The following is a 144,179-nucleotide window of genomic DNA, read 5'->3' on the forward strand; positions in this document are numbered from 1 at the left end:
GCTGGAATTTTGATTGGGATTGCACTGACTCAACAGATCAAGTTGGGAAGAACTGACATCTCCACATTATTGAGTCTTCCTATACCCTGGACATTTTAAATCAAATAAAGAATGGTTTCAGCACTGTCTGAACACCCTTACTGCATTCCTCTCCACAGGCCTCCAGGTGCCCACGAATTTGTTACCTTAAGCCTCTCTCTTCCCTCCTCACCTCCTCTTCCCCCAACTTGCCTTTAATCTAGTGTTCTCTCAATGTTGCTGATAAAGATAGGGGAGCAAACTGACTATTTATTGACTGTGTTTTATAAACCAGGGCCTATACCAAATCCTTTAGCAATAAATTTACATGTCAACCAATCACACTGCCAAATCTATCACAGGATTCATTCACCTGATACATTCTCTTTTTCTTCACTCCTGTAAATTCTTAAACTAACCTAAAAAGGATTTAGTGGCAGAAACTCAAATCTATACCACCCTCTATTTGCCTACCTTTTTTCTTTCTCCCTGCCCATCCCCCCTTTTTGGTCATATTCAAAAAAGCATGACTCTCTTAAATGCTCCTTCACAATCCTAAACTAAAATTCAGTATTTATGATGTGAAAGTCTTGAGGATGAGTAAGCTATTTCTCTGTATTCCCCTAAAGGAATTCCTTCAAGCTAGTGAAAGCTAATGGTGTTATGATATAAAATATTCAGCAAAAGTATTTTCAAATTTGTACTGGCAGGTGAGCCTAAAGTTCTTTCAAAGAAAGAAACAGAAAAGAGGAATTCCAAAACATTCAACTGGCTGAACTGAAGAGGTGCCAGAGAAATTGAGGATGATCAGAGAAGAGCTAGGGTGTGGAAGGGCCATCTGCTCATAGGCGATCAGTGTGCCTCAAAATATACACATGCTTTTGTCGTGTAAACAGCCTATTACGTGCTGAGAATTTGGCATGTACAAAGGGATAAAGGATATTGAGGCTGATAATAAATAGAAGATCTGAGTATTTCTCCTTGTGATGAAATGCTAAAACTAATTTCCAGCCCCACTCTCACCCTGAGAAAGTATTAGCTCTGGATAAAAACATTATCAATTGCAGTTCTCAATACAGCCAATGCCTCCACTCTCCTCCAAACATCAAGGTCCTAGTGCTTGAATTATCTAGAGACACAGACTTTTCCATGAATCCAGAGCTCTAAGCAGGAAATGCAAATTTAAAAATTCAGTAAATGCTTGATTTGGAGGAGGTAGCACCTGAAAATTCTGACAACTACTACCCCTTTTTAGATCAACAGCTTATCTTAAAAAAAAAACTACTGCTAAACATTTGCTATTGATCAATAGAGGAAAGGAATTTAGAAGGCAAGGGAAACAGGGGAAGAAGAAGAGAGCAACAAAGTTGCCCAGTTCTCTTGTGGCAGGATTCTTCAACAAGTTAAGATCATCTCTCAGGTATTTCTAAAAATTTAGTCCCATCCCTGTGATTATTAATAAAATTAATTACAGAATACAGTTATAAAAATATCCTCTTATTTAAAAAGGAAGATGGGACTTCCCTGGTGGCACAGTGGTTAAGAATCCGCCTGCCAATGCAGGGGACACGGGTTCGAGCCCTGGTCTGGGAAGATCCCACATGCTGCAGAGCAACTAAGCCCGTGCGCCACGACTACTGAACCTGTGCTCTAGAGCCCGCAAGCCACAACTACTGAAGCCTGCATGCCTAGAGCCTGTCCTCCCCAACAAGAGAAGCCACTGCAATGAGAAGCACACGCACCAAAACAAAGAGCAGCCCCTGCTCTCTGCAACTAGAGAAAGCCTGCGTGCAGCAACAAAGACCCAACACAACCAGAAATAAATAAATAAAATTATAAATAAATAAATAAAAAGGAAGATAATGCTTTTCATCCACCACCAGGAAAGCATAAAGTCATTCATTCTTCTAGTGATGCTTTCCTTCCTCCCTTTCAAACTGATGATCTGTTGGCAACCAAAGAAAGATACTTAAAAATAGGCCAATTGCACCATCAAAAAATCTACAAACAATAAATGCTGGAGAGGGCATGGAGAAAAGGGAACCCTCTTGCACTGTTGGTGGGAATGTAAATTGATACAGCCACTATGGAGAACAGTATGGAGGTTCCTTAAAAAACTACAAATAGAACTACCATACGACCCAGCAATCCCACTACTGGGCATATACCCTGAGAAAACCATAATTCAAAAAGTCATGTACCACAGTGTTCACTGCAGCACTATTTACAATAGCCAGGACATGGAATCAACCTGTGTCCATCAACAGATTAATGGATAAAGAAGATGTGGCACATATATACAATGGAATATTTTTCAGCCATAAAAAGAAACGAAACTGAGTTATTTGTAGTGAGGTGGATGGACCTAGAGTCTGTCATACAGAGTGAAGTAAGTCAGGAAGAGAAAAACAAATACCGTATGCTTACACATACATATGGAATCTAAAAAAAAAAAAAGTGGTTCTGATGAACCTAGGGGCAGGACAGGAATAAAGATGTAGACGTAGAGAATGAACTTGAGGACACCGGGAGGAGGGGGAAGGGTAAGCTGGGACGAAGTGAGAGAGTGGCACTGACATATACACACTACCAAATGTAAAACAGCTAGTGGGAAGCAGCCACATAGCACAGGGAGATCGGCTCGGTGCTTTGTAACCACCTAGAGGGGTGGGATGGGGCAGGGGAGGGAGATGCAAGAGGGAGGGGATATGGGGATATATGTATGCATATAGCTGATTCACTTTGTTATACAGCAGAAACTAACACAACACTGTAAAGCAATTATACTCCAATAAAGATGTTAAAAAAAAAATAGCCCAATTGGATAGGGATGGGATATAATTGTGACAAAGGGCCAGAAGGAAACTAACAGAATCCATGAACTCTGTTTTCCTCAGGATATATCTCAATAGACAGTGTTACAAGAAATGTTCATAGTAACAAAGATATACTATGAACAAAGATGTTCATAGTAACAAAGATATCACTAAAGATAAAGAAAAGTGGTTCAGGATACTGGGAGCCAAAAACCTGAAGTTCACAATGAGTACTCCCAAGTCAAATTATTTCTGTATCTGAAACCAGCATTCAAAATTTCTAGTACGTGTTAATTTACATATGAAAAATGGTGGAAAATATTTACTAAGAGAGCACTTGCTAGTAAACCTGGGTTTATGCCTAGCTGCTATGTGGAGAACTTGGTCAATTCATCAAACTTCTTTAGAACTTGATAATATCTATAACATGTTAAGCCATCCCTCAGAGATTGCTACATTAGGGAACAGAATATGTCAGAGGAAGTTTAAAGTCTTTGGAAGATGGCAAAAAATTAAAGATGGTGGTTAATGAACTCCTAGGCAATTCATAGCTTTCCATAAGGTAGTAGTACACAATACATCACAGTCTCAAACTCTCAAAGACACAAAAGAGCCACAGACTCACCTTACAAACTGATCTCGTCCACCCACTGCAAACTGGTGGGTATTGGCAGGATTCACATAGATTGTATACAGCCCCACCTTCTTCTCCTTTTCTTTTGTCACCACCAGTTTCCTTCAAGAGTAGAAAAGTATAAAAGTTATATTCTCCAAAAGATCCAGATAGTCATGGCAAGTGAGAATAAAGACAGTAATGCACACACAGCTAATAAGAAACCAAACAGATTCTCACTTGGAAAGAAAGAAAGAAGTGGTTTTGTTTGTTCGTACATTGGAACAAGAAAAAAAACAAAACCCACCACCATATATATTTACTAAATGCTACTTTGGAGATGGAAAAAACATGTAGTAATTTTCTGGTGTTCCTCAAGAAGTATAAATTAAAGGTGTATGTAAGTATTGCTCCTCATTAGCCTTAGCTTGAGTCTAATATGATGACAACCAATCATTAAAGAGACAATACTACCCACATCTTCCTATCCTTTACTTGTAAGTACATCTTCCCAATCATCTGGGAGCAGGGAGTGAGGGAAGGATAAATCACAGGAACAGTGGATAGAAAAGACCTTAAGGGGGACTTCCCTGGTAGTCCAGTGGGTAAGATTCTGTGCTCCCAATTCAGGGGACCTGGGTTCGATCCCTGGTCAGGGAACTAGATCCCGCAGGCATGCCACAACTAAGGAGTCAGCATGCCACAACTAAGGAGTCAGCATGCCACAACTAAAAAGTCCAAACGCTGCAACAAAGATCCCACGTGCTGCAACTAAGACCCCACGCAGCCAAAATAAATAAAAATTAAACATTAAAAAAAAAAAAGGAAAAGACCTTAAGGTCAGAATCTATCTCCCAGATTCCAGAGAAGTGTCATTTAAAACCCAGCTTTAAAAATGCACGATGAAAAACAACAAGCAACGGTTAATACAAAGGAAAACAGTATTAGTCTTCCCTTATTTGAAGCATATTAGGAGCAGAGGTTCTTGTCAAGACAGTTGTTTTTAATGCTGAAAAATTATTTCTAAAGTATTCTTCTGGTTGTACCACAAAAAAGGGTGATTCTTAGGAGGGCATGGGACCCCGAGGAAACCTTTAAAATTTCAGAGTTTTAGCCAGAAGATTTTGGCCAAAGAGCCATAATTTTGTCCCACCTTAAGGGTGGCCCTATTAATACTCCTCCCAGATTGAAGCGTTCATCCTGTCAAATATGACATCATAAAGATTAGTAAATTTATAGAAAAAGGAAGACAGGAAAGGAAGGGACTGGGCTTTAGCTTGCTTGCTTTTTTTTTTTTTTTTTTAACTGCTGAATAATATTCCATTATCTGGATATACCACAGTACATCCATTCACCTACTGAAGTACATCTTGGTTGCTTCCAAGTTTTGGCGATTATGAATAACAGCTTTCATTTTTAATTCTAAGCTTTTGCTCATTTCTGGTGCTTACAGAAAATGAAAAGAACTATAACTATGACAATAAGTTTCTTTGTAAACGATGTTAGCATCCTCTCTGAATGGTCAAAGTCACTCCATCCTAGACTGCTCTAGGCAAAGGAGAAATTTAATTTTAAAATCTCTGCAGCCTTCCGTTAAAAGAATAGTGTACAAAGGTCATTAAAAATAAATGTCATTAGGGAAAACACAAATACACACATACCCAAAACACAAGGCAGAAAACAAGTCAAAAAAAAGTTTCAGGAACAAAACTAGCAATGGAGAAGAGGCAGCTCTAATTTGGGCTTTAGATATAGAAGAGGAATAGGAGCAGCTGCTGCTCTTTTTCAGAGAAACATCTCATTTCCTCAGCAATTTGGATTTTTAGGAGAGGGTCAGACAAACATAACAGTTACCATGCAGAAGCAAAATGAAGAAAGTGAGGGGATAGATTATGAAGTACTGGCTCCACTGTCATCTAATCCTGACAAAGAACTCAATTTTCTATGCCTCCATTTATTCACCTAAAACAAACAATTCTCTCTCCTAATGCATAAATGCACAGAGCACCTTGAGCCCTGTGGGGAAAATGCAGAGGTGCTATAAAAATGATTGATAGGGCTTCCCTGGTGGCACAGTGGCTGAGAGTCCGTCTGCTGATGCAGGGGACACGGGTACGTGCCCCGGTCCGGGAAGATCCCACATGCCGCAGAGCGGCCGGGCCCGTGAGCCATGGCCGCTGAGCCTGCGCGTCCGGAACCTGTGCCCCGCAACGGGAGAGGCCACAACAGTGAGAGGCCTGCGTACCACAAAAAAAAAAAAAAAAAAAAAAAAAAGATTGATAATGGCAGCAGGAAAAAAAAAGTTTTGACACCAGAGCAAGGCAGCACACAAAGCCATATGAAACAAATTTACCAAATTCTGCCTTAAAATTTGCAGTCTTTAGCGGGCTGGTATGTTCCAGGAAAAAGGGAACAACAATTACAGATCAAACCAACGGATTCCTCTGAAGAATATCTCAAACTAGCTTCCGCTGGCTAAATGAATATCCCACCCACAGCTCCAAATCCAACTCCTCCTATGATGTTAGCCAATATCACCAGATTCCAGAATCTCAGCTATTATGTACATACAAAAGAAAAATTCCCCTATGCCAACTTCACACAAAAAAGTGTCTCTGATATAAGCAGATGTTCAGGCACCAGCTTAACACATACGGATACACATTCTAGCCATGACCTTCACATTCAGTCCTCATTCTAGCCTTCCACTAATTCAACCCCTAAAGCAAAAACTTTCTTAAGGCCAGGATCTGGACCTCCTCCTACTCTAAGTTTCTCCTATGTTCCCCCTTTTAGTTTCTATCCCACCTATTACTGCTTGCACCTAGATCCACTGATCAACTCTCAGCCAGATTTTCTGCTTACACCTTTTCATTACACATTCAATAATCTGCCAGTCATGTACTCTGCCCATTACTTGAACCAGATTCCCAATTTCTTGTGGCCTAACAGTAGTTTTCCTCTGAACCTGATCCATAGGATCTCATTCAGCTTCACAACACTGTACCAGAGCAGACCAAACAAACTCATATCATTTTTTCCATCTTTGCCCTTCCACTCCACTCTGGAAAACTTGCTGATGTTCCATTATCAGCACAGAATCATGGAACTGGAGAACTGAAAATAACAAACATCATTCAGTTTAAGAGATTAAATGATTTTCTCAAAGCTATATAACTGCAGGCTAGTACTAGAAGGCAGATCCCTTGTCACCCAGGCCTCTTTGCTTTCCAGGAGACATCCATTCATTATCTCTCAATCTTCATCCTCTTAAGTTTTATATAAATAACCAGTATATCCTTTCCACAAGCCAAAAACATTTCCATCCTTTAACCACTATTTTAAATTCTTCACTTTCTAGACAACTTTTTGTATACTTATCTCTCTAAAAATAAAAGTCTAATAATAATCAGCCTTAAGATTATATTCCCTATATTAACTTATATTTTACTTGTATGCTATGTAAATTAGGGACACCCCTTACTCAATATTGGTATTGACATGTAAGATTTAAGATAATTTTTAAGGGGGGAGAGTTCTGAAAAGTTGAAATCTTGAGTTCTTCCTCACTTTGTGATCCTAGAATAAACTTCCAGAATGGCATATTAAAAAAAAAAAAAGATAGTTTTTAAGACTAACAATACAATAAATAATGTAGATAATCTATCAACTAGGCAGTCGTTAAACAAACTGTGGTACACCAATGCTATGACACAGATGTCATGGTTAAAATTGAGGTAGGCCATAGGGACTTCCCTGGCGGTCCATGGTTAATTAAGACTTTGCCTTCCAACGCAGGGGGCATGGGTTCAATCCCTGGTCAGGGAGCTAAGATCCCACATGCCTCTTGGCCAAAAAACCAAAACATAAAACAGAAGCAACACTGCAACAAATTCAATAAAGACTTTAAAAATGGTCCACATAAAAATAAATAAAATGTTTACAAAGAAAAAATTAGGTAGGTCTTTTTGGTCTGATGTAGAAAGCTCTCCAAAATACATCATAATGTGAAAAAAGTAAATTGCAGGAACATATGTGTATGTAAGTTTATATACACGTACAATTATCCCATGTTGGAGGGAAGAGTGTACATGTATATAGTAAGATACATAAATGTATACAAAAAGGATTGAAAAGGTATTCAAAATTTTTAACAATGGTTATCAATAGCTAGAAAAGTGGTGGGCAGGGGAGGTATACATGAGGGAGCATTTACATTTTGTCCATATACTTCATTATTTGAGTTTTTAAAACAAGATATATTTGTTTATTATAAGAGCAATAAAAATGAAAAAAGAAAACTGAAATAATTAGTAGCTACAATTCAATAAGTTCCAACCATGGTGCCAGACACTATGCTGAGGTATCAAACACATTTATCAATAATCCTCACAGAAACGAGAAAAAGAGAGAATAAGACTGACTGATTATACCCATAGTGAGGCTGAAGAAACTGAAGTTCAGAAAGATTATATAGGTCATTACTAGTAGTGCCCAAGTTGAGATTTGATCTAGGTCTGCCTGGATCCAAATAAGATGCTATGCTCTTTCTATGATATCACATAGCTAAAAGGGGATATAATTTACCTATGAATCTCTGATTCAAGTAAAAATGAGCTGTGATATGATAGAGTTCTACTACAACTACCAATATTTTTGTTCAAGAATTATCATTTAATTTTTACATTTCTACACAAAATTGAAGTGAAAACTACATAGGAGCATATCTCTAAGTTGCTAGGAACATGCTTCTTGTGGGGAAGCTGAGTGGCACCCAAGTGAATGGAGAGTGGAAGATCATCCAGTTATTAAAGCCCACATATAATAAGATAACTGAACCCTGCTTTAGAAATGAAGACAGGCGAATAGTATTTTACTGCTGAGAAAGAGACAACAACCAAGAAATAAGGAATTGCCCTAAACTCATCTGTTTCTTATCATAAATACAAAGGAACCATTCTGATGGACCAGAGAGTTGAGCATTACCTAGGACACATGCAATATTTTCAAAGCCAAGAAATCCAGTTCTGTAAAAATACTATTGCTATACTTACGAAGCTGGCCGGTCTTGTCTGAGGTCAATGGTGAAGACAACTGCATCTTCACCTGCAGATAGGAACGTACAGGGAGAGTCTGGTTCCAGGGCCAACTGAAGGAGAAAAAAGGGAAAGCATGAGGTTTCTAAAGATTAAAATTAGAGGTTGTCTAACTCATTCCTTTATCTTTACAAAGGGCTGCATTTAAAATGTCTCAGCAAGAGAAACATCTGCCTTTTTTGTTGTAAAATCCCAGGAAAGAAGATAATTTAATAAGCCCATTCTCTCTTGCTCTGTGTGAATTATTCACAGCTTGTTTATTCTATACAAGTCAAAAGGACAGGTGATTTGCTATTTTAATTAAGTCTCCAAGGGATCTGAACAGTGATACCAAAGGAAAACACCGCCATTAGGGCTCATCCTCAAAATCAATTCCACACTCTCAGGTGGGGAGAGAAATGGCACCCAAGTTTCATTCCCTACAGCTTAGTTCTAAAAGTTAGTTATCTAGTGGGTTGGGGGTAGTCTTAAGAATCAAAGAAATAGGTAATTTTCATATTTCTTGAGCCATGGGGGAGGAAAGCATACTCCAGGTCCACCTACATATTTGCTTAGGGTTTGTAAAAAAAAAAAAAAAAAAAAAAGGACCATCCTCCTTCCACGGCATGGAAGAAAACAGTGCCTACTCTGAGACTAGGCAGCTCTTGGCTCCTCACTGGCTGCCATCATGATTATTTGGCCTATATTCCCAGCTCTAAATAGGGCTTCCAGAAATAGTACTGTTTATGCACTGAGAGTTGTGAGCAGAAAAGCTGGAGCTCTCACATATGAGAAGCCAACAGCTAGCACCTTAGAGCTGTTAAAATGTTCTAAATACAATAGGAGTAAATTTTAAAGGTTTGGAAGGCACAGGAGACCTCAAGGATCTCCAAACCAACCATGGCTCAGCTTAGGAGTTAAGTATTATCAGGTGAATGTTCCATGTGCAAGATCTAGAGACCTCTCAAATACCTGCCTTCTGAGAAGTTTAGTGTGGCTGCTTTTTCTCCCATCTTACCTACAAATCCTAGGACTGAAAGAAGTGATGGAGGTGACCACAACAAAGGGGACACAGTGGACAGAGATACTGGAGGGCTTTGGCTGAGATCCACAGAGGAGTTGAACTGCACAACCTTTGGGGCAAGGGCTTACTTACCTTGTGGGATGCTCCCTTGTGCTGGGCCACACGCTTTGTATTCTTGCAGCACTGTGTAGCAGACAACTCTGCTACCCGAACCTGCCCATCACGGGCACACATGGCCAGGGTGGAATCACCACTGTTAGGAAGGAACTTGGCCTGGGATGTTAAGAATAAAAAAAAGGGACAAGAGAAATTGAAGAGGTGAATTTGAGAGGGAAAAACATGATGACAACCCCAAATCATCCACTTTTGCTACACAACAGCTGGAAACTTAGACCTCCTGCTCTTATACAGTTGGCTCAAGTCCAATTTCTTCCAAGGGTTAAAGGAGAGGAAAAGAAAAAATTTCTGATATGAGAGGATTTCTGTTGCTTCTAGAAGGCTGAACTGGTATGAGTGCTCAGGTGAACTAGGACTATACCCAGTAAGAAAGAAAGGTAAGGGAAAAAGGAGAAAATCTTCCTTGACTCAGGAAGTAAACATAAACTTGCTACAAAGAAAAAGGAAACTAGAGGGGATATTGGGGAAGGAAAGAGAACATGCTTAGGGATAAATGGCTAGTACCATATGATGGATGGGGCTGGCAAGTAAAACTTCCAGAGAATAACAATATTAACAATATTTATCAAACGTTTATTAAGTACCAGGCACGGTTCTAACTGCTTAGCTTCTACTGTTATTTAATCCTCATAATCCTGTATGTTATTAGCCCTATACTATAGGTAAATAAACTGAAGACAGAGGTTAAATAAACTTGCCCAAGATCACGTAGCTAGTTAAGGGGTTGGACCAAGATTTAAACTCAACTAGATTGGTTCAAGAGCCTCTGCTCTTGTATTGTAACGCCTCCTAGCATGGCACTTAGTGCCTTCCTGATGATTTCCAAGCACCCTTTCTATTATAATGAGGCTTCTAACAGTCTCTGTGCTCAAGGAAACAAAAGGGTGCCATGAGTCTTTCAGTGTATTTAACTCCTCTAAGTCATTATGGGAGCCAAGGAAGGACCGAGTCCTGATATCTAATTCCTACCACAACTCACTATCACTCCTACTCCAGGCAGCAGCTCAGGTTTGTCTAACTCGTGCCTGATTTTCTCAGTTGCCAATCTGCTCCCTCGCCTCACCTGGAAGACATTGCTTTTGTGGCCGCTCTCAAAGTCCAATACTGGCTGTCGCCGTACCCAGTCCCAAACCACCACTTTCAGGTCATCGCTGCCACTGGCCAGCCAGGTGCCGCGCTGGTTAAAGTGCAGGGTATTAACACAACCAGTATGGCCCTCAAGCCCATGCTGCAGGCGGAAACGCTGCACAAAGACTCTTGCCCCACAAGCCTCATACACAAAGCGGGCACTTGAACCCAGCTCCCGCTCCCGAAGGGCAGGAAGGGCTTGCCAGCGAGGTCGGGGCAGGACTGAGGTCTCCGAGGACACCCAGTCCTCCAGGGCCCGCTCATCATCTGATGAGTCCTGGTCACGGTTTGCCCGCTTGCGCTGTACACGACGACGAGGATGCTCTTCTTCCTCCTCTTCTTCATCCTCTTCTTCCTCTGAGCGGTCATGGACTTGGTTTTCATCATTGATGGAGTAATGGCCAGTGTCCTCCATGCTGTCAGAGTCCTTGTCTTCACCTGAGCTCTCTGTATCTGTGCCTCGACTTTCTGTGCTGGTGCGGTTGGGGCCACCATCATCCCCGGTCAAGCTCAAGCTCAGGTCTGAGGCCTCCACTTCAATGCCTGAGGATGTCTCCCTCCCCTCCTCAGCACCAGACATCTCCTCTGGACTGCTAGACAGGCTTCCTGCATGTTAGTGAGGAATGGGTAGGTGAGGGGGAAAAATAAGGAAGTAAGATAGTGACCAGAAGGATTCCCACTCCTTAGTCTAAAAAATCATCACACCAAAAGACCCAGAAACCAACTTTGGTCAAAATGTTTTCATTACATATGCTTATAAACAGTACCTTCTGAGAGGGAATCTTGAAAAGATTAAAACCAAAGTCACACACAAATAAAGAACTGCAGGACAACCAAAGATTATAATAAATTCTCAAGAAGCAAAGCACTGGCAGATTTTATAAAAGTATGCCTGATACAACTACCTTAGGCTCTATTTTGCTAGATGGGCATCCATTAGTTATAGCACATAATTAAGCTGAACGTAAGAAAAAAGAACAGCCATCCCTGAGCTTCCCTGGTGGCACAGTGGTTAAGAATCCGCTTGCGAATGCAGGGGACAGGGGTTCAAGCCCTGGTCCAGGAAGATCCCACATGCCGCGTAGCAACTAAGCCCTTGTGCCGCAACTACTGAGCCTGCGCTCCAGAGCCCACGAGCCACAACTACCAAGCCCGCACACTGCAACTACTGAAGCCCGTGCGCCTAGAGCCCATGCTCCGCAACAAGAGAAGCCACCCAATGAGAAGCCCGTGTGCCGCAACGAACAGCAGCCCCCGCTCGCCACACCTGGAGAAAAGCCCGCACGCAGCAACAAATACCCAACGCAGCCATAAATAAAAATAAATAAATTAAAAAAGAACAGCCATCCCCAGCAAGAGTTGGACTATTTACCACTTCGAGAAAGCACCACTACCTCCCACCTCTTAAACCCTACAGTTTCTTCCCCCAAGGATCCAGAAGGAAGTGCAAGGGACAAGTGGAAATTGTGACCATTTGAGTGGCTTCTTGCTCTCTTTTTTGCTGATAAATGTATTCTGCCTTACTTCCATTAATTTAATAATCGTATTACTAGTTTTAGATATAGGAATTCTAGTGAGACAAAGTTTTATCAGGAAGCATAAATAAAATTGACAAAAAGCAGGGCTACTACAGCAGGACCTGAAAAGAAAAGTTCATATTCTAGGTCTGCCATATTGGTAGTTATAAAATAACTGGGTCACTTTGAGCAATATAATCCCCAAAATTAGATACTGAATTCTCCTATCTAACAGCCAAATCATATTCTAGTGAGCACTTTGGCAATTATCTAGGGCCAAAAGGACCACAACTTCCAAACTAAGGTCAAGATGTAAAGAAAGGAAGGGGGTGAATGAGGATTTTAAACCTGCTCATGGCCTCCTTTCCTCAGATGACAATAAATTTTATCTTGCCAGAAGTAAAGGCTATTAGGTAGGAAAGGCTGACCAGCTATGTGTGACTGGTATAAGCTATTCAACTCCAATACCACATTGATGTTTAAGGATTCAAAATGGGAATATCTTCTTGCTTAGTCATCTGGATTAGAGCAATAATTTCTGAAGATCTTTGAAGCAATGGAACCTCTTTTCAATGAACTCTTAGGCAAAGCCCAATAAAGAAAACAGATAAACAATACACACACTTTTTGGTTCAAGTAGTGACAGAAGGTTGGGAGACACACACAAACAGCTCTTTTCAAATAGCACCTCAACTAAGAGCACAGTGTGAAAACGACTAGGAACTGGAAGAAAAAGGGGAAAAGTGCAGCAATTTGCTCCCAGGAACTACATTTGCTGAGGCTGCTGTATATGCTGAGAAAGATTAATAATTGTGGTTTTTGAAATGAAATTGAGTTTGAGATTGGGAGTGGTGAGAAGGGATAAAATATCACACCCATCACTTCTGAGAAGAAGAAAAAGAAATGAAACATCAAAACTCCTAGCATTTATTGTTAAAATTAAGATGACTTTGGGGGCCCTACCACATTAAGATAAGGGCCAGAGCATATCGCAAGCTCAGCAAGAGGACACTAACAGTCAATGACCAAGATAATAGCTAGGGGTTGGCAAATTTTTTCTGTAAAGGGCCAGATAATAAAAAGTTTAGGCTTCTAAACTTTGGACCATATGGATGTATGGCACAACTACTCAACTCCACTGCTGTAGCACAAAAGTAACCATAAACACTATGTAAATAAATGCAGCATGACTGAGTTCCAGTAAACTACAAAAACAGCAGCCTGCAGGCCTGTGGATTTAGCCTGCAGGCCATAATTTGCCAATCCCTGATCTAGCTAATGGCCAAACTCCAAATCAATTGTATACCTCCAACCCCTCTAGAATCCTGTGCCTTTCAACTAAGCCTAGTGAAAAATCTGAATCACTCTCCTTTAGAGAAGATAAATGAACACCAGTGGTAAGAAAAGAACAAAGGGGCAATAAAACATCATGCTGAAAATCTCCCTTTCCCTTACTCACTTCATTGCTCTACCAAACACGTCAACTAGAATTTAGACGATAATCTTAAAACTACAAGGTGCTGAGGAATGCTGAACACTATACTGCCCAACTATATCCATTTGAAGGACCTTCTCTAGTTTGTAAGTTGGCCCAGAGTGGATGCACTGGTCAAATAACCCAGGTAGTAGCTATACTCTACCAGAATCATGATATTCTGCCTTCAAATCTGCAGTAGACCCAGTGATTTAATACTTGGTAGCACTGGTGGAAGGAAGGAAAGGAAGCAGGGAGGGAGGGAGGGAAGGAGGGAGGGAAAGAAAGAAAGGAAGGAAGGAAAGGAAAAAAAGGAAGAAAGAGAAGAAAAGAAAAAGAAAGAAAAAAGCCCCAACTGCAGCTATTTATAACTTCATCTCTTATCTAATTATCTCTACTGAACTATGATCTACTGTGAAAAGAGACCTCTCCTTATAACTGGGGAGCCTTGCCTTCCCAACAACTCCCTTGGTTCCACCACCAATTGGATCTTCTTTTTCTCCTTTATTAACAGCATCTCCTAGGTTTTGTCCACCCTTACAAAATTCCAAACCACTTGACCTCTTAGAGGGACAACTCTATTATTGATCTTCTGAAAACAATCAGATAAAAGCTGAAGGAGCAAAAGTACCAGGTAGTCCAAGGTGTTTCCTGTGTAGTTTCCTACACTCAAAACAACACAGGAAGAGTTCATTCTTTTTTTTTTTTTTTTTTACATCTTTATTGGAGTATAATTGCTTTACAATGGTGTGTTAGTTTCTGCTTTATAACAAAGTGAATCAGTTATACATATACGTATGTTCCCGTATCTCTTCCCTCTTGCGTCTCCCTCCAAGAGTTCATTCTTAGGAAAGATTTCCTTCCCTCCGCTAAAATCCAAGTCTCCACTCTCTTTGCGGGAGGAGGAGAACCTCAGTCGATAGCAAAAATAGCTTCACCTTCATTATGGCCCCTTACCATTAGCTAAGTCTGTTTTGCCATCTGTGCTGCTCCCTTTGCTGGACATCTTGAATGATGTTTACTGCAGCCAGCCTGGATCGAGAAGAGTAAGAAAATGAAACAATTAGGAAACAATCTGGGAAAGATGATAAAAGGCACCAGGAGATTTAACAATGTACAGCCTTTGTCATTTTTACAAAATTGATTTTTTTGTGTGTTCTCAGCAGGGCTTCTCAGCTGCTGAAAATTATGCCAGATATTATCCCCCCATGTCTAAATTCCATAAAGAGACATATCTTTGGGAGGCTAACTGCCATTTCTTCTGAGTAATTGGCAGTGATTTTTCAGATGGGAAAGAAGGAACTGAAATAAATCCTGGAACAGCAGGTCTATATCAAGTGACATGTATTGCAAGCAAGCAGAGTCTTAATTCAAAAAGCTAGCTTCAGCACTACCCTCTAAGGCAAAAACTTTCTGTTGTAAATAATCATCGTATGTATCCACAAACTCTATGAAACACTTGCCTTCACAACATGAAGAGGAAGGTCAGACTCTGAATATCATTTCACACACAGAACAGCAGAGATAGAAGAAACTGAGCTCTTGGGGTAACAGCCTGAGCTTTATGGTCATTCAGATGCCTAGCTTCAAACATACAGGCACAGATATTAACTAAGGATTATAAGAAGCAGAGCAAATTAGAACTCAGGAGTATCCTACCCCTAAAAAAGAACCTAAAAGGTTTTTTCTTCCCTTTTATGACTAGTAAGTCAGTCACCAAGTGCAAAGCTGGAAAAGAAAGTGCAACATTTCCATTAAAACCATCTCAGTCCATTTCATAAAATGGCAAGCACTATTTCACCTAGTTCCACCAACTTTCACCAGGTTTGTCTGTTTAGCAAAGCCCTAACTAGGAGTCGGGGTACCTAGCTTTATTCCTTTTATACCACTATAATACAGTCATTATTTTTTCAGGGCCTCACTCCCACCTCAAGCAAAGTCCAAAGAGCAAAGAATAATATTATTCAGACCAGAATTTTGTTAAGCCCTTTCAGTGCCTTGGACAAAAGGCACTGAAAAGACAAAGTATGATTATGACTCCAGTCCTTGTACCCAGGCACACTGGCCTCTAATCTTTCAACAGTCCTTTCATTCCCATAACAATTATCCCAGAAGCAGCCCCATCCTTATCTTTACCCGCTTCTCTCCTCTACAAAAATCCAAGTTGCTTCAAAAAATTTTTTTAAAGTGTCCTCTGCTAAGAGACAGCTGCCCAAAGCTTGCTCACATTAGGCCAGGGTGGGGGAGTAGAAATAATGCAAGAGCAGGACTGAGGCTGAATTTGAGGGAGGGACACCTGGAAGGGTGATGATGAAAGACAATGCCAACAAAAAACAGATTTGTGAAGCCACATAAAGAAAAACAGTGAAGAGCTGTTTGCAGAGCAGGCTGTTTCCCTCCTCCTACTTCAATGATGTATTTTTGTACAGCACTGCTCACACAACACTTGTTTTTTTCCTCTCAGTAGTCCCTGTTTATATTCTTCAGTAGCTCAGCAATATCTTCTTCCTCACCTAGGGTTTAAATTAATTACATTAATTGCAAAAGTTCTATGAAGCAGGGAAAACAACTGTACTACTTTAAGATTTAAAACTAAGGTCATAGGCATACCTTATGGTCAACTGAGAAGAGAACTGATGCCTTCTCACCTCCAGAATCAAGACTGTCAACCACACCATACTTCCCATCTCACTGTTATCCACTCCTAGAGAAGTATTGAGCAGCTCCAGAGACCCTTTCTCAAAACTGAATCTCATCAACTTCTACAGAAGCCCAGACTGCCTGAACTTTAGACTCATAGTGGCTCTAGAAAACACATTTGCTAGGCAGGAGGTGCCAAATGCCTAATGCTTACCTAGCTCTGAGAACCACTTCTCAGAAAAGGAGAGCCATGAGGTTGAACCTATACCCAGAGGTTGTAAAGCTCATCTTCTGGGACACTGGTTTAAGGTTCTTGCAAGAAGCGATCTTTTCTTTGAGGAAAAAAGTTCACAGAATTTATTCCTAAATTCAGAAACAGAACAAAACCTATGAATGCTTATGTCAACTCTGTTTCATCACCAAGCTGATAGGCAGAGAGCTTCTAAAAGTCACATTTTAGGGGCCACAGAGTTTAGTATAAGTAGTCCTAGGCTGAAAATTGGAAGTCCAGGGTTCTAGTACTAGCTAAGTTATTAACAAACTTTGTGATGTGACCTTGGATGTGCTGCTTAATCTTCTCTGGGCTTCATTTTCTTCTTTTGTAAAACAGTATTAGTAATTCCAGAGATGGTACAGTTAAACAAAATTATATGTTAAAACTTCTGCAGAAGGACACTCTTAGAGCAGTGATCTCAAAACTGATTATGAACTTCTATCAGTGAAAACTCTGAGCATGAACCCACATTTAATCAATTCACATTAAATATTAAGCTTGATTTTTCTAGAAAAAACTTAAAATTTCAACATTCCCTCCCTATACACCACTGGATCATCTTCCATATCCCTTGGAGTACATACATTCCCATTTTGGGGGATCACGTCTCTAAGAAGCCAAGAAACTTCGATGACACTGATAAAATACAATTACTTTGGGGATGAGTTGTTATCATATAAATGTCTGTCAAAATGAAGAAACTTAAAACCATCTCAATTCTGGGGTAGAAATTAGAGTAAGTGCCCAAATTAAAGCAGGCTAAGGTGCTATGACTGTGCCCTAGGTCTTAAGTACAGGAGTCACTCTAGAATTTCTTCCATCACCAAAGAATACAACCTTATAAATCTGAGGTAGGGACCATATCTGATCCCAAACTTAAATTACCTTCTTCACTCTTTAATGCACTCCATTCCCAACAAATCCACTGTTTTTACCTTGATCAATTTCCATGTAAAATCCAGTCCAGAGCAAACCAATCTGAGCTTGGAAGAGCTGATGAGCTCACTGCCCCAGGTAGCTGGGGGAGTTTAATTAGATTAGCTCTACTGCCTGTACTCTAAAAATAACCATAACCCCTGCCAAAGTGAAGGTTAAAGAGTAAACTATTGGAGGATGGGGAAAAAAGACCCAGGTGTCATTTTAATTTCTACCTAAGAAATTCCAGTGACCTAGATTCCTCCTGTCTTAATAAGAAAAAGGCCTTAAATTTTAAACCAAATACATGACAAAATATTAACTAAAAATCAAGCAGAGGGGGAGTTAAAACAGGATGTAAGAGTACTTTGTGGAAGAGGCACCAAACATCTCTTGTTTAAAACCAACGGGGCTGCTTTCTTATCCTAATATTGATGAAAGATTTATACAAGAAACCGGGTATACTAGAACAACAGGACATCCAAATTTAAAAAAAAGAAACTCGACTTGGACATTGTACAATATACAAAAAGTAACTAACTCAAAATGGATCATAGACCTAAATGTAAAAGCTAAAATAATACAACTTCCAGAAGAAAAACAAAATAGATAATCTTTGTGACATCAGGTTAGGCAAATATTTCTTTTTTTTTGGCCACACCGTGAGGAATGTGGGAGCTTAAGTCTCCTGACCAGGAAACGAACACGCGCCCCCTGCACTGGAAGTACAGTCTTAACCACTGGATCGCCAGGAAAGTCCCCTAGGAAAATATTTCTTAAGATAGAATGCAAAAAAGCACAAACCATGAAAGAAACAATTAATTAACTGGACATATCAAAATTAAAAATCTAGTCTTCAAGAGACACATAAAAAAACGAAAAGACAAGCAATGAACTAGAGGAAAATATCTGCAAAAGACATATTTGAGGGCTTCCCTGGTGGCGCAGTGGTTGAAGAGTCCGCCTGCCGATGCAGGGAACACGGGTTCATGCCCTGGTCCGGGAAGATCCCACACGCCGCGGAGCGGCTGGGCCCGTGAGCCATGGCCGCTGAGCCTGCGCGTCCGGAGCCTGTGCTCCGCAACGGGAGAGGCCACAACAGTGAGAGGCCCGCGTACCGCAAAAAAAAAAAAAAGACGTATTTGACAGCAATCGGAATATATTTAATTTCTCTCACAACTAAATAACAATCACTTGAAAAAGATGATCAACATTATTAGTCATTAGGAAAATACAAATTAAAACCACAATGAGAATCCTCTACACACCTATTAGAAGTTAAAAATTTTTAAATAATAATAATGAAAGTTTACTTTATTAAGTGCTTACAAGGAGTAGAGCAACTAATGTCTCACACACTGCTCAGAGAAAGGTAAAATGGTACGTAGTCACTTTGGAAAACCGTTCGGCAGTTTTTTTTAAATAAAGTTAAACATACACTTACCATACAACCCAGGAATCCTACCCAGGTATGTACTCAAGAAAAATGAAACTACATATCCACCTAAAAATCTAAATGTAAGTGTTTTAGTGGCTTTACTTAGATGCATCAAAAACTAAAAGCAAGTGGTTTTCAGCCAGGTCATGGATAAAAATTGTGGTCCATCACACAATGAACTACTGACATATACAGCAACATGAATGGATCTCAAATGTGTTATGCTAAGTGAAAGAAGCAAGACTCTAACAGCTACATAACATGACTCCATTTGTAGAACGTTCCAGAAAAGATAAACTATAGGGACAGAGAGCAAATCAGTCATTTCTGGGATTTGGGGGAAAGGAACTAACTACAAACAGTCATGAGAAAACCTGCTGGAATGATTAAAATGTTCTATGCCTCCATCACGGTGGTGTTACATGACTATGCATTTGTTAGAATCCAAAGAATGGGTCAGTGAAACAAAAGGTAAATTTTACTGTATGTAAATTATCAATCAATCCATCAATCTGGCCAGAAAAGAGAATGAGAGAGTGGGGGGAGGGGGGGAGAGAATCATGCAAAGTGTTAAATGACAGATACAACCCAACAATTAAAATTACTAGATTCTCAAGCCTGTGACTATTAATAGAAGTTAGCTAACACTGGTCAATAGGCCACAATAAAAGAGAGCAAAATGTCTGGTCTTCTTGCTTGAAAATTAAAATGTGGAAGAATTTTTGCTGCAAACAAAGCTGCCTTATCAGAACCACATTAAAGGCAAGATGAATCCTAAACTCATAAAAAGTCTTCAACCCTACTGTCTAGGTGACAACTAAGAATATCAGAAGCTTAAAGTAGTCCAAAGTAGTTCTAACGGTTGTACTATTAATTTGTATACATACGCTTTTTATTTTTATTTTTTAAATTTCTCTCAAGTTCACTTTAACTCCTTTGGACTCTAGGGTCTATGGAAACTGGTCTGATAACTCTACCTTACCTCAGGTTCAATGGAAACATCAACTTGTAAATAATATTTCTGTCCTTGATCCCTTTACTAAGACCTGAACTCATGCTCAGTGAGTTCCCTTGAGTTACATAATCTCAGCATTCTCTTGGGTCAGTCCAGCTGGGTCAGTCCAGCTGCCTCGTTTGGCATGTCTCATTCTGCAACTGAAGTGCCCAACTCTCTTACACAGACACCCATGTTTAAATGAGACAAGGTTTCAGAATTTCCTCTTAAAGTGAAAGGTGATGGTAGAAACTACTTCAATTATTAGTAAGACATATCTGAGAGCCACACAATCCCTGGTTCCTCTTGGGAGGACAGATGTCCCACACCACTCATGACTGAACAGCTGTTCAGGGTTGATCTCCATCCAAAGTACAAATTTGCTTTTCAGTCTTAGGTCCCACAGTCCATCTGGAATCAACCAGTCCTATTTTCTCCATCCCCAGTTTTTGCTTTTAAGCTGAAATGGCTCAATTTAAATTCATTCTCCTTACCTTACTGCTTTTCTACTTCACAATAAACACTTCTCCAAGCCAACTTTCTCAACTCCTGCTGCCAGCCCCACTCTAATAGTACAGTGTTTATTAATCAGAGAACTTCAGACACTGAATTCAAAGGATGACCCCAAGGAAGCTGAAACTCATACTGTATAAACATGTTTACGGGGGGCAGGCCTTTAGTTCTGGGCTACTCTCTATTAAAGTACTCGGAGGAGTTAAATATACTACACTGTCTCCTCTGGTAAACGGGACAGAGGAGCAGAAACTATAAACGTTTCTGGATCAGGGAAATTAATCTCTATTCCTATCTTGCAGAAGATGTAACAGCACTGGGTAGCCCAACTGTATAGCAGCTCCAGCCTCCCTTTTTTCTCTAAATTATAGGCCTCTGGCACCACCCAGTGGCCCATTTGTACAGAGACATGCTAGTAATGCAACAATGTACAAGGCAATACAGGATCTACAAATATAAATAAGGCAGTCATAATACCTTTTGTAGCCAATAAGCAATTAGGAAAACAGGTATACAACTATGATACAAGAGACACAAGTGTCAGTACCATCTTAAAAAAAAAAAGGAATCTCCTAGCAGTCCAGTGGTTAGGACTCAGCTCTTTCACTCCCATGGCCCGGGTTCAATCCCTAGTCAGGGAGCTAAGATACTGCAAGCCGAGTGGCATAGCCAAAAAAGGAAAAAAAAAAAAAAGAAAATATAAACAGAATGTTGTTGTAGTTCAACAGAGTAAAGGATTATGTTTAGTCAGGGAGAAAGGAAAAGCTTCTATGGAGAAATTAGCTTTTAAACTGGACTTTGAAGGAAGGAGAGGATTTCAATGGGTAGAACTGAGGAAGCTATCCCATCAGGACCACCATGAGAAAAGACATGGAAGATGAAAAACCTGATTATGTTCAACAAAATACATGGGTAGTCTGGCTTGGCTAGATGCTGGGGTACAGTTCATTAGTTAAGAAGTACAGCAGAAGGGGTGTGTGTGTGTGTGAAGTATAGTAGAAGGGGTGTGTGTGTGTGTGTGTGTGTGTGTGTGTGTGTGTGTGTGTGTGTGTGTGTGTGTGTGTGTGTGTGTGTGTGTGTGTGTGTCATCAGGAAGATTTTGTTAAGGATAATAAGATGGACTGAAATGTACAGTTGCCAAAGTTAAGAAGCAATGAGATCCTGTCTTAGGCTGATGGCAGAGGAAATTAAAAGAATGGGGTCAACGTGTGAAACACTGTAGAGGCAGAATTGATAGAATTTGGCTCAATAAGCAGTAACAAAGCTCAAAAAATAAAAAAGACAAGTTTGAGTCTGGGTGCACAGAGGAAATCTAGTGCCATAAACGAGAGACTGGCATGTGGGGGAAGAGAGGAATTTGATTTTGATTACGTTTAAAATCCAAGTTGACATGTCAGGAAAGTAAGTGGAAAATCAATGTATGTCTGAAATCTGAGAAATAAATTAGGGCCAGAGATACAGGCTTGAGAATTATTTGTACAGATAAGCTTCAAAATCAAATCCCTTGTAAATTATACCTCACTAAAAAGCAAAAATAAATTAAGGACTCAAGAAAGGAAAAAAATCTTGGGGAATACCTATCCTTCAAAAAAAGAAAGAGGGAGAGAAATGCTCAGGGAAGTTGAAAGAGTAACAGTTTTAAATGACTTGGAAGTCAAGAGAGGAAAAGGTTTCAAGAAAGTGGGGATGGTTCTTGTTTCAAATGCTACAGAGTACAGAAAGGTGCAAACTGAGAAAAGGCTGTAAGACTCAGAACTGCTTTTCCATGGAATTACCTCAGGAATGGATGCTGGTTTTCTCCCTATTCAAGTATCATAAAATAAAAGGATTCAGCTATCTCTTCAGTTAAGTCCATTAAAATTATTTCCATAAAAAACTTATTAGGCTACCAATTAATCATAACCTGAGACCCATGTTTAAACAATTCAAAAATGTGTTCATTCATATTGTCATTTGGACAGACCTTTTATACTTTAAATACACTTTTATAAGAAGTACTGATGGACTTCCCTGGTGGCACAGTGGTTAAGAATCCGCCTGCCAATGCAGGGAACACGGGTTTGAGCCCCGGTCCAGGAAGATCCCACATGCCGCAACTAAGCCCGTGCGCCACAACTACTGAGCCCGTATGCCACAACTACTGAAGCCTGCGTGCCTAAAGCCCACGCTCTGCAACAAGAGAAGCCACTGCAATGAGAAGCCTGTGCACCGCAACGAAGAGAAGCCCCCGCTCGCCGCAACTAGAGAAAGCCCATTCGCAGCAACGAACACCCAACACAGCCAAAAATAAACAATAAATTAATTAAAATAAAAGTACTGATCTACCTTTCAGCTCAATTTGCTTCATCACTTGGCACTGAAGAGCCCTGGTTTTTTTTTTTTTTTTTTTTTTTGGCGGTATGCGATCCTCTCACTGCTGTGGCCTCTCCCGTTGTGGAGCACAGGCTCTGGACACACAGGCTCAGCGGCCATGGCTCACGGGCCCAGCCACTCCGCGGCATGTGGGATCCTCCCAGACCGGGGCACGAACCCGCGTCCCCTGCATCGGCAGGCGGACTCGCAACCACTGCGCCACCAGGGAAGCCCTAGCCCTGGTTTTTAAAGACAGCATATGGTATAATGGAAAGAAAAGAGCTTTGGTGTCCGTCAGACCTCAGTTTGAATTCTACTTCAACCATCTACCCTTGAGTTTGTTTCTTCTTTTGTAAAATGGGACAATATCATTACCCTGAAGGAGCTGGTTTAGAGGATTAAACACAACATTTGCAACTGGCTGTCTGTACGTGGTAGGCATCTATATTACTTTTCTAGCTTCTCATCTCTGATTTCAGACTGCATTTCCTAGAGAAGCCTGGGCTTCTTCACCACTCAACAATGATCCTCCAAACATTGTACACAAATCAACACACAGCTCCAAGTCTATAAAATCTGCTTACCTACTCTCACTGGCCTTTCAAAGAATTCAGAGAACTCCGTTAATACCTTCTTTTGAGCACATTCATATTCTATGAACTGGGGTAAAGCAATATACACAGGAGCCCACAGCATAAGTCTCTTTAAGTCTTCTCCCTTTCTAAGGTTCAGAAGATAGCCAAGATGAGAACTTCAAAGCTATCGTCACAAATGATGATAAGGAAGGTAAGAATTTCTACATCAACTATACTACAAACAAGGAGCTCTGTTCCTCCATTGGATGAATGCCTTCTCTCCCTGTCGGTAACACCAAATGCCCTGTGTTTATAGTTTATTGGCTTTAATTCTACTAACAGTATTTCAGAGTATGTTAGGAATGCACTAAGTGCTATCTCTAGCAACAGAGCTAAGGAATGTTTTATAATAACATTTAAGCACATTCATCTCAATTTAAATCATTTTAAGGAAAACCCATTTCTTAGGAAATTTCATTGTGTTTCCACTATGAAATGATTTATATTTACATCAGAATCCAGTCCCCATTACCAGTTTTTGCCATTCACATTTCAAATTTTTCTTAAATTGTCTGAAAGGACACTACAGAGATGAAAGGGTACACTTATGATAAAACAATAAAGAGAGGCTAAAAACATCAAGAAGTGCCCTCCTATCTGCACGAGACTAGAGAACAGAGTATAATGTGGGTCCTAAGTAAGGTTAAAAACATACCTGATAATGTGGCAATGCTTAAAGTGCACCAGAGGAATATAGCCTCTTGGCTACCACTAGAGGTAAATCCTATAATAGCTTTCAAGATGGCTAACAACAACAACAACAAAAGAAGATGTCAGGCAAGCATGGATGCTTCACATTAGAACTTGCCCAGACCTCCTTAAATAGTATCCTCAGAGGATAAGAGCAAATACCTAACCTCTCAGATACAATGAAGAAAATTTTTGCAATAACCCAATCCATTTAGACACACTACGATTCATTAATAAGATGCCATCTTTGTCAAATTAATCATTCACCATGCCCTGTTTGCAAACTCAGGGCAGCCTTAATTCATTAGTTTATCTTTGGCATACACATTCCTTGGGTTAAGGCAGTACTTGAGAAACTGGGCTTCTGGCCCAGAAACTACGTCCTGTAGAGGTAGAGATAAAGACTGCTATAAAGAAGTGACCAATTCATAAAATGTATCACACTCTAATTTTTAAAGACCTTTCAAGGACTTTCTTCTCACTCCAAGAATAACTGAATCAGTAAACAAGAACAGGTAGCCCCTTTTTCTGACCAATTTTAACAGTGATGAAGTTTCTTGGATATACTCACAAAAATGAAAGATGAAAAGCTTTCAATATTACTGTAAAGCTAATCTAAAATCACCAGCATTTGGCTCTGAAACTAAGATATACATAGTCACTACTTCCATGACTGTTGCTGATTCAATTCTTTCAGTTGCCTGGGTTCCAAATGGCTGAGGGTAAATAACAGATTACCTTGGTTCACTGATAATCTGCTTTAAAACAAAAAAACTAATTCAATCTTAAAAACTAGCACCAATGTGATGCAATAAAAAGCTGTTTGGATAACTCTGTCTTTTATAATCTGGACACTTCCTAGACATGTTTAGAATAACTTTTCTACAGTAGAAATAATCCAGAAATAAATCTATCTACTGAAAACAAAGGTCAACCCGTCACTTCATGATTTTTAAAGCCTGTAACTCACCTGATAGAATACAGGACCTAGACCATGAAACTCTGAAGATCTCAGTCTCCCACAACAGGGCATAGTTCTATAGAACGTCTTCTATTGGAGTCCGTTTGCTTTTGAAATGCCAGTATTGTTTTAAACTGGCAACAAAAAGACATTTCTTTTAGCTTTCTCTGAAGACAAGCTTCTGTCTTAGGTTGATCCTAGTCAAAACTAAGGATCATAGCACTGAGGCTGATTCTTATACATTTAACAGGCTGCTGAATAAAATGCCCTGTCAGGTTGGTGGTGGGAACTAAGGTCATAAACATACCTAGCCTCCCACTGCAGCCACGGTAGGAAATACTTCTTAGTAAGGTGCAACAATTCTTATGCAACACCCTGAAATATAAAATATCTTCAGAAATATAAGAATTTTACAGTTGTGGTCTAAAGACTAAAAATATTGATTCACTGTATACACAGGTGTCACCTGGAGCATAAAATGTGAAGCCCTTCTTGGGAGTGGTGATGGTGGGAGTGGGTTCTTACCCAGCACATACAGTAATAAGGAACAGTCAAAATTATGCCTCTTTCAACATACTGCCTTTTCTCCTCCCACACCCACTCTCGCCCTGCTGAACACAGAACTCTAGACCTCATAAATAACACAAATAATAAAATGCACCTCACTACCCTCCACCCCAAGAGTCTTTACCTTTGAACAGAGAGAATTTAGACCCTAGATGGTGGTAATGAAAGTTGGTCAACTCTAAGTTGATCACTGGCCTGAATGAACACAGTTGCTTTCATAGCAATGTTATTAACAACAACTTTCTTAATTTTCATGTGCCCTTACCTCCCTCAAAAAGATGTGAAAGAAAAACCAACAAGAGGTTAAAAACTTTTTATCTGTGCTGTCATATTATTAAGATGGTCCAGCTGGGGAGATGAAATAAAAAACTCTGCATTCCTAACTCCCTAGCCCAGATTTATTTCAGAAAGAAAGGAGACCTTTTCATGGTCTAGTTCTTTGATTAGCTATTGATGAGGACCACTGCAGAGCCCAACAGCTTGGAAAAAAAATGTATTCCTGGGCTTCCCTGGTGGCGCAGTGGTTGAGAGTCCGCCTGCCGATGCGGGGGACATGGGTTCGTGCCCCGGTCTGGGAGGATCCCGCGTGCCGCGGAGCGGCTGGGCCCGTGAGCCATGGCCGCTGGGCCTGCGCGTCCGGAGCCTGTGCTCCGCAGCGGGAGAGGTCACGGCAGTGGGAGGCCCGCGTACCGCAAAAAAAAAAAAAAAAAAAAATGTATTCCTTCTATGGCAAAAAGGAAAAGGCATAAGAGGTAGCTGGAGCTGAGGTGGTGAACAACACTGAAGCTGGAAGGAAAGGAATTACAATACTTAGGTCAACTCTGATTAGGTGAGCTAAAAGAGAGACCAAGAGGCAGGAGCAAAGAACAAAGGAAACTTATTGATGTTTAATTTAAGAATGCATTTAGAAATATACATACATCAACATCTAATATTCCTGTCCTCTGGTCTTGAACTCCCACCAGACTAAACTGAATCATGTTCAGAAGACAACCCTAGGTGGGCACCTACAAAGAACACATCTAAGCTGACCAAGTAAAAATGAATCTGAAGGGCTCCCCTGGTGGCGCAGTGGTTAAGAAGATCCCTGGTCCGGGAAGATCTCAAATCCCGCGGAGCAACTAAGCCCGTGTGCCACAACTACTGAGCCTGTGCACTAGAGCCCGCGTGCCACAACTACTGAAGCCAGCGCACCTTGAGCCCATGCTCCGCAACAAGAGAAGCCACTGCAATGAGAAGCCCGTGCACCACAACAAAGAGTAGCCCCCGCTCGCCACAACTAAAGAAAGCCCACACACAGCGACAAAGACCCAACGCAGCCAAAAATAAAAATCAATTTAAAAAAAATGAATCTGAAAAATTAACCAGAAAAACGTGTTCAAAAGCAAAATGCAAAGAAGTGTAAACTAACGTATAACTTATTCAAAGCTATATCAATGATGTGCAAAGAAAAGAAAAAGTATTTTTTTTAGTGTCCATCTTGGGCTAGGCATAATTTAAGACCTTTATATAAGCTTCCTCATACAATACTGACAATGACACTAGGACATAAGCAGTATTATCCCACTTTTACAGATGTGGAAATTAAGACTCAGAAAAGTTTAAGTAACTTGCCCAAGGTCACATGGCTAATAAATCTTAGTACAGTATTCAAACCCAGACCTACCCAGTTCTAAAGACTGTATTTTCCCCTTTTTATCTTATTGATACACACACATACTGCCAATAATAATCTTATTCTAGTTCATAATGAGCAATTTCTAGTCAGAACACTGTGTGGAATAAAACTCACCAATGTCACACTCAAGCTCTTCCTACTACAAATCATGAAGATATTAAGAATCAGCCAGGCCTACCTCCCAGAGCCACTCAGCTCTCCCGTCACAGCCTATGAAACTCAACCACAGCACTATTCTCTGCTACCAGAAATCCAACACCCTTACAAAAATTACGTTTACAAGTATGTCCTAACTCCCTCTGTGGCACTGGCCCATGCTGCTGAATGCACAGGATGATTCCTCTGCTAACCAAGAATTCTTCAGACCAGATATAAAAGAGCACCACTACTTCTTTTTTTTTACCCAAAATTTATCACTGTGTCCTGAAAAGTTGGAATTCTGAGGTGGATTGGACACAGTCACCAACTAAAGGCAGCACCACTCATCACTCACTAGTTTTTAGTTAAAAGCAGCTAAATATTGTCCATAGCAAGAAATGACAATCTAAAGTCCTGAGAGGCAAAGAGACTTGATTTGACAAAAAGCTAAACAGAACTCAGGCAAACTAGTTCCCAGCTTTTAACAGTGTAAGAAACACGATCCGCACAAAGGCAAAACACAAGGCAAATGAATAAAGAAAGAGGGAGATACATTCACTTCTAGGCTTAACTGTAGTCATGTGAAGATATACAGCAATAGTTTAGGACAGAAAGTCAAGAGGCGCAGAGCCAATTAAACTTGTAAAAGTAATTTAACCAGAGCTGGAACAAAGCCAAGAACAATACCCGACTCTTTGGGAAACTGTGGTAGGAATTTTATGACTAGTGGTCAGCACTTGAGCACCAGGGTAGGGTCTGTCTTGCACTCAGGAATTTAAATGCCTTCAACTCCTACTCACCTTTCCTCCTTTATCACTGAAGTAGGGCCAGGCTGAGCTCCTGAGAAAATACGTCTGTAGATTCACTGAAGGACTGAGAAAAGTTAAAGTTTAAATGGCAAAGGTGTCTCTTCTACTAAACATAATAAAAAATATGTATGAATACGTGTTAGTATTTTTTAGACCACCTCAGAACTATTCAGAACCACCGTAATTTATCTAATTCTGACTACTGAACAAATAACTTACAGTTACAGAAATTAAAGGAACCAGGCAAGTAATCTCCCAGCTCCACTAAAACGTATAAGTCATTTAAAAGGAAAACCTGAATCTTTTCAACGCTAACCCCTAACCAAACCTCTCAACAAGAAGCCACAGAGCAGGGGGGAAATCCCGGGGAGAACGTGATAGCGCTAATGCCGGTTTGTTTACAGAGACTCCAGCAACAATCATATGAGTCAGAAACTCAAGCCACCAGATGCTTTCCAACTAACAGGGACCAAATGGGACCGTTCTACGGTGTCCTGAAAGATTTAGGGGTGAGGGGAAGCAGGCTACGAGAATTACATTACAAAAGGTACAGGAACAGACAGCAACAACTGACTGCGGGGTAATCTTGGACCTCGGCCTTCCGTACAAGGTGCTGGGCCCGAGAACTCGGGATGGGGGAGGGGGCACACTGCGCGGTGGTCCTGAGGTGACGGGGAAACGCAGGGGAAGCCGCGTCCCCCAATCTAAAGGGGAGAAAAGCGCACACAAATGGGTCACCCGACGAGGCAAGACGTCCCTGTAGATTGCGGGGCAGGCTCCTGAGGTCAACCCTGGGGCTGACCTGAGGGAAAGGCAGCCAATCCTCCCGGCGGTGACTCAGGTCAGGGGAAGAAGCCCTGAGCCCTGGGAGCTTGGGAAAGGAGTCAAACCTATCTTGAAGAAGAGTGGGCCAGGGGAGAGGGGGGCAGGCCAAGCCGGAACGAGACACGGACCGGGTAGGTCAAGGGGGGGGTGTCCGGCTGGGGCAGTTACAAGCACGGGAGCCGGCGAGGCTCAGCAGCCTGCTTCCTGTCTTGGGTCATCCTTCTGCCAGAGGCTGCTCCGACTCTTCCACGCCCAGCCGCCCCGTCCACTGCCGCCACCACCGCCGCCGCCATCTTACACTGGCCAGCGGCCGCCACCACCACCGCCTCCGCTCTCTGCGCTTGCGCCTGCGCCGCCACGCTTTCCGGCCCCGTTTGCGACGATGTGCTGGAGAAGACTGGGGGAAGAGCGGTCGCGCGAGCTCTCCGCTCCCAACCCTCCTCGAAGGACGCACAGGGGGCGGGGCTTAAGACCAAGGGAAAACGGAGCGAGGGGCGCGTGCGCAATACTGAGGAGGCAAAGAAGTTGTTTTTGCAGTGTTTCGGGCGGCTGACTTTGATGCTGAAAAGAAATACGAATTAGACGTCTCCCGGAATTGTGGTGGAAATCAGCTTCATTTCTAACAGGCTGGCAGGCAACCTCCTGGGCGACCTCCATTTTTGCCCTGTTTTTTTATACTGAGAACAAGCAGTTCTCTCCAAAAGATTTCTTCTGAAAACCCCATTTCCTTTGGGGTTGACCTTGTTAAGTGGTTTCTATACCCACGAGAACCATTTACCCCCGAGACCTCCGTTTTCCTTTTTTTTTTTTTTTTTTTTTTTGCGGTACGCGGGCCTCACTGTTGTGGCCTCTCCCGTTGCGGAGCACAGTCTCCGGACGCGCAGGCTCAGCGGCCATGGCTCACGGGCCCAGCGGCATGTGGGATCTTCCCGGACCGGGGCCCGAACCCGAGTTCCCTGCATTGGCAGGGAGGTTCTCAACCACTGCGCCACCAGAGAAGCCCCTTTTCCCATTTTTTAATAAGGGATTCAGAAGCCTGAGGTGTAGCTAAGCTGTTCAGGAGGTTCTTTCCTCTGAAGGGGGGTAGTGTGTTGAAGTTGTCCAAGAATTGGACGGGGTATGTACACTCTGCCTCGTTCTGACACCTGAAGGAAGAGTGCAGAAGGCCCCTGAAACGGTTACTCCCAGCTGCCAGGCCAGGGGGTTTCTAACCAGTAGGCCAGGGTGAAAGGCTCCTTGTCACCTCTTCTACCGCTACCATCCTATTATAAGTCATTATATATTACCTAGACTATTGCAATAGACACCTAGCTGGTTTGTGTACTTCCATTATTGCCCTGCTAGTTAAATAAAGGCAGCCAGAGTGACCTTTTAAAATGTAAGCCAGGTCATATTATTGCCCGCTCAAAACCTCCAAAAGCTTCCCATCACACAGTAAAAATCAAAATGATCAAAAGGGCCTCCAAGGAAGGCCCTACATGATGTGGCACCTATTTCTCTGATTTCATTTTCTCCCATACTACCTAGCTCTGCTCTAGCCCTTTTGGCCTTCTTGTTGTCACTCCAACCAAAGCATGGACAGCCCCAGGGCTTTTGCACTTGTTCCCTCTTCTTAAAATGTTCATCTACCATATCTTTACTAGACTTGTTCTGTCCACTTAATCAGATATCTACCCAAATGCTACTTCCTCAGAGACACAGCTCTTAACTATTCCAACTAAAATTGTACACTACCATCTTCCTCTGTTCTCTCACTCTGCATTTTTTCATACCATTTTTTACCTATAACACTTAACCTATAATATATTTGTAATCTGACAATACTATTAGAATATAAGCTCTATAAGGGCAGGGGCTATGTCTTTTTTCATCTTTTTAACCCCAGCACCTAGGAGGGCTAGGACACAAACTATCTATTGCCCTACCATTCTATTCATTCTTTCATTTACTCCATCAACAACTATTGGACTCCTGCTACGTGTAAGGCCCTCTTCTAGGTACTCAGGCTGCAGCAGTGAACAAAACAAACCAAGATTCCTGCATTCATGGAACTTATTTATTTGCACAAGGGTTGGGAGTGTAGGGGGAGGAGAGGGGCACACAGACAATATTAAATTACGAAGAGTACTGTAAAGGAAAATAAAGCAGGGTAAAAGTGGGTAACCTGAGTAGGTGTGCTCTTTTATATACGGGGTTCAGGGAAGGCCCCTCTGCTGAGGTGACATTTAAATGGAGATTTGAAGTGAGAGAATAAGTCATACACACTAGGGAAAGAATCTTCCAGGTAGAGGAAACAGTAAGGTAAAAAGACTTGAAGCTTGAGTGTATGGTGTATTCAAAGAACAGCAAGAAAGCTAATGTGGCAAAAGAGCAGGTAGGAAATTAGTTTGGAGAAACACAATGGGAGCCAGATCACTTACGGAGTTATAGGCCGAGAAGGGGACTTTGGATTTTATCCTAAGAGTACTAGAAAGCCATGGAGGGTTTTGAGTAAGAGTGACATGATCTGATTTATAAATGAAGAGATTCATTCTGGTTGATTCTTTGAGAACTACCGGCAGGGAGGCAAAATAGAAGCTGAAAGACCAGTTAGGAAGCTATTGCAGAAGACCTGCAAGACTACTGCTGCAGTTGAAGTGGTAGGAAGTGGTTGGATTCAGGATGTACTTTGAAGGTGGCAGAGGTGATTTGCTAATAGATTGAATATGGGGTACAAGAGAAAGAGTCGAGATATCTCAGGTTTTTTGACTTAAGCAACAGGACAAATAGTAATGCCATTTACTGACATAGAGCTCAGGGTGGGGGTGGGGGTTCAGAAGGAGAGTTTTTTTGGGAAAATGTCCAGTTCTATCTTAAACTGGTTAAACTGGAGATGCCTATTAGATTTCCAAATGGAGCTACTGAGTAAACAATTGAAATATGAATCTGAAGCTCATAGGAAAAGAGACAATTGGTGGTATAAATTGGGGAGCTATTAAGGTATAAATGGCATAGATAAGCACTAGATGGGGAACATTCACTTAGTTAATGTGGAAGAAAAGAGAAGCAGTCTATAGACTAAGCCCTCTAATCCTGAGGCACTCCAACTAGTAGGGGTCAGACAGAAAACCCAGCAAAATTTATTTAAAAGGAGCAGCAAGGAAATAGAATTTAAAAACCAAGAGAACAAGGGATCTTAGAAAACAAAATTTTTAAATGTTTCAAGAAGGGCACTATAAACTGTCATTCCTGTTTGAGAATTTGAGGCTAAGATGACTGAAAATCGACCACTGGATTTGGAAACATGGAGATTATTTAAGACCTTGACAAGAGGGACTAAAGTGGAGCTATGGAGATAAAAGACTCCCCCTCTGTGGTGTGCTTTCTGCGCTCACTGCTTTGATAGGCACCATTGCTATTACCATTAAATCAATTGCTATTACCAACTCTTCTTTTTCTTATTTTGGGCTTTCCTATTGCGTTTGAGGTTGTGATAATCATTACCCCTTCTAGATATTCAATCCCACTGATTTCTGTGACACTACATTCCATACTTCTATGTATATCTCTCTGACCATTTATTTCATGAGATTCTCTTCCTCTTCATTCTACATTTTTTTCCAAAGTGATCTTATCCATTCTTACAGTCCAAACTACTATCCACATAATGATGACTCCTACGCCTTTATTTCCAAATCAGGATTCTCCTTCAAGCTTTAGACTGGCATACCTGATAGCCAATGGCACTTTTAAAAAAACAGCTTTGGGGGACTCCCCTGGTGGCGCAGTGGTTAAGAATCCGCCTGCCGGGCTTCCCTGGTGGCGCAGTGGTTGAGAGTCCACCTGCCGATCCAGGGGACACGGGTTCGTGCCCCGGTCCGGGAAGATCCCACATGCCGCGGAGCGGCTGGGCCCGTGAGCCATGGCCGCTGAGCCTGTGCGTCCGGAGCCTGTGCAGGGGACACGGGTTTGATCCCTGGCCCAGGAAGATCCCACATGCTGCGGAGCAACTAAGCCCATGCGCCACAACTACCGAGCCTGCGCCCTAGAGCCCGTGAGCCACAACTACTGAGCCTGCGTGCCACAACTACTGAAGCCCGCACGCCTAGAGCCTGTACTCTGCAACAAGAGAAGCCACCGCAATATGCAATGAGAAACGTGCACCGCAAGGAAGAGTAGCCCCCACTCACCACAACTAGAGAAAGCCAGTGCGCAGCAACGAAGACCCAACGCAGCCGAAAAAAATAAAATAAAATAAATAAAAAACAGCTTTGTTGAGATGAAATTCACATACCATACAATTCATCCATTTAAAGTGTACAATTGAATGGCTTTTGGTACATTCACAGATATGTGCAACCATCACCACAGTCAATTTTCAATCATTTTCATCTCCTCAAAAAGAAACCCAGTCCCCTTTAGGTATCACCCCCCCCATTTTCCCATCCCCCACCAGCCCTAAGAAACTAGTAATCTACTTTGTCTCTATGGATCTCCTTATTCTGGACTTTCATATGAATGGAATCATATAGTATGTGGCCTTTTGTGATGGGCTTATTTCACTTAGCATGCTTTCGAAGTTCATCCATTTTGCAGCATGTATCAGTACTTCATTCTTTTTCAGAGCCAAATATTATTCCATTGTATGTGTTCATCCGTTTATCTGTTGATGGACCTTAGGGTTGTTTCTGCCTTTCGGCTATTATGAAAAATGCTGCTGTAAACGTTTATGTATAAGTTTCTGTGTGGACATAAGTTTCATTTCATTTCTCCTGGGTATATACTTAGGAATGAAATTGCTGGGTCATATGGTTAACTCTATGTTTAATCACTTGAGGAACTGACAGACTGCTTTTCAAAGCAGTTTTACCATTTTACATTCACACCAGCAGTGTATAAAGGTTCCAGTTTCTCCCCATCTTTGCCAATGTTTTTTAAGTTTTTGACTCTAGACATCCTAATGGGTGTGAAGCGGTATCTCACTGTGGTTTTGATTTGCACTTTCCTGATGACTATCAATGTCAAGCATCTTTTCATGTGTTTATTGGACGTTTTTGTCTTCTTTGGAGAAATGTCTATTCAAATCCTTTACTCATTTTTAAATTGGGTTATTTGTCTTTTTATTATGGAGTTATAAGAGTACATATTCTAGATACAAATCCTTTATCAGTTACATGATTTGCAAATATTTTGTCCCATTCTGTGGTTGTCTTTGCAATTTTTTGATGGTGTCCTTTGAAGCACAAACTTTTTAATTTCGATGAGGTCCAATTTATTTATTTTTTTCTTTTGTTGCTCATGCTTTTGGTGTCCTAATAATTCTTAGCCAAATCCAGAATTATGAAGGCTTTATCCCTATGTGTTATTCTAAGATCTTTATGGTTTTAGTTATTACTTTTAGGTGTTTAAATTATTTTGAGTTAATTTTTGCCTGTGGTGTGAAGGATTGAACTCATTCTTTTCCATGTGGTTACCTAGCTGTCCCAGCACAATTGTTGAAAAGAATATTCTTTCCTCATTGGATGGTTTTGGCACCTTTGTGAAAACTCAGTTGACCATAGATGTATGGGTTTATTTCTGGACTCTGAATTATACTCCACTGGTATCTATGTCTATTCTAGCTATGTGCCATCACCACATTGTTTTGATTACCATTGCTTTTTTCAGGATTATTTTCTTATCCTGAGTCCACTGTGATTCCATATGAATTTTAGGATTAGCTAGTCAATTTCCACAAAGAATTCAGCTGGGGTTCTGATAAGGGTTGCATTGAGTATGGAGATAGGGAGTACAGACAGTCCCCAACTGACAATGGTTTGACTTACAATTTTTTTACTTTATGGTGGTGTGTAAGTGTTAAACATTCAGTAAAAACTGTATTTTGACTTTTGATCTTTTCCTGGGTTAGCAGTATGATCCTCTCTCATGACGCAGGGCAGCAGCAGTGGACCACAGCTCCCAGTCAGCCAGGCGATCACGAGGGTAAACAACCAATACACTTGCAACCATTCTTTTTCACTGTCAGTACAGTATTCAATAAGTTACATGAGACATTCAGCACCTTATTATAAAACAGGCTTTGTGTTAGCTGGTTTTGCCCAACTGCAGGCTAATGTAAGTATTCTTAGCATGTTTAAAGTAGACTAGGCTAAGCTATAATGTTTGGTAGGTTAAGCGTATTAAATGTATTGGCTTAAGATATTTTCAATTTATGATGGGTTTATCAGGACGTAATCCCATTATAAGTCGAGGAAGACCTGTATGGACATTTTAACAATGGCAAGTCTTGTGCTCCATGAACATGGGGTGTTTTTCCATTTATTTACATCTTCCTTCTTCCAACAATGTTTTGTAGTTTTAACAGTATAGTTTTGCACTTCTTTTGTTAAATGTATTCCTATTCTCCCCCTCTCCCAAGTATTCCATTTTTTAAAAAAAATTAATAAATTAGTTTATTTTGGCTGCGCCGGGTCTTAGTTGCGGCACGTGGGATCTTCCTTGTGGCATGCGGGATTATTAGTTGTGGCACGTGAACTCTTTGTTACAGCATGCGAACGTTTTGTTGCAGCACGCGTATGGGATCTAGTTCCCTGACCAGGGATTGAACCAGGGCCCCCTGCATTGGGAGCGTGGAGTCTTACCCACTGGATCACCAGGGAAGTCCCCTCCCCCAAGTACTCTTTTTGATGCTTTTGTGAATGGACGTTTTCTTAATCTCACTTTTGGATTGTTCACTGCAAATGCATAGGAATATAATTAATTTCTGTATATTGAACTTAAGTCCTGCAACCTCGCTGAACTCATTAGTTCTAATAGCTTTTTAGTGGCTTCCTTAGGATTTCCTATATCATGACATCTGCAAATACAGTTTCATTTTTTTTTCCCTTTCCAATCGCCATGTCTTTTATTTCTTTTTCTTGCCTAATTGTCCTGGCCAAAACCTCTGGCATAATGTTCGCTAGAAGAGCTGATATCCTTGTATTGTTCCTGATCTTTAAGTATGCTGTTAGCTGTAGATCTTTTGTAGTTGCACTTTATCAGGCTGAGGATATTCCCTTCTGTTCCAGCCAATGGCACCTTAACATTCCTAAATTGAACTCACCTTTGCTCTTTGCTCTACCTTCTGTCAAACTCAAATCTCTTAGTTGCCGCCACTATTCTCCTGTCTTAGGCTGGATTCCCTAGAAGCAGAGTCCAAGAAAGGAATTCTGTGGTCTGAAGTGGTCTATTGAGGGAGTGCTCTCAAGTAAAAGCTGGAATAAAGTGAGTGAAGCAAGATAGGAGAGGGGGCAAGTTAGGCAAAGATATGGGTTCAGCAGATAAGTTTAGCCTCCACTGGGAACTCTTTGCACATAAATGGCACATTTGTCCCACCTTGAGGAAAGCAAGAAGGAATTCTGTACCCCAGTATCATTTGCTGATAACACAATTACTGATTACATATCATCACTGATAATGCAATCCCTATCAGAATCCCATCTGACTTCTTTGCAGAAACTGACATCATTCCATTGGCTGTGGTGTTATCCCTGGGAAGGCACAACCTTCCAGGAGTTTCCAGAAGTTGGTCCTGTTGGCAGAGGGTGATTCTAAAGAAAACGCAGCAGTGAGCTATTAGCAGCTGACACTCACTTCCTGGTAAAGGGGATCTGGACAGGGTACCAACAATGTCTACTACAGTTCACCTCTAGCACCGCTCAGATCCATTTGCTTTGTACATTAAGTTCACTCTCTCTACGCAGTTTCTCCAGCAATCAAGTTAGTCACAATTTCTGGAAACACAAGACGAGTTGCTGCAGTTGGCCCAGAAACTGCAAATGATATTCACCATCTTCCTTCTATGCCACCCATTCCAGATTCATCTCCCTCTTGACTACAACTTCTGTTAGTCTAGATGGCTTACCTAATGGGGTGATCCAGACCTTCATCCCTGAGGGTTCTGAGCCCCTGGAGATCATGCCCTATCAGGCCATAATTGTTTACTTATTCGCAGTTAAAACTGAGTATAGTAGGACCAAAAGACAACCCAGGGATCACATGTGCATCAAACACTTTCCTCCTTGCATTCATAATGTAGCAGCAATCCTACCTCCTCATGACAGAGTTAATTATCCCAGACAGTATGGCAACTTCTTTCTTTGCCTGATAGTTTGCTGACATTAGGAGCCCAGAGTGACCAGATGACAGCCATACCTTTAAGTTTATTGAGATTCTTATGCGGTGCCTGGTAGAAGCATCCCCACTCTGAGAAACAGGACCTCTAGACCCCCAGAATTTAAAGTTGCAGGGACTCCTAGGAAGTACAAATTCCTCAAGTGGATCACTGGCAGTGATGTTGAATAGGGTCACTCCTATTTCCACCCCTTCGTTGCAGAGCCCATGAATTCTACCTCTTGGGGATAAAGCACCCTATTATGGTCATATAGGTTTATACTGTATTGTGAAGGACAGCACTCCATCCCTGCTGGCACCACAAATGCACCTTCAAAAGGCCATCTCACTACTGTACCAGGTCAGAGGCTTCTGGGTGATAAAGTATTTGGTAGGAACAGTGGATCCCACTGTCATGTGCCTGTTGCTGTACCTGCTTTGCCATTAAGTGGGTACCTTGTTCCAAGGCATTATTATGTAGGACCCAGTGCTGGTAAATCAAACATCTCTGAGTCCTTGGATGGTAGTACTGGCTCAGGCACTTATAAGCAAAGCAAAATATGTATCAGTCCTGATCAGAATACACTGTTGTCTTTTCCAGAATGGAAAAGGTTTGATGTAACCAACTTGCCACCAAATGGCAGGCTGTTCTCCTTGAGTAGTGGTACTTAACAAGGGGATCAGCATTGTTCTTTGATGCTGACAAGATGTACATTTAGAAATAGCAGAGCTAAGTCAGCCTCGGCTAAGAGAAGAGTCCATGTTAATAGGCCAAAAAACAGCCTCCACCTCTGCCACCGTGGTGATTCTATTTATAAACACACTGTGCAAGAACTGGGATAGCTGAAAGTTTCCTAACTAAATTATCCTATCCATAGTTATAATTTAGCACCCTTCTGGTGAATACTTTCATAAGTCCCCCTCTCATAAATCCACCCAAATGCTCTTCACCAGACCCCATTTTCCTATCTTGCTCCTTCTGGGCCTCTGACCAACCAGCCCACTGACTGTGAGTTCATGTATATACTTGCCTCCAGCCACTACTCTCTCCAAAGCGGATGGTCAAGTAAATTGCCTAAAGCCCTACTCATTGAGAGAATTTCCCCTCATCATTGTCTTTCAGGACCACTCAGGAAGAGGCGGTTGAGAAGCAGTAGTCCATACTTGGCTTGCCCTAACATGATCAAGACAAAGCATCCACAAACCAGACCTGGATTTTTTCCTCCTCTGTCAAATGGTTGAAGGAATTCTTATGTTGCCATAGGCATGAGCTAAGAGAAAGGTATTAGTGCAACAGATGCTGGTAATATGGAGGCCCGGGGCCCTTTGTTCAATTTAACTTACTTGTGCCAAATTTGATTGGGCTTCTTCCAAACTGTACAATTTCCATTTTAATATGTATTGCTATTGTATCCACCCAATCTTATGATTTGAAACATCTGACAATAACAGGCTGTTTATATGGGCAACTGGTCACATAGTCACTTGATATTTCGTGGTTAGGCACTGAATCTCTATCAGGACCTAACAGTATGCCAGGAGATGCTTTGCAATGGTAAAACTTTCTCTACTGCAGGAAGCATCACCTTACACCAGAACCCAAGAGGTCTGTGCTGGAACTCTCCTACTGTGGATTGCCAGAGAATCCACACACATATTTTCCTACCACAGATACCTCTAGTACCATGGAATTTTCTGGGTCTTATGGCCCAAGCAGCAGGACTGCTTGCATCATAGGCTGGACCTGCTGTAGAGGCCTTTCTTGCATTCCCAAGTTCAAAAATATGCTGCCTCCAAAACTGGAATATGCTACCAAGGTATTTTGCTACTTTCTTATGGTAAAAGACACAAGATACAATAACTTACCTTTACTAGAGAGGATGTCCCAGAATGCTCCAGATCACTGGACACCTAAAAACCTAACCAACATGGCAGGGCCCTGCATCTTTTGAAGAATTTCTCTCTCACCCTCTGGAGTGTATGTGTCTCACCAAGGAATCCAGAATACTTGACACTGCTTGTTCCTCAGATCTGATTAGCATATCCTTAATACCTGAGTAGCATAAGCTTAATAAAGCAAACAAATGTGATATTCTACAGAATATCCAGGTCCTTTTGGACTATACTGTGAAAGAGAGAAAAATTAACATAGCTCTAGATCAAAACCATGAACATAGGGACTTCCCTGGTGGCACAGTGGTTAAGACTCCGAGCTCCCAATGCAGGGGGCCCAGGTTTGATCCCTGGTCGGGGAACTAGATCCCGCATGCATGCCGCAACTAAGGAGCTGGCAAGCCACAACTAAGGAGCCCGCCTGCCACAACTAAGACCTAGCACAACCAAATAAATAAAATATTTTTAAAAAAAGAACTGTGAACATATACTGTTGGCCATCACTTGCGATTCCAACGGCTTCTGATTCTTCCTTATTAGTATTGAAAGAATATATTCACTAGATCAGGAAACTTTCTGTAAAAAAGGCCAGATGGTACATATTAATAGCCACATAATATATCAGAGGCTGCGTCACTCTCCAGTAAAGAAAATACATCTGGCCTCTTGCCTTCTGAGATGGCCCACACTCCTGTCTGTGAAGTGTGTTTCTCTAAATATATCCACTTTTTACCTATCACTTTGTCTCTCACTGAATTCTTTCTGTGATGAGACATCAAGAAGTTGAGCTTCCTTAAGTCCTGACACCAGGAAAGAGAGCTGATGTTTTCTCAGACTGAGTGTGGACTCAACATGTGTTTGCAGGTGAAGTGTCTCGTTAACTACACAGGCCAGAGATGAAGCTTGTCTGATGTAAAATTGGTTGTATTCAACAGAAAAATATCAAGACCTTCTTGTAAGGGCCAGAACAGCTCCTGCTTGACAGTGGCTGCTTTTCTATTCTATTTCTCAGAATAAATGTATAAAATCATATTATGAAGTTACAATGCAAAAAAAAAAAAGAAAGAAAAAAAGAAAATACATCCATCACAGTACTACAATCAGGACTACTAACTGCTTAAGTTTACAGCAGTCCATTGTAGTCCATTACATCCCACCCAATGTTTGCAAGGACCAGAATGGTGAAACTAAATGAGGATATGATGGGGACCAACATCGCTGCACCCTTTTAAGTTTTTAAGAGTGTAACGAATTGCTGCCATTTCCCCCAGAATGCAATATTACTTTTTATTTACTATTTTGGCAGAGATGCGGGTGCAGTTTCAGGGACTTCTACTTGGGGTCTCTGCCAACTACCAAATATGTCCATTCTGATTATCTAGGGAAACTGGAAAAATGACCATAAAGTGGATTTTGGGACCCACTGTGAGACAGACCTAGGCAAGCACTCCATTTATTATCTGACCCTATATTTTCCTACTGTAATTGGGGTGAGGTGGGGCGGGGGGAATGCAGGAATGGGAGGTACTGTGATGGTGCTCTGGGTCCCTGGTATCAGTGTAACGCAGACCCCGTATCCCTGGTTTTCCAACTCAAAAATTTTGGGTAGTCTTCTTTCCCTAGTGTATGATTAACTAAGTAAATTGTGCATTCAATTGATAGATTGAGTCCGACAACTGTCTCAGGCCTATAAACTAGGCAAGGAATTGTGACTTTTCATTGAAGTTACTGACCTCAGCCTTCTGTTCAATCATTCTTGGTCACTCTTAATTATATGTAAATCAATACCTTACTTGACTGTCCATCTATATGGTCCCTAAGACCACCCACGTTCCATTAGCCACCTCCACCTTGACCGTGCTGCCCTTATGGAAATTCACCCACCCTGCTTCTGAGAGTTAAGTGTTGCCATTTGGCCTCTGCTATCAGGGCCAAATGCTAGGATCCTATTAGCCCCACCACTACCAAGGAAACCAGTTCTTAAATATCCTCTTCCATCAGCCTCCACCCACAGAGACAACCACTTCTTAACTTCTCAAACATGCTGGTGACCCCTTCATTAGTGCCTTTCTTTTATACAAAATTTTCCTGAGGCCTTCCTGAGAAACATAGTCAGCAGGTGGGTTTTCCAGTGAAATATACATTCATTCTTGCATGCACACTTCCTCTAAGCCTTTTGATCATTTTTCAGATGGTCTGTCATCTCTACTTCATTTACTGTGGGCCGTCGTTTCTCCCAAGCTCCCAAAAAGCCATCTCAACAGCACATTATAAGCACCTCATGGGGCCCCTGCCAGGATGTTCCAGAATCATAGGAACATGATTATCACAGTACTAACTTGATTCTTAATTAAACCATCCAAACAATTACAAATTTGTTTTCTAATGTACAGAATTTTGGAACAAAGGGGCACTTCCTTTAAAGTTTGAGAGCAGCATAAACACTTTACAGCTTAAACCTAAGCTTTGTGATGGTTATTTTAAGCAGCAAAGGAAGGCTAGAAAAATACTAGAAACGTCCTTATAGCGACACATTCTTGCTGAAGAAAAGGTTCAGTAGAAGCAACCCTCACATGGAACAAGTATAGAAATGTATCCCTTTGGCTGATGCAACTGTGGAGAGACTGAGGAGGGCCCTAGAGCAGTGCTACTCAGGTGGTTGGAAATTTGTACTGGTCTGTGAACAGTTTTTCACCAGTCTGCGACAAGAATGAGTTAGAAATTAAATGTGTTCAGAAACCTTTTAGCATTTCGTTTTTTATTTTTATTTATTTATTTATTTGGCTGCGTCATGGGGCATGCGGGATCTTAGTTCCCCAACCAGGGATCGAACCCATCCATGACCCCTGCAGTGGAAGCTCGGAGTCCTAAACACTGGATTGCCAGGGAAGTCCCTAGCATTTTGACTGCTATAATATCCAAATGCATCATCAGTGGCCTTATCCTGCGGAAGAGGTCTGTCAGTTTGGTGTTGTCAAACTTGTGTGGTGGGTAGCCCACAGTGTGAACTGCACATATGGAACACATATTGGTGGACAAAGGACAGGATACTTATAAAACAAAAAACCTGGTCCTTTATCACAGTTTGAGAAGGACCGCTCCATCTTTCCACAAGTCCTAGAATAATTCAAATAGTATTTTTGGAACAGAGAGTAACCTGAGGTCAATTTGTTCATGTTCAATCAAAATCAAAATGAAAATGAATGGCCTGGGAACAAAACTAAGGTGGCATCTGTTTAGGTTCCTGGCGTAAGCCCTGGCCAGGCCAGCAGAAGTGAGAATGTGTAAAGGAAAACTGGCACATAGCTCAAGGTGCAAGGCCCTTTCGTTCTTCCCTCCTTTTTCTCTTTCCTCATCCAGTTTTTGCTAGTTATAAGGAGAGAATTTTGGCCATTCACGTCCTGTGACCATCATCACAACTCTGCCTGCACTTTCCCATCTCTTGCAGAGGAGAGGAGTCTCAGATTCAGACCCGGGCTCTTCTGTACTTTAAGGTACAGTAGCTGGACCTTCCCAAACAACCTCAGGCCTTAAGAACATTTCCTTCCTCGCCAATACCACAGAATGTGTGGGATATTAAGGGGTGAAAAGTCTTAATCCAAGGGAAAGTGACATGTCAGGAGCTCAAAGTGCCACAAATGGTAAGTACAAATTTGCTCTGGAAGTTATTTTCTCAGTGCTGAACCAGGACAGCCAGCTGGTCTGACCAGAGTATCCACCAATATGTGGCAGCCAAGGTCTACAGATTCACTGGTTCCCACAGAGAAAAGCAAGGTCAGCTCAAAGAAAAATAATTTAGTAAACATGTTAACAATATATTACTAACATTAATAATAATACTGTGAAATGTTAAAATACAATACCAATCGAAGGGCTTCCCAAATTGAAATATTCAGAGAAAATGAGGAAAGATGGCCATTCAGTCTCCTTTGCCAACTGAGGTGCAGACTGAGCTGGGGAAGGGAAGTGGTGGTAGAACCCAGTAATGCAATGTTATGCTAACATTCCTCACACGGCAGCTTAGAGAAGCTGAGGAAGATTAGGAAAAGACTTGGATGAAAAACAGGCTCAATCCCTCACTCAGAATATTTATTAGTCAGGAAAAAGGACCCAGGCTGCATCCCACCCCGCCTTTCCCAAGCTACCTCCCTGAATCAATGAACAGGATTCAAAGGAATCAGATGTCTCAAATAAGCCAAAATGTATCTGGGGAAGAACAGTAATTCATTTCCTAGACCTGACACTATAATTATATACATTTGCCAGGGAGATAGGGGGGCCAGTGAGGGTGGTGGATGGACTAGATAAGGGGAAACAGGATGGGCCCTTCTTTGTCACAGTTTGGGCTCAGAGAAGGGTTGGAATAAAGAGGTATTTAAAATAGAGAGATGAGAGGAGAGGCAGGGGATAAAGGAAGGTCAAGGGCTGAGTTCACCCAGATCACATAGCATTATAGAAAGAACAGGGCAGCTACTTGAGTTCTCAGGCTGGAACAGGCAATTGAGGACTCTGTACCTGGAGAGAGGAGAATCCCAGGGCTTCTCTTTCAACCTACTGTGAAAGAGTAGCATTTTTAGATGCAAAAGCCCCCCCCACCCCACTTACTTTCCCTTCAGAGAATTCAGGACAGTCTGAAGGCAAGAGGGTGTGGTGACAGACCTAAACCCCCAGCCTAGGCTAAGTTTCTCCCCATTCATTCCCACAGGTGCTGCCCAAGAGAACTATAGAAATATAGAGTCCTAGGACTCTGTCCCTGCTCCCCAGGTCCAAGACAGGGAGTAGACACAAGGCACGAAGACCCTGGGTACAAAAGTAACTCAGTGTGGCCCTGTATAACATTATTTTGCGAGAGGAAAGAAGGTGCATGCCCCAAAAGGGACACCTTCCTTCACCTGGTAGGTAGCTGGGCCTTTGCTAGCAGCAGAAACCACAATGGAAAGGGTTCACAGAAATGATCTGCAGAACAGGCCTTATTCCTAGAAAGACAGAGAAAAAGCCTCCGCTGGTATGGCACAATCTTGGGTGGGATGACAGATGGCAGTGGGCAGACCACTCCTGTAGACGACACTCCTGCCTCAGCTCCCAGTGGTTCTGCTGACTCCAGACGTTCCCCCACGGCTGGGAATCAGGGAAGAAAGCATGTTGTGTTTCACATGATCAGACACTGTTCGCCATTGGCACCTGGTGGGCCCGAGAGATTGAGGGCATCCAGGTCAAAGTTGAGGCCAGGAGGCTGGAGAAGAGATGAAGGGACTCAGATAACTCCTCCTATTTCAGAAAGTTAGAGCTTTTGAAGGTCCATCCCCAGCAGCCACAATTATCACCTTAGGTGAAATCATTAAAGGTTACAAAATACTGGAAACCGGGGCTAAGATTAAAGTATATGAGAAGGTATACTCACCATCTCCCCAGCAAGCTCTTTTGGAGGATGGCCCAAATCCTGTAGCTGGAAAATAAGGAAAGAGGAACAAGAGATAAGACCATGCTATGTGGCCTCTCCTGTGCTCCCTCCTCCACCTCGGCTGGGCAGGGAGGCCTCCTTCCAGGACACCTCCTCCACTGAACACGCAAGCAGATAGCAGCAGCGGGCAGACGGCAAGAGGAGGCCTTACCTGCTGCATGAGATCCAGCACCACCTCAAAACGAGCCTTTTGAGTGGCCTCACTATCTGTGGGGGTTTCTGCCTCAAACTGCTCACATATTTTGCCCATGACACTGTGTTGTTCCTGATATTTTTCAAACTGCTCTGGAGGTAGAGATTCTCGGTGAGTCTGCAACCATTCTGGATACTAAGCAAAGAGAGAATGGGTGGGGAGGAAGTAAGTGAACAATGAATAAGTAAGGGCAATAAAATATGAGGAAGAGTAAAACATGAAGGGGACGGGAACATAGGAGAAGGAAAAGCTAAATCAGCGAGTTCAGCATGAGAAGTAGCACTCACTTCAATCAGATCACCTGGCTGTGCTAGCATTTACGGTCACCAGAGGACAGTAAACATTTCTGTGAAGAGCCAGATAGTAAATATTTGAGGCTTTAAGGGCCACATATGATCTCTGTCACATATCCCTTCTTTTTTGTTTGTTTTAACAACCTTTAAAAATCTCTTCAGTGACACTATAAGCTCTGTGATGGCAGAGACCATCATTTAAACTACTCTTAAAAATTGTTAACAGCATAAAGCCAGTAAATCCTCAGTGAAACCTTATTGGAGAAATTAATGAAGTTGGAAATGCAAGAAAGGTTTATCAGACAACAACAGAGACTTAGACCAATTTACAGAAAACTAGAGCTGAAGGATTTCCCCTTCTACCTTAAACATATTTATTAGTCAGAATATTTATTAGTATGGTAGCTTTATTCTCTTGGAGATGCAACTTTATGGTAGCTTTATTCTCTTGGAGATGCAACTCCTCCCTAACTCTCCCCCTCCAAATAAATAAAGGAGAAAAAAACAGATGAACCTGTACACTTGAGTTACTCTATCTCTGCAGGCTCTAAATAGACAAAGCAGCTCATAGGAGCTGATACAATGGGGAACAAAGAGGAAAAGCATAATTAGAAGTTCACAAACCTTTTCTGTGATCTCCTTCAGTGACGGGTACAGCACATCCTTGGACAGGAGGTTCTGCATGATACTCTGCATGATGGGGAGGATGGTCCCTTCCCCATCTCCTTCATCCATGCCCAGCCCTTCCATGGCCTTGGTCAGCTCCTCTTCTGACATGCCAGAGTTCTAGAAAGGACAGGAGGGAGGTGAGCAAGTATACTACCTTCTTGGGATGCTCACCAACCTTTCAGGTGGGAAAGAACTATTTAAACTTGCCTGTAGCAAAGTAGTCAGGCAGGGACAGACTTGAGATGATACCCAAGAGTCTGCCTTTTGAGACTCTGCTGGTGAAGTGTCTAGGAGTGGGCCCCCTGTGGTTCCCTATCTCTTCCCCCTCACCTGAAGGTCAGTGGCATTCTTGGCTAGTCCACTTAATGTCTCCTTTAGGCAAGAAGTGAATTCTTGTTGGGAAGTCGCATCACTGCCTAGGAGAGATGAAAAGAGCCAAGTTCATTTAGGATTTTAACTGTTTGCTTGCCTGGACTGACCTGGTTACCAGCTTGGATATGGAGCATTTATTAGTGAATCACTAGCACTCCACATCTTTGAATACTCTATGGTTATCTTCATAGTTATTTTCATAAAACTACATGAACTGTGTGTCAGTTTGTTCTCCACAATGACACCCACATTAACACTGTGACCTTTAAAATGGTCACTTTTTAATAATCTTTTCTGTTACTTTCCAACTTATCTCATGCTTTTCATTAAACAGGGTCTCATGCCTCCTCCCATCTCCTCCCCCATCCCATGGCAGTGGTATCATAATTGCTGTCAACTTTACAAAGTTTGGTGTCCTCAAGCAACAATGACCTAGGAGGTTTGCTCAGACATTTTCAGTTGTCTGGGGTCCCCTCCTCACCTACTCTCCCAGCAGCCTCTGAGAGCTTTTGGAACTGCTCTACCAGGTGGGGCTCTTCCTCAGCCAACTCCTTCATTGCTTTCTCGAACTCTGCAGTGGCTTGGGAAGCCAGCTCGCTGTCAAACAGTTCCTGGAAAAACTTCTCTTGGGAGGCGAAGAGGGCATCCTGCAGGGGAGAACGTGGCCTAAGTGCATCTCTTACTTGGCACTCCACTGCACATGGCCTCTGACAAAAGTCACAGGCAGTGGCTCTGGGAAATGCAGTGCTTCCCTCCTACCCACCTCCACTGGACATTCTGACTACCTCTCTTACTAAGAGCAGCAAAAAGGTATCTGGCCACTGAGGGAACGGTATGGAGTGTCACTCCCAATCCAACCATTTAAATCTGCTCTTTTCTTAAAGAACTTCCTTGAGATCCCTCTACTCAATCTGAAGTCCCTGTTTCACAAGGACTGAGGCCTGCAAGAGCACTCAGCAATGTGAGGCCAAGGCACCTCCCCCACCTCCCCTCTGGCCTACAGGGGCCTGCCCAACCTCTGCTCAGAGCTGCATGCCCACTGCCCGCCCCCCCATCCCTTAAGTGGGTGGAACGTATACTTTGGCAGTGTCTCCCGGCGATCTCTTCTGGGACCCCGAAGCATCAGGAGCTGTGGCGGTAGGAGGGGGTGCTGGAGAGGGTTTGGCCTTATCAAAATCATCAAGAGCACCTTCAGAAACAAGAAACACGGCGTGTATTCGGGGATGGATGAGGATGCAAGGCTGGGGAGTTTCTGGGCAAAGCATTAAGAGGACAATCTTTCAAACTGTCAACTTTCCTAAATTTTCTCCTTTTTTTGAGTCTCCCTTTCCTGACCCACCCCTCAATAAGCCTCCCACTTCCCACCCCATTACCTAATTTATTGTCATCAAAGGGGAAGAAATCTCTTAAGGTGGAACAAGCATCTCTCTCAGAGCTGGGAGAAGAGAGTTAAAACTTCTGCAGAGACATCTCCATCTATACAGTGCCTTCCTTGCCATTCTTTAATGACTCCTAGAAATCCCATACAGATATCCAAGGGGAGCAGAGAACACAGATGTCCTTAACCCCCTGAACTCATTCTGGAGCCCTAAAGGGAATAATCTTTGGCAAGAAAGCTGAAGCCACAAGATGTTTCACCTAGCTCCCCATGGGTCCTGGTACTAGTAATGAACTGAGGGACTCCATATTACACTCCATGGGAGGGCACTGAACTCCCTTATCTTCCAGTTTCACTCTCCCTCCCCAAAGCTCTTAGAGCTCCCTCTGGCCTCCTCTCTGCAGACTCACACAGTCACTTAGCACTTCTCACAATTTCTGTTCATCTTTCCGCCTGCCCACTCTGTGACTGAGCAAGAAACAAAAAAATATTCACCTCTTCCCTGAAAAGCCTCTGTCCTCACCACCATTCTGCTTGCCAGACTCTAAGTGTAAGGGGAGGGCAGCGGCCCCACTCTGGGCAAGAAACAGGGCTAAGGAGGAAAAGTACAGCCACCCTCTTTTAAGAGGGTGAATTGTCTTCCCCAGAGGCCGTCTCACCCTGTTTTTCAAAATAATGGGAAGGGAGTGTGTTTGAGCTCTGACATGATGAAAGAACTGGAAAGGGGCCTGGTGAGAGAAAGGTGAAAGGACTGGGAGAAGGAAAGGCGTGTCTTCTGTGTTAAGGAGAACAGGACAGTGCACAGAAGGACGCACTTCGGGCTCGCTAAGAGTTAATGGAAGCGATCCGTGGATGTCCGGTTCGCGGCCCACCGAGGACCGAAGGCTGCTGCCGGCGGGGAGAAAGTCAGACTTTAAGAACTTACTAATCTAAAAAGTAAGGGGAGTTTGGAGTGGGATCGTGAAACATCGTCCTCTGGGTTAGTTTCCCCTCCAGCAAGGAAATCAACAGTCTGGGCCGCTCAGGGACCCAAAGCGAGCTCCTCAGCTCCCGCCGCGAAGGAGAGGGTGACCCAGAGATTATCTCGGGGGTCGCAGACTCTCCGCCGCCGACCAACCTTTGGAGAACCTCTCCTGCTCCGCCCCAAATACCTCAGGTTCACCTAACCCCCTGAAGGGATCCTTACACCCGCCCCCTTCAGGCCTTTCCCATTACGGGTTCTTACTTTCCAGAAGCTCTTCCAATTCCCGGTCGGCTTCAGCCCCAACACCACCATCCTCCTCGGCCGCGGCCATCTTGCCACCTCCGCCGTGCCGTAGGAGGCAGGACTCTGCACCCCACCCCCCGCGCCCTCCCCCTCTGCCTCGTGCAGCCAATGGCATTGTTGGCCCGTGCCGGGCCGCCATTTTTAAAGGGACAGGAAGCTTCGGTTCTTTTTTTTTTTTTTCTTCCACTCTTTCTCCAGGGACGTAGAACCAACAGAGGGGAATTTACTGTTACCTTCTGCCAGGTTTCTTACTGGCTTGGCCTCCTTTCTTTCAACTGCCCGCATTACCTGGCTTATTATTTCTTCCTGAACTGTGGGTAGGCCAAATTGGGACAAACTGCCTACGAACAACCAGAAGCTGTGCATGTGTAATCAATAACGATAGTTAACGGCATACCCAACATGCTAGTTTCCTCTCACTTCCCTCTGTATTTTACTCAAACGTCATCTTCTCTGAAATGCCTTATTTGGCCTCACTAAGTACAATTACAACCCCTCCCACACACACATATACACTTCCTATCCACTTTTCCTCTTTATTTTTCTCAACACTTACCACTATCTGACATACTATATATTTTATTTATTTATCGTTATCTCCTCTCAAGCCCCTTGGAATTTAAGCACCATGATAGCAAGGATTTTCATCTGTCGTGTTCACTGCTGCATCCCCAGCTCCTAGGCTAGGGACTAAAACTTGGGCACTCATTGGCTGCTCTTTGCTTTCCCAGGCCCTGATGAGGCATGTTTCTCTGCAGAATCTAGTGGATATCTCTGATTTCCCTGCACCTCATTAAAACTGTCACAGTGCCAATAACTTAGAACTCAATGTTGGTTAATTAAATCAGGCAGAAAAAGCGACTCTTGGACCTTGGACTAAGCAAGGAGGCAATTGGAATGTAGTGGTAATAGACCTGCCTTCCCTGACCTATCTCCTTTTCTCTTCGCAGAACTCAGTCGAGTGTAGTTGGAGGACACTCAGATAGACAACTCCAGACATCCCTTCCCTCCTCTGGAATTGTGCTATTCAGATCTGTGAGAATGCATCAACTGCCTGACAAACCTATCTCAGCCCTTGGAAGGCATCTGCTGTTGTTTAATATCCTATGCTGGGCACAGTGGAGGGCAGAGAGAGAAATCAGGACCAGCCCTTGCTGTAAGGTAGTTGACTGGGGATTAGGCTGGAGGTAGGATTAGACATACACACAGTAAGTATGGCACAAGGTTAAGTGTCTTATAAGAAGTAAGGATAAAGTACCATAAAGTTTAAAAGGGAGAAATCACACTAAATGAAAAAAGTTATGTCATGACTTTCATCCTTAGCTTCCAAAACACACACTTGAGTACTTGTGTCAAGCACCAGTTTAGGTACTTACTCTTTCCTTGACATACAGGGCACAGACTTTTAAAATACCTGTGCAAAACCTACTGTGTTCTTCCAGGCACAAGTACTGTGATTTGGGAGAAAACACTCTGGAGTCAGAAGACCTAAATTCCAGTCCCAACTCTTAAATTGCTTTGTTCAAAACCCTTCACCACTCTAGGACTCATATTACAAATATGTAACATTACATTTGGGACTCTAAGGTCCTTCCCTGATTAATCTCTTTCTCCCAAACATCTGTAACATCTATTCCAGGTTAACTTTCTCATTCAACTCCAAACTGCTTACATGTGTAATCTCTAATATGACTATATCAAGCACACATTACAGGTATTTATATTGGCTTTACATTAATATGGTAATATCAGTATGTTAATAAGGAAAACATCAGATGGTAAATAAAAGAATTAAGATGGAGTTGAAAATAAGCACGATTCTTCCTTTGCACTATTTCTTAAACTTGCTTTACTATTGATAAGCCTAACACCTCATCTCAGTATTTACTCACCTCCCACCTTTCACGTATAGTGAACACTGTTGCAAAACAGTATTTTACAACATTTTCTTTATATCACTCTCTCAAGTAAGGACTTAATGGCTGTCCACTGTTTATTAACCAACTTCAAATTCTTTCCTGGTATTTAATTATTTCACATGTATCCATTTTGTTTCCCCAATTACATAAGCTTCATGATGACTGTCCACTTTTTTCATATCCCTCAGTTCAGAATGTTTATGTTGGTATGCAAAATTAATTTTATAATTTAAATTTACAGAAAATTTTTGCCATTTTGCCAAATTTTTCATCAACTTGCCTATGGTTACAGAAATAATGTTTATAACTTGAGAAAGTGTTATGAAAATAGCGTGCAAATTTTTGAGAGGGCAGGCTTAATTTGGGGATTCTGTTTAAGAAAGTATCTTTTAAAGCTAAAAAGATACAAAGCCCTGCCCTCTTTGACAGCAGGAATTACACTTATAGTTTATCCTCAGATTCACTTTCCACATCCGTCCAATGTATGTTCAAGTTGCTCATTGCAGCACTGTATATAATATCCAAAGAATGGAAATAACTCACATATCCATGAATAACAAGGCAACTTAAAATCATTAGTATGCTTCCATTTAGGTATAACAGGGGGATAGGGAAGAACATATTCATAACTGCTTGTTTATACATCAAAAAATCTCTGGCAGGATATAAGGAAGTTAACAATGGCAGTTACCTGTTTTGGGGAAGGCGATAGGAACTAGGTGGCTGACGAAAAAGGTGGGAGGAAGATGTTACAGAATAGCTTTTTACATTTACTGATTTCTGAACTATATGAATGTATTGTTTATTGAAAACATGAATTTAAAATGAAAAAAAGTATATATTTTAATCAAAGGCACAGTACATCACTCTATGGAATTAATCTTAGTACATGACAAGCAAAATTCTGTATTGCCATTGTAATTGCTGTACTATATACAATGTATTACTAATTAATCACATATATATCACATAAAACATCTAGAACAGTACCAAGTACATGGCAGGTGCTCAATGTATACACTCTATAATTAGCAATAGATGGAAGGTTGCAGTCAATAATGGAATAGGGGAACTACTTGCTTTCTACCATTCTCACAGCAATTCACTATATCCTATGAAAAATATGTACTTTAAAAAACATATAGGTATTTATTACCTTTGTAATTAAAAATAATTATTGAAGGAAAGGTATCTGCTTTGATGGGGCAGCTACATGGAGTAAGTAGGAATATGACAGTATCCAGGAAACAAATGGCAAGCCACAAAACTCTTGTAGAAATTTATTTATTTAGTGTGAGAAACAAAATACAAGAACAATCTTTGTAAAGAACAAGTCAACAAAAAGTGATGTCCATTTCTGGAAAATCAAATAGTTTCTTCTCAGATTTTAAGTTTCTGGCCACACAGAGGATATCTGCCTCGGAGTTTAAATGCCCAAGGAAAACGGGGATGGCTGACAGCTTGTTATGACTGAGTAAAAGATGCTATCTTATTTATTACATCTCATTCCTTTCTAACAAAAAGTACACAAAGGTGGTGGGGAGGGAAGGAATAAATATAGCAGGAATTTATTTCACAAATGTTCATCACAAATGTTCTTTGAAAGATCTAAGCTGGGAAGGCAAGGCCAATCGTGACCACAACTGTAGTTACCTTGAGATGAGAGGTCCTCAGAGGCAAAAAAAAAAAAAGGTCAGGTTTAGACATTTGATTAGCCATAGAAGAAGAGAAAAGGACATTAGGTTTTAGGGTAGAGAGAGCTAAACATCAATAATATGAAGGGTAGTTGAGGAAGAAGGAGTTAGAAGGATATAAAGACTAACTGTCTGCGGGAAAACACGGTGCTTAACCCTACACACATGAAGCAGGCCTTAGCGAAACTGCAGAGGGCTGATCCTTAAACCAATCACATCTTTGCCAATCTCTGTCACCTATGGAAGAAGAAATAGAAGAAAGTTAGGGATTTGTGAAGGTGAGAAGCCTAGAAAGCCTACTCCCTCCACACCTCAATGAGCACAGTAGAGTGGTTTGTTATTGTTACTGACTGGAAGGAGCAGTGGGAAGTTCTACCCTCCTCCAGTGTCACTGCCTCAAGGTGTGAGGGGGAAATACAGGAGACAAAAAGGACCAACATGCTAGTTGGTCCTTCCCTCAAGACAGAATTCTAGATGTATTTCTCAAGGACAGTACTTACTGTAGTGACCCTGCAGATCTGACCCTTGAACTCAGGCGAATAGCAGGCCCCACTGAGTGGACATTTCTCCACTGGCTTTCCACGGTAGATGGGCCGATAAGATGCAGCACAGATGTCAAAAGGGTTGTGCATGTCATAATTGAGCTGGTAGGCATCTGTGGGGTTCTTCTCACAGGCAGACAGGATTTTGCGGGTCTAAAAGAGTGAAGGAATATTTTATTTACAAGGACTGAAAGCTGCACACCACAACTCAAATGATCTCATCACCATAGTTTAGTAGTTTCTTTGATGTAGATGCAATTGTACTGAATGAATACAGAACACGTCCTCTGTATAGGTCATATGTGAAGGGGTATTCCTGTTGTATCAGGCTTTCTCCTTCTCTATCCCAAAGTGGCTCCATGGATCTAGACCCATACTCCTCCACTAAGTCTGAGAATTCTCAGGGTTAGCCCTGAAAGGGTTAAAACTGGCTTTCACTGCACAAATAGAAAACTTTTGGAAAACACAAGTAATGGGACATGTATATGGAGGCTAGTGGTGGTGGTGAGGGGAAATCTAGAACTTAAGGACAGGACTGGGTTGATTTTCAGGTACAGAGGACCTGTTCCATATTGCAGGTCACACTCTCACAGTGGTGCCATGTCTGAGTAAGATATTAGTTCAGTTTCCAGGAACAAAAGGAGGTCCCCATGCCAGTAAGTAGAGGATGGTATTTTATTGGCTCTTTTTGTTGAATGCTGTTATACAGCACTTTGTTTCAGAGACAAGGACCTTGGTCTTCGACTCCCTCCACGTAAGAGCAGATCTAGTTCCCCTACGCTCACTAAAGGAGTTCCCATATACCTGTTGAGCCACCTCTGGCTTGGGCCCGAGTTCCAACAGGCGCCGAGCAAAGGTGGCAGCAGTCTTAAAGTTCTTGAGCTTGAAGAAGAGGTTGAGGGCTGTACGCAGCACCAGGATCATGTGCACTGGCTGCAGGTTTGAGTGGGTGAAATAGGCTGCCATCTGGTGGACAGAAGGAGGAACACATGCCATGCTGATGCTAAAGCTGGGATAGGTCATTTATAAGGGGTCACATATGCATTAGAAACACAGCAAAACAACCAAATAAAAACAGGACTGGCTATAAAGCAGAGAAATCTTCTGCCTCCTAGTTATGGAGGACTGATGAGATGAGGAAGACAGGTGGAGAAATATATCCTTTCCTCACAGAAATGGGCCCAAATTTCTCTTACTCCCCATATTGTGACCTAAAGAATTCAGACCTAATAGTGGGTAAAAGGGAAGACGCCTCTGTACTGCTTAGAGGCCCAGAGGTCTTACCTCACAGATGCGCTTCTGCTGTTCTAGAGACTCTTTGGGCAGCTTCTTCCTTTCTATCTCCATGGACAAACCCACAATGTACTCACGGCAAATGGTGATGAGCTGCTGAGCCTGGAGAGGGGGCAAAAGAAGGTCATGGTACAGAGGCAAGAAGGTGGGGGTGCCCAGCACTATGACAAGTATGACTATGACACTATGACTGCTCTTACCTCTGCAGTCTCCTGTTTATTGTCCACAACAAGAAGTGGCACACTGAGTAAAATGGAACGGAATTTTTCCACAGCCTCCTCAAACTTGCCCACTGTGGTGAGCTGGTAGCACAGTTGCAACCGTTGGATGAGGTCATTAAGCTTCAGACCCACAGCTGGTACACCATTCTTCAGCCCTGCATCCTTCCTGAAAGGGAAAGAAGACAGGATGATCAGGGGCCCACTAGGACTTAACCTCTTCTTCTGGCAACATGATCACAACACCCTACTGAGAAAGAAACTAGGGAAATGGATGCAGCAGGTGTAAACCAAACCTGACAGAGTGCCAAGCCAAAGATCTTTTCCTACTAGGAAACCTCAGCTCTGGGACAATTCTGTCTCTGAGGTTACCATCTGAAATATCTACCCTAAGTTGGAACAGAGAGAAGCCAGCAGCAAGGGACCTTACCAATTGCGATTAGGGTAGCCATACATGGAGGGCAGGCAGGGCAGAGCCTGATAGGTGGTACGGCCTCGGGCATAGGTCTGCAGGAACAGTTGCTTGTAGGGGCCAAACTGGGTTACCCCTACTTGGTCATGAAGGAGCTGGAATACAAGAGGAAAGAAACATAAGATTTGGGCTCTGCTACTTAAAAACTAGTTGACAGTGGGCAAGGTACTTAACTTCTCTGTACTTGTTTCCTCATCAGTAAATTATATTTAATTATAGGATCTACCTCATTTAATAATACCCATAAAGCATTTATGATAATGCCTGGCACACAGTCAACACTGAATGTTAGTGGCTGTTGCAGTTGTGGTTGTTTTTGTTATTGCTACGATAGCAGATGGCTTAGTGTTCAAAAACTACACCTGTTCATTAAGGGGTGCTCACTTCACTGATGTGAGCCAGAAAGCACGCTATAAATGGGTGGAAGATGGCTGGAAGAATCCACCTTACGAGATTACTAAGCCAGACTGAAAGCACGTAAGAGGAAGGCCTTATGAGGCAAGTTTCCTTAGGCAAGACCAAAGACTTCCACGTTAAATATACACCTCTGCCCTTGTGGGTATAATAATTTCCATTTGGTTAAGATGAATCAATCATCCCCCTGGGACCGTAGGCAAGGCACACTCAACAAAAGCCAAGGTAGCTTTAAGACTTACCCGCATGGCTGTTTCAAAAGAGCCTGCCAGGATGTGATCAACTGGAAGCTGAGAGTTATTGCACCAGATCTAACAAGAAACAGAAAACCCAAGATAAGTGAAATTTTGGTCTTTCTCTTCCCAACAGTCCTACTCTATATCTGTAATAGAAGAGTGTCGATATTCTTTACACATTAATCAAGTATAGCCAGCTCAGAAATACTTATCCCTACAGGACTGTTTCCCTGCTTACCTGAGTTGGGCTGGTTCCCTTAGTGGGGGGCACAAAGAACCCATCCTCAGCCCCACCAGCTACACCAGGGGGTATATCCTAGGGGAAAAATAAAGAGTGAGTCATTTTTTAAGCCATTCAAGCAATTTGCCTTGATAAATCTAAACACAACTCTACCTTATTCCCAGCCTCTGTTGGGGAAGAGGGGTGGTGGTTGTGGAAGATGACTCTCAAAATAGGAGAAGCTTTCCCAGTAACAAAACGATACACCAAAAGCGCCAATCAGGCAAAAAAGCTTGCTGCCTTTTCATAAGATGACACTGGCACTACCCTAGTTAATCTTATTATTCTTTCTTTCAAATGGGAGTTAAGCATCAGACTAGGAGGATCCAGACCCCCTCCCGTTCAGGGACCTCAGGACAGGTGTTGGGGGGGTGATAAGGCCACCGGCCTCCACAGGGAGAAATGGAGAGAACCTTACAAGGGTGAAAATTCCACATACCAGCTCAGGAGGAAGCTCCAGATCTTCTTCCACGTCCCAGCCACCTCCTTCTTCCTGTCCCTTGCCAAGAGCATCATCCCCCAAACCTTCTGTAGCCTCCACAAACCCATCTGTAAGGAAAATCCAGGCTCAACATAGATTCTCAAAGTGACACAATTTTAGCCAAAGGAAAGAAAAACACTGGGATCCTTGTTGGTCCTATGGTCCAGCACCCCGCAGAACTGCCCCACAACCCAGTCCCACTCCAGGGAGCCCATCTGCCCAGAACACTCCTAGAAGAACATGCATACCTTCGTCCAGCTGCAGCTCCGCATCCTCTCCCCAGCCCTCAGTACCAACGGTGTCAATGTCAATGTCAGCAGCCAGTGCTCCTCCCTTCCCTACAGAGGGAAGGAACAGAAAGGAGGAGCTGGTTACAGCCAGCTAAGTCTAAGATATGGCCTCCTCTGCAGGCAAACTGTTGCATCCTTACAGAAGCAGGTGCCAATGTTGTGTCCACTTACTGTTTTTGTTTATTTTTGTGATATCTATATTATGCTAACCTGGTTAGCATAGGTTTCACAGAGAGAGGGAATAGAAGAGAGATGAAAACAACTGGCCTTCCTGCTACCAAAAACTGCCTCAAACAATTTCTTACTAACCAGCCTTTGGTGCCAACTCTTGGCATTTCTTGCTGAGATCTTTGCTAAGTTACCACCACTACGGTGTGTACAGGGCATGAGGACAAAGGCTAGATGAGAGGATATGGAAGAAAGAGCAGGACTGGGCACGAAATGCCCAAGGGTCTAGTTAGGCTCTCAGCTGGGAGAAACAAACTAGTAGACATAGCCGAGAAAACAGGAGTGTAAGGGTGGGAGTGGTAGTGGGTATACCCACGTGACAGAATTGAGGTAGCTGAGTTATACCTTAAGATTGTATGTCATGAATGATAAAACACAGAACGGAGAGTATGACTACATATATGGTAAAATCTAAGAAAATACACCAAAATGTTAACAGTGGTTGTTAGAGCCATGGACTAAGAAACATCTCTCTTTTTCCCTCCTATCTTCCAAATTTTAATGATGCCATAATGCTTTTATTTAGTTTTTAAAAGACTTTAACTTTAATTGGCATCTCAGTGTTGCATGAGGCATCACACAGAAAAAAGGAGAGAGGAAAAGGATAGAATAGTTAATGGTACTCTCTAGGACAGCTTTTCAGAAAACAAGCACACAACAAAAATGCTATGGAAGAAGTGGGCACTTACCCTTGCTGGCAATGGAGCCTTCAAAGAACCCTTTAGATACAGTCAATAAGGGCCAATTGGTATCCAATGGCATGATAGGTGCAGGTGGCTGAAGCAGCTTGGCATTAGGGTCAATGTCTGGGATCTGAAAGATAGAAGGTTAAAAGCAAACAGCTCTCAGGAACCATCTAGGGAAGGTTATGGAGCCTCCTTTGATCTCATTTGTTTCTCTGCCTCTCCTGGTAACCAGGTGGGGAGTAACATTCGTAGGTTTAAATAGTCCCAAGATCTCAGAGTTAATCCTGTAATCAGAGATACTTATGTAAATAAAGACTCACTGCCTCCTTCTCTGGGTCAAATGTCTCCTTCAGGCTCTCAGCTTCTTCATCTAAACCATGGGTAGCAGCTGTGAGATAGGCCAGTGACTCTGTTAAGAAAACAGACTTTGTGGTATAGGTACATTTCCAAGTGAATACTGGTGTCCTGATGTCTGCCTCCTGGTCAAGTCCCTGCGTAAGTCCTTCCCTTCAGTGTGGGCTGGATCTATTGACTCGCTTCTAATGAACAGTATGTGGGAGAAATGATGGGATGTCACTTCTGAGATTAGGATACAAAGACTATGGCTTCCATCTTGGGTGCCCTCATTTGCTCTAAGGGAAACCAACTGCCATACTGTGAACTGCCCTATGGAAAAGACTACAGAGCAGAAAACTGAGGTCTCCCAGCCAATAGCCAGTGAGGACCTGAGGACTGCCCACAGCCACAGAGCGAATGTGGGAGTGGATCCTCCCCTACTTGAGCCTTGAAATGTCTGCAGCCTTGGCCAACACCTTGACTGCAGCCTCATGAGAGACACTGAGCCAGAGGCACCCAGCTAAGTCATGCTGCAAACTGAGATAATCAACATTTGTTGTTTTAAACTACTAAGTTTTGGGTAATTTTTATATAGCAATAAATAACTAAAACAGTTGCTTATCCTTAAGATCTATCATCAGTGTTAACAAGAACCTTGGACTCATCCCAGTCTGCTCTCTCTCACATCCCCCCAACCAGTCCCCTTCGACAAATCACGTTGGTTCTACCTTTAAAATATATGCCGAATCTGACCATTGCTCACCCATTCACAGCTAGCACCTTGGTCCACACCACATCTTTCACCTGTCTTATTCCCTAAGGTATCTCAAGTGCTAGTATAATGCTTGGTATACAGTGGGTTCTCAAAAAATACCCCTTAAATATAAAATGAATAAATAAATGGGCGAAACCTCCAGATTTGAAGTAAAACGATAAAACTCTAATGGCATTCAACCAACCACATTTACTACGGTATCTGCTCCAGGACCTTTTAAAACCCATTTCCCCCAAGATATTAACTATTTTCCTAAGAGTGCCTAGCCAAACTATATTTTCTGGCTGTCCCTCCATTTGGCTTTGAAGAAAGTCTCTGGGCATGGTAGGAGCATGCAGTCTTGAAAAAATGTGCAATGAAGGGAAATCCCTCACTACTACATATGAATAACTCACCATAAAGAGAAAATACTTCCTAAGGCCCCAAAGGAAGTGAGTCCTGGATACTTACTTTGCCCACAGTTCTTCAGGATCCGTACCCGCTCTGACACGTCTCCCAGGTAGAGGGCATTCTGATAATGGCCACTCATGTCCTTTCGGATCTCAGCTGCACCAAGTCAATAAGAGACACCAAGTTAGGTCTTCTCTCTCAAGTTCTCTCTTGCCTCTATTTGCCTTCTTCCTTCCCCCAAGGACCCCTTTTCCCATCCTTAGTTTCTGGGGTCTCACCAATTTTCATCATCTTGCGAAGTTTCTCTAGATTGCCAGTGATAAGGTACAAGAAGGAAAGTTTGTCAAAGTTTTTGGTGCGCTGATAACACATTTCCACAATCTGGTGGTTCCCCTGTAGTAAGGCCACTTCTCCCAGCTTTTCCCAGCAATTCTTGTCATCCAGTGCTTTGGCTGCTTCCAGAGCAATCTAAAGAATCCCCAGAGTTAGAGTTAACAGGTTGGAGGTTATTGTGACTCAAAACCAGGGACTACAGTCAAAACGTCTGTCTCTAAGTAAATCTCCCAAGGAACTCTTTACACTTTCAATCCTCCTAGCTTTGTTTTCAATCTAATAGTACTGAAAATTCAATCAACAAATAAGATCCCTTAGGATCCATGGATAGAAGAATCACATCACATTATCCTCCTCCTCAGAAATTTACTTTTACAACAAAATCATCTTCTAGCAGTTGCTGATTCCATAAGGCCAATTCTTGCTTAGCTATCATATTTCCCATTTGCCAGGTTTGAAGATCCACAGGGGCTCCTCAGAAGAAATAAGAAGGAAGTTTAGAAGTAAGAAAGTCAATTTTCCTTAGGCTTCTCCTCATTTAAAAATAATGCCTATAGACTCTAGGCCTCAACATTTAATAAGTACTCCTTCATCTAAGCCGCCAGTTAGCAAGTCAAATGTCAAGGAAATAATGAAATTTTCCAAATTCTATGCTATCTTGGTTCTGTTCTAAAAGTTACTGAATTCAGACTAACTCAGAGCGACAACAACAATAGAAATGCTGGGGCAGAAGCAAAGATGGGCAAACAGCAACAGGAAGATAGCTCAATCTAACAACTAAAAAAATTCTTAATTCCATTATATTGGCTGAAGAAGCAAGCCCAGAATAATGTCTTCCCAATGCCACCCTAACCCTCTCACCTCCTCTACAACAATATGGGGCTTATAACCATACTTCTCTCACCTCAATGTTTCCACACTCCAGTGCAAGACTAAAGCGAGTTTTCTCATCTTTGACGAAATGCAGTGCCACTTCAGGATATCCCTTCTTCTGGAGATACGCAATGATAGACTGGCCTACAAGTTTGGCGTTCCTTACCATGTGTAGTACCTAGACATTTGGGGAGGGTTAGGGCAGGAAATAGAGATCACTTATAGGAAAAAAGGAGTGCTGCCCTTCTCAATACTCCTAATATGCTTCCTCATTTCATACCTCATCATATTTTCTGTTGATCAGGGCCAGCTTGAACTTGAACTCAGTTGGATCAATGGTGAGCACCCGAGGACGACACTCTCTGTCTAGGCAATATACATTGTTGCCCTTCACCCGTGTGACATAGATAGGTAAATCCAGAGTTCGGATGATCCCATAGTCCCTGAGAATAAGAGTTAGAGAGCACAGCTTTAAGTCAGTGTAAGAGTAAATCCAGCCTGTAAAGAAAGAAAACAAGCCTAGGACCCAGCCTTTTATCTTCTCATTACCCTTTTGTCAAGTGCCATTTAAACAATAGTATAGATAGGAAGTGATTCAAAAAAGAGCAGAACCAAATTAATTTATTTTATTCTCTTGTATGAAGTGGGAAAAGATGGGGCAGATGGTATGATTTCTCTTTATAAGCTAGTACTCTAGGATCTAACAGACACAGGTATCAGAACCAGACCTAAAAGTTAAATCTTAAGTTCTGATATATAATCACTAGGCCACTATAAACAGTTAAATCCTTCCTTATAAGTTATAAGTGAAAGTGGAAGAGAGGTAGATGTGAAGACTTCTGATGTACAAAGAAATGATGCAAAGCACATAATATATATATATTTTTTTGCGGTACACGGGCCTCTCACTGCTGTGTTCCCTCCCACTGCAGAGCACAGGCTCCAGATGCGCAGGCCCAGTGGCCATGGCTCACGGGCCCAGCCACTCCGCGGCACATGGGATCCCCCCGGACCGGGGCACGAACCCGCGGACTCCCATCCACTGTGCCACCAGGGAAGCCCAGCACATAATATTTTAAACTGAATAAAAATTAAAAGTTTACAGATTAAAACTTGTGGCTATAGCTAACACAATACTTGATGGACAATTTATAGTGTTAAGTGCATATACTATATTAGAAGAAAGACTGAAAATTAATGAGGTCTACATGCTTAATATTAGGAGAAAGACTAAAAATTAGTAAGCATCCAACTCAAAAACTGTATGGTTCTTTTTTTTTTTTTTTTTGTGGTACGTGGGCCTCTCACTGTTGTGGCCTCTCCTGTTGTGGAGCACAGGCTCTGGACGCGCAGGCTCGGCGGCCATGGCTCACGGGCCCAGCCGCTCTGCGGCACATGGGATCTTCCCAGACCAGTGCACAAACCCGTGTCCCCTGCATTGGCAGGCAGACTCTCAACCACTGCGCCACCAGGGAAGCCCTTATGGTTCTTTCTAAAGTTAAAACAAAGAGTGTACTTAGAAGCAAAAAATAAAGTCAATAGTACAAATTAAGAAATAGAAAACAAAAGTACGATAGAGAAGTTCAATAAAGGCAAAAGCTGGGTAAAACTGATAAACCTCTCATGAAGCTAATTAAGAAAAAAAGGATGGGAACTTCCCTGGTGGTAGAGTGGTTAAGAATCCGCCTGCCAATGCAGGGGACACGGGTTTGAGCCCTGGTCCAGGAAGATCCCACATGCTGCGGAGCAACTAAGCCCGTGTACCACGACTACTGAGCCTGCGCTCTAGAGCCCGTGAGCCACAACTACTGAGCCCACACACTGCGACTACTGAAGCCCGTGTGCCTAGAGCCCGTGTTCTGCAACAAGAGAAGCTACTGCAATGAGAAGCCCATGCACTGCAACAAAGAGTAGTCCCCACTTGCTGCAACTAGAGAAAGCCTGCGTGCAGGAACGAAGACCCAACACAGCGAAAAATAAATAAACAAAATAAATAAGTTTCTTTAAAAAAAAAAGAAAAAGAGGATGAAATGGCAATAATAGGGATGCAAAAAGGGATATCACTATAGATCTTGCAGAATGAGGATATGCATAAATGTTTTTAAATGATCAAATTCCCAGAAGAGTAAAATTTACCAAAATTGACTAAAAAGAAACAGAAAACTCCTACAGTCCTGTAATTATTACATAAAATTAATTGAATCATATTTTTAAATCCTCCTATAAGTACCAGGCCTGAATGACTACACTGGCAAATTCTACCTACCATTCAAGGAAGAATTAATTCCAATCTTATACAAACTCAATGAGAGAACAGATGAATAAAGTATATTATTTTGCTTATTTTATGAAATTAGCACTACCTCAATACCAAAGCCTGACAAGGACAGAAAGGAAAAGGGAAATCACAGGGCAATCTCACACACATATATATACAAAGATGCAAAATCCTAAACAAAATATTAGCAGACTGAAACAAGCAATATTTGAAGATAAAACATCATGACCAAGTCAGATTTGTATAAGGAATACAATGTTGGTCTAACATTTAAAAAAAAATCAATTTAATTCACTACATTAATCAACAAAAGGAGAAAAACTGCATGACTACCTCAATATATGCAGAAAAGGGGTTTAAAAAAATTCAATATTCATTTGAGATATAGCGAAGAAATTCCTCAGTAGATAAAAAGTATCTATAAAAAAATCTACAGCAAGCTTACATAATGCCAATACACTGAAAAGTGACACTGTAAATTGGGAACAAGACAAGAAAGTTTGCTATCACCGTGTTTATTCAGCACTGTGCTGGAGATCTTGGTCAGTGCTGTAAGACAAGAAAAATACATAAAAGAATAAGCGCTAAAAAAAAAAAGAATAAGTGCTGGAAAGAAGAAACAAAAGTGTCATTACCTACAGATGCTATGAGTATTTGAAAAGAAAATATAAATAAATTAATAGAATTAATAAGAGTCTAGCAAGGTCTCTGAGATAAAATTAATTTAAAACTTAGTTATGGGGCTTCCCTGGTGGCGCAGTGGTTGAGAGTCCGCCTGCCAATGCAGGAGACACGGGTTCATGCCCCGGTTCGGGAGGATCCCACATGCCGCGGAGCGGCTAGGCCCGTGGGCCATGGCCGCTGAGCCTGCGTGTCCAGAGCCTGTGCTCCGCAACGGGAGAGGCCACAGCAGTGAGAGGCCTGTGTACCGCAAAAAACAAAACAAAACAAAAAACCCCCAAAACAACTTAGTTGTATTTCTAAATATCAGGAAAAATTATAAAATTGAATTTTTAAATGGATACTATGCATTTATAAATAGCATTAAAAACTATCAAGTGCCTAAGAATAAATCTAACCAAAGAAAATGCAAAATCTCTATGGATAAAATTATAAAGCTTTATTTAAAGATGTTTCAGAAGCCCTAAATAAATGAAGAACTACTATATCATGTTCACAAATTAGGAAACTTAATATTGTAAAGATAACAATTACACCCAAAATCCCCAAATCACATACAGATTCACAATCCCAACTGAAATCACAATAGGGTTTTTTGCTTTCTGTTTTTTTGGGGGTTTTTTGCCATGCCGTGAGGCTTGCAAGATCTTAGCTCCCGGGGCTTCGCTCGGGGCGCAGTGGTTAAGAATCCCCCTGCCAATGAAGGGGACACAGGTTCGAGCCCTGGTCTGGGAAGATCCCACGTGCCATGGAGCAACTAAGCCCGTGCGCCACAACTACTGAGCCTGTGTGCCACAACTAGTGAAGCCCGTGCGCCTAGAGCCCATGTTCCTCAACAAGAGAAGCCACTGCAATGAGAAGCCCATGCACTGCAACGAAGAGTAGTGCCCCCCTCACTGCAATTAGAGAAAGCCTGCATGCAGCAACGAAGACCCAACGCAGCCAAAAATAAATTAATTAATTAAAAACAAAAGAGAGAGAGAAAAATCAACTTTTTTAAAAAAAAAAATGATCTTAGTTCCTCGACCAGGGCCCAGGAACTCTCGTTTGTCTTTTTTTGTTTTTGGCATGGAATTTCACAAGCTAATCTAAAATTTATACTTTTTCAAGACAAAAAATTACTTGAAAATATGCCTTTTCAAGGCAAAACTAATTTGAAAATAGCCTAATAACTTAAAAAAAAGTAAAACAAAGTGGGTAAGATTTGTGGAACTGCTTTACCAGTTGTAAAGACTTACAAGACTATAATACTTAAGACAGTGTAGAATTCAATCAGAGACAGACCACAAAAAACAGATTCTTGGGACTTCACTGGTGGCACAGTAGTTAAGAATCCGCCTGCCAATGCTGGGGACACGGGTTCAATCCCTGGTCCAGGAAGATCCCACATGCTGCAGAGCAACTAAGCCCATGTGCCACAACTACTGAGCCTGCACTCTAGAGCCCACGTGCCACAACAACTGAAGCCCGCGTGCCTAGAGCCTGTGCTCCGCAACAAGAGAAGCCACTGCAATGAGAAGCCCGCGCACTGCAACGAAGAGTAGCCCCCGCTCGCCGCAACTAGAGAAAGCCCACGTGCAGCAACAAAGACCCAATGCAGCCAAAAATAAAAAAACAAAAACAAAAAACAGATCCTTACATTTTTTTAAACGTGATTCATATATCACAAAGATGGCTCTGCAGAACTATGGGGAAAGGCTGGTTTTTTCGATACGTGATGTTGGTACAAAACTGAGTGTCCTTATGGAAAAAGTAAAGCTGAGCTCACGACACCTCACACCATACAAAAAAATCAACTTCAGGTAGATTATAGACCTAGATATAAAAGGTAAAACTATAAAGTTTTCATAAGAAAATATAAAAGAATGCCTTTATTATCTTGGAGTCAACAAAGATTTCTTAAATAGGACACAAAACCTGATATCCATAAAGAATAAGATTCATAAACTCAACTACATTAAACTAAGAACTTCTGTTCATTAACGGATATCAAAAGAGAATCAAAAGACATACTATAGAATGGGAGGAGATATTAATATTTGCAACACATAGCCCTGATAAAGGACTGATATTCAAATATATAAAGAACTCCTATAACAAAAGAACAAGGATAACTCATTTAAATAAAGGATAAAAGACTTGAACAGAATTCATAGAAGAGGAAATCCTGATGGATGGCTAAATAAAAAGTTGTCCAATCTCCTGGGGAATCAGAGAATAGCAAAGTAAAATTACAAGATACATTGCACATCCACCAGACAAAAATGAGTTTGACAAAGGCCAAGTGCTGGCCAGTGTGACAAGCAAAGAAACTTTTATACAACACTGGTTGGCATGCAAATTGGTAAAACCACTCTCACATTACCTAGCAAATGTGAAGATAAGCACGCTCTATGACCTAGCAATTCTGCCCTAGAGAGAAATGTATGTGCATATGAACCAGAATTCATGGAAGAATGTTTAAAAGAACATCATTTATAATAGACAAAACCTAGAAATCACCCAACTATCCCTCTAGAATAGAACTGATAAACTGTAGCATATTTATATAATAGAATACTATACAACAGCAGAAACAAATAATCTAGAGCTACAACATGGATGAATCTTACAAACAATATATTGAGCAAAATAAGCAAAATATGAAATAATACATTCAGCATGATTTAATTTACATGAAGTTCAAAACCAGGCAAAATTAAACCATTATTTTAAGACACACACTGGGTGGTAAAATTGCAAAGAAAAGCAAGAAAGAAATTATCATAAAAGTCAGAATGTTATCTTTGAGGAAGAGAGAGGGATGTGATCAATAGGGACCACATGGCAAAGGGCTTCTGGGGTGCCAGAAATGTTCTATTTCTTGACTTGGGTAGCAGTTACACAGATGTTCATTATGTAACTATTTGCTATTTCATATATTTATAACCTATGTAATTTTCTATATTTGTGTCATATTTCACAATTTTAAAAGAGTTGAAAAAAGAATGTTTTGATGCTCCTAGCACATATACGCCAGACAAAGCTTTTCCATGAAGACAGTTCAAGGAGGACTTCAGTATGTCTCCTGAGACACGACAGTGATTTTAAGAAGCCACTTTCTCCCATTCTGTATCTCAGATAATCAACTTACCCAGTGGTGACAGCATATTTGATGTGGTTGCTTGTGGTATAGATAAATACCCCACTCTCATCCCAGGCCCCACTCTTGACACGAATGTTCTCATGAATGTTACATAGAGCCTCCAGTTTGCGGTTACAGATCACAATGGCTGTAAGAGGCAAAGGACATGAGTGCTCTGCTGGACAGGGTGAGTGAAGTAGACTGGCAGGGATGGGGAGGGAGGGACTGGTCTCTAAATCAGGGTGGACATAATGAAGACTTACCATGTTTGGCCAGTAGTGCTACATGGGACATGTCTGCTGACCAGATAACATATTTCACCTTGGAAATCTTCACAGATGCCAGAGTCCTGGGATAGAGAGAGAAGGGCAAATATGAGTGAACCTGATTCCCTTATTCCAGGTTATGACCTAAACTCCTTTTCATCTCCAAATTAATGTAAACCGAAATTTCTTAAAATAATACCAAATAAACATTTTCTGTATTACAGTTCAGTGACTTACACATTTGGCTCACATTGTATACTTCCCTCTTCCTCAACTCCCTGCCCCTCATTCCCATGTATTATTAGGGACTTGTGTATGTCTGTTTTCACCAATGGACTGTAAGCTCCTTTAAGTACAGGAACTATGTTATTCATTTCTGTGTCCCTATGATTCTAAGTCGCAAGAGCATTCTTTGTTCAGATAAATGCTCTGAAAACAAATAAGACCCTTGTTGTAATGCTAGTGTGTATGTACAGGATGGAGAGTGATCACAGAGGAAAAAAAGTGGTTAGAAAGAGTCTTGGAGTTACAGCACAAGAAGTGGCTAAGCCCAGGTCAAACTCACTTGGGGGAAGAAAAGCTCCCACTAAAGATTTCCACTCTCCCCCACAATATGCCTGTCTGCTTAGGGGCATCTGACATGTTACCGCTTCTGCTGTACGTCAAAGAGCGTGATGGATTCTGCGTCTCGAAGCAGGAGGTTGCCTGTGCCAGCGTAAAAAATCTCATCACAGTTGGGCACCTGTACCTTTTTGGTGATCTCATTCTTCAGATTCTTGATCAGAAGCTGAAATGAGTACATAAGGTGGGGTTAAGAGAAATACATGTAAGATGATGCCAGCTGACAATGTCCCTCAGCAATTATTCCTTAGCTTCAATAAACAAAGTATTTTTTTTTCTGTCTGTCCAGTTCAATCACCACTCTACGTAGACCACTCCAACTAAGATCCTCTCCAAGGGTCTTAATAGCTTTTTTTTTTTTTCAATTGAAATATCCTGAGAAGTCCAACTAAAATCTAAATTCCTCAACCAACCAGGGACAGAATACAGCACTTCTGAGGCTTAAATTTTTGTTAAATATTTTCTTGAGACAGCTTTGCTTAACTTTTTTAGGACCCATTACATTTTAAGTACCATCAGAGGTAGTAGGATAAGAGGATCTACTTCTTATCTAGCTCACCTATTTCATTTTTTTGGTGTTGAGAGGGTGGGGACTTGCCACGTGGCTTGCAGGATCTTAGGTCCCAGACCAGGGATCGAACCCGGGCCCCAGCAGTGAAAGTGCCAAGTCCTAACCACTGGACCGTCAGGGACTTCCCAGCTCACCTATTTCAAATTTGATGTTTTTTGGCTCCTGTGTCATCAAGAGTGACTTTAGCTTGGTTCTTAAGCCCAGAGCCACAGTGATAATCCACCCAATCAAATCAATTTTAAGGCCTTTTTTTTCCCAAGGGGTTTGGGGTAGAGTTAAGGAGAAAGCAGCCAATACACGAGGACCACAGCTGCCCAGGGCAGAGTAAGGGAAAAAAAAATGCTCTTTATTCTGCAATAGACAGGCCACTGCCACCACACTCTCCAAATTAATTTCCCTTTTTAGTCTTAACTCACCGAATGCATCCGATCTAGGACAGCAAACCGATTGCGAGCAACCCAAACAGCTGTCAGGCCTGAGGACCGTTTCCCTTCAGGAGCTGAGAAGAGCAAAACCAAAGGGCAGGAACATGTAGTAAGCTACTGCCAGGTGACAGAGTCAGGTGCCACGAAGCTGCCAGTCTTGCTGGCTGCCATGTTGGCTTTGCCAGTTCAGCTGCTTCCTAACTTATTCAGCCATAACCTGAGGCTATTGTCAGTGACTTTTCCCCACCAGTTCCCTCCAAACTCCAACCTCCACCCCTGCCAAGCCTCTTTTCTCTAGGCCAAGTGACTGCATTTCAGCCAACACCATATACTGGCAGAAGGACCACCCCCATCTTGGGAGACAGCACATTCCATCAAGCTAACGAGCAGGGCCTCGCTGGCCAAGCTGCGGCACAAAGCAAGCAGCCTGTGAGTGTCTTGGACCTCCTATCTCAACAAGCTGGAGTAGAGACAGAGCCCCCTCTCCAGGACGCAGCTGCTCTGCTGCTTTTAACATGCAAATGCAGACCTCCTAGTAGAGCAGGATGGGGCAGAGTGCTCCTAACTAAATCCAGGCAGCTCTATGCTGGGCAGTATTTAGCACCAAGCTGATGGTCCATAAATGTCAATCATTCACTCAACAAAGTTACAACATGTTTCTCAGTTCCCAAACATTTCACTGGATGATTAGAATTCCGAATGGGTACTCCACACTCTGGGAAACTTCAAAGGAGATACACAGAAGGATGCGTGGAAATACTATTTTATCTATTAGTATCAGCAGGAAACTGGACAATACGTGCTGGCCAGCCTTGCCAGGCCACCCCTTGACAACCAGGGGTGTCAGGCAATTTACAAAATTAATTATTATCATAACCAACACTCCCATTTTCCAGGGGCCGAAGAACCACACTATTCAAGCCTTTCCTCTTTCTCTTCCTCTGTGCTGTACCTTTATTCCTTTAATAATTATTATCTCCCTCAAAAAAATGGAGAAGATAAAATAAAAGTGGTTATAAGACAAAACAAAAATATTTTAGACTCTATTAATTGTAAACAGATGGGGAAAAGAAGGGGATGGGTAAGCAGGACCAAACAAAAAAAATTGGTCAGAAATGGCTTGACTGATTAATTTATAGGGGAGACTTTGATTTATGGATATCAAAGACATACAGGTTTTCTCTCTTTCCACCATGACCACACTTATAGGACAGTGATGATATTAGCAGCAATGACACAGTGGCACCCACAATAGGACAGAGCTAGCAAAATATTTCTCAGAATCTGTTGATTCGGTCTAAAATATCATGAAAGTATGGTACTAAAAGTGGGGACCTGAGGAACAAACCTCTGACCTACAAACCAACTGGAGGGAGTACACTAAAAGGAGCATAAGTGAGACTCAAATCTATTCTGAGAATGTTTTGTCAGCAAGTTCTAGCAGAAAGGACTAAAAAGGGATGGTGGTGATGGAAGAGGTAGGCAGGGGTCTCAGCTGGATCCGGGATCCCTGGTGCGGTGAGAGGCTGTTAACAGCCTCATCTTTCTGACATGCAAAAGGAAGCAAATCGGATCTGGATATGGATGGGAGAGCATAAATCCCTAGTCCCAGGATGAGACACTGCAAGATTGGAACCATGTTTTTAAATAAATGAAACTACCAGGGTGAAAGTCACATCAGCTGACAATAAACTAGGATAACATGCTGTGCTGAAAGAGAAAATGGAGAGTTTCTAATAACCAAATTATAAAATATATATATCTAGCTGGAGTAATAAAATGGAGAAGGAACATGAATATTTCACACCACAGTTGCCTCTGATGCAACTGTCAGCAGCACCTGCCAACAGACATGAGTGATGTGGCCATGGCCTGGGGACAGAATGTGAAAAACTTGAAGAGGAGTGATGATATGGGTGAGGAAAGCTAGGAGCAGAGTCGGGTATACAAAGAGAATGCCTACCATCAGGATTCTGGGAGTCGGCATCCTTGGGGATGGTGTACAAGTCATAGGTACTATTCTCTAAATTACTGGCTCTCTGTAGAGGAAAGGGAGGAATTGTTAGTAAGAGAGCACCCAAGATACCAGTTTACTCTGACATAGAAAACAGCACCATTATACAGACAGCAACCTGAAACTATACTTTTCACACCTTTCACTCAGAAGGCATTTGAACGTTTCTACAGCTAAAAATTATAGGGCTCGTTGCCAAAGAATTCAGCATTCATGTCACCTTATTTTTCTTTTATCTTCCAAAGATGTAGATATCTTTTGAATGAAAGCAAGGACTGCTCTCTATTCCACAAATTAACAGACTAAGACCCCAATATTCCAGTGCCCCACCTGAGTTTATTCATCAACTTAAAAGTCTGTTTGAAGGTAAAAAAAAAGACATCAAAGAAAAAACATTAAAGAAAAGTGCCAGGAGGAAAATATGGGGCTGTTAGATATTGAAGAAGAACTGGGATCAGACACTAGACGTCATATCGGGAAAGACAGGTTTTCATTCTTCTGACTTGGCAATGAAGGCACTAAAATTAGAATGCCATTTCTTTCTTTTTTTTTTTTTTAATTGTATGGCAAGAAATGTGGAGGGCTACTTGATGACCCCCAAAGGTAACACCACTGAAAGGAACTCTTCTCAAAATCAGCTCTACTATTTTCACCCAAATGGAGGGAATCAAGATAAGCATCTCCTTTGAATAGGATATAGTCCCAAACATTCTTTCAAATTACTTTCAGTGATTTGGGTGATTCATCCCAACGCTCCATTAAGTTTAGAAGTTGTTAGCCATATGAAAGATGTAAGTACACAAACCCTTAACATGTTTATGACAGCTGAAGCCTACCTGGTTTGAGCCTCTGTTTACTGTTTCAGCTCTCTCAAAATGACCATTAAATGGTTTCAAAGAAGCCATTAGAGATCCTCTAAGGGCATGAGAAAGAGACCTATGGGAAATGAGGAGATCCTAGGAGGTTTACTTACTGTACACAGTAGGACTGCATTTTCTGCTGGATTGTACGACATGTTGAACACTGGAAACTTGGAACCACTAGAGATATATATATACAAAAAACAGAGAAATTAGTAAAAAGATATAATGACAATAGGAAAAAAGGAATTACTCCTACACCTCCTACTTACCTCATCTTTACAGATATACTTATCATTTTTATAATCAGAAATAAAAATAAATGAATGTTGCATCTATTTCTTCCTTCCTTTAAGGCTTAGGGACTCCCCTATTTCAGCTTTGAGCATAGAGTTTTAAAAAAGCACACCCAGTACAAGTCTACTTATTCAACAGAAGGTATGGCTAGCACTCACTGTAGTGAGTGGGATTGATTCTTCTTGGGTACAAATTCCTACACATAATTGCAGTGGATACCACAGAGTAACATGATGTGATTTGTCTCTGGCTAGTTTCTCCTGTCCCTTGGAGTGATAACACAAACCGATTCTTTTATTGTAGTAACGCTGGAGGGTGGTTATCAAACCCTTATGCCAAAGCCTGCCACCATGAATGTTTCAGCATGCTGATACATCTGGCTTTCCAAGAGGATAGTTCCTTTTGCCAGGCACCCTAGATATTATCATATCTTCAGAGTTAAGAGTTTCCAGGGACATATATTCTGGTTTAGAGTTGCATGCATTTTGCTGAAAAGCAAAGGGAGAGGTATAGAAAAAAAATGCTAAATAAAGGCAAAGAGGCCTGTCACCAAGTTGGGCTACTCTCAACCAGGAAACTTTCCCTGGTTTTCAAGACACCTGGCAAGCTTGGCAATATGATTTCCTTTCCACAGGGTCTCTAGCATTGTCAGCAGGGAAGCCCCCATTGGCCTCATGGCCACCACCACGCTCCTGGGGATTCTATCTGTGACAGGAGATGAGATCCAAAACGTCGTTAAAAGAACAGACTCCAGTTTGTGAGTATTGTTTCATGGTAACAGATGAGACACTTTGGAGGGAAGAAACAAGTCTGATTTACCTCCGCAACTGCATCACAGCTACATCTTTGGAGCTGTTGAAATCCAACTGACGTAAGAATCGGTCCTTGACATAATGAAGCATATTGCCATGAACAGCATAGGCTGGCCGTTCCCGTTCCAGTTTAAATACAATCATGCCACCATCATGGCCTGGGCCACAGGGAAAAGGGAGGAAGAATTAGCTGTAGGCAAGAAAGAAAACTGGAAACAGGAGATACACAAAGATGACTACTGTATATGTATGCTAAAAACAAAGTTAAGACACCTAAATGCATTCTTTATTTGCCTAAATTCTCACAATTCTTGGAATCTTTATTCAAGTAAACACCTGTAAATCATTTACCAATACTCACTCTATCATACTGCCACATTAGACAAAACCTCCTCTATGTTCTCCTAACTGCTTTGTACAAACCTCCGTCACAGCACGTACCATTCTGCACTGTAATTGTTTAGGTATATCATCCCCAGTATACACTGAGTTCCCTGAAAAGAGAAATTACAATAATTTCCATCCTTCCCCAGTCACTATCAAATAACAAACATAAAAAGTAAGTGCTGAACAAATGGATGCTAGTTTAAAAAGCCTTTCTGGTTCTGTTTTTTAAAAATGTTTTGCTTTTCCCTACTAACATTATCCATCACTCAGAAAAACTTTCAGTCTTTGTCCTCCTAGTATACACTCCACACATAAATCAGATCATGTCACTTCCCTACCCAACACCTTCCAATGGCTTTCCATTCTTTCAGAATAAAGTCTTAAATTCTAATGGCCTACAAGGCAATGCCCAATCTGGCTTGGTCTTACCTCCTATTACTTAGCCCCTTACTGTGCTCCAGCTGGCCACTCTGATGTTCCTCAAACATGTTAAACATTTCTCATATCACGGTCTTTGCATTTGCTGTTCCCACTGTCAATGTATTTATCATTCTCCTTCACTTTCCTGAACACCCAATATAAAGCAGCAGTCCCTACACTCTTCCCTCTCTATCCCACTTACTTTTGCTTAACTTTCTTTTAAAGCAGTTTTCACCATACATTGTTTTATATATTTATTGTTTTATGGGTCTACCTCCCTTCACTACAAATAAAAGTTCCATGGCCTCAGGTGTAGTGCTTTCCAGGGACTGCCCCACGCCCACTCCAGCTCCAGGCACTCCACCAAGAGACCACACTCCCCAGGGACTATGCCTGCCCAGATGCACTCCAGCCCCAGCAAGCCTGCCAAAGCTGCCAGGTGCAAACAATCTACACAGGAATGCTTTCACCCGTTAGGGCCACTCCTTAAAAGACCAGGAGAGGTAGCTGTTTTGCTTAAATTCATAGAAACAAAAAGTCAAACAAAAGGGAGACAGAGGAATATGTTCCAAAAGAAACAACAAAATAAAGCCCCAGAAAAAAACCCTAATGAAACAGAGACAAGTAATTTATCTGATAAAGAGTTCAAAGAAACAGTCATAAGGATGCTAACCAAACTTGGTTGAAGAATGGAAGAATTCAGTGACAATTTCAACAAAGACTTAGAAAATGTAAGAAAGAACCAATCAAAAGTGAAGAATACAAAAACAGAAAAAATATGCTAGAGGGAATCAACAGCAGATTAGATTATATGGAAGAACAGATGAGCAATCTGTAAGACAGAACAGTGGAAATCACCCAATTGTAACAGCAAAAAGAAAGAATTTTTTTTTTTAAATGAGGAGAGTTAAGGGACTTCTGGGACAACATCAAGCATACTAACTTTCACATTATAGGATTCCCAAAGGAGAAGAGAGAAAGGGACAGAAACCGTATTTGAATAAATAATGGCTGAAAAGTTTCCTAACCTGAGGAAGGACGTAGATATCCAGGTCCAAGAAGCACAGAGATTCCCAAATAAGATGAACCCAAAGAGATCCTCACCGTGACATATTATAATTAAAATGGCAAGAGTTAAAGATAAGGAGAGAATCTTAACCCATTATTGGCCGGGGGATTTTTGCAGAAACTGGTGCCTGTGGCCAGCGATTTGTTACGTAAGTGAATACTGAAACATCCACGTTTGAGTATAATTATCAACAACTGTTTTTGCACTTAATGTATTTTTTTGAAACTTTGTACATGTCTTACTAAAGCATTCTAATATTTCATTAGAGTGTGATAGGCAGTACAGCAGGCACCTCTGTGCAGGGGAACAGAACATCTATTACAAATATATCCTGTTTCACTGTGCTTTCCCCTGGAAGAGCAGACTCTACATTTTCTGGCGGCATTGTTTTTTTAAATTTTATTTATTTTTGGCTGCATTGGGTCTTCATTGCTGCACACGGGCTTTCTCTAGATGCGGCAAGTGGGGGCTACTCTTTGTTGCAGTGTGCAGGCTTCTCATTGAGGTGGCTTCTCGTTGCAGAGTACAGGCTCTAGGTGCTTGGGCTTCAGTAGTTATGGCACGCAGGTTCAGTAGTTGTGACTTGAGGGCTCTAGAGCGCAGGCTCAGTAGTTGTGGTGCATGGGCTTAGCTGCTCTGCGGCATGTGGGATCTTCCCGGACCAGGGCTTGAATCTGTATCCCCTGCACTGGCAGGGAGATTCTTAACCACTGTGCCACCAGGGAAGCCCCGCAGCATTTTTTTTTAGTCATGTGGGTATTATTTCCTCTAGAATATGTTCTTTTATTTTACCTGATAGTTGACAAGGTGGATCTTTGTGGAGGGCTCTTTTAGAAACACCACAAGAAGGACCAGGTGCGGGACTACCACTATATTCACCAGAATGGTCAATTACCCATTCTCTAGCTACTGCTAACAAAAATTGCTTGTAAGTCATTTTATTCTGTGCATTAAGGCTACAATAAATTTTAAACGCATTGAATAAACTGCAATACTGAAATAGCAACCCACTTTCTTAAACCATTTTCAAGTTTTCCAGAGGATATTGCAGTTTGCCAGGTATTGACTGGATCAATCAACTCCTTTCATAGATTTATTATACTCTAATATACAAGTGGGCTTAGTCATCTGATGGTCAGTCCTCCTGTCTTCTTTTCTTGTAGATGCTATGGAGGCATAATGAATAGTTGTCACCATGCAGACTAGCCTTTTGTCTTTCCATATAAGAAAAATCACTTTTCCCGTCCATAAGAATGTCATTTCTTCCCTCTGTAGATTTTTACGTTTCTCTTAATTGGTTTGGTAGACCATGATTCTCTCTTATAGTCCCACAAACTCTGATTTTATTTTTCAACAATATTTCAGATGTGGACACACTGTTGTAACAATTGTCTTGGTAAATACGGTGCCACGAACCAAGATAAGGCTGTTATAAGATTGTTTCTTGTAGTTTCTATCCTTCACCCATGTAAATCTCAAGGTTGCATATATACCCAGTTTCACTTTTGTTAACCATCCTGACCAAACTTATTTTGTAAGTTTTCTGGGATTATAGGTTTTGAATCTGAGTCGTCCTCTCCACTTTATCACTGCCTCATCAAGCGATAGCTCTTGTTTGGGTATACAGATCGATGGAAATTTTTGTAGAAAATAATCCAAAAGAGGTTTAACTTTTGAACCTCTGTCTGCAGGAAGTGGAGTTTCTGAGTTATTGTTAAAGTGAAGAAACATCATTATTTTTTCGAACCTTCTTCTCGTCATAATCTTTGGCAAGATAGGTGTTTCAAGTAAGGGATCAGTCGGCCAATATTCTTTCCAGTATGACTTTCTTGTTTGTCCCATCAAAATTATTAATCCATGGAAGCAACCTAAACGCCCATTGACAGACGAGTGGATAAAGAAGATGTGGTACATATACACAATGGAATATTACTCAGCCATAAAAAGGAATGAAATTGGGTCATTTGTAGAGACGTGGATGGACCTAGAGACTGTCATACAGAGTGAAATAGGTCAGAAGGAGAAAAATATCATACATGAACGCATATATGTGGAATCTAGAAAAATAGTACAGATGAACCGGTTTGCAAGGCAGAAATAGAGACACAGATGTAGAGAACAAACGTATGGACACCAATGGGGGAAAGTGGCTGGATGGAGTGGTGGTGGGATGAATTGGGAGATTGGGATTGACATATATACACTAATATGTATAAAATATATAACTAATAAGAACCAGCTGTATAAAAAAATAAAATAAAATAAAATTCAAAAAATAAATAAAGGAAGCTTCATACCTCTTAAAAAATTATTAATCCAAGAAACTTCTTCATGTCACTATTGGTTACATCAGTCCATTTTAAAGCCTTATCATACTTTTTATATGCTTTTTCATTCTGTTGGTGATATCAGTTTGTTTGAGAAGCAACCAACTCAAAAAAGTTGTTACCAAAAATTAATTCTGTTATTTCACTAACACTTTGCAAATTATTACATTCAATAGTTACACCTGACACACCTGTAAAGTCTTCTAATTTTTATGAAATGTTGTCTGCAATCCACTCTTCTGCAGAAGCAAGGGAGCATTCTCCAGCACCATGAGTTTCATTTTCACTTTCCATATCAGAATCAATCACTAAGTTTTTTTGTCTTTTTGTTGGTCTAACATTCACATTGTCTGAATCAGAACTATATTCTGAAGAACCATCATCTTCTGAGACACTAGTATATATGTCACTTGGACAATCAGAGAAAGTATCTGCGTAAAATTCACCGAAAAATTCTTCTTCACTCAAAATCTTGCGATGCATCATTTTTGAAAATTTTATGGTAACAAACTTGTGTTTATAATATACACAAGGTTGGAACAAAAACCTAATGGAGCAAAATGCAAATGGTATCGACAAGTTGTATAATGAACGCTTGATCAATTTTAAGCTCTAACAACTTTGCATGGTGATGTTAATTGTATCACTCTCTAAAAACGTATTGATACGTCTCCAGTCAATAACATTCAGGTAACGAAAGATGTATTAATACATCTCTGGTCAATAATGTGTTAAAGGCAGCAAGAGAAAAACAACTAATCACATACAAGGAAAACCCCATAAGACTCTCAGCTGATTTTTCAGCAGAAACTTTACAGGTCAGAAAGGAATGGCAGGATACATTAAAATGCTGAGAGGAAAAGACTTACCACTTAGCATCTATCCAGCAAGGTTATCATTCAGAATTGAAGGAGAAAGAGTCTCTCCGACAAGCATAAACTAAAAGAGTTCACTACTAAACCAGCCTTACATGAAATGTCAAGGTCTCCTTTAAGCAGAAAAGAAAAGGCAACAACTAGAAATAAGAAAATATATGAGGGACTTCCCTGGTAGTGCAGTGGTTAAGAATCCGCCTGCCAATGCAGGGGACACGGGTTCAAGCCCTGGTCCAGGAAGATCCCACATGCTGCAGAGCAACTAAGCCCGTGTGCCACAACTACTGAGCCCACGCTCTAGAGCCAGCGAGCCACAATCACTGAGCCCATGTGCCACAACTACTGAAGCCCGCACACCTAGAGCCCATGCTTCACAACGAGAAGCCACCGAAATGAGCAGCCCATGTACCGCAACGAAGAGTAGCCCCCACTCACCGCAACTAGACAAAGTCCATGTGCAGCAATGAAGACTCAACACAGCAAAAAATAAATTAAAAAAAATTTTTAAAAGATAAAAAAAAAAAAGAAAATACATCAAAGGAAAAATCTCACTGATAAAAGCAAATACATAGTAAAGGCAGTGGATCAGCCACTTAAAAAGCTAGTATGAAAGTTAAAAGACCAGAGAACAGTTGACCCTTAAACAACATGGATCTTAACTGCACTGGTCCACTTACAGTTCTCTTTCACTAAATATGTACAATAATACTACACAGTCCACTGCTGGTTGAATCTGCAGATATGGAACCACAGGTACAGAGAGTCAACTGTAAACTTATATGCACATTTTAGACTGCACAGAGGGTCAGTGTCCCTAACTTCCATGTTGTTAAAGGGTCAAGTGCAGTATAATCAACTATAATTACAAAAAATAGTTAAGGTATACACAAAATAGAGATATAAACTATGAAATAAAATACATAAAATGGGGTACATGTAAAAATGTAGTGCTTTTACAATGCCTTTGAACTTAAGTGACTATCAGCTTAAAATAGACAAATATATATACACAGTTCAATATTTATGAAATTCATGGGAACCACAAACAAAAACTTACAATGGATAGACAACAAATAAAGAGAAACAAATCCAAATGTAACACTAAAGGAATCCATCAAACCACAAGGGAAGAAACCAAGAGAACAAGACAGGAACAGAGAAGAACTACAAAAACAACCAGAAAAAAATTAACAAAATGTCAAAAAGCACATACCTATCAAAAATTACTTTAAAGGTAAATGGACTAAATGCACCAACCAAAAGACTTACAGTGGCTGAATGGATAAAAAAAATAAGACCTATCTATATGCTGCCTACAAGAGACTCAAGTCAGATCTAAAGATACACATAGACTGAAAGTGAAGGGATGGAAAAAGATATTTCATGCAAATGTGAAAGAAAAGAAAGCTAGGACATTACTCATATCAGACAAAATAAACTTTAAAACAAAGATCATATCAAAAGGCAAAGAAGGGCATTACATAATGATAAAGGGGTCAATCCAACAAGAGAATATAACATTTGCAAACATTTATACACCCAACATAGGAGTACCTAAATATATAAAGCAAATATTAATAGAAATAAAGGGAAAAATTGACAATAACACAATAATACTAGGGGACATTACACCCTACTTACATCAATGGACAGATCATATCAACAAGGAAACACTGGCCTTAAACGACACATTAGACCAGATAGAATTAATAGAGAGAGAACAGTCCATCCAAAAGCGGCAAAATACATTATTTTCAAGTGCATATTGAACATACTGCAGGACAGATCTTATGCTAGGCTACAAAACATGGCTTGATAAATTTAAGACTGAAATAATTTCAAGTGCTTTTTTCACCAAAACAGTATGAAACTAGAAATCAACTACAAGAAAACTAGAAAAAACACAAACATGTGGAGACTAAACAACATGCTACTAAACAACAAATGAGTCAACAAAGAAATCAAAGAGGAAATCAAAAATACCTGAAGACAAATGAAAATGGAAACACAAGTGTTCAACATCTATGGGACATAGCAAAAGCAGTTCTAAGAGGAAGTTCATAGTGATACAGCCCTACCCCAAGAAACAAGAAAAATCTCAAGCAATCTAAAAGTAGATTTAAAAAAAAAACAGGGCTTCCCTGGTGGTGCAGTGGTTGAGAGTCCGCCTGCCGATGCAGGGGACACGGGTTCGTGCCCTGGTCCGGGAAGATCCCACATGCCGTGGAGCAGCTGGGCCCGTGAGCCATGGCCGCTGAGCCTGCGCGTCCGGAGCCTGTGCTCCACAACGGGAGAGGCCACAACAGTGAGAGGCCCGTGTACCGCATTAAAAAAAAAAAAGAAAAAATGAAGAACAAGCAAAGCTCAGTGAGTATAAGGAAGAAATGATAAAGATTAGAGCAGAAATAAATGAAATAGAGACTAAAAAAACAATAGAAAATACAATGAAACTAAGAGTTGGTTCTTTGAAAGATAAAATCTACAAACTTTTAGCCAGACTCATTAAAAAAAAAAAGAGAGCTCTAATAAAATCAGAAATGAAAGAGGAGAAATTACAACTGACAGCACAGATATACAAAGGACTGATTGTAAGAGAATACTACAAACAATGATATGCCAACAAATTAGACAACCTAAATGGATAAATTCCTAGAAACATACAATCTTCCAAGACTGAGTCATGTAGAAACAGAAAACCTGAATAGAGCAATTACTAACAAAACTGAATCAGTAATCAGCAAATTCCCAAAGAACAAAACTCCAGGTCCAGATGGCTTCAAAGGTAAATTCTATCAACATTTAAAGAAGAGTTAATATCTATCCTTTTTGAATTATTCCAAAAATTGAAGAGGAAAAAACACTTCCAAACTCATTTAATGAGGACAGCACTACCTTGATACCAAAACCAGGCAAAGATCATAAGAAACCAAAAATTATAGGCCAATATCCCTGATAAGCATAGATGCAAAAATCCTTAACAAAATATTAGCAAACCAAGTACAATGATACATTAAAAGGATAATACACCATGGTCAAGCACAATTCATTCCAGGGATGCAAGGATGGTTTAACATCCATAAATCAATGTGATACACCACATTAACAAAATGAAGGGTAAAAATCATATGATCATGTCGATAGATGTAGAAAAAGCATTTGACAAAATTTAACATCCATTTATGATAAAAACTCTCAGCAAAGTGGGTATAGAGGGAAAATACCTCAACATAATAAAGGCCCTGCATGACAAACACACAGCTAACATCATACTCAATGGTGAAAAGCTGAAAGTTTTTCCACTAGGATCAGGAAAAAGAAAATGATACCCACTCTCGTCACTTCTATTCGACATAGTATTGGAAGTCCTAGCCACAGTAATTAGGCAAGAAAATGAAAAGGTATCTAAATTGCAAAGGAAGAAATAAAACTGTCACTATTTGCAGATGACAATACTATATAGAAAGCCCAAAAGATTCCACAAAAAAACTATTAGAACTAATAAATTAATTCAGTAAAATTGGAGGAAACAAAATTAATATACAGAAATCTGTTGGAATATCAGAAAGAGAAATGAAGAAAAAAATCCCATTTACAATTGCATCAAAAAAGAATAAAAAACCTAGGAATAAATTTAACCAAGGAAGGTAAAAGACCTGTATTCTGAAAACTATAAGACACTGATGAAAGAAATTGAAGATGACACAAATAAATGGAAAGATATACCATGCTCATGGATTGGAAGAATCAATATTGTTAAAATGTCCATATTACCCAAAGCAACCTACAGATTCAGTGCAATCCCTATCAAAATACCAATGGTATTTTTCATAGAACGAGACAAATACTCCTAAGATTTGTATGGAACCACAAAAGTTGCCAAATCACCATGGCATTCTTTAGAAAGAAGAACAAAACTGGAGGTATCATGCTCCCAGACTGGAAACTATATTAGAAATCTATAGTAATCAAAACAGTATGATACTGGCCCGAAAACAGACACATAGATCAATGGAACAGAATAGAGAGCCCAGAAATAAATTCATGCTCACATGGTCAATTAATCTATGACAAAAGAGGCAAAAATATACAATAGGGAAAAGGCAGTCTCTTCAATAAATGGTGCTGGGAAAACTGGATAGCTACATATAAAAGAATCAAACTGAACCACTTTCTTAAACCATGTACAAAAATAAATGCAAAATGGATTAAAGACTTAAATGTAAGACCTAAAACCATAAAACTCCTAGAAGAAAGTGTAGGCAGTAACCTCTTTGACATCAGTCTTAGCAATATTTTTTTGGATATGTCTCCTCAGGCAAGGGAAACGAAAATAAACACATGGGACTACATCAAACTAAAAAGCTTTTGTACAGCAAAGGAAACCACCAACAAAACAAAAAGGCAACCTACTGAATGAGAGAAGATATTTGCAAACAATATATCTGATAAGGGGTTGATATCCAAAATGTGAAGAACTCATACAACTGGGACTTCTCTGGCAGTCCAGTGGTTAAGACTCCACACTTCCACTGCAGGGGGCCCAGGTTCGATCCCTGGTCAGAGAACTAAGATCCCACATGCAGTGTGGTGTGGCCAAAAAAAAAAAAAAAATCATAAAGAACTCATACAACTCAATATCAAAAATCAAATAAGCCAATTTAAAAATAAGCAGAATACGTGAATAGATATTTTTTCAAAGAAGACATATAGATAGCCAACAGGCACATGAAAAGGTTCTCATCACTAATCATCAGAGTAATGCAAATCAAAACCATGAGATACCACCTCACATCTAACAGAATGGCTATTATCAAAAAGACAAGAAACAGGGCTTCCCTGGTGGCGCAGTGGTTGAGAGTCCGCCTGCCGATGCAGGGGACACAGGTTCGTGCCCTGGTCCGGGAAGATCCCACATGCCGCGGAGCGGCTGGGCCCCTGAGCCATGGCTGCTGAGCCTGCGCTCTGCAACGGGAGAGGCCACAACAGTGAGAGGCCCACGTACCACAAAAAAAAAGACAAGAAACAAGTGTTGACATGGCTTTGGAGAAAAGGGAACCCTTGTGCACCGTTAGTGGGAATTTAAATTGTTGTAGCCACTATGGAAAACAATATGGAGGTTCTTCAAAAAAATTAAAAATAGAACTACCATATATGATCCAGCAATTCCACTCCTGGGTATTTATCAAAAGAAAACAAAAACACTAATTCAAAAAGATATATGGGGCTTCCCTGGTGGCGCAGTGGTTGAGAGTCTGCCTGCCGATGCAGGGGACACGGGTTCGTGCCCCGGTCTGGGAAGATCCCACATGCCATGGTGCAGCTAGGCCCGTGAGCCATGGCCGCTGAGCCTGCGCGTCGGGAGCCTGTGCTCTACAATGGGAGAGGCCACAACAGTGAGAGGCCCGCGTACCACAAAAAAAAAAAAAAAAAAAAGATATATGTACCCCAATGTTCTTTGAAGCACTACTTACAACAGCCAAGATATGGAAGTAACCTAAGTGTCCATCAATAGATGAATGGATAGAGAAGATGTGGTATACATATACAATGAAATATTACTCAGCCATAAAAAAGAATGAAATCTTGCATTTGCAACAGCATGGATGGACATGGAGGGTATTATGCTAAGCAAAATAAGTCAGAGAAAAATAATTACTGTATGATTTCACTTATATGTGGAATTGAAATCAATTGAAAACAAATGTACAGGGCCTGCTGATGCAGGGAACATGGGTTCGTGCCCCGGTCCGGGAAGATCCCACATGCCGCAGAGCGGCTGGGCCCATGAGCCATGGCCGCTGAGCCTGCGCGTCCGGAGCCTGTGCTCCGCAACGGGAGAGGCCACAACAGTGAGAGGCCCGTGTACCGCCAAAAAAACACAAAAACAAATGTACAAACAAAACAAAATAGAAACAGACTTTTTTTTTTTTTTGGTGGTACGCGGGCCTCTCACCGTTGTGGCCTGGTCTTATTGTAGTGATCATTATGTATAAAAATATCAAATCAGGCTTTCCTGGTGGCACAGTGTTAAGAATCTGCCTGCCAATGCAGGGGACACGGGTTCGAGCCCTGGTCCGGGAAGATCCCACATATCGTGGAGCAACTAAGCCCGTGAGCCCCAACTACTGAGCCCGTACTCTAGAGTCCGTTAGCCACAGCTATTGAAGTCCATGCGCCTACAGCCTGTGCTCCGCGACAAGAGATGCCACTGCAATGAGAAGCCCACGCACCATGATGAAGAGCAGCCCCCACTTGTCGCAACTAGAGAAAGCCTGTGTGCAGCAACGAAGACCCAACACAGCCAAAGACAAAAAAATAAAATTAAGAAAAAAAAAATCAAATCACTATGTTGTGAAACTAATAAAATATTTTAAGTTAATTATAACTCAAAATTAAGTTCTATAAAGTAAGAGACATTGTTTTATGCACTGCTAGAATACCAGCACCCAGACTAGGGCTGATACTCAGTATCTATTTGCTAAACGAATGAATAAAACTCAGCTTCTAGCTCCTCAGTCTAGGAACCTCAAGTGTCCAGTATTAGCCTCTAAGTCTCCTAGGAACTAATCAAAGAGAATGGGCTTTAGGTGAATTCCCTGGAGGTCCAGTGGTTAGGACTCAGTGCTCTCACCGCCAAGGGCCCAGGTTCAATCCCTGGCTGGGGAACTAAGATCCCACAAGCCATGCGGCATGGCCAAAAGAAAAAAAAAAAAAGGGAGAGAATGGGCTTTATTATTAAATGAATTTTGGTGGATAAAGAACACTATACCAAGAAGGTAAGGGAGTTAAAAAGGAGAAAAGCTTCAACTAGGTGGCTCTGAGACTTCTATTTTTCCTTGTCATCCTACTATGTACTTGCTGGAGACAAAGCTAATGGAGAATCACTCTCAAGTCTTATAAACTTTGAACCAAAGGAAAAAAGAAGAAATGGCCTTTACCTGCTGCAAAGAGGTTAAGGTTAGGGTGGGCAGCTAGGACCCAGAAACGATCATGGTCCCTGCGGAAGGTCTGAACCCCAGTCCTAGGAAAGTAAAAGGTACACAAAGAAAAATATTAATTTCCAAGGAAACTTCAGCCTATCACATACAAGAGTATTAAGTGGTAGGCCAGCACACTGATTAAAAAGCTAAATCAAGGACAGTGAACTGCATATTCTAAATAAAGACAGTCATGATAAATTCTACCAAGGAACAGAAAGAGGACTTCAGGGACTTCCCTGGTGGTCCAGTGGTTAAGATTCCAAACTTCCAGTGCAGGGGATTTGGGTTTGATTCCTGGTCTGGGAATTAAGATCCCACATGCCACGTGCAGCATGACCAAAGGAAAAAAAAAACAAAAGAGGACTTCAAACTGACTCTACTATTTTGATATTACAACTCGCCCCACTCATCATAATTTTCTACTGTACTGTTTTCATTTAATATTTCTTATTTCTGTAGCCACAGAAGAACCTGCTTAAATTTAGAGGAGAAAAAGAACATACACAGAAATTTCTATTTCATGGAAGATTTGTAAATGTTGGCTAACACTAGGTCTCTTCACGTTTTCATAATATGTTATTTGATTTTTCTACATGCTGAGGATGATGAGAAACAAAAAGTATTCTAATCTAATTTTTAAAAAGAGAGAGTAAGAGAGAGAAAGGAGCTTTCCCCTGGGTTTGGTCACACACCATTGTAACCCCCTTACCGCTTAGACATGTCCCAGACTCTGATACTCTTGTCTTCAGAATTGCTGAGGATCAACTCTTGGCGAGGGTGGAAGACAGCACAAGATACATTGTTGTAATGGCCCCGGCAGGTATCAACTTCCCATGCCTTTGATTCTGAAGGACAAAGAAGAATTAGGTCACTACAACTCCCTACTACTTTAAGTTTGGGATTTCAAATTATGACATCCTCTAACCAAATGCTAGGTATTACTACAAAATGTTAAGTTACCAACTCCTTTCTAATAGGGCAATTTTCTTCATTTAAGACTCTGAATCTTTACATATTTCTTTGTTATTTCATTCTCACCCTCTTATCAATTATAACACCTCTTCTCTGTCATTCTTTATCTCCTTACCCTGCTCTGTCACTAGCTGCCACTATAGAATAAATGGACTCTTCATGGGGCAGGAATGTTATCTGGTTCAGTCATCACTGTTATCTTCAGAACCCTGAACAATGGTTAGTACAAAGTAGGTACTCAATAAATATTTGTTGAATAAATGAATTCTTATTTTTAATTATGTTCACACTCCTCAAAATCAGGATGCCATCAAAGGAAAAAAAGAGAATAAGGCAATTGTCATGCTCCCAGGATTAGCTTAACAACCTAAGGTAGGAAAATGGGTCACTAAGTCTGGAAAACCTGGCTACTTCACCTTGCTGGCCAGCAGCCAATATTTTAGGTATGGTGATACTGTCACTGGTTCACTCACCGTTCATGCGCCAGATCTTCACTTGACGGTCATCTGCCCCAGATACAATGAGGGGCATAGTGGGGTGGAAGGCAGCCCAGTTAACTCCACGATCATGACCCTGTACAAAAAAGGTGGTTCTTCTAAACTAAAAAAGTCGTTCTTCTTTATATCTGTTACTCAAAGCAAACCAATGGACCATGCTAGTGGTTATAAACGATGTCTCTGATTTTTACTCTTCATGTGAAAAGACTCAAGGGACTGCTGCTCTAAGATCTGACCATGAGAATTACTATATCAATCTATCTAATATTATTCCCAAATTCTCATGGGAATTCCCAAATCCTTCTACTCCCAAATTCAGCTTCATTTGCATTTGGGATATGCTACCTTGTTTTGTTACTTGTCTACTTATATTTTATTTCTCCAACTAGTTATTAGCATCTCAAGAATAAAGCCAATTTTATAACTTAATGAAGAAATTCTCAAAGTGTGCTCAAGAAACTCTTAGATGAGTTCCAAGAACCTTTCAGGAAATCTGCAGGGTCTAAAACGATTTTCGTAATAACACCAAAACATTATTTGCCCCTTTCACTCTTATTCTCTCATGACTGCAGAGTTTTCCAGAGGTTACATGACATGTGATGATGTCACTGCCTTGGTGGCTAAAAGACTTTATCCTTATATAGTCCATGTTTTAAGGGTTCTTGGTTTTAATTTCAAATATGATAAAAATTGAGATATGCACATAAACAAAAACTCTCCGGGGTCCTAAATAACTTTTAAGTGTATAAAAAGGTCCTCAGACCAAAAAGTTTAAGAACTGCTGATTTTAAGATATCTTTTACCCTATTTGTAAGTTTATACTCTGTATCATAACAGAATCACAGATAAGGTAGTTTCAAATTAGCAGTATTTTTGAGAGGTACCATTCTGCGGTGAAAAGCAGCTTGGTTTGGAGTCAGATAGATCCAAGTTCAAAGCCTAGTTCTTCAACTTAGTAGACTTGTGTAGACTTTGGTAAACCACTTAATTTCCGTAAATCTCAATTTTTTCATCTGCAAAATGAGGTTAATAATATCTCTACCAGTAGATAGCTGTAAGGATTATTTTTTAAAATCTAGTTTGTTTCCCTTATGCTTTTCTATTTTCCCACCATGCATGCAAGTTATTTACACATGGTTGGTTCTCAATAACTTTGATGAACTATCCTCCCCTTCCCCTTCAAGAGGCTTGACAATGGGCTCTGCTTTGGGATGGTGATGGAGCTCATGCCAGCTTTCATGTTTATAAGGTAACATGACTCTCCCTCAGGTAGCACATAAGCTTCATTTCTCTGTTGGCTCACCCACTATTCTATTTTCAGTGCCTCAAATAGTGCCTGGCACTCAGTAAACCCTGCATAAGTCTTTGTTGAAGGAATGAATAAATGAACGGCATATTGTCACTGTTTCCCTGAGAGATAAGTACCTCCAGTACATGCTTCACCACTGCATCCGTAGTTCCAAACAGATCAACCCCAGTTATTCCTCTCACATCCGACTCCACTGCACCAGGAGACAAGTTTTTTTTCCTTAGACCTTTGAAGGGGTAAGGAGTGGGATGAAAAATGTAAACATAATGTTACCAAAAAGAGCACAGTGACAGAAATGCAGAAAGGTACAGTGATAGACTAACATTAAGGAAAAAGAAGGGAAAAAGAAATTTAGAGAGACTAAAGAAAGATGCAAGAGCTTCTCTCTATCTCTTTCTAAAACCATTCGAGGGACTTCCCTGGAGGCCCAGTGGTTAAGACTCCACATTCCCACTGCAGGGGGCACGGGTTCAATCCCTGATTGGGGAACTAAGATCCTACGTGCCGTGCGGTGCAGCCAAAACAAACAAACAAAAAACAAACAAAAAAAAACCTGTTCAAAATAGTGAAGTACATTCACTATCTTCTCTTCTCCTCCCTTAACAGACCCATTACTAGGACTTCTTCCCAGAGGAGGACAATCCAAACTTCTGACATAGCTAATTTCTTCAACAAACCTCATCTCAAGAGCTGTCTACTTGAGATAACACCCATTTCCATTCTTCAATATTCTTGAAATTTGGTCTCAAATGGTAAACATTCAATTTCTACTTTCAACTTCATGAAATCTATAGCAACTTTTCTTCTATCATCTCAAAAAATTTTAAAAGAAAAGTCATTTGGGGAGGACGCAGCTCAGTGTTTCTCAAACTAGAAGCTTCTAGGCAACTCATGAGGAAGTTCCAAAGGAGTTAAGGAAACTAAAACTATCAAATATAAAACAGCTTATTTGGTGGATGATATTGTAAAACTACAAATTGTGCAAAAAGTGTACTCATATCTTCTTCTTGACTCTTGAGCGTGGGACAAAAATTATTAAAACTGTCATATCCCTTTAAACACTTGCTCAAAAGACTGGTTATAGATCTGAATATATGTATCTTGCTATTAAAACTTTTGGAGACTAAAGGGAGAAATCAGCCCATAATTCAAAAACAACAGAAAAGGACTTCCCTGGTGGCGTAGTAGTTAAGAATCCGTCTGCCTATATGTATACATATAACAGATTCACTTTGTTATACAGTAGAAACTAACACAACATTGTAAAGTAATTATACTCCATAAAGATGTTAAAAGAAAATTAAAAGTAAAAAAAAGAATCCGCCTGCCAATGCAGGGGACACAGGTTTGATCCCTGGTCCAGGAGGATCCCACATGCTGCGGAGCAACTAAGCCCATGTGCCACAACTACTGAGCCCATGTGCCACAACTACTGAAGCCCGTGCGCCTAGAGCCCGTGCCCTGCAATGAGAAGCCACTGCAATGAGAAGCCCGTGCACTGCAACGAAGAGTAGCTCCCACTTGCTGCAACTAGAGAAAGCCCACACACAGCAACAAAGACCCAACGCAGCCAAAAATAAATAGATAGATAGAAGGATAGGAAGAAACCAGACGAAACAAAACAAAAAAGACACCAAGATAAGGAGAGTCTTATTTGTATAGGGCCCACATTTATGGCTCAACCACAACCTGTCTTTAAAATTTGATATTTTGTGCTATAGTCAGAACCAAAATTACAGTAACACTACTACCTTACAGGTGAAAAGCACTTTGTGTTTTCAAAGCTGATCTGGGTAACGACGCTTCGAGGTAGGCAAGCAGGGATAATTATACCAGCTTACAGAGAGAAAATAGGATTGGGACTAAAATCCTATCTTTTGGAGTATTTGGGGGTGGGGGGAGAGGAAGATGAAACTACCTGGCACTTATAAAGTAAAAAGAACAAATATCTGTAATAGGGGGGAAATAAAAGCTATCACTTAAAATAAAACCTACATAGTTTTAAGCCTAAATTTTGGCACCTGTAAGAAAATACAAAAACTTAAGTTCAATGATTGTATTTATCTCCATTGTTTTAAAATTACAATGTATCTCTTCTAGTACAATGGCACCTAAACATCAGCATTAGAGAAGCAAGTGCCTAAAAGGACATGACAGTTTTAATTATCTTGTACTCTGTCCATGATAAGCATTTAGCCAACAGGTAGAAAGAAATAAAACCAATGCTTTAAAAAAAATTCATTCTCCTAAGGTTTCAAAAATACATCATCATAGGGATGTCTCCTTTCACTTATTTCATTTATCCCTTTAATGGGATCTGTCAACTTTTTAATGAGTCTGGTGCAGGAAACAGATTCAAAGGAAGATACAAAGACAGACAGCTGCGAGGAACTTCACCTCCAATAAGCTTCAACAAACACATTAAATGGAAAGCTGTATGACAGAATGGAAGCCTTTGTTGCACTTGCTTGTAATGATCCAGGAAAAGGGGAAGAGCAAAAACAGAGAGATGAATAGTGACAGGCAGTGAAGATACTTAGAGAAGAAATATTTGAGCCTTCGACAAGCTACTCACTAGGACTGAACGACAGATGGAAAATTTCTACAGCAGCTACTCAGATCCAGAGGGAGGGGAGGACACACTCAGAATGGACCAGTTTGACGCACACTTCCCAGTGGGAACCAGGGGAAGTAGTAAAAAGAGAGGGATGAGGACAGGATTTGGCAGCAAATTAATACTTTTTTAGTAGTCATTTCAAAGATTAAGGCTGAATTATATGGGCTTGACATGCAAAAGTATAAGCACATTAAAATAATTTCACTGTCAGTTTACCTGGAAGCTCAAGCTAAAAAAGTAACCTAGCTTTTAAATCTAGGTTGTAAATATATTCCCTTTTAAGCAAATATTTTTTGCCAGGCTAATACAAAAGATCAAGTTAAGCTAAGCCCTGTGGGTTAATCCTAATGGGAGGGGTATCAAGAAGACAGGTTTTCCTTTAAGACCTCTGTTTTCTTATTATTTACTTAGTTCAGAGAGTGTCCCCCTTCAAAGAGAGTCACTCAGAAAGATTAGAATTTTCACCAGTCCTCTAAATTTGAGGGTTTTTGTTCTCTGACTCAGAACTAACTTTTTCCCTTCTGGAAACACTGGAAATATTAACTCTGGTTCCTAACAGAGCTGACTGCTAATTTCTCTTCCTGTGTTCAGATTTATTTGAACCCAGGCAAAATAACTCTGCTAAAAAGAGTATGCTGACTTCCAGAAAAGGAAAGAATGCGTAAGTCTAACCAAAAGCTCCTTCCACTTGGTTAAATACCAAAGCATCTCCTTCCACTCTGGTTAAAGGGTTACTGGAAATCAAGAGAGTTGTGAATACAGGAAAACACTTAGAATGGTAAAGAGAGAATTAACATTAGTAACATTAGCATAAAATTTCAGTATCACATATGCTAGGTATAGCAATTGTAATGTTATTATATAGTAATCCATGCACTTCACACATTCAAGAGCAAGCATAAACCCAATGGGGTCAGACCCTCTCCCTCTCTTCTCTGATTTTAGGGCCTTTGATTCTGATGCAAATATGTTTTCCTACAAAAGTGAAGAAAAGGATTTCTTGCCTTGGGCATTTCATGATGACCAAAGAGAATCCATTCACCTAAGTGCCCCAAATTGCTTTAGCTAGGCCACAGGGAACCTGCTCTGCCAGAATCAGGTGGCATAAACAGTACTCTTAAGAGTGGAGCAGTATAAGGCCCCTCCAACCCGATGCACTATGAAAGAATTAAGCCCCAGTGGCCAAACCACCAGTCTATGCATGTAACAAATGAACTTCTCTATGATCTAGAATGGCATTACCTGTATACCATTGTTAGAAGAACTGAGAAAACAGTCACTCAAAGTGTTTGAGTAGCACATAATTCTCCCACAGATCCCCAGTTGGGAAAGGCTATTCTAAGTAATTGCCCCTGATCAGCTGGAACAGCATGACCCGGGATCCAACCCCATCAGGCTCCCATATCCTGAGACAGAGAGGGTGCTTTGAATGCGTGCACAGTGAAAAACCATGGAAAGCCATAGCTAGGTTACTGCGGGAGTGAAGAGTAAGCTCCCTGGTACTAGCAGTGAGGAGAGGACACAGGCTCACAGTGCCTGTACCTAACACCTTCTGCTGGCATGGCTGGTCACATCTGGGTGTACTTCAAAAAGCCTAGCCAGTCTGACGAAAAACTGCAATGGCAAAAGCCCTAGCAGAAGAGAGGACAACTGCCCTATCTCCAAGACAGTCTTGTTTATACCACTCCCTTCTAATTCTGAACCTTTGAAACTGCAAACACAGCATGATGCAGAGGTTCTACTTCCAACTGTCCTCATCTTCCCCTTGGCTTGTCTCTATACTACATGAATCTTAAACACCTGCTATTATAACATTTCAAATGCTACACCCAGGAATCCAAATTGTCTATCTTGCTTGTTAAAACAGCAAGTATTATACTGCCCCAGCCCATCATGCCACAAGGGAGTTGGGAAAAGTTATCAACTTTCTTTATTACCACAAAGAACCAGGCAAGGACCTATGAGGAGTCCTTCCTTTTACAGAATGAAAACAGTGTTCTGTGGTCTAGTCATGGACCTTTCAGAGAACCCAATCTCTAAGAATTTCTAAGGCAACAAACAACTAGAAACAATTCAGGAAGTGATAAGTAAATTTAACTGGGCAGAGAACCATAGCGTTTAGAATTTCATTTCCCTATTCCATTTCTCAACAAAGCACTTCCATTTTTCCAGCATGTCAATCTCATAGGTACAGTCCTTCCTCTGCATTTAAATTCTCAGTTCTCCTCTATAAAGCACTAAAAATTTAAATCCTTATCCCAAAATCAAGACACTGTATACAAACTGTGAAAGGAGGGATTATGACAACACTCCAAAATCTACAAGTTATTTTTCATCCTAGAAGTCTGCCAGTTAAAAGGTTTTCTGGACGTGAAAATCCCTCGTCCAACCCTCATGCTCCTTACACTAGAAGATATATAATAGAAGGATTTTCCTATTTCTAAATGAAGCCACAGGATCCAAGAGCCCTGCTTCCCTGCACTAATCTACTCCCAAAATTTATTTTTGTCAAAGATTTTTTTTATTTTAGTGGAAAGCTCGATTCTTAATCAAATACTCCCTAAAACTGAACTAAAAGGTGAAATTTTCTTCAACGTAAAATGGATTTTCTAGAGCAGCCACTTTTCTTAGAATACCTCTAACACGAAGAACCGTCAAAGCAGATTTAATACCCTCAAAATCAAAGACACTATTACATGAGAACAGAATATTCTAAGTTTTCCTGTTCTAAGCCAACTACCCTCACTATTTTAAGCAATTGCAGTTTTGCGCCAGACACCACTAGGTTGTCCCCTGAACTTGGGCAGCTCACCAGAAATATCCCAAACGCGCACAGTCTGGTCCAGGCTGGCTGATACAACCAGGTCTTCTGAGGGGTGGAACTGAGCACACATTACATAATGATTGTGCCCCGTTAACACACTGCAAGAGGAAAAAAGAAAGACAATACCAAATTAGAGGCAGGAATCTACAGATTCCTACATGCTAAATACCATGTTCCATATTGAGCAGATGCAGGTCCAATTATACTTTTTTGAAGGCAAAGGCAAGTCATCCTAACAATTCTGAACTAATAATAATAAGCAAGGTCAGCTGTTCCAAGAGTGGCTCTCTTCTTGCCTGTAATGTTTTAGTATCTACATATTACTAACTTCAGGAGAACTGAGACTGTACAGCTTTCCTCTCAGATTAAAGATGCATTAAAATACTAAAATAAATGAAATCTTAGTAATTCATACTGGAAGCTATGTTAGATTTTAGTGGGGTATCCCTCTTAAAGGCCATAACTTTAAATGGTCCTTACATACTTATGGAAAGCTCTACACCCAAATACAAAGCAGGACAGAAGTCTAGATCTTGACTCAGGTTTCACGGGAACAGAACTGAAAACCAGCCAAAAATTTTGTTCTAAAAGCCTAGCTATATGACCTCCTTTGCCTGGTAAGAAATGACCAGTAAATCCAGGTTCATATATTACTAATGAGATTGCTTCTGTATTTATCATTTTATACACAAGAGTGTCTTACAAATATAATCAGTAATTAATCAGCGGACATAACCCATTAGTGAAGGGAGATGATTATTCTGAAGAGAAGCTGATTATGAAAATACTAGGAAATGAAAGTTTTTTGAGCTGTCTCCTGCTTTACCAGACACAGGTCCTAGATTGCCAGTTCCACACTCGGATGGTCTGATCATCTGAAGCACTCAGAATCCAAGGATATTCCTGAAAAATATTCCAGACAAAGGGTTTGAACATGAAACAAATGTGTTCTTCCAGGCTGCTGTAACCCATTTCTCTCTTTGGAGGAAATATTCCGTTGCCTAACGTCTCAGCTAGTTTCTAAGCGATTTTGACTTATCAGGCTAGTTATCTATTCCTCCTTACCATTCTACCAGCTTTTCCCAGCTTCGGCACTTTCAGCTATAAGGTTTAAGAGTGGAAGCCAGACATAATAGGTTCTCAGAGGCAAATAGTATAAAACATATTTACATTTACTTTTACATATGTGCATATGTATATATGATTTATATTTATAAATAATCTTGTAAATTAAGATCTTGTGAAAGGATTTCTTCTCTTTAACCCTAAGATTATAATATTGTTTGTTTTTTAATAAATTTATTTATTTATTATTATTTTAAAAAATTTTTGGCTGTGTTGGGTCTTCCTTGTGGTGCGCGGGCTTCTCATTATGGTGGCTTCTCTTGTTGCGGGGCATGGACTCCAGGCACGCAGGCTTCAGTAGCTGTGGCTCTCGGGCTCTAGAGCACAGGCTCAGTAGTTGTGGCACATGGGCTTTAGTTGCTCCACGGCATGTGGGATCTTCCCGGACCAGGGCTCAAACCCGTATCCCCTGTATTGGCAGGCAGATTCTTAACCACTGCACCACCAGGGAAGCCCCTGGAATACTGCTTTAAAGTCTGACTTCTCCCTGTCAGACCATCCAGTCTCAAAAAATTCCCAAGTCTCAGTAAACAAAGCAGAAAGTAACGTGTAAAAACAATTCAGCCCTTTTAGAGTCTTCAAGCTTTTTAAGAAAAGGAAGTATTTCTTAGTCACAGTTGTATCTCCAGTGTTCAGCAACGAACTTAATAAGCACAAGGTACACATATACTTATTACACTGAAAAATTAAAAGGAAATAAGCTTTTCATAACTTTCCAGCTGAATGGCAACTTGTTCTAGGCAAGAGCCTTCAGCAAGCCCTGAATGGCAATGACGATTAGTTCCTTCTGAGTAAATTATCTTATTGAATGGCCCTCATTCTCAAATGTTTCAGCTATAATTTTAGCATTCATCGTCTCCTATTCTATCCTAAAATTTTTTTAATTTTAAAAAAGGAAATAAAGTATTATTAGCCAGGAATTTATTGCTTATTTCATTATATTCTTTCTTACTTAATTCAAGAGACTTAGTTTACTCAGAGTCAAGGAATAGTAGAATTCTAATAGCATATAATTATAGAGAAATCCAGTCAGGTTGGGACTAGATTAAAAGGTTGGGAGTCTCTAATCTGTAACTCAGTATCTGTCTACTGTGATACCTAACAGATCAAGAAAGGTAGTAAGCTTGGCTAAAGGAATAGCCTCTACCAGACCCTAAAATCCTAGGATAAAAGCGCAGGATTGTTAATGTTTCAAAACATTTGTTAACTCATCAAAATGGCATCTTACCTTGACCTTCCTCTAGACACACTATTTAATAATACCCTACATGTGATTAGCCTGCAAACTTTTGTGTGCTAGCTCAGCAAACCTAAAATCAAATCTCTGCTTTTCCCTACAGAGAATCAATGCCTTCCTCATAAAGCCCACTGAATCCAATTAAATTAAATTCAAATATAACCCTGAGTGCTTCCTCTTGAAGAAGGAAACAAAGCAGAAAGGTCAACACCTCACAGATCCTAGAAGAACAAATAACATAATTCTGTTATCAAAGCATGGATGCTTGAGGAGCAAGTAGAAGATTCCTACAGGGAAACTGAAGAATGCTCTAAAACAAGAGCCACAATGGCTACTTACATGATGAAAAAACGTAGTGCGGATGTAGTCTAAGTGCCCAAGCAATGTGAAGAGACAGCGCCGAAGCTTGTAATTCCAAACCTGTGAAGAGAAAAATTCAACTAAGGAATAGGACATAAGGTCTTGCACCTCTATAAGGCCCAGGTTTCTCAATAAACAAGTTTGGATTTATATTTTGTCATTTTTAAATAGGTAAGAATCTTGATAGGGAATCTTGTTTAAGGTTTGAGGGGAAAAGACCATGAATGAAAATATAAGTCAGCTAAACAAAATGTGGGGAGGGAAAAAGGGCAAGGCTAGGGAAACCTAAAGATAAAATTATGGAAAGGTTTTTCTTTTTTTCTGGTAAGAAACCATCTGTATTTGATAACGTAAGACAAGATGCTTATCTAAGGCTCAACTTGAAATTCTTCTTTCTACTGCATTATTGTGTTCTTCGCTTGAATACAGATCCCTTACTTAGTGCTTACCTATCACCTTAGCTCAGGATAAGACAAAGTAGGATGGATATGACTGCAAAGGAAACAATGATATAATATATAGCATCATCTTTTGTTAGACTCCTAACTTGATGGCAAATGATGCCCATATATTCATGGTCTGTACTCATCTATCATGCAAACATATTTTAACTCATCACTATGGAAAATACTGCATTGCTCAGTTAGGCTGAGCTAAGCAGAAAAACATCATATTCAGATAAGAAATTAAGCCAACTACCAAAGTATCAGGCATCAATGGACACAATTGAGGAAGACGCTGAAACCAGGACCATAAGTGTACAACAGCTCACACTTCCCATCCAGAAAAACTCCCAAAAATGTAAAAATAAGAGGTCAGATGCCTTTTTTTCCTTCTATAACATTTAACGCTTGTTTATAATCTATCTAGGCCAGCTTGTTACTATTCTTTCCTATTTTTACTTAAAAACTGTTAAATTTTCTTTCATAAATCACAAAAGGTAATCCCATTTCCTGTAACAAATTTGAATAACCCTTAAGTCTGATTGTCCAAAAAAGAATGTAAGCTCCCTAAAGGTGGAGTCCTTGTCCATCATGCTCAACACTATACCCCTAGCACCTAACATAGCAGCTAACACTTAGTACATGCTCAAAAGGTATGTGCAGCAGAAATGAGAAAAGGTAAATAACATGAAAAGTGAAAATATTCCAGTACCTTCACCTTCATCTGTTGAGTCATCTATAAATAAATATACATGTACACAGTGGAGTTTGAGTTTCACACAAAAATTAGATCATACCATAAATACTATTCTGTAACTAGCTTTTTTTTTTTTTTTTTTGCGGTATGTGGGCCTCTCACTGTTGTGGCCTCTCCCGTTGCGGAGCACAGGCTCCGGACGCGCAGGCTCAGCGGCCATGGCTCACGGGCCCAGCCGCTCCGCGGCATGTGGGATCTTCCTGGACCGGGGCACAAACCTGTGTCCCCTGCATCGGCAGGCAGACTCTCAACCACTGCGCCACCAGGGAAGCCCTGTAACTAGCTTTTTTTCCTCTTATAGAGTTCAGTATTTTAAACTTTCATATTTCTAGCTTCAAACTATCTTGACTCCTTTATAGTCCTCTATCAAATTCCAGCACTGTGAATTCTGAAAGACCTATAGGGTTTTTAGACCTTGGCCATTTGTAATTCCTGTCTTTCTCTTTGTAAATCAGGATTACACTAATATTACATTTATCTGAGTATAGCAAACAATATTATGGTCCATAAACATAACTTTTCGAGACAATCCCACTTTCATTAGAGAAACAAAAATTTAAACCACAGCATAATAGCAGTACACACCCAACAGCTAGCTAATTTCTTCATTTAATAACAGCTCTAAGATATAACTCAAATCCCATCTAATTCACCCATTTAAAGTATAGAATTCAGTGTTTTTTTTAATACATTCATAGTTGTTCAACCATCAGCACAATAAATTTTAGAACATTTCATCACCCCCAAAAGAAAACTATACCCATTAGTAGTCCTCATTTTCTCCCAACCCCCCACCAAACTCCAGACAACCATTAATCAACTTTCTGTCTCTACTGATTTGCTCTACTGATCTGGATATTTTGTACAAATGAAAGATAACTCCTTTTCAAAAATTTAATGATTTGGGGAAAAACAATTTTTTCTTCAATGTCACTCAGTCTTTCTCTTAAACAGATCATAAGGAACCCAAGTTAACCATTATTAATACTTAATGGTCATCACTCTACTAGAAATATTACAAGGAAGTGATACCCTTAGGAGCTTTTGAGGCCTACCAGGTGATTTGAGCTTCCACTAACTGCCCCCAGGATCAGTGCCTAAAACCTAGAAACCAGAAAGAATTGTCCTTCCTATAATTCTAATGCCTCTTTTCTCTACAGGCAGCTGTCACTTTTCATGCCTGTCACCTAAGTTCTTCTGTATAATTTATAACTCCCTGAGGTAGCTTATGAAGACTATTTTTTTCATGAAGTAAATTTTTCTGGTTCAGTTAGATGCAACCGTCTCCTCTCCCATTTATTTGTTTGTTTATTCATTTATTTCTTTATGGCTGCGTTGGGTCTTCACTGCTGTGTGCGGGCTTCCTCTAGTTGTGGTGAGCGGGGGCTACTCTTCGTTGCGGTGCATGGGCTTCTCATTGCAGTGGCTTCTCTTGTTGTGGAGCACAGGCTCTAGGCACGCGGGCTCAGTAATTGTGGCTCGTGGGCTCTAGAGCGCAGGCTCAGTAGTTGTGGCACACGAGTTTAGCTGCTCCGCAGCATGTGGGATCTTCCCAGACCAGGGCTCGAACCTGTGTCCCCTGCATTGGCAGGCGGATTCTTAACCACTGCACCACCAGGGAAGTCCTATTTATTTATTTATTTGGTTGTGTCATGTCTTAGTTGCAGCACGTGGGCTCCTTAGTTGCGACCGGCAGGCTTCTTAGTTACAGCTCATGGGCTCCTTAGTTGCAGCTCACAGGCTCCTTAGTTGTGGCTAACCAGCTCCTTAGTTGTAGCACACGGGCTCCTTAGTTGTGGCATGCATGTGGGATCTACTTCCCTGACCAGAGATGGAACCCAGGCCCCCTGCATCGGGAACGTGGAGTTTTAACCACTGTGCCACCAGGGAAGTCCCCCATCTCCTCTCCATTTTTAATGTTACTGCCTAAGCTCATGCTCTGTTCATTTCCCACATGGACTTTTGTAAGAGTCTCCTAACTGGTATCTGCCTCTTTTCTCTATACTGCCACTCAAGTAACCTTTTCAAAAAAATGTGAATCTGATGTCACTCCTCTACTTAAACGCCTTTAATGACTCATTGTTTTTTGTATGATAACATCTAAACTTCTGAGCACTACAAAGAGATACTCCATAATCTGGCCCTTCTCATCTTCTGCTCCTTCTCTCACCTTTTGTCCAGATTTTATCCACACAAAACTAATTATAGTTTCTCAAATGTATCCAGCTATGTCATATCTTTTTGTCTTTGTACCGACATTGTCCTTCCCTATTTCACTTTGGTTATCTCTCTATTGTATTACTCACTAAACTGTACACGCTATTATTTGGCTATATATTTAACTCCTCCATTAGAACAAAAGCTCTTCAGAGCAGAAACCATTTCTTATTTATTTTTGAATTCCAAAAATATAAAACAGCGCCTGCTACACAGTAAGCATTCAATAAATGTCTGCTGGATAAGTGCTCTGGATAATGTCAAAAGCCTGAGCTCTGTATGAATGAGATGTCTGGGTTTTTAGTCCCTTCCATAATTCCCAAACTTCACATTGCCTGTCTTTTACTCCCAGTCATGACAGACCCTCTATACCTTAATCTTATAGTCATCTCCTCCAGAGACAAACAGTGGCTGCTGCTTATGGAAGTCAATGCCTCGTACTGGACCTGGGGAAGAAGGCAGGCAACACACGTTAAAGAGAGTTATGCTTCCTAGTCTCTAAGGTGATTCTTATTCAGAATTTTCCAGTTCTATCCCTCCCATGCTCTATAATCCTAAAGAAAGTTGAAACTACTCCAGAAGACAATAAGTATTTATATCTCTTTTAGCTTCCTCCTAGAAACTGTTATCTTACCATCATGTTCATCAAACTTGTCAATGAGGGTACACATCCGATAGTCCCATAACTGAATGACCCCATTGTGTAAACTGGTCAGGATCCAGGGTCTTTTGGGGTGAAAACTGAGTCCTGGGGGAAAAAAAACAGACAATGATCCAATGAGCTAAATAAGCCCCACGATGTCACCTCCTGCCAACTCTGATAAGAAAACAGGACAGCTAGGTTGACCCTGGGTTCATACATTCATTGACTGGATGCCACACATTGTGAATTTTATGGTATTAACATGCTGGATTTTTTGTTATATTTCTTTAGATACCGTTGGGCTTTGGTTTAGGATGCAGTTACTTGGAATTAGTTGGTCCTTCTGAGGCTTGCTTTTTAAGTTTTGTTAGGATGGGTCCATAGCAGCCTTTAGCTTAGGTCTAATTTGGCACCACTATTAAAGCAATACCCATTTGAAATCTCTATATCATGCCCTGTAGTATCAGGAGGTCTGTATTGGCCAGTATGTGAGCTCAATATGGGATTGTTCTGCCTTCTCCTCTCTAGTGGTTCTTTCCCAGGCTTTGGGTCATTTCTTCACATGCATGTGCAGATTCGTACTCAAAGTCCTGACAGGATCCCCTGCAGAACTCTACGGTTCTCTGTGCAGCTCCCTCTTCTCTAGTATTTTGCCCAGCAACTTCTAGCTGTCTTGACTTCCCTGAACTCTAAACTCTGTCTCCTCAGTGAGACCACGGGGCTCTTCCCCCCTCCCTGTACTGCAGCCTGGAAACTCTCTCCAGGTAGTAAGCTAAAACAATCATAGGACTCATCTTGTTTATTTCCCTTCTCTCAAGAATCACTCTCGCACTGCCTGTTGTCCAATGTCTGAAAACCTTTGTTTCACACATTTTGTTCAGTTATGCAGGTATTTAAGGTGGGAAGATAAACCTGGTCTCTCTTACTCCATCATGACTGGAAATGGAAGTCCACAGAAGTATCAACTGCTAACAGTTTGGACTGTAGTCTTTCAGGTTTTTAATGCAATCCATATCATTTTATGAAAATGGAGATACCATTATAATGTTCTGCAAACTTCTTTCCTCACTTAACTATATACAATGGATCTCACTACATTTAAGTACATATAAATGTAGACTCATTCTTTTTAATAACTGCAAGGTATAAATGCACCACATTTTAAAATTATTCTACTCATGGGCATTTAAGTTTTTTCTCCTAACTTTTATCTACCAGAAAATAGGACCTAATGAAGATGCTTCCACACATAATCTAGCCTATTTGCATTATTACTGATTTAGGCTAAAGACTGGAAATGAGATTGTTCAGGAATAGGGTATGTGTATTTAACATTTTGGTAGATACTATCTGATTGCAAAAAGACTGTATCAACATACAGTCTCACCAAGTTTCTGAAGGTACCCATTTTGCACACATTGGTCAACATGGGATGTTATCACCTATTTGTTGTTTTGCTTGCTTTACTAATCTAAGACCACTTCTTTCATTATTAGTGAGATAAAGAGTATTTTCATTTATTTATTGAACATTTTAATTTCTTCTTCTAAACTTTCCATTAGGTTGTTCATTCCCCCCCCCCCGTTATATACAGGAACACTCATTAATGGATATTTACTCTCAAATATTTTGATATCCTCCCCCCCACCCCGACTTTCCTTCCCTACTGCCCGATAAGAAATTAGGAGCAGAAGAGAAACTCGAGGATTATAAAGACCCATTTCAACCATCCAGGAATTCTTAATGGTACTCTTCTTCATAACCAAGATTCCCAAGAGACTTAGAATTTGCTCAGAATCTATTCTTACATTAATAATGGCATCCAGTTTCTGAGCTATTGAGTCTACGCCAGTCACCTTTCATATAGTTTCTCATTTCAATTCTCTTTATAAAAGAATGTTAATTATTCACATATTACAGATGAGGAAATAGATTTAGAAATGTTAAGTTGCCCAAGGTCGTGCAGTTCGTTACCGAATGTTTCAGGATTCCAAAGCAAGCCCACCTGACTCCAAACAGCAAATTTCTAACCACTTTACTATGCTACATTTAAAATTTTTTTTATTTTATATTACTAAATATTCAAGATACAAATCTTTTCCCCAAGTCTCTGCCTTTCTCATTCTAACATTCTAAGAGACTACTATTGCAATTTCAGTTGTTTGTCCTCCACCTCCATCCACTGATGCACAAGTTTTAGAGTTGTCATATTCAGGAAATAAAAATAAAGATGCCCAGTTAAATTTGAATTTCAGATAAAAAGTGAACAATACTAAAAAGTTATTCGCTTTTTATCTGAAATTCAAATCCAATTAGGCATCCTCTATTTTATCCGGCAACCTGTGCAAACTGAGACTTAACAATGTCCTGTTTCCAGGTAGGCAACAGAGCCCAATGGAGGCACTGGATGTTGATACGGTGCAGCCCAAGGCCTCCTTAAGAGAGGTAGCCAGTGCTCGTCTCTGAAAAACCTAGAGTTGGACACGAATAGCAGAGGTCGAGACTCGATCCCCAGGGCCACTCTCTACAACACAATCATCAAAAAACCAACAGGTCACAGGGCCTTGGGAGCAGAATAAAAGTCGCGGCACAGGCCCCAGGAGAGGAGGGGAAGAGAAGCGAAGCTAAGGAACCTCCTGCGGTTCGTTAACCACTACAGGAAAATCAAATCCCGAGGGCACGCCAAAGAAGACAGGACTGCAGGTGAACCGCCCGCCAGGCCTAACCTCCCTCGGTCCCATCTTCCTCTGGTTCGCACGGTGGGCCCAATTCAGCCCGTTAAGTCTACCTTCTCTCTCTTCCCCGGTGACAGCGCCCGCCCCTGACATCCAGCCTCCGTTCTCCCCTTTTAATCTCCATTACCTTTGACCCGCGCACTCTTGGTCTCGAATTTGGTTAGCATCCTTCAGATCTCCGGCTTCGACCTGTTAATCCGAGCCCTGACACTCCCTGCTGTCCTTTGGTTGCCTCCACGTCAGCGTCCCCCAGCCGCGACTCCCGGAAGTTCCCCAGACACGAACTTCCGGCCCCAGGAGCTCCGGGCCACAGAGACGGCGCCATTGTTGGCCTAGAGAGGCCACTGCCGGACAAGGAGGGAACCAAGGCTTCCGCTCAACCGAGACGCAAGATGGCCACAGATGGCGGCGGCTATGTGGCCGACCTGGGAAGTCGGAGTCTCCTTCGCCTTGTGTCTTTCTGCGTCCTACTGGCAGGTGAGACCTACCCCGCCCGTGAGCTCCAGTTTGTAAGAAGAATCCTCCGGATCTGGCCGGCCCGAGCGCTGCCGTCTCCCTTCTGGTCCCCGCCGCCCCTCCGTCCCCCCACCCTGTAAATCCTCTTTCTCTTTCGTTCCCACGACAGAAGTTCCCCCTTTGCCTGGACCTGAAGGTCCCTTCTCCCCCGCGGCACGTCGTGTAGACCAATTTCCTCCTCCAGGCCTCTTCCTGGACTTCCAGCCTCACTTTCTCTTACTTCGTCCGGGTATCTCGTTTCCCCCACGGCCCCAGCCACCCCACGCACAATCAGAAAGGACAGGTGTTAGTTAGCGTTCAGCTTTCTTCCCAGTGCGTTTAGACTTTTAAGATAAACGCGCTTGGTTCTGTGGGTGCATTGCGGCGCTTAGGAAGGTAAATGCCTTATTTCTTTCTCTGTTATTCCACTGTAAACCCGCGTCCCTGTCCTTCACCTCAGTTTGTCCCATCAATAAAGTGAAACTAAGGTAAGATATTAGTTCTCTTTACTGTCTATGCCGTGAAATAATGACTCAAGAAACTTTAGCCATTTATAATGTGCACAGGTGTTTGCTTACACCCATTTATTTTCTGGTATATGGCTTTCTAGTTGGTCAAGCCCTAAAATACAAACATGCCTGTTTATAACCACGACGATATCTTCCCCCAAATTGAGATTGTTTGTTTTAAAAATCCCCAAAGGAGAAACTAGCTGCCTCACACTGTGGGCACACAGAAATGACTTACTGATGTTAGATTAACTGACAGTGTGTTTGGCATAAGTTTTCTCTCCCAGTTCCATTCAGACCCCTGGAAAAACGTCTCAAGAAGATTTTTTTGCTGTTGTGATCTATATTCTTAGACTGGCACCCATTTATTAACTAATTAGTCATGTACATACAGAAGAGAAAAGCAGAAGTGTGGTTGTCCATGCAACCAGAAGCAGGTACACCTGAGGTTAAATACCTTTCCTTTGACAAATCAAGTTTTTTGTCTTTTAGCTTCAATGTCAGTTGCTTTATGATTTGTAGTAACTCTTTGTGGTACATAGCTGGGTGCATTTATTTGTTCCAATAATGTGCCCAGGAGGTGAGAAGAATAGACATTAGTCCCATTTTAGAAAGTATGATATACTCAAGCCATACAACAAATTTGTGACATGATGAAGGCTAGTACCATTGTCTCTCAATTTCTTCTTATACTTTTTATCTTCTGATCAGGTTTGTGTGAAGGAAACTCAGTGGAGAAGAAGATCTACATCCCCTTAAATAAAACAGCTCCTTGTGTCCGTCTGCTCAACGCTACTCATCAGATTGGCTGCCAGTGTGAGTTGAGGTTGGGATTTGTGTTCGTGGCCATTGATATTTCAGTCTGTGCCCTAGGTATAATAATCCAAGTCCTGCTTGGGAGTCGTAGCACACAAATTAGGCGGTGTGGGTAGTAGGTGATAGAGAACCATTTGTCAAACCAGGTGAGATAGTTAATAAGAGCAAACATTTAGGAAATGCTACATACAAGGTTCTTACATGTACATCTCATTTAACCATCACAGCAACCCCATAAGTAGGTCCTGTTATTACCCCCATTTTACAAATGATGAAACTGAGTCTTAGTGAAGTTGAATAACTTTTCCAAGATCATTCTGCTATTAAGTGATGAAGCTTGGCTTTGAGCCCCAGTGGTCTAAGTTCTAAACCAGGACTCTTAACCACCCAGTTGGTTAGATAGAAAGTTATAGTCTTTTGTAAGGAGTAAAAGCCTCTTATTCTGTGAAGTCCACTCATCACCTGCACTCTGAATGCTCTTTTTGGAACCAAAATGGGCTTCCTTAAGGCAGTGAACTCTTTGAAGAAGAAGGCATCGAGAAACCAAATAGTTACAAAAGGAAATAGTAAAGGATTTAGATTTGTCTTTATGTTTTGTAAATGTGTTCCAAGACAGGCTACCCTGTCAATGTGGTACGGTTATAAAACTATGAGAGGGAAAAAAGTTGTAATCTGAAGGCTGAATCCCTAGTTCCTTTGCTGCTTAACCTTATCTTCAGATTTTGTTCTGTGGATAGTAGCTTTGTCAGAATGTAGTTTTGCAGGGATGCAGGAAACTTAGAGTCAGATCTTGACTTCTTCGTCATCAAATTGGTTACCTCCGAATTTATTTACTCCTGTAAAAATGGTTAGAATATAAGTGCACAAAACTGAAAGTCAGACTGCCTTTAATAGGTGTTTATTGATGATGCTGAGTGTGGTCTCAGCAGGACTGTGTGATTGTCTGAAACCTTCCAGTTTGGTTGGAGAAAAGTAGACAGTGGGAAGTGAAGGACTTGCTCAAGGTGGCAATTACTAGTTTTCTAGCCATCCTTCCCCTAGCTATACTCTACATTAATTGTCCATATCCTTACTACAGGAAATACTGGGAGTAGGTTAACTGGTTCCAAACAGTCCCAAATTAATTTTTTTTTTTTTTTTTTTTTTTTTTTTGGCGGTACGCGGGCCTCTCACTGTTGTGGCCTCTCCCGTTGCGGAGCACAGGCTCCGGACGTGCGGGCTCAGCGGCCATGGCTCACAGGCCCAGCCACTTCGCGGCATGTGGGATCTTCCCGGACCGGGGCACGAGCCCGTGTCCACTGCATCAGCAGGTGGACTCTCAACCACTGCACCACCAGGGAAGCCCCCAAATTAAATTTTTGTTGGACCTTGTTTTGTTTTGTTTTTTAATATTTATTTATTTTATTTATGTATTTTATTTATTTTTTTGGCCATGTCAGGTCTTTGTTGTGGCGCACAGGCTTCTCTCTAGTTGTGGCCTGCGGGTTTTCTCTTCTCTAGTTGTGGCGTGCAGCCTCCAAGGCATGTGGGCTCCAGAGCACGTGGGCTTGGTAGTTTGAGGCACGTGGGCTCTCTTGTTGAGGTGTGTGAGCTCAGTAGTTGTGGCGCATGGGCTTAGTTGCCCTGCGGCATGTGGGATCCTAGTTCCCTGAGCAGGTATCGACCCCGCGTCCCCTGCATTGGAAGGCGGATTCTTCACCACTGGACCACCAGGGAGGTCCCTGGACTTTGTTCTTAAACTAGATTTGTGAGTAGAAGGGAGCCAGGTCCAGTGTGGGCTGAGATCAGACTGCTGGTCTTGCTGGAACCCCAGTCTAGTGCAAAAGGCTAGGCCCACATCCTCCTGAAGCTGAGCTCTAAGATATCCCCTTTGGGAATGAGTCATTCTGCTGCATGTTCTTAGAGCAGCCCTGTGGGAAGCAAAGCAGTAGCCTCTAGAGATAAAGCCTGGTGCCAACACAGTGGGGCTGGACTCTGGACACTTCCTCATTAAGATCTTGGTTCCTTTTCAACATACTTATTTCTCAGTCTTACTTCATATCTGTCCATCCTGAGCAAGCTACACCCGCTTAAATTTGGAGAGAAAGACCTAGATTTGATTTTCTGATTCTGATGCTCTATTTCTGTTGGACCCTTTTAAAAGTGTTCATAAGGGGCTACCTGTAGCTTTCTTTACTTTCCTTCCTTTCTTTCCTTTTTTACTCTTTTCCTACAGTATGAGATGAATAGGGGTGGAAAATCTCCTCCTCATTGAAGGACCAGAGAAAGTAAATAAGTTATTTAAGACTACACAGTCACCAGTGGGAACCCAGTGTCCCATCCAGGTTTTTTCAGGCCTGTGTTATAGCTTGTCTTCTTCCTGTCCTCCTTGGAGCTGAAGTTACATATTTTTTATCTGCCAGATGAGCTTTTCCTTTTCTTGTGTTTTAAATGCTGTGGCACGCACTGTTGTCTGCTGTTTTACTTAGAACTGCCATTTGGTAGCTAAATCTTTACCAGAGTTATTCCAGATTCTGATTTTCCTCTATGTTTTATCACTATCAACATGAACTTCTGAAGTATTTGCTATATATGACTTAGTTGAATGTTGGGGACCTGCTTCTATATCTAGGTTTTACCAGATCCCATGGGAGAAAAATTCTTCGTAGTTGGCAGTCTGAAAAGTATCTGTGGTTTTTGTCTCTTGCAAGTTACAAGTATTCCAGTGTCTTGGTTTAGAGCCATAATTCTCATGCCTACTAAAGGACCATGTGATGTGTTTTGAAATTACACATGCTTGGGTCTCACCTTTAGAGATTTAAATTGAGTAGATCTGAGGTAAAGCACAAGCATCTCTATTTTTTAAAACTCCAAAGTGATTCTGATATGTGGCCAGGGTTGAGAAGTACTGCTCTAAAACAATTTATGAGTAACACATCCAGTTTTGAGTGGGGAGAAAACTTGTGGGGAGACCCTAGGATGTCTACATGGATCACTAGGGACTTGAGGGTATTGCTACATAGAACTCAAGTCATTCTGGACTGGATTGTCCATCCTCTAGAGCAGTGCCTTCCAGTCTTTGTCATGAAACATACAGAAAATGTTATTTGGGACTTCCCTGGCGGTGCAGTGGTTAAGACTCTGAGCTCCCAATGTAGGGGGCCCAGTTTCGATTCCTGGTCAGGGAACTAGATCCCACGTGCATGCCGCAACTAACGAGCCTGTCTGCCACAACTGAGACCAGGTGCAACCAAATAAATAAACAAATGTTTAAAATAAAAGAAAATGATATTTGTGGAGCATCCTGGGGTAATGGATGAGTCTGCTCCTGGCCTGGGGTGACCAGTGTAGGGTTTTTGGAAACCCTCGGTCCCCAGCAATGAGAGGACTCGATATCAGCACACCTAATCTATTCAAGGCCCATCGTTTGGGAAACTATTCTACAGAACTCCTTGAACTTCTTGATTAACCTTTCCCAAAACTGGCCAAAAGCAAGTAAAGTCATTTCCAAATAGGGCAAAGGAATGGAGATCCAAGGAGGCTATGAGGTCAAGGAAATCTACACATATGTTTTCACAAAGGAAGATTCAGTGCTAGAACTCTAAGCTTGAGATCTAGATCCTGCCATTTCATGGAGAAAATGCATGTGTAAAGACTTTGGTGTCTGCTGTTACAGAATCTTGTATATGTGGCTAAATGAGGTTGAGGGAAGAGGGCAAGAAAATGAAGATCGTCGAGCCTTTCTGACATTTAACAAACAAGGCCTCTAATGAGTAGACTTCGGGCCTCTTTTGTCCTCCATTCCCTCCTAGTAGCCTTCAAATGGAGCCAGGGCAATTCAGCCTTTCAGTTACAGTCCAGAGTTGGCTGCATTACGCAATGTCTTGTGACATTTTGTGGGGGGCATAAATGATCTGCAGAGTCAGTGAAGCAAAGTCAGAATGGTCAGCTTTGGGTGCTTTAATTTGTCCCATTCTGTTCTGGCAGCTTCCGTTAGTGGGGACACAGGGGTTATCCACGTAGTACAGAAGGAAGAAGACCTACAGTGGGTGTTGACCGATGGCCCTAACCCCCCTTATGTGGTCCTGCTGGAGGGCACGCTCTTTACCAGGTAAGAACTCTGTGTTCCTGCTGAGGAAATGCATCCAGAGAGCGGAAGTGTCAGTGAACAGTCCTCACACTTGTGAGTGAAAACTTCCCTTGGCTGCCCTGGTCCGATCAGGGCAGGGGGTGGAGTGATCCTCTGAAGAAAAGATGGGCCATTAAAAGGAATCGTCTCGGTGACCTTGTAAGTAGAGCTCTAGTTGAATACGGACCCCAGGGAGGAAGAAGGGGTGCACAGAGACAGCGTAGGTGAGATTAAGCCCTGAGTTCAGATCAGGTCATGGTTCTCACTCAGAAGCTAAGAGACCTAAAAGACAAGAAATGAGTCGACAGTGTTGATTCCCCTAACTCCCCATTTGTTTCCATCCTAGGGGGCAGGGTGTCGGGCTGCCTGATAACCTTCCTGCCTTTGTTCATGGCATTGTCACCCTATTCCAGGAATCTGATGGAGAAGCTGAAGGGGAGAACCAGCCGAATTGCTGGTCTTGCAGTGTCTTTAGCCAAGCCCAGTCCTGCCTCAGGCTTCTCTCCTAGTGTGCAGTGTCCCAATGATGGGTTTGGTAAGAGCCCCAAGGGATCAGGGGAGCCTGCTGTCACCCAAAGCTCATTGTTGCTTCATTCTCACATCTTGGAGGGCTTGGGAAGAGGTGTGCGTCTGTCTGTGTATAGTGTGAGCAACTGACTCAAACAGAAGATTCGTTTCTTTGTCTTTACCACTCATCCCTTCTCTCTCTTGCTCACCTTTCTTCTGCTTACCTTCCATCCTCCCTTTTTGTCACATGCTCAGATCCCTGACTGCCCAGCTTAGGGCTCCCTGATACCAGTGTCTGTTTTACTGTACGTGGTGATAGGTTGATACTTGCTTTGAGTCACCGCCTCCTTCAGAACTCTTAGTCCCAATCCTATGATATCCTAGCCCACCTTCCTTACCTGGTCCCTGAGTCCTTGGTGTCCCAACATCCTATCCCCTGTCCTCCCTTTCAGGTGTTTACTCCAACTCCTATGGGCCAGAGTTTGCTCACTGCAGAGAGATAGCATGGAACCCCCTGGGCGATGGCTTGGCTTATGAAGACTTCAGTTTCCCCATCTTCCTTCTTGAAGATGAAAATGAAACCAATGTCATTAAGCAGGTAATGACTCTGCCAGCTCCTAGCAATTCCACTTAGAAAGAGAATGATTTTTTAGGCTCTTCTCCTGTTTAGAGAGAGTCTTATTCTGCTAGTACACCCTCTGAAAAACAGTTGCTCCAGGAAGAGCCAAGAGGTTTATTTTTCTCACATTCCCCTGTCTTCTCTCCTGCCTGAAATTAATAGCATTAAATATAACATTTAGACCGGAAGAAAACATAAAGAATACTTAATATGAGATAAGGTATAAAGTCCTGGTTAAGAACCCTTAGTGTGGTAAGAAAGAGCATTGGACTAGAAATTGAGAGATTCAATTCAGTAATTTCTGAAATTCTTTTTAGCTCTAATGTTCTCTAATTCTAATCTAATGTTCTCTGATTTTGATACATAGAGCAGTTAAGAGATTTGTCCAAAGTTACATGGTGAGTTGATGTGCAAACATCTTGAATTTCATTTTTCATCTCTCAATTTGGTGCTCTTTACAGCAAATCACATTAGGAACAGTGGCTGAAGCTCCGAATTGGGGCAGGCTGTTGGTATAGGGTAATTTCATCTGCCCCAACTAAGTCATTGACTCTGTGCCCCTTGGCACCTCTTGGTGAGTTTTTCTCTTTGACCTTATAGGTCCTGTGGTTGTACCAGGACAACTTAGCTCAGGGACAGATGTGGGAATGGAGCTGGGCCCTCCTCCTTCTGGGGGTTATGGGATGGACTCCACAGCTAGCTGCCTCATCAGGGTTCATCTCCCCTTGTAGTGCTACCGCGATCACAACCTGAGTCAGAACGGCTCAGCACCGGCCTTCCCACTGTGCGCCATGCAGCTCTTTTCACACATGCACGCCGTCATCAGTACCGTCACCTGCATGCGACGCAGCTTCATCCAGAGCTCCTTCAGCATCAACCCAGGTAGGACAGGTCCGAGGCGAGCTGGGTGCCCTGGGGTGGGGAGGAGGGGTCAGGCCAGGGAATGTGGGTGAGACCACTATCGAGATAGAGTGGGCACAGGTAGGGAGCACTGGGTGGGAGAAGTGGAAACAGTTCTACACAATCGAGGCAGCTTGTCCCAGAAGTGGACGGTGGCAGAGAAACCAACGTGGAAGAGTGGAGACAGAAAATGACTTACAGAGAGGTCTTCTGGGCCTTCTCTGTAGCTACCTTCTCCCTTACCTGTTGATCTCTCACTGTCTGTGTCCTGCTCAGAAATCGTCTGTGACCCCCTGTCCGACTACAACGTATGGAGCATGCTTAAGCCTGTAAATACCTCTGAGACGTTGGAGCCCGATGACAAGGTTGTGGTGGCTGCCACCCGGGTGAGTGTTGGCCCCTGATCAGGGTGAGCGGGGCTGGCACAGAAAGGGCAGGCAGGCCTGTTTTGGGCATATGAGGTGTCTGAGTTGCTACAGTGGGGAGCCTCAGACAGAGAGGGATCTGGGCTGTGGGACTCCGGGGTTCTAGCCATCGCCGCAGGACATGAATATTTTCTTGGCCAGAACAGGAGAGGGGGATTGGGGCCTGCCCCGAATTTCCATTTTCAAAGTGTACCTCCCCTGCCTTGTCTGCCATGCCCAGCTGGACAGTCGTTCCTTTTTCTGGAATGTGGCCCCAGGGGCTGAAAGTGCTGTTGCCTCCTTCGTCACTCAGCTGGCTGCAGCTGAAGCTCTGCAGAAGGCGCCCGATGTGACCACGCTGCCCCGCAATGTCATGTTTGTCTTCTTCCAAGGGGTGAGGGCTCTTTGGCTGGGGTGGGATGGCTGGGAAGGAGCGGGTGGTAAAGATGGGAGTGGCCATTGTTTGGGGAAGATCTCAGCACTTGACTTAATGGTTATTCACCAGAGAGCTTCTAGATGTGTCTATGTGTGTCTCCCTTTCAGATTCCCCCACTGTAGGAAGCCTTTGCACCCTGACCTGGAATTGGTATACTGCCAACTCCCTCACTCCCCCACGGATACGGTCTATTTGAAACATTCTTTTACATTCTCTGGACCCTTTCCCTGCCACCTCCACCCAGGAGCCCTGAGGCTCCTGCCTCTCCCCACTGCCACCACAGACTGGCCCTAGGGTAAAGGAACAGCAGCCGTGGCTCAGTCGGCCGAGGTGGGGGAGAAGCAAAAAGCAGACGGTTAGCAGCTGATGTTTGCCTTGGGCCTCCACTTAGGCTGCTCTCCCCACGTCTGGGCTCGAGAAGTCCTGTGACACATACATGTGAGGCATAGCCACAGCTGGGAGCTGGGCTAGGGAGGAGGGCAGAGTCACATGACTAAGCTGGACAGCAGTTGAGATGACACAGACAGTAACCTTTGTAGCTACAGCTTTGATGATCTGGCCCCAAGGCACTGAGACTGCCCTAACACTTTGGAGTCTCTGTTCCCTTTCCCACCCATGTCCACCCCTCAGGAAACTTTTGACTACATTGGCAGCTCAAGAATGGTCTACGATATGAAAAATGGCAAGTTTCCTGTGCAGTTAGAGAACATTGACTCATTCGTGGAGCTGGGACAGGTGTGCAGCATGTATCCTCCACCCCTTCCTTCCTACCTCCTAAAGCTTCACCTCTGCTGTTCTCTTGTACCCACTGCAGGTGCCACCACCTCTTCCCTTGACTTCTGATCCCACTCTTTTCTCCCCGATATGGGCCAGAATGGGAGACTAATTATAAATGTTGCTTCTTCATCTTCCCCTCAGGTGGCCTTAAGAAATTCACTAGAGCTTTGGATGCACACAGACCCCATGTCTCAGAAAAATGAAACTGTACAGAACCAGGTAATCTGAGCATCTCTTCCCCTCACTTCCCCTTTCAACAGCTCAGAATATGGGCACCCTCTCGCCCTGGCCCTATCCGCACCAGCCTCCAGGGCCTGTGAAACAGGACCTTAGGTTGGGTGTTGGCCAAAGGGTGAACACCCGGCTGCTACAGCTCCCCGGGAAAAACCATGAGTTCAGCTTCTGTCACTGGTTCCCTGGGATGGATGGTCCTCTGATCATTCGGTGCCTAGTGAACTATCACTGCCCATTAAGGACAGGATGTGAGTGGCTCCTTTCTCTCCTGCTGCCCCAGGGACCCAGCTGTCCTGGCTGCCCTTCCTCATCCTGGCTGTGTAAAACTCCCTACCCAAACTGTCTTCCACTTTCCTCACTCCTTGTTCAAGACCCTCTCTCCCTCAAAATAGGTCTGTTTTTTTCCCTGAGGTCCTCTTCCTCCCATGCCAGCTTCAGTGTCATCCCTGCTCTGGCTTCTTACAGCCCTTACAGAGTGGACTACTGGTGTGGCATTCAGCATTGTTTTGTATTAGTTTTTGCTCCTCCAGTTCTACACAGCAAATAATAAGTAAAACATCAGCTGAGGATAAGACAGTGTCCTGAGGACAGTGGGGTTTACGTGTAAATATGAAAAAAAAGAACCCACAGGCCTCTTACTTCTCTGTGCCGTAAGTTAAACAGGATGGTGGGAGCTGCAGGAAAATTCAGAGAGCCTTGATCCCAAAAGGCTTGAAGGATTTAGATCTAGGAGAATTTAAGGCTGCTCAACAGATTGGGGACTTGAAGTAGAGAGTGTTTCAGGTCTAAGAGAGACCCTTCCTGCTTCCTCTCCCCAGTGCATCCCATCAACTAATGCCCCTCATCCCCCAGGTGGAGGAGCTCCTGACCACCCTGGAGAAGAGTGGTGCTGGCGTCCCTACTGTAGTCCTCAGGAGGCTGAATCGGTCCCAGCCTCTCCCACCATCTTCTCTGCAGCGATTTCTTCGAGCTCAAAACATCTCTGGCGTTGTTCTTGCTGACCACTCTGCTGTCTTCCAAAACCAGTAAGAGTCACCTAGCCTGCGTCCTCTTTGTTCCCAAAGAGAATCTGTTCTGCAGCCAGAGGTCCATAGAGAGAAATGTCTCTGTGTCAAGAGAGATCACTGCTCGCCCCTGTCCCCACACGACCCTCACCAAAATCTCAGGTCAATCTGTGTTCTTTGCTCAGTGTCTTTTTCACATCTAACCTGGTCCCCGCGTTTGACTTGACATTTCATCTTAGAAAACAGTCCTCACCCTGAGCCCTTTCCTAGCACAATCCTCCTCATTTGTGGTTCCACCTCTCCAAAGCTCTCCAGGGGCCTGAGTTCCCCAGGGCTGCCAGCAGAGGGCATCATCTCAAACGCACGGCGGAATGATGTTGGAGGTTCTTTGGCTGGAGCACAGAGAGCTGTCCCTGCTCTCTATGACCCGCCCAAGGGTGCCTATGGCCCGCCCAGGGGTGCCGCAGACAGTACTCATACTCTGTGAAATGTAACATGTTCTTGCCATGTGGTAAGTGCGCGTGGTTCAGTGTCGGTGTAAAAATGTCCCTACAGCTGAGGGGGCTCCAGCAATAAAGGATGAGGCCCTGGTAATCACCCCTCTCCTGGTCCTAGGCACCTCTAAACTGCCCCTAACTTGAGGCCTAGGGTAGCAGGGGACTTGACTCAGGCTGGATTGCTAAGCCCCCAGCCTTCCTTCCCTTCTCAAAACAGGCCAAGTGAGTTTCTGAGTAAAAATGCATAAGCTCTGGTTCTCCAGCCCCCACCCAGTAGCACCTTCTCATTTATTTAGGGCGGTGACGGTTCTGATACATAGGGTCAGCTCTCTTCTCCAAACCTGTCTTCTGTATCACTTTGTGGTGAGGGGTGATTCATCATTTGAACATATGTTGGACTTGGCCGTGAGGCTGACCTGATTCTGTGGGGGGCAGGCATTCAGTGATGGTAGAGGCTGGGAGCGCTCTCCTCTTAGCTTCTCTTCTAAGATCTGTCTTGGGGCTTCCCAAGGAGCATCAGGGTGGCTTGACCCAGTGTAGTGTTACATATTTGTGGACAGACCTGCTCGTCCCCCTCTACTCCCAGCCACCTTCAGTATGAATGTACATTGAAACAATCATATGATTGCTCTGATAACGTATGGCAGGGTTCTCTGAGAGTCGTCTTAGCCACCCTCCTGTATCTCCGACCCAAATGACACGGAAGTGTCTCTTACGTTTAAAGATCTCCCAGGAAGGAACGGTTCCTGCATTGTGATCTTATTTACCTTTTCTATCTTGTCGGTCAGGCGAGTCTTTGTATTTAAGCACTCCCACGCTCACTCCTACTTCGCCATTCTCTACGCCTTTTCAATGTGGAATCCTGATTTTCTCTCTTCCCTCCTCCCTGTATGAGGAAAACTGAGATCCCAAGTTCCTGCAGAAGGGACAGTTGAGGGAGGAAAGGGCAGGGCCCTGGCTGAGTGCAGCCAAGGCTCATGCTGGCTTTCCTGGCAGCTATTACCAGAGCATTTACGACACTGCTGAGAACATTAATGTGACCTACCCTGAAGGACAGAGCCCTGAAGAGGACCTGAACTTTGTGACAGATACTGCCAAGGTAGCACCCACCCGGGCTGGGTGGGAGCGTGGGGAACACAGTGCAGACGGCTAGCATGTTCGTGTTGGAGGTCAGAGAACCTGGGCCATTCAGCCACCTCCTCACCTACTACAGGCTCTGGCAGGTGTGGCCACGGTGCTGGGGCGTGCACTGTACCAGCTCGCAGGAGGAACCAACTTCAGCGACACCATTCAGGCCGATCCCCAAACGGTAAGAGCAAGTGGGCCCTGGCTCCTTTCCGTCTGTTTACACAGCAGGCTACCCCATCCTTTATCCTGGTCCCTTGCCTAGTTTCCCAAACCTTGGCATTCAGCGGCCCTGGATGTGCAGGTGAGGATCACTGATGCCCCAGAGAGCTCTCGGGTGAGCCTCGTCTGCATCCTGTGACCAGCCACCGTCTCCCCAACCCCAGTGTCTGGCCAGTCTGGTTCCTACCCCATGACTGGATCTCCACTAATAGTTCTTTCCTTGGGCTCCAAGTCACAGGGGTCTCTCTTCTCCCTGTCTCAATCCTAGGTTACCCGCCTGCTCTATGGGTTCCTGGTTAGAGCCAACAACTCGTGGTTCCAGTCTATCCTCAGGCCGGACCTCAGGTCCTACTTGGGTAAGCACCTGGTGTGTGATGGGACCCTTAACGAAGGGAAGGGATAGAGAAAAAGTCATCATTTTGATTTAATCTTTCCTTTCTCCTTTTTCCTATTTTCTTTACCCCCTGTTTTCCTTTCTTCCTCCTGATATCTGTTGGATCGTTTTCTCTTAACTTTCTCTTCTCTGGCTCCTGCCTGTCCCTGGGCTCTTCCTATCCCTGCCCATCTGCACCCCACCTTCCACCCACCAAATCCTCCCTTCCCTTGTGGTATCTGGTCAGGTGACGGGCCTCTTCAGCATTACATCGCCGTCTCCAGCCCCACCAACACCACTTACGTTGTACAGTATGCCTTGGCAAATTTGACTGGCAAGGTGATCGACCTTACCCGAGAGCAGTGCCAGGATCCGAGTAAAGTCCCCACTGAAAACAAGGATGTGAGTGGTAGTGGACATTGGAGGCGCCCCAAGGGTCCCCTTCCCTTGGGAAAGTTGGTGGATCTCCTAGGCCCAATTGGACCCAAGAGATTGGGAAGGAGAGGTGGAGGGTTGTAGCCCTTTGAACTTGAGTATTGAAGAGGCAGTAACCTGGGTAAAAACGGACCATCTAGAGGGTAAAGGGAGTGAGAGGGAGAGGATCCTGTCAGCCCGTTTGCTGTGGCCTGTCTTCTGTGCAGCTGTACGAGTACGCTTGGGTTCAGGGCCCTCTGAATTCCAATGAGACAGACCGGCGTCCCCGGTGTGTGCGTTCCACGGCACGACTCGCCAGGGCCTTGTCCCCTGCCTTTGAATTGAAGCAGTGGGGCTCTACTGAATACTCTACATGGACTGAGAGCCGCTGGAAAGACATCCGCGCCCGGATATTTCTGATAGCCAGCAAAGAGCTGGAGGTGAGACACGGGTTGGGGAGGGTGGGGCGTGGGGGAGGTGGCAGAGGTCTATTTGACCTCTTTATATTGCCTCTTGTCTCTTACCCCCTTCCATCTCCCATTTGCCCCAGATTTGCCACAAAAACCTGCTGCAAATCTGTCCCTGGTCAGCCAGCATGCGCCATTAGGAAGCTTGTCTTCACTGATAGTTTACGTATGTGTTCATTCTGGACATATGTTCCCATGGAGACCCAAAGAGATATGCCTTCCCCTGTGGACCCTATGTAGCCCTTCCGCAGCTCCACTCCCATCCGGTATGTCCACGAGCCATCGCTAGGACGAGTCAATCTAATAACTTACTGAGCACCTGTCACAAGTGAGTCAGTCACGTAATTGGCCACAAGAGAATCAAAGTCGTGGGCCCTACCTTCTGGATGCTTAAAATCTAAGTGAAAAAGGCAGAAGCAAGGACAGAGGTACTTTACTCCTCTTTTCAAATGGGGAGACGTTGCCTATGATTGCTCAGTAGTTGGTGCTTGGAGCCAGCTCTGGAATTCCAGTGCCCTGGCTCCCAGCCCCGAGCAGTTACCCACAACTACACTGAGTTCTGAGAGCACCTTTCTCCTTCCCTGCCCACCCCCTCCTGCAGTTTATCACCCTGATGGTGGGCTTCGGCGTCCTCGTCTTCTCTCTTGTCGTCACCTACTGCATCAATGCCAAAGCCGATGTCCTTTTCATTGCTCCCCGGGAACCAGGATCTGTGTCTTACTGAAGAGGACCCCAGCTTTTCCTGCCAGCTCTGCAGTTCACTTCCTAGATCATCTATCCCACTGGGACATAAACCACTAGTTTGTCACTGGAACCTCTCTGGGCCTGGCTCGGACTGACATTAACATAAAGTGGAACTGCCCAAAAGAGACAGTGAGAGAGAAACGAGTTACCTGCCGCCCCCATCTTCCCCTTCCCATCTCCCCTTCCCTGTGTCTTCTTCCTCACCCCTGCCAAATCCTGGGATGACAAATAGAAGCTTCTTGCTCCTGTTTTGACTCCTAGCTACCTACCCTAACTTTCCCTTCTTCAGGATCCCTCTTCTTTTTCCGTCCCACCTTATACCTCCTTCTGCTCCCCGCCCCTCGCCCCCTTCCTGACCAGGAAGGACATGAAGGGGTGAATGCCAGGAACAAAGTGCAAGGAAGCCCTGAGGAGGACAGGAGCCATCTGTGGGCTGAGCCTCCTGTCTCCCTCCTGCTGTCCCGTCTCAAGGCCCTTAGATGGCACGTCAGGGTGGGTGTGCTGCTGGGTGGGTATCCCACCTCCAGCCCACAGTGCTCAGTTGTAATTTTTATTAAGCTGTAATATCTATTTTTGTTTTCTTTTTTCTTTTTGTGTGTGTACGTGTACATGTATACAAATATATAAATAACGAGTCTCATTAAAACAGACTCTCCCACATGTCCTGTACCATTACCTGTTATTCTTCCTGAGCCCCCTTGTTCAGTGATCCCAGATTGGAGTCGTGGAATCGTAACCTCACATGCTCTCTTCTGAGTCCCCAGAGAGCCCGAGTAGTAAGGCTCTGTCAACAACAGTGGAAGTTCTGGCAGAAGGGTTCCTTGTGGAGCCCTGGAATCCCGGTTTCCCTCTACAAGAGCGACGTTAGCACGGTTTCTTCCCACTTTGTATTCGACAGACATTTCTCTCCTTACCTGAGGCCCGGGCTGGGGTCCAGAGATGAAGGGGATACAGCAGCCTTGACCCTTGAGTAGCTCACATTTGGGCTAAAGGGAGAAACATACACTCACAACTAGGTGTAGTAAATGGAGAAATTGCAGCCTCTCCAGAGTGCTTTGGTAGCACATGGAGGGGTTCAGGGCAGTGGGGGTGGCATTTAGAAAGGCTGCAGAGAGGAGGAGGCACTTGGGTGGTGATTTAGAGCTCACCAGGTGTGGAAGCATCGAGCCAAGAAAAGGTGTGGCTCACGCTTGAGAATGGTAGGTTGTTCAGTGTTCCCGAGCCGTGAGGATCCGCAGGCAGGCTGGGGCCAGGTCACAAAGGCCCTTGGGTGGCACGCTAAGCGGTTTGTGCTGTCAGTGGGCGTTTTGTAGACCAAAACGGGTAGTTTTGGACCCTTCTAGAAAGGGAATCTCTGCTCTTTGGAGATACTCTCATTCCCTGGGTCTTCACAGAGGCAGGATTCTGGAGGATAGCAGAACTGCTAGATGATGGGCAGGGGCTGAGTCAACTGAGGGGGGACGCGAACCGGTGGGAGTGGCGCCTGAAGCCAGCCTTCTCCGCTAGCTGCTGGCCAAGGGCCTGTCTGCAACGTGCCTGAAGACAGCAGAGGTGGAAAAGAACTGGCCATTTTCAGAGTCCCAAGCACTCCTCTTAGTTTCCTGATTAGACTACCTTTTCAAATCCTGCTGAGAGGAGGTGATTTTTCTCGAGGTTTCTCTCCAAGTTCCCTCAGGGGGCATGTTTGGGATTCTGGGGTGTGGAACTATACCCCGCTGCTTCCCCTCCACCACACCCCTCCCAGTTTGAGCTGGAGAAGCTGTGCACTGTGCTGGCGGGAGTTGAGCACAGCTGCCACCATCGCCTGGGCCCACTCCATGCCTCCCTCGGCCAACAGGTCTCCCAGTGGACAGAGCGCTAAGCTCCCTCATCCTGCTGGCAGCTTCTGGAAGCGAGGAAGTGGCTGAGAACCAGTGAGAGCGCTGAACAGGGAAGCAGAGAGTTAGGCAAAATCAGTGGATGGGGTGGGCAAGAGAAGGGTACAGGATGTAGGGTTTTCTGTCCTCCGCTCTCCTCCTGGGGAGGAATCTTCAGCACCAGCTTGTCTTCCGCCTTCCATGCTACCCCTACCTCCCCCTCCCCCCCAAAAAAGAAATTACAAAACCAAAAAACATGTCTCCTGAGGAGACCAGGCTCCATGGAAGGGGCAATAGACCCCCAGATAACCCATTGGGGCCCTCTTTCTGAGACCACAGTCTAACTCCTCCCCAGCCACCTCCTGTGTCCTGGAGACCGCATGCGATTGGCTAGCAGCATCTTAGGGCCACAGACTTAACTTGTTAGCCTCCCTCTTCCTGCTTGCTCCAGGCCCTGCTTATGTCTGTGCCACCCGAAATTTGTCATTTTCCAGCTCCTCCTTTGCCCACAGGGCTTCCCTCCCTCCCTAATCCTACCCACTGCTAGTTCTCATGGGCACCTTCTCTTCCACCCAACCCCCGTGGACTGTTGAATAACAGACCACCCTGCTCCAGGACCCAGTCTGTCCTGTCTCTACCTCTTGTGACACCTGGTCCCTCGAGACTAGCACCGAAGGCTTTTCTATTAGCTGGTTTCTCTTTCCCAGCTTCTCTGAGTAAAGGGTTTACTCTTTTCTGTCTCCCACATCCCAGAGGCACATCCTGGGAGGAGATGATTTTCACCCAGAGTCTGGTGTTCTGTACCAAGATTCCACCTTTTTCAAGATGACTTTGTTTCTTCCAGGGACCATATGATAAGCCCTGAGAAATTGTGTGTATGGCCTAACTCATTTGATAGATGGGGGAAACAGTAGCCCAGAGGAGTGACGTGGCTTGCTCAAGGTTACACAGCATATTAGAGCAGAGACTGGAACATTTCTTATATCTGCACTGGTAGCTACAGTGGTAATAAACATTTATGGAGCCTGACTACAGGCAGGGCACTCTGTCCCAGCATCGTAAAAGGTTATGAGATATAGCACCTTCCCTTAGAGACTTAGGATCCAGAGTCTAGATGGCTGGATGGGACATGACACGAGATAAATAACCAGGCCAGGCAGCATATGTTCCATGCAAAATCAGTGCTATAAAAAGGTTCTACCCGAGTTCAAAGGATGGCGGGTTTGCTTTGGGTGGGGCCAGTAAGGAGAAGCTTCATGTTGTTGTGGGAAGAGCTCAGGACCAGATTTTCTGGAGTGCCTCTAATGCTCTGTGTGACTTTGGAAAGGGCACTCCCCTCTCTGGGTCGCAGTGTTCTCATTTGCACAAAGTGGAGTCAGAGGAGGCTGCTGTCTGAGGCCCCGCCCTGCTCTGACAGTCAGCCTCTCTTCCCTTCTCCCTTTCATCCTAAACCCCTCAGGGCAGCGGATGGCTTGAAGGGTTGGCCAATTCATGAGCTTTTGAAGGTAGTTAGAAAGTTCTCCCACTGGAGAGGGAGGCCTGGGGGGCACTGATTGCCCTCTAACCCGGGGACAGTAGACTACGGGTAGTGGCATAATGTGGTAGAAAAGCCATCCTGAAACTCAGCATCCCATCCTCAAAAAAGCTTGGTGGGAGTTGTTGGGTTGGTGGGAGTTTGGGAAGCAAAGAGCCTTGGAAGGTCAGGGTCCATGTGGGCCTCAGGTCAGCTTTTGATTCCTTTCTGAGTCCCACACTCAGAAGGTAGAGGGGTTGGCACACTCCTGTTGTTGAGAAGGGCAGCTGGAGCCCCTGCTCCCAACCAGAAGAACATGGGACAGGAGCGGAGGAGGCATCTCAGGAGGCTTGAGGAGATGATGCAACTGTGAGTAAATCTTAACCAGCCTCTGGCTCCGGCTGGCTGGCTGCTCAGGGGCTGGGGGCCAGGACCCTAGAGTCCCCTGTCTCTCCCCCCATCAACTGAGGAAGAGTTAGAGAAACTGGAGGGGAAAAAGGAACAACAGAGATGAAAGAGGGTATCTGGAAAAGGAATAAATGAGTGAAGGGCAAGTGGAAGTAGGCAATCCTTGATGGGCTGAAGGAGGGAAGGAGGCCGGGAGTGCTCTGAGGGAGCTGAGCCTGAGGGGAGAGAGGCCAGGCGGGTGTGCTGCGGGGGTGGGGGGAGTGGGCCCAGAGCTGGTGGTGACAGATGGGTGGACACAAAGAGGAGGGCTTCGGGGAAGACAGATGGATGGGGGAGGGAGGAGGAGAGGTGGGGGGGCAGTGGTCGGAGGAGGCCTAATGAGATTGGGATGGGCTTGGAGCTGGGGAGAGGTGAGCAGAGAGGAGAGAAGAAAGGAGAGGCTGCCTTAGGAGACAAAGGCGACAAGGCCTAGGGGGCCGGGGGTGAGAGAGGGCTCAGGGCCTGGCGCTGAAAAGGGGCTTCCAGCAGGGCTGGAGGCAGAGAAGGGGACAGATTGTGGAGACCCGCTGTCACCTAGAGGCACAGAGAGGTGGAGACAGGGAAAGACAGACTGAGGGAGAACACGTGGAAGCAGACAAGGAGGGAACTTCAAAGAGGGAAGAAGACCCAAGACGAGCCACCGCTTCCCAGGATCATAACAGATCCTGCCCAGGAGCTCCTGTGACCCAGAACACACATGATAACACCCCTGCCCCGGGCCACTCCCAGGACGGGTCGCACAGTGTGGCACAGTGAGGGTTAATGCCGTCTGCTCTCTCTGCCAGCCGCTTGCCTGGTTGGGTCCCCAGGGCTCCCCACATATGTCACCCCCTCTCCTGCCAAACCCACGGCTTCCCAGCTCCTCCAGGCCCTGCCCCCACTCTCAAGGACCAGGCCCCCTGCCCCCATGTCTTCCCTACATCCCAACCTCACTCCCCCACCATCTAACTCACAGGCAGGCAGTGTGGCGATGAAAAAAGATGGGGAGTAACAATCTGAAAAATTGAACACCTATCAAATGCAAAATAACAATAAACCACAGAGCCCCACTCATCCTCCCACCCCCTCCGCATCTTCCTGCCCTGCTTACAGCAAAGACCCCAACACAACTCCCAGGGTTCTCCTCCCCCCGCGGGGCCTGGAGCTGCCGGCAACCTGAGTTGACCTCAGAGCTCTCCCCAGCCTCCCTCAATCATCATGCCTCATATACACGCATGGACGATTTCTTGCCACCTTTGAATCACTGCACAAATGTAAGGGTTTGGGGTACCTAGCACTTTCCCACGCACGGTGGGACAAAAGCCCTACAAGGAAGGCAATATTTTTCCCATTTCACAGATGACAAAATAGGTTCAGTCAAGGTTAATGATATGTCCAGGGGATCCCCCGGTGGTCCAGTGGTTGGGACTTCATGCTTTTGCTGCCGAGGGCCTGGGTTTGATCCCTGGTTGGGGAACTAAGATCCCACAAGGCTGCGCAGCCGAAAGAAAACGGTTAATGATGTGTCCAAGGTCACCAGGACTCGGACCCAGGTCTACAGGCCCCAAGTTCAGTAGAATTAGTAGTTCTTCCCACCACGCCATGCTTTTAGCTCCTCCTCTTTATCATACACTATGTCCTTTTTAGCTACACCCCCTAGGTGCAAAAACTGAATCCCTGAGTGAACACTGGGGCTGGGGGCCCCAGAGTCCAGGACCCTGGAATGACAGATGCAGAGGAGGCAGACAGAGGTGGTCCCAGAGCACTCTCCCACCCCCATGTACCATCAACCCTCAGCTTGCACTGGGCACAGCCTGGGCTGAGCGCTTCAAGGATGGAGGTTGCAGGGTTGAAGTATCTGAGCCGAACTGCCTAAAAGGAGGGAGGCCGGGAGCAAGGATTTGGTTTCTCTCTCCCATCTCCGCCCCACCAAGGTTCCCTTCTGCTTCTACGGTCTCTCCAGGTTCTGTTTCTGTTTTTCTCAATGTCTCACCCTTGGGGAACCAGGCCTCCCCATTTCAGTAACAGTCCCTCATCTCTATAGCTGTTTGTCGTGTCTCCCCTCCTTGTCTCCCTGTCTCCAGTATTTTTTTGTTTCCTCACAACTGTCTGCACTCTGCTTCCCACATGTCTGTGTATCTCCACCCTGTGTTGGGGCTTCCCTCAGGACCCTCTCCCAGTATCAGTACCTGTCCATCCCTGAATATCCATGTTTTCTCCACGTCCATAATTCACCCAGGTCTGTGTCTCCCTAACCATCTCCTCTTTTCATGTCTCTCCCCATGTCTCTATCCCCCTGTATCTTGCATCCCCGAATCTTCCACAAAGCCTTGGCAACCTGGCAATTCTGCTCCCATCTTCTCTCTTCTATCTCTCTGTCTCCCCTACGTCTCCATCTCCCCGTAACGAGTCTTCCCATTTCTCTGTATCTTCCCCATGTCTGTAACCTCATGACTCTGTTTTCTCATCTTGTTCCTCTCTGTGTGTGTCTCGACATCTCCCCACGTCTCCCCCTTCATTTCCTCTGCTTCTTCTCCATCTCCCATTTGTTCCGTATCTCTCCTCTCCTCCATGGCCCTCTCTCCTGAGTCTCTCTGTCTCCCAATTTTCTTGGATGAGGTGGAGGGCAAGAGGGTGGGGGAGGTAGGATTGTTGTTGCTGGGGGCTCATTAGGTAGAGATTGGTTTTTAATCAGCACCATGGCAATGATGATGCAAGAACTGAGATGCCACCTGATCCCCTGCCCCCCAGCCCCCCTCCTCAAGCCTCCTTTCCCCTCCAGCTCAGCCAATCTGCTGGCGCCTGGGCACCTGTCTGGGCCTGCCCAGGTGGGAGTTGGCACCTCCCAGACCTGGGGGTGGGGGAGCTTGGGGAAGAATTACAGGACTCCCCTTAGGGAATGCCTTACCCTGGAGAAAGCCCAGAAAAGGTTGATCGGCAACAGGGAAATGGCAAATGCTTCCAAAAGCCTGCAGGTGGACTGTGCTCCTACTAAGGTCCAGACCCATTACGTGCATTATCTCGCTTAATCTCCGTGGCAACCTAAGCGGCAGCTATATTTAATCCCATTTTACAGAGAAGGAAGGTTGAGGCTCAAGAGGTTGAGTTACTCATCCAAGGTCACACAGCCGACAAAGCTTTCTTCACTGTAGCAGTGTAGCCGTCTCTGCAGTCCTCCCAGCCATGGTTCCTTCTCGATATTCACAGAGGTTCAACGAAGACATTCAACAGCTGAGTGGGGAAGAGAACTTCAGATACGGAAATGTAGCCCACTGCCTCTGTGCTTCCCTTGCTCCCTGCTCCTGCCAGCCTGTATCTCACACACACACCACACACACACACACACACACACACACACACACACACACTCACACACTCACACACTCAGACACGCATGCACATGCACACACAGGCTGGAGGCAGCTGAGCTATTGATGTGAACTTAATCAATGCCCATTTGCATATGATTTTGCAGCTAGTTTTCTTATTGCTCATTTGATGCCCCAGCATGCTTGAAGCCTGCCTGGGTGCCCTGCCCTCCTCCCCCAGTGTCCATCCAACCCTGGTTCCTCCTCTCCCCGCACTCCTGTATCCTGCTCCTTTTAGCCTTTACCTCTTTCCTCCTGAGAGCCCCCAATTCCCAGTGGGTCAGGTTGGGCCAGCCAGCCTAGAAAAACTCCTTGTAGGATCTGTGTCAGGAATCTGACCCCACTCTTCCCCTGGTGATTGGGTAGGTGGGAGGCTGGAGGCTGGGATAAGAGGGTGTGGGGTGATTGAGTCCCAGGGTGACAAGCGCAGGGGCCCGAGCAGTAGCCACAGGCAGCCTGGCAAAGGGGCTGGTGGGAACCAGCTTTACGAAGAATGAGAGCTTGGTGAGGGCAAGGACCCTAGGGACCTCTTCTGCGTTTTCGTGCTGTCCACTTGCCCTTTTCTCGATCTCCCTGTTAGTACCTTGGAGAGCCTTTTTCCCAGGGAAAAGGAGATGTGGGAAGGGGCTGTCAAAGCCCAGCTGGGACTCAGAATGGGACCGTGGCACTTAAACCTGGCTTGCTGGGGGCCTCTGTCCCTGCCGCTTCTGGTGTGGGAGACTGAGGGGTTTCATCTGTGATCCTGCCCTGGCTCTCGCCCCAGCCCCACCCCTTCCCCAGCTCTCCATTTCTTGCTTATGAAATATGCATGGAGAACAGATGTCCCTGCTCCCCCACTCCTCGCCCCCCCCCAGGGCCAGCCCCACCCCCAGCTCCCAGGGGGGTTCCCAGATCCCTCTGCCAATGGCTGCCTGGCCTTACTGTTTAATATTGATAAGGGGGGGGGCTGGGCCAGCCAATGGAGAGCTGGGGGTGTGTGTGTGTATCTCCATATATATACATAGGGCTGGGCCAGCTCAGGTGTGTATGTGTCTGTGAGCGTGTGGTGTGTGTGTGCGTGTGAGTGCGGGTGTCCCCAGTACCTAGCCAAGCTCAACCCCTCCACCTGGGCCCTATATCCCCAACATGTGTACCCCTCTCCTATGCCCCGGAGCCTGTACAGCCACGCCACGCTGCCCCGGAGAGGTCTAGAAAGCTGGTCAATAACTTTGCAGACGGATGAGCTCTGAGCAGCCAGAGGAGACTGGGGCTGTCAACGCTGCCCCCCTGTCCTGCCAGCTTGGATCCCCTCACAGGCTCCTCCTAGGTAAAGGGGGAACCAAAGGCTGGGGAGGGGTGGGCGTGTCCCTCCCACTCTCTGGCTCAAGTCTCCTCCCAGAGCTTCCCTCTAGTTTTCTCTCACGCTGTGTCTCTCTCTGTCCCTGCACCTCCCTCTTCCCCACTTCTCCCCTTTGACTCTTTGTGCCTATCTATTCTCAGTCGGGTTGGGGATGGCAGAAGTGGGGCAGGAAGTCCTATCCTGGATGCTTGGAATTCTGATCCTCGGAACCTGCAACTTTGAAACCAGAAGTGGATTTTGGGGTGAGGACTGACTTGATGGGTGAATAGAAGCTGCTGCCAGGACTGGAGCTGGGGAAGACAGTGGGTCCAGGTGGAAATGGGACTGGGGTCAGATTGGGAGCAGAAGAGGGGAAGGGAGGGCCAAGTGATCAGGGATGAAGGAACATGGGGGCCAGGCAGGGCTGTGATAGACGTGCCGAGAACCCCATAGCTGAATTCCTGGGTCATGGGGGTGGGGAGTTGGTGCACTAAACACATACTGGGAGGTGCTGACTTCGGGGCCTCCCACACTATTGCCATCCGTCCCCTCATGTTCCTTTGGACCCTGGAATATGCGGTGTGTTCTAAATTTCAGCACTCACTCCCGTCTGTTTTGTGTTATGACTGTGTGCGTACATGCTGTCAGATGTTGATGATCTCACACCCCCAACCTCAGAGCTTACTGTTAGTGGACTACTCATTTGAGCCTGTTTTCTGCATGGTGGGGCGGGGCAAGGCTGGGGAGTCCTGACCCCTGTGAAGGTGTCCATCAGGCAGGAGAACCCGGACTGGTGAGGAAGGGGATATGGTGATTGCGAAGGAACCTCTGTGCTTCTGTTTCTGCCACTTTAGTCCGGCTGAGCTCACAGTGAGTGGCCCACTGTTCCCACTTGACATTCCCCCACAGCAAAGCCCTTTCCCCAGCCTTCCCCCAGACCATGTTCCTGCTGCCTCTTCCTGATTTCCTCTGGTCCCAGGGACAAGCAAGCTTCGCCAAAGCCCCAAATGGTGGCCTCCAAAAGCTACCCCTATCCGTCTCTGCCCGCCACATCTGAACTGGCCTTGGGCTGGGGGAGGATGTGGAGTGGAAAGCTGATTATGTTCCCTTTCCCCAATCTTCCTTGCAGAGTTGCCAAAACGGCCAGGGAATGGCAAGGGTTGAGGGTGTTGAGGACAGAGCTGGAGGAAGGGACTGTCCTGAGCAGGGGGATTGTGGCCAGAGGAGATACCTCCCCCTGATTCTAGTGGTCGGGGTGGTAGGATCTGGTGTCTGCAATGGTCCTGTTGTGGGGTTTGGGGGCTGGGAGGGACTGAACTGGGCAGCTGTGCCGAGCTCCATATGCCCCAGTCCACTCTACAAAGGGCAATCTGTGTGTTTATCATCCTCTCCCCTCCACACACACATACAGAAGCAGCCAGGGTGGAGACAGGCCCTGGGAGGGAGGGGATGGTAGGGCCAAGGCTTGCAATGCTCCCCTCACAACTGGGAAAGGTTTAGAGCCACAGCCAATCTCTCTTGCAGCTGTGGCTCCAGTCTCGCTCAGTTCCCCCCCACCCCTTTTTAATTATTAAAAAAAAATCATTGTGATAAAAACATATAACAGAAAATTTACTCTTTTAAGTGTACAGTTCAGTAGTGTTAAGTATATTCACATTGTTGTGAAACAGAGCTCCAGAACTTTTTCATCCTGTAAATCTGAAACTCTATACCCTTTGAGCAACACCTCCCCTTCCCCACCCTCCCCTCAGCCTCTGGTAAGCACCATTCTACATACTGCTTCTATGAAGATGAATACTTACATATATCATATTAGTGGAATCATACAATATTTATGTTTTTGTGACTGACTTATTTCACTTAGCATAATGTCCTCAAGGTTCATCTGTGTTGTAGCATTGTGACAGGATTTTCTTCCTTTTTAAGGCTGAATAATATTCCATTGTATGTATATGCCACATTTTCTTTATCTGTGTATCTATCGATGGACATTTGGGTTGTTTCCATATCTTGGCTATTGTGAATAATGCTGCAAAGAACATGGGGGTGCAGATATATCTTCAAGATCCCAATTTCAATTTCCTTAGACATAAACACGGAAGTGGGATTGCTAGATCATATGGTAATTCTATTTTTAATTTTTAAAGGAACCTGCATACTGTTTCCATAGCAGTTGCACCATTTTACAATCTCACCAACAGGGCAAAGGGTTCCAATTTCTCTCCACCCTTGCCAACACCTGTTATTTTCTGGGTGTTTTTTTTTTTTTTTTTTGATAGTAACCATCCTAATGGGTATGAGGTCATATATATCTCATTGTGATTTCGATTTGCATTTCTCTGATGATTAGTGATGTTGAGCATCTTTTCATATGTTTGCTGGTCATTTATATATCATCTTTGGAGAAATGTCTTCAAGCTCTTTGTCCAGTTTTTAATCTAGTTATTTAGTTTTTTGAAGTTGAGCTGTGGGAGTCCTTTATAATATTCTGGATATTAACCCCTTACATCTATATGAATTGCAAATAACTTCTCCCATTGCCTTTTCATTCTGTTAATTGTGTCCTTTGACGCACAAAAGTTTGTAGGTTTGATGTAGTCCCATTTGTCTATGTTTGCCTTTGTTGCCTCTGCTTCTGGTATGACATCTAAGAAATCATTGCCAAGTCCAATGTCATGAAGTTTTCCCCCTGTGTTTTCTTTAGGAGCTGCAGTTTTAAGTCTTACACTTAGGTCTTTAATCCTCTTGCTCAGTTTTATCCTGACCCTGTCCTTCTCATTGCTTCTTCTCCTTTCGAGTTGCCGACTTTCTGGATCTCTTCCCTTCTCTCCATCTTTCCTCTTACTCCTTGACACCATGGCCTCCTGCCTGTCTCTCCTGCCTCACTGCCTCCACCCCTCCCCATGTTTCTGCTGTTCTTTCCCCAAGCTTACAGTACCTCCCCCTCTCCCAGCCCATCTTAAACCTTCCTCACCCCTCCCCATCTCTGAGCTGTCCCCTCCTTCCTCCCTCTGCCCTTACCAATTTCCCCTTCTCTCTTCCAGGCTCCCGACCAGAACGCTGACCATGGAACCCTGAAGTGGCTCTCACTTCCTTGAGCTCAGTGGCAGACCCCACCACCCCAGGCCCTTCCTGCCCCTCCCGCAACCAGCTTTCAGGCTCCCAGAGGGAGGGGTGGGGAGGGGATCCTGATCTCACAGGGCGAGGGGCATCCATCATGATGCTCAACTCAGACACCATGGAGCTGGACCTGCCTCCCACCCACTCTGAGACCGAGTCAGGCTTCAGCGACTGTGGGGGCGGGGCGGGCCCTGACGCGGCGGGGCCGGGGGGGCCGGGAGGGGGCCAGGCTCGCGTCCTGGAGCCAGGAGAGCCGGGCCGGAAAGACCTGCAGCACCTGAGCCGTGAGGAGCGGCGGCGCCGGCGGCGCGCCACAGCCAAGTACCGCACGGCCCACGCCACGCGGGAGCGAATTCGCGTGGAAGCCTTCAACCTGGCCTTCGCCGAGCTGCGCAAGCTGCTGCCCACGCTGCCCCCCGACAAGAAGCTTTCCAAGATTGAGATCCTGCGCCTGGCCATCTGCTACATCTCCTACCTGAACCACGTGCTGGACGTCTGAACACTGCCTGCCTCCCGCCCTGGATTCACTCCTCTCCCCGGGGCTTCGCTGGGGTCCCTCCTCACCGCTCACTGCTTAGAACGGCCTCTCCTCCCTGAGTCCCTGTACCTTGGCATAGCATGTACCCACTGGCCCTGGGCTCAGGCAGAGTGCCCACCGGTTGGTCGATTGGTCGAAGGAGACTTCCTTTTACTCACCTAGGCAGCCGGAGGGCTCTTCTCGTGGGTACCTTCTACAGTTTGTGTTTGGGACCCAGCCGGTTAGAAATGTTTTTGCTTGGGTGGTGGGTATACAGTCTTGGAATCTCCCCTTGGCTTGCTCATGGGCTGCTGCCTCTTCTACTCCTACATCCAAATTTTCAGAGACACACCCCCTTCCCCAGACCCCGACTCTGTCTCCCATCCTGTTTGCGCCCTGTTGCAGCTTCTCCTGCCCATGGTAGAGGGGCAGCATGGGAACAGGAAAGGGGAAGGCTGGGGTTAGAGGGTGTGGGCTTTTTCTTAGACATCTCAGTCTAGCCCTTGGGAGGCAGGGGCATGGTGAGGTAACTCCTGTGAGGGGAATCTCAGTAGCTGGGGATTATGGAAAAACTCTTCCTGTTTTCTATCTTGTTCCTGAGGCTTAGCATATACAGACCTCGGATCTTACTTGGTAGTGAGTGCCTTGCCCTCTCTGAGCTATTTGGCCCCCTCCCTATCTCCTCCCACCCCAACCATCCCAATTTTCTTCTTCTTTGTGTGCAGCTAGAGAAAGGGAACCTAGATCTTGGGGTAGGGGGTGATGTCCCCCAAATCAGCCCAGAGCATCTGCAAAAGGCCCAGGCAGTGAGTGGGCCAAATCTCATGTCTGCTTCCTCCATCCCAGTCCACCACAAAGATGTGCAAAACCCACACTGATTCCTCCCTCGGATGCAGGGGGGATGCCCTGTTGTTGCCCTCTGGGAAAGCTCAGCTCTCCCGACCCTAGGACCTGTTTATTATATTTTTTCTGCTTCCTTAAGCTGCCTTTATTAGCAGGGGAAGATAACCCCCTACCCCATCCCACCTCGTGGCTCTCTGCGCTACCCCCACGTTGCTGAGCGCCCCCTGCTCAGTAGCCCAGGGTCCGTGGCAGAATGAAGGGCCTGAGGACCTGCGTAGAAGAGATGAGCTCACCGCACTTCCCATGCTTCCACCTCCCTCGCACCAAACTCCTAGCTCTACAAGGATATTATTTATTTACGTATTTATTTATTTATTCATCTATTTATTTACGTATTTATTTATAAATATTACTATTTATTGCCGAGTCGTGCACTTTGGGGTCGAGTGAGGGAGCTCCTGGCTGTCCTAGCCAGGTCTCTCTTGCTTCCTCCCTAGTTATTCCCTTCCCTTTCTTGCTCCTTCTGTAACTCCAGGTGTGTGTGGGGATCCCTTTTGCTCACCACACCCATATCCCTTCCTGGGATCCATCTGTCCTGACACCCTAGTCCTCTGGGATGGCGCCTCTCCCCCACTTCCAGGGCTCCTGGATCCTTCTTCAGCTCCCTCCATCCCCAGACAATCCCACCCCAGTCCTGCCTGCTCCTTTTCTCTCTCCAGCCCTCTCCCATGACCCTCACTTCTTCCTAAGACCCCCAACAGTGGGCCCTAAAGGTCTGTGTCCTGTGTGTGATTTCCTCCTGTTGCAGTTCTGATTTCATACAAAAAGAAGAATTAAAGTGACCTCGTTCTAGCACCAGGTACAGCTGTGGATTATTCAATTGGGTTGGGAAGCTGGACTGCAGGTTATGATAGAGTGGGCATTGAGGGTCCCAAGCTTTGAAGGCTCTCCTGATGGGATCACGAGAGCTCACTATGGTGAGCAAATGAAAAAAGAGAGAAGGGGTCACAGAGTAAAGAGGTGCAGGGGAGGGTGTAACAGGTCCCAGGCCTCTCCACCTAACGTACCATGTACTTCCATCTTGGCACCCACTGAGTGAAACTTTCTGACCCCTCTGATGTTGTGCTTCTGCTCCTGGTCTCTATGGATCAGGGAAGGAGCTGAGTGTCCCAGTGGAACCCAAGTTAAACATGCGTCTGTGGGTCCACGTTGCTGGGTTATGAAACATTTCATGCCATGGCTATGAAACATGGCCTTCCCCATTATTGTCTCTGAGCTGGATCAAAATTCCTTGCAATCATGGTTCTTGGCCCATTTTGTGTTCCCCAACTTTCAGATACTCGAGAGAACACAGTGGAGGACATGGTACTAAGAGAAGAATAGGGAAAGGGATAAAAAGTAGTGCTGAAGGAATATCAAAGGAATCCTGGAAGGGACTCTAAAATCAATTTATAGATGAGGAAACTAGAGCCCAGAGAGGAGAAGGACCTTGCCCGAGGTCACACATTTAGTTAAGGGCAGAGAGAAGGTTCAAACCCAGGTTCTTTTTGTCCTATACTGCCAATGCCCCTCTGCTTCTCTGAAATGAGCCAGCCTGACAGGTGACACTCTATGGACTCCCTATTTTAACAGGAACTTTGATAAACTAGAGAGTATTCAGAGTTGTGCGGCCAAGACGACAAAAGGTCTGGAAACAACCTCACAGAAGGAATAGTTGAAACACTGAGGATATGTGTCTCTTTACCAGAATAGATTTAGGGACAATATGATACCCATCTTCAAATATTGAAAGAAAAAACAAAAACAGACATTCTATGTGGTCCCAGGAGGCAGAACAAAGACCAGTAGGTGGAAGTGATAGGAAACAGATTTTTAACTCCAAAAAGCGTTGCAACATCTGGAGCTGTCCAGCAGTGGAAGCGCCTGCCTCAAGGAGGAGGAGTCCAAATAGGCTGAAGAAAACACTGTAGGCAGAGCTGCCAGGGAGCCATTCCTGCCGGATGAAATCCTGGCTAGGTGAACTTGAAGATCCTATCCAAACTTTAGAAGGCTAAAGGCCTTCTGAGAAGGCTGAATGCCAACACTGGGAGGAAGATGCTGAGATGTCCTTCAGTCTCTGAAGGGTGCTGTTTTCATCTCTGATGGGCAAAGAATGACATCAGCAGCAAGAGGGGTTTGAGTTAGACTTAGGGAAGAACTCCCATACGGGAAGAGGTTGACATCTTCCCTTCCCCATCTGATTTAGATGACATGTACTCTGCCCAGAACCTGGCAAGAGGGAGGGCTGAACAGAGACCACAGAGAATCTGAGGACTACAAGGGGCCAGGGTGGGAAGGGAGCACAGAAATTGCTGAATCCAACACTTTTGTTTGAAAGGCAGGTGAAATGCTGTCCACAAAGGTGATGGGGCTCACCCATGATGGCGGACTGGGGTTACCTGGCCCCAAGTGCTTTGCGCCTTCCACCGCACAGCAGCCTCAGTCCGCTGAGCGCCCTGCCTCCCTCTCATCACTTTGCCCCGCTGGAAAGCAGAAGGGGTTACTGGGCCCCTCCCCTCAGGGATCCCTTAGGGCCTGGGGATGGTGAGAGGGGGCGGCTGCAGCTGTTCTACTGCTAGCTCCGAATTTCTTCAGATAATCAATTGGCCTCGGCTGCCGGGCTGCCGTTCTGCTCCACAGGATGGGAGAAGGAGGTGGGGAGTGGAGGGGGAAGGGAGCAGGGGACCAGGCCCTGGGAGAGGAGACTGTCAGGGAGATAGAAGTCCCTGGATGAGGGTAAAAGAGAGCGCTCCGGGTCTAGCACTCAGGGAGGAGGGAGGAACGGAAGGTTAGAAGAGGATGAATGTGGGGGCCCTCATTTCACAACCACCAAACCCCAGCAAGTGGGCCAGTGGGGTGGGGGAGGGGCGGTTGGGGAGCACCTGGCTAGTGGGGCTCTGGCACCTCACCCCTCCCTCTTCTAGCCCCTCCCCATCATGCCCCTTCCAGCCTTCCATGCCCTCTTCCATCCCCAGTTACCGCTGGCCTTGACCCTCCCATGCTGTCTGTCATAATTGCTCCCCTCTGACCTTTTTCTCAGAAAATCCCACCCCCAGTGACAGAGCAGAGAGCAGGGCCCCAGGGGTTTGAGGGAATGGGGGGGACTTCTTAGCCACTCCTCCCTCTCCTCTCCTTCCACACACACACACACACACACACACACACACACACACACACACTGTGTAGGCTGCCAGGCATATGGCCCCTTTGTGCCCACACAATGGAGGCCCTGCCTGTGCCCCTTTCCAGTCTGGGCACAGGGCTCCTCTCCCTCATTTCACCCACCTTCCTTCCTTCCCAATGCAGTGCCCGACTTCTTTGCCTTCTCTTCTTCCTCTTTCTGGAAGGCCCCTTAGTCCACCCCCTTCCTTCATCTTTCTGACTCTTTCTTGCTTTTTAATGTCCTTTCCTAAGCTCTTGAAATCCAGCTGGGTAAGGATTGGGGACAGAAGAAAGAAGCTAACAGGAAGGTTAGTCCTCAAATGCTAGTTCGCCAGAGAGAAGAAGGAAGAGAGCAGAGAGGGAGTTGGGGAGAAGGGAGGCAGTGTGGTGGCCGCAGCAGAAGCAGCAACATTGTGCTAGAGGAGAGAGAAAGCTCATACCTGGAAGCCGGAGGACATGTGTCCCAGCTCCATACTTACCTTTTGCGCTTTGTGCCATAATGAGCAAAGCACATGCCTCCCTGGGCCTCAACTTCCTCATCTGCAAAAAGGGGAAGATAATAAGACCTGCCTCAAAGGCGTGTTATGAAGGTTAAACGAGATCATTGTGGCAGTGCTTAGCATGATTAGTTCTCACTTAGGGTACTTCAGGGGCAGCAAGTACAAGGGCCAACCTGTACTGTTGCACAGTCTGTGCACTGTACAATGTGCCAGACCAGGGCAGTGAAGGGGCCTGATATCCAGCCCTTGTTCCACCACACCAGTTGTGCCACTGGTGCCAGTGAGGATGCATGCATCCTTCAAGAGGTGGCCTTAGAATCAAGCCCCTCATGTGGGCTCCTGAGCGTCAGTCAGGAGTCCAACCAAAAACTTAGGAGTCCTGGTCACCTTGGAAACCAAGATAGAGTGGGAGGGGACAAGAGGCTGTGGGTCCCTTAGCTCAGGCTTCTCTGGAGAGTTGGGTAGAGCCAAACCCCGAAATTTGCTAAACTGAGGATGGAGACACGGCAGCTGAGGAAAAGCGCGGTGGGTGCTGAAGAAACAGAAAAAGAGGGAGACCTGGGTGGGGGAATACGATCAGAACGCTGTGCTGGGCGGACCTATTGCTCCTCCTCTTCCCCCGTTCCTTCCCTTAAGCAAGTTTCTCTAAGCCAGGTCTGATTATTGCTTATGGAGCACTGCCCCCTGCTGTCCGTGATTAGAGATGTTCTCACTCTTCCCCCTCTCTGGCTGGGAGCTGCTAAGAAATGGGAAATGAGAAGATGGTGCTAGACTGGGGACAAAGGGTGAAGGAGATGTGGTGGGACCTGCAATCCAAAGTTCTCTTCTTGTCAGAGGTTTCCGGAAGGTGGATGAGGGTTGATTGCTGTCTAGGGATAAATAGTGTTTCATTTACATATATTAATGGTTTATAATTTTCGGATTGATTTTTTCCTGTGTCCATTCCATTCAGGGTGTGTGTGTGTGTGTGTGTGTGTGTGTGTTCTACTCTGAGGGTGCTTGCCTGCTTCTGTGGTCTCTGTATGCGCCTACATCAGTGTGCTTGTTTTTGTGCCCTTTTTCATGTTGGAATCTGAGTGACAACTTTCAGGTATAGCACAGAGACCTGAAGCTGTTTAACTTCCTCTCCTTCCCTCTAGGTTTTTTGTTTTTTACTTTTTATTGGAGTATAGTTGATTTTTACAATGTTGTGTTTGTTTCAGGTATACAGCAAAGTGAATCAGTTATACATATATCTACTCTTTCTTAAGATTCTCTTCCCATATAGACCATGACATCCTTCCTTCTAGGTTTTACCTCTGCCTTCCAGCTCCATCAGCCACATGGTTATTTACAAGTGACAGACTTTTGCTGGCTTCTGCCCTGCTTTGATCATTCCAAGAGCAGAGCCCTGTTCCGCTTTAACCTGGGACTCTTGGGTTTAACCTGCTTCCCGAGTGAAGTGAGAGGCGAGGGAGAGCCCTGAGATCAGCACCCCTTTGCCATCCACCTCTCTGCTGTCCTTACTGGCATTTAAACTCCAGCCTTCTCCTTTTACAACCTTGCAGCTGTCTCCTTCACCAGTCATTCCCATTTTATTCAGTGCACCATACATTTATTAACTAGCCAACGTGTGCCTGACACTGTTCTAGGTTCTGAAATACAGGCCCAGGCTCTCCTCAGTATCTACTGGGGAGACAGACATGGAAACACATCCGTTTCCTGAGGGTGAAAAGCATATGCAAGGATCAGAAGTCAGTATGAACTCAGAGGGAGTGCTGGGGAAGGAGGGAGCAGGTAAACCCTGAGCTGGGCTTCAGAGACTGAAAGGGATTTGCCAGGTCTGTGAAGGTGCTTGCAGAAAATTCTGCGGTGTGCTGTCAGGAACCCCCTTTGCAAATTTCCTCCTTCACTGGACAGGGCGTTCACCTCCCCAGATGCAGGAGTGTTGACTCACAGCCGAGGAGTCTCTCTCCAGGAATTGCCTTTGGAGGAGGAAAGCTGCCTTGCTTAAGGCTGCACTCCCTCCCTAGGCAGTGTACCTGCAAGGGCTGCTTGGTGCATGGGGCTACACAGCCCCATTCCAGGGACAACCATGAAGGGCTGTCCCAGCTTGAGATTCCCCTGGGATTGCCAGAGGCCTCTACTGCAATCCCGTTGCATTTCAGTTTAGCTTTCTGCTTAATACAGCCTCTCTCACACCTCGCAGGTATTGTCTCCTGAAAGCATCCTCCGGCATACACCTCAGAGTGTAAGACTCTCTTTCCCAGGGAACTCTACCCGAGACAGCGATATTCCAGGTAGAACGCACTGTAGGTACGAAGGCATGGAGGCCTGAGGAGGCTTTGTGAGCAAGTGCACACCATAACCAGTTTGGTATTGTTAGGACATAAAATACAAGGGGCTGGTGGGACAGGAGAGTGATGGAGAACGGCGGGAGAGGTAAGCAGGGGCCAGGCAGGAGAGGCCTTATGTGTTATCCTAGGGAGCTTGTCCTTCACCACATAACGAGGGGAAACCAATAAATGTTGTTGAGTAGGGTGGATAAATGCCGTCAGATTTACATTCTAGAAATGTCACTTTAAGGACGGTTCTGAAGACGGATGAGCAAGGGTAAGATCTGTGCAGGGAACAGTTTTAGAAGGCTATTGCAAGGTCAGCTGAGAGAAAAAGAGAGTCTGTTTAAGCAGTGGCAGAGGGAATGGAGAGGAGAGGACAGATTTAGGAAAAGCTGTTTAAATGTGGATTCAACAGAACTTGGCGATTTATTAAATGTGGGAGGCTAGAAGAGAACTCCCAGGTTTCTGTCTGGGAAGCCTGGATGAACAGCGGCGCTGCCTTCCAAAATAGACCAGATAGGAGGAGAAACTGTGAGGGATTGTGGTGGGGATGGTGGCAGCAGTGGTGACATACTAAGGACACACTGAACAAGAGCTGTTGAGGAGTCTTCCCATGGAGTGTCCAGAAGGAAGTTGGCTCTCTGGGTTTGTGACTAAAGAGTTGGACCTCTTTGCTAGGACGTGTCGCAGAAATCTCCAACTCCACATCCCCAAACTGGCCTCTTTATTCTCTCCTCCCCTCATCCCGACTTCTCCCTTGTTGCTCCTCAGATGACGAAATGGCACCATCAGCATTCAATTGCCCTGGCTCCCACCTCCAATCCGTCATCAACATCCATCCATTTTGCCTTCTAAACGAGACTTGGAACCGTTTCTTTATTTCCACCAGTACCACCCCTGCTTTCCTTTGCCTGGACTAGCGCAGTTGCCGAGCTGTCTCCCTGCCTCTTGGCCCCCTCTCCTTAAATCCACCCTCCAGACTGCCATCAGAGTGACCTACCCCCAGTGCAAATCTAATCACGACAGTTCTAGACTCAAATCCTTTTAATGGCTCCCCATTATTTCTTGAATAAAATCCAAATTCTTCAACATGGCACGAAATTCCCTTCATGGTGCAGCTCCTGCAAGTCTTTCCACCCCGACTGCTATTCCATCCTTCACACTTTGTCCTCTAACATTGTAACGAGCTCTCTGGTACGTTCCACATTGTTCCTAACTTCTGTTCCTTTGCTTCTACTTCACCTATGTAGGTCCTACTCATGCTTCAAGACAACAGAGATGTCCCGTCTTCCAGGAAACCCTCCTATAGCCTTCCTGCTCCCCCTTAGCTTTCTATGCACATCTCTATGATTGCCCTCCCCACATTGAATGGTACTGAGATCATTTACCTACTATCACATGGGTTTTGGTGTGCTTTGGGTGGGTTACTTGAAATCTTCAAACATCTGTTTCCTTATTAGAGATAACATATTAAGCCCTTAGCCCCATGCTAGTGCATAACAAAGCTCAATAATTGGTGGTTATATTAAGACAAATTATGGCTTTTATTATCTTCCACTTCAGTTTTCTGTATTGTCCCAACATCTACCTGTTACCATTCACCTTGAGAATACGTATTCATCTATTCCAGTCCATTTGACATTTCAGACGGGGTTCTCATATGTTATTTTCCTCTGGAAGCTGTGTCTTATCTTTTCACTCCACCGGAAGCCATAGGATTACTCATTTTTAAAAAGCGTTTAAAAAATTACTGGACTTCCCTGGTGGCGCAGTGGTTAAGAATCCACCTGCCAATGCAGGGGACATGGGTTCTGTCCCTGGTCTGGGAAGATCCTACTTGCCGCAGAGCAACTAAGCCCGTGCACCACAACTACTGAGCCTGCGCTCTAGAGCCTGCGAGCCACAAGTACTGAAGTCTGAGTGCCTAGAGCCTGTGCTCCGCAACAAGAGAAGCCACCACAATGAGAAGCCCGTGCACCTCAACAAAGAGTAGCTCCCACTCGCTGCAACTAGAGAAAGCCTGCGCGCAGCAACGAAGACCCAACACGGCCAAAAATACATTTAAAAAAATTACCTAAGTAATATATGCCTATTGTAACAAATTCAAATAATACTAACATACGTACATAGAGTTAAAAGTAGATGTACCAACTGTGTAGGTATGAATTACATAACCTTCCCCCAAAGAAATCTGTATTAACCATTTGGTCTGAACCATCTTTCCAAACTTTACATTACAAATGTATATAAATACATAGGTGCATGCATTTAAAATTATATTGTACATTTACTGTTAGACTTTAACTTAATATGTACTGTTACTTTTTTTTAAACAACACACTATAAAAATCTTCTTTATCTGTACATACAGACTAACTTCACTTTTTAAACTTCTGCATAGGACATGTGTATGATAGTTCATATAACCATCCTCCTGCTGATGGACATTTAGGTTAATTCCAATCTTTTGTTATTAATGCTGCAGTGTATATCATTCTATGCATACATCTGTGCACTTATGTATATATTTACTCACTCAAATGTGAGCATTTTCGGAGGGTAGATTCTTAGAAATGGAACCGTTGGATTCAAGAGAATGAACATTTAAAATTTTGATAGATTCTTCCAAAGTGTCCTCCAAAAAGTCTTTATCGACCTCCACTATTTCCAACCATACATGAGAGTCTACATTTCTTCACACCCTTCATAGCAATGGATATTATCATTCTTTTTTATTTTTTCCAACTTTACGGGCAAAAGAAATATCAAATTTTTCTTTAATTTGAATTTTCCCTATTTGAGGTTGATGATAATAATTTCATATGTTTATTAGATAATTTCATATGTTTATAATTTCATATGCTTATAATAATTTCATATGCTTATAATTTGTATTCATTCTGTGAATTGCCTGTTCATATCATTGGCCTATTGAAAAAAACTGTTTATTTATTTTTTTTAATTTTTGGGTGAAGTAGAAAAGAACAGCTTTATTGCTTTGCCAGGCAAAGGGGGACACAGCAGGCTCGTGCCCTGAAAAACTGTGTGCCCCAACCTGGGGGGATTTGGTGAGGAGTCTTATGGCAATAGTTCAAGAGTGGGGTTGCTGATAAGGATCAGGGTGCACACAGGACCTGCACTCCTTTAATCTAGTCTCAGGTGGTCTCCTCATGAGCTTCTCTGGTTCTCGAGTGAAAAAAACTGTTTATTTAAAAAAATTTTATGCAATATTTTTTCTTTTAAAAAATACAATTGAGTTTAAGGAAAACAAAAATGTTTTTGTTCTTCTTTTGTTCAACTGCTATAATCAAGTTAATTCCTCAGTTTGTTGCACGGTAAATAATTCGTCCATGCCTCCCTTTTTGTTGCTTCCTCTTCCCATCCTTGACCCTATTTTCCTTGCCACTCCTCCAATAGGAATCTACTCATTTATTTAGTGCATGTGTTTGAATCTCCCTTTCATCCTTTTATTGACTCGTATGTATCCGTGATCTGTACATTACATTATTTTACATGTTTTTATATTTCAGGACAATATTGTGATGTACATCTCAGTCTGTTTCTTTTCCTTTTCCTTTTCTTTTTTCTTCCTACTGAGCATTGTGTTTTAAAATTCTATTCTGCTTTTCTTATGAGATGGAATTTAAAACACAATATATGGTGAACTAGTTCTTTTTTTTTTTTTTTGACTAGTTCTTTTTTTAACTGCATATACCATATGTGCATTCTATCAATACCATGTATTTATTATATAAGATTTTTCTCCCCCAGTTTTTTTCTGCAATGGATATCCTTGAATAAGTCAATTCATTTATCCTTTGCAGGGTCATTTTTTTTTTAACATTTATTATTATTATTTTTTATAAATTTATTTATTTATTTTTGGCTGCGTTTGGTCTTTGTTTCTGAGCACTGACTTTCTCCAGTTGCGGCGAGAGGGAGACCCTTTTTGTTGCGGTGCACGGGCTTCTCACTGCAGCGGCCCCCCACCCCGTTGTGGAGCAGGGGCTCCAGGAGCGCGGGCTACAGTAGTTGTGGCATGCGGGCTCAGTAGTTGTGGCTCACAGGCTCTAGAGCGCAGGCTCAGCAGTTGTGGCGCACAGGCCTAGTTGCTCCACAGCATGTGGGATCCTCCCGGACCGGTGCTCGAACCCAGGTCACCTGCATTGGCAGGCAGATTCTCAACCATCGCACCACCAGGGAAGTCCCTGCAGGGTCATTTTTGTCATACACGCCTAGGAATGGAACTGGATTAGAGACTATACACATATTCAATTTTATGAGATACTTCTAAATTGTGCTACAAAACATATCAACTCATCTTTGCACACGGCAGCTTCTGATGATCTCTAGCATCTGATATTATCCAACTTATAAATTTTGCTGTTCAGGTAGATGTAAAGTCATAAGTATTCTTTTATTGTTTTGTTTGATTGTTGGGAATTTTCTAATTGATTGCAGTATCTCTAGGATTATAGGATTGTAAAATCTATAGGATTATGGATACTAACTCTTTTGCCATGCAGACATTTTTATTTAGTCAAATTTATAGTTTTTTTCTTCTCTGGATTCTGTATTTTGGGGCTTGGCCTTCCCTGCTCCAAGATCAGAAGATAAAAAAAGAAACTCCACTGCTTTCTTCTAGTAGTTATATTATTATTATTGTTTTGGTTTGTTGCTGTTTATCTTTGGCCCTTTGATCTATCTGCATTTCATTAGATATAAGAAATGAGGTAGGAATCCAACTTTGCTTTCTCCCAATGGTTACCTAATTATACCAATACCATTTATTGAACAATCCATCTTTTTTTAAATTAAAAGAGCAATTTTATTTTTTCCTTTGCAATATTTTTATATATTACTTTCTTTTCTTTTTTTTTTAGTTTTGAGAGTTCTTTATATAATCTGGATACAAGTTCTTTATCAAGTACGTGATTTGAAAATACTTCCCCCCAGTCTGTGACTTGTCTTTTCACCTCTTAGAAGTGTCTTTTGAAAGCACAAGTTCTTAATTTTGGTAAAGTCCAATTTATCATTTTATGTCTTTTATGGATCATGCTTTTAATGTCACATCTAAGAGACTTTTTTCTAACCAAAGGTCACAAAGACTTTCTCTTATGTTTTCTTCTGGAAGTTTTATGTTTTACATTTAGTTTTGTGATCAATTTTGAATTAATTTTTGTGTATGATGCAAGGTGTGGATTGACATTCTTTTCCTGGGCATGTAGATATCCAACTGTTCTATATTAAAAAGACTATCTCTTCTCTACTGTACTGCCTTTGCACATTTGTCAACAATCAGTTGACCATATGTATGTGGATCTATTTATGAACTCCCTATTCTGTTCCATTGATCTACTTATCTTTTTTTTATGCATATGTTACATTGTCTTGATTACTGTAGCTTTATAATAAATCTTGAATTTATATAATATACATCTTTCAATTTTATTCTCCTTTTTCAAAGTTGTTTTGGCTGTTCTAGGTATTTTACATTTCCATCTAATGTTTAGAATCAGATAAAAAAGAAAAGATTGCTGTGATTTTGTTTGGGATTGCATTGAATCTTTAGATCACTTTTGGTAGAATTGAAATCTTATCAATATTGAGTCTTCCAATCCATGAACAATGTATACCTTCCCATTTATTTAGGTCATCTTTAATTCATCTGAGCAATGTTTTGTAGTTTTCAGTGCACATATATTTTTTTTTCTGGCCGCTCCACCCAGCATGTGGGATCTTAGTTCCCCGCACCAGGGATCAAACCCACGCCCCCTGCATTGGAAGCACAGAGTCCTAACCACTGGACTGCCAGGGAAGTCCCTTAGTGCACATAGTTTGTCACACTTACCTTAAATATTTTATATTTCTGATGCTGTAAATGGTATTTTTTAATTTAATTTTTTGAGTGCTCATTGCTAATGTTATGGGTTAAATTGTGTCCCCCCCGCCACTGCAAGAGATATGTTAAAATTCTAACCTCCAGTACCTATGAATGTCAACTGATTTGGAAATAGAGTCTTAGCAGATGTAATTAGAGTTAAGATGAGGTCATACTTAAGTAGGGTGGGGCCTTAATCCAATATGATTGATGTCTTTATAAGAAGAGGGAAATTTGGACACAGACATGCAGAGAGGGAAGATGATGTAAAAATCCACAGGGAACAGATGGCTGTGTGACAGCAGAGGTAGAGATTGAAGGGATGCATTTACAAGCCAAGGAACCCATGGCTTGCCAGAAAACAACAGAAGCTAAAAAAGGCAAGGAAGGATACTCTCCTAGATCCTTCAGAGGGAACATGGCCCTGTCAACACCTTGATATCAGATCCCTAGCCTCCAGAACTGTGAGAGAATACATTTCTGCTGTTTTAAACCATCCCAGTTTGTGATACTTTGTTATGGGCAGCTCTAGGAAACTAATACAGCTAGAAATATATATGTAGAAATATAAATATATGTAGAAATATAAATATATGTAGAAATATAATTGATTTTTGCGTTTTGATCTCGTATCTTGAAAACTTGCTAAACTCAGTTATTAGTTCTAGTAACTTAAAAAAAATATTCCATTGAATTTTCTATAAAGATGATTATGTCCTTTCTAAATAAAGACAATTTTACTTCTTCTTTTCTAATCTGCATACCATTTTTTTTTTCCTTATTGCACTTGCTTGAACCTCCAGAATAATGTTAAGTAAAACTGGTAAGAACATACATCCTTGCCTTTTCCTCATCTTAGGAGAATCAATCTTTGAATATGATGTTATCCATAGTTTTTTGTAGATGCCCTTTATCAGGTTGAAGAAGTTCCCTTCTGTTCCAAATTTATTGAAAGTTTTTTTTTAATCAGAATTTGATATTGAATTTTTGTCAAATGTTTTTTGATAGATATTGAGATGACCATGTGTTTTCCTTCTTTTTGTTTTTTCTTTTTTTAATCTTTTAAAATGTTTTCAATGTTTCATATGTTAAGTCCATCTTGCATTTTTGGTCATGATGTATTATCCTTTTTATACAGTGTTGGATTTGATTTGCTAAAATTTTGTTAAGGATTTTTTGCAACTATTCATACTGGATATTGATATGTAGTTTTCTTGTAATTTCTTTGTCTTATTCCGGTGTCAGAGCAACACTGGCTTTATATAATGACTTGGGAAGTATTCCCTGTGCTTCAATTTTCTGGAAGAGTTTGTATAAAATTGGTGTTGTTTCTTTTTAAAGTATTTAGTAGAAATAACCAGTAAAGCCATTTACACCTTGTGTTTTCTTTGTGGGAATCTTTTATACTTCAATTCAATTTCTTTAATAGTTATAGGGTGATTCAGATTATCTATTTCTTCTTGAGTGAGTTTGACATTTTGGTACTTTCATGGGATTTTTACATTCATCTAAATTGTCAAATTTATTGGCATAAAGCTGTTTATAATATTTTTCTATTATCCTTTTAATATCTTTAGAATCTGTAGTGATGTCACCTCTCTCATTACTGATATTAGTCATTTGTATTTTTTTTCTTGTTTTTCTGATCAGTCTGGCCAGATTTATCTATTTTACCTACCTTCTCAGAGAACTAGCTGTTGATCTCATTGATTTTTCTCTATTAATTTTCAGTTTTCTATTTCATCGATTTCTACTTGATCTTTATTATTTCCTTTCTTTTACTTACTTGGGGTTTAATTTTCACTCTTCCCCTAATTTTGTAAAGTGGAAGCTTATATCTTTCACTCGAGGCTTTTTTCTTTTCTACTAATAGGCTGGTAGAGCTGTAAATTTCCCTTTCCATACTGCTTTAGATACGTCCCACAGATTTGATTATGTTGTGTTCCTATCTTCATTCAGTTCAAAAATTTTAATTTCCCCTTTGATTTCTTCTTTTATCCATGAATTACTTAGAATTGTATTATTTACGTTCTAAATATTTGGGGATTTTCTGTATATCTTTCTATTATTGATATATAATTTAATACCACTGTGGCCAGGGAATATATTTTGTATGATCTGATTCTTTTTAAATTTATCAAGATTATTTTTATGGCCCAATATGTTCTGTCTTAGAAAATGTTCCATGTGCACTTGAAAAGAATGTGTATTAAGTTGCTGTTGAGTGGAATGTTCTGTAAATGTCAATTAGGTCAAGTGAGTTGATAGTGATGGTCAAGTTCTTTATATCTTTACAGATTTTCTGTCTACTTGTCCTATCAGTTGAGAGATGGGTATTGACATTTATTTTTTTTAATTTTATTCATTTATTTATTTATTTTTGCTGTGTTGAGTCTTCGTTTCTGTGAAAGAGCCTTCTCTACTTGTCGCAAGTGGGGACCACTCTTCATCACGGTGCACAGGCCTCTCACTGTCGTGGCCTCTCTTGTTGCGGAGCACAGGCTCCAGACGCGCAGGCTCAGTAGTTGTGGCTCACG

General features: G+C 43.1%; 5 protein-coding genes across 8 annotated transcripts in view; 2 read left to right on the forward strand and 3 right to left on the reverse strand.

The window, feature by feature from the left end:
* The window catches only part of DCAF8 (DDB1 and CUL4 associated factor 8), a 43,514-nt gene extending 13,858 nt beyond the window's left edge, over positions 1-29,656 (reverse strand). Inside the window, exons 1-7 of one of the 3 annotated variants that reach the window (XM_060032549.1) lie at positions 29,570-29,656; positions 28,438-28,510; positions 14,800-14,874; positions 10,787-11,457; positions 9,679-9,819; positions 8,502-8,596; positions 3,460-3,570 (exon numbers count right to left, since the gene is read on the reverse strand). In XM_060032549.1, coding sequence (XP_059888532.1) covers positions 3,460-3,570; positions 8,502-8,596; positions 9,679-9,819; positions 10,787-11,457; positions 14,800-14,848 — 1,067 coding nt within the window. In that variant the 5' untranslated portion in view covers positions 14,849-14,874; positions 28,438-28,510; positions 29,570-29,656. The other 2 variants (XM_060032541.1, XM_060032558.1) reach the window with 2 other exon arrangements.
* Positions 29,657-43,370: 13,714 nt separating this feature from the next.
* On the reverse strand, positions 43,371-48,965 carry PEX19 (peroxisomal biogenesis factor 19). Of its 2 annotated transcripts, none has more exons than XM_060032571.1 (8): positions 48,886-48,965; positions 47,362-47,471; positions 46,764-46,929; positions 46,241-46,326; positions 45,866-46,027; positions 44,907-45,083; positions 44,696-44,740; positions 43,371-44,527 (listed from the first exon to the last, which is right to left on the reverse strand). In XM_060032571.1, exons 1-8 carry the CDS (start codon positions 48,953-48,955, stop codon positions 44,444-44,446), a joined length of 900 nt encoding a protein of 299 aa, XP_059888554.1. In that variant the 5' UTR covers positions 48,956-48,965; the 3' UTR covers positions 43,371-44,443. The 2 variants fall into 2 exon arrangements, with proteins under 2 accessions (XP_059888554.1, XP_059888563.1); XM_060032580.1 differs by having other exon boundaries at positions 43,371-44,562.
* A 3,151-nt stretch (positions 48,966-52,116) lies between these two features.
* On the reverse strand, positions 52,117-102,405 carry COPA (COPI coat complex subunit alpha). Its single transcript, XM_060032607.1, has 33 exons — positions 102,258-102,405; positions 99,387-99,500; positions 99,125-99,198; positions 95,315-95,395; positions 93,440-93,516; positions 92,602-92,711; positions 87,289-87,398; positions 85,840-85,939; positions 85,104-85,239; positions 84,353-84,435; positions 72,344-72,494; positions 71,341-71,407; positions 70,317-70,392; positions 68,345-68,427; positions 67,384-67,523; positions 66,734-66,819; positions 66,480-66,618; positions 60,668-60,830; positions 60,419-60,565; positions 59,460-59,649; positions 59,242-59,337; positions 58,001-58,089; positions 57,684-57,807; positions 56,725-56,814; positions 56,435-56,544; positions 55,954-56,031; positions 55,722-55,790; positions 55,024-55,160; positions 54,576-54,762; positions 54,367-54,477; positions 53,887-54,048; positions 53,041-53,235; positions 52,117-52,777 (listed from the first exon to the last, which is right to left on the reverse strand). Exons 1-33 carry the CDS (start codon positions 102,295-102,297, stop codon positions 52,718-52,720), a joined length of 3,675 nt encoding a protein of 1,224 aa, XP_059888590.1. The 5' UTR covers positions 102,298-102,405; the 3' UTR covers positions 52,117-52,717.
* A 53-nt stretch (positions 102,406-102,458) lies between these two features.
* Positions 102,459-117,441, forward strand: NCSTN (nicastrin). Its single transcript, XM_060032618.1, has 17 exons — positions 102,459-102,607; positions 103,846-103,950; positions 107,917-108,040; positions 108,472-108,593; positions 109,018-109,163; positions 109,916-110,066; positions 110,361-110,470; positions 110,730-110,882; positions 111,555-111,659; positions 111,843-111,920; positions 112,788-112,960; positions 114,433-114,535; positions 114,650-114,745; positions 115,052-115,139; positions 115,404-115,558; positions 115,798-116,010; positions 116,639-117,441. Exons 1-17 carry the CDS (start codon positions 102,523-102,525, stop codon positions 116,759-116,761), a joined length of 2,130 nt encoding a protein of 709 aa, XP_059888601.1. The 5' UTR covers positions 102,459-102,522; the 3' UTR covers positions 116,762-117,441.
* Positions 117,442-128,479: 11,038 nt separating this feature from the next.
* On the forward strand, positions 128,480-128,881 carry NHLH1 (nescient helix-loop-helix 1). The gene has a single exon (XM_060008763.1). The coding sequence runs from the start codon at positions 128,480-128,482 to the stop codon at positions 128,879-128,881; it is 402 nt and encodes a 133-aa protein (XP_059864746.1).
* The last annotated feature ends 15,298 nt before the right edge of the window (positions 128,882-144,179 follow it).

The sequence above is a fragment of the Delphinus delphis genome, chromosome 1, assembly GCF_949987515.2.
Source record: "Delphinus delphis chromosome 1, mDelDel1.2, whole genome shotgun sequence".
Taxonomy (NCBI): domain Eukaryota; kingdom Metazoa; phylum Chordata; class Mammalia; order Artiodactyla; family Delphinidae; genus Delphinus; species Delphinus delphis.

Bases quoted from the DNA above. Each gene is read 5' to 3' on its own strand.
- PEX19 (XM_060032580.1), bottom strand. From the start codon at position 48,955: ATGGCCGCGGCCGAGGAGGATGGTGGTGTTGGGGCTGAAGCCGACCGG. The intron at 46,930-47,361 runs GTATACGTTCCA...TCTCCCCTGCAG, and splicing joins CGCCGGGAGACACTGCCAAA to GATGCCCTCTTCGCCTCCCA. The intron at 46,327-46,763 runs GTGAGGAGGGGA...CATCTCTCCTAG, and splicing joins AGAGGCTGCTGGGAGAGTAG to GCAGTGATGCGACTTCCCAA.
- COPA (XM_060032607.1), bottom strand. From the start codon at position 102,297: ATGCTAACCAAATTCGAGACCAAGAGTGCGCGGGTCAAAG. The intron at 70,393-71,340 runs GTAAGTAAACCT...TTTCCTCTACAG, and splicing joins ATGCAGTCCTACTGTGTACA to AGAGCCAGTAATTTAGAGAA. The intron at 54,763-55,023 runs GTAAGGTCCCTT...TTTCCCTTTCAG, and splicing joins GGCTACCCTAATCGCAATTG to GAAGGATGCAGGGCTGAAGA.
- NCSTN (XM_060032618.1), top strand. From the start codon at position 102,523: ATGGCCACAGATGGCGGCGGCTATGTGGCCGACCTGGGAAGTCGGAGT. The intron at 108,041-108,471 runs GTAAGAACTCTG...ACCCTATTCCAG, and splicing joins GAGGGCACGCTCTTTACCAG to GAATCTGATGGAGAAGCTGA. The intron at 109,164-109,915 runs GTAATGACTCTG...CTCCCCTTGTAG, and splicing joins AAACCAATGTCATTAAGCAG to TGCTACCGCGATCACAACCT.
- NHLH1 (XM_060008763.1), top strand. From the start codon at position 128,480: ATGATGCTCAACTCAGACACCATGGAGCTGGACCTGCCTCCCACCCAC.